The sequence below is a fragment of the Phyllostomus discolor genome, chromosome 12 (assembly GCF_004126475.2).
Source record: "Phyllostomus discolor isolate MPI-MPIP mPhyDis1 chromosome 12, mPhyDis1.pri.v3, whole genome shotgun sequence".
Classification (NCBI taxonomy): domain Eukaryota; kingdom Metazoa; phylum Chordata; class Mammalia; order Chiroptera; family Phyllostomidae; genus Phyllostomus; species Phyllostomus discolor.
In genome coordinates this window covers 15,962,254-16,092,771 of record NC_040914.2, presented here as the reverse complement: position 1 = coordinate 16,092,771, position 130,518 = coordinate 15,962,254, and the positions used below count along the sequence as shown (strand labels likewise).

Here is a 130,518-nt window from a genome sequence, read left to right as displayed (position 1 = left end):
TTGAGGACCCACTGCCTGGTTATCAGGTGGTCCTCTTGCTGTATCCTCACATGGGAGGGCAGTTGGGACAGGGCACTGGGGCTTCTTTTATAAGGGCCTGGGTCCTATTCATGTGGACTCAACCGTCATGACCTAATCACCTCCCAAAGGCCCTCAGCTCCTACTACAATCACATTGGGAGTTAGGATTTCAACATATGAATTTTGGGAGCACACAAGCATTCAGTCCAGCATAGGCACAAACTCAACTTTTAATAGTCTTCCTGAAAAATGCTTATTGATCAATCCAAATCATCCTGCAGGCCAAGTGTTGGGTCAGCATCTAAGCTTATGACAGATGATAAAATAGTCATCTATGGGTTCACACAGGAAATAAAACCTTCACAAGACTGATGATTTAGAAACTACAGGTTTCATCCCACTGGCTGAAAGGGGCATCTGAAATTCCTGCTCAGGCCCCTCACTGACACTCAAAGGTTGGTCTCTATTTCATGCCTCTCTGGTGGGTGGACCATGAGCTGTGTAAGGAAACATACATGGGCCCATCCTCAGCTTTATTTGGTTATGTTTACCACTGAAAGGAGCAGGTTTTAAGAAGTGATTGGGATTGTTGATAATTCACCTTTAGTGAGAGCCCTTATTTTCTCTGTTAGAGCTTAGGAAGAAAACGAGGAAAAAAGTGAATATGGCCCATGTCATTACATGGGGCAGGGCAGGCAAAGTGTAAATTATCCGAGAGAAATATGAGTATCAACTCTAAAGCAAGGCTTAGGAACCACATATCTAAATGGAATTTCAGTTGATACTTCTTTTTCCAGTTCATTTTCCTTAATCCTCCTGCGTCTAACAGTCATTCCCATTGTTCAGGGTTGAAGAATGCCACACCACTCAGGATTTTCCCAGGATTGTTTAGCAGATGTGTTAGAACCTGACTGAAAATATGGGCTTACTTTCTCTTGTAGAAAACTGTATCTGGGATACTACCATGCATCTGCCATGCATCTGAGACAAGTAAACAAAGTTTTATTTATAAATCTATGAAATAAACTTTTAACAAAGAAAACTACAGGTGCAGATGACTTCTCTAGTTAATTCTCAAACATTTAAGGGAACATTAATTACAATCCTTCACATTTTCTAGCAAATTAAAAAAATAAAGATAACATACTCTAACTTATTTTATATGCTATCAGTATAAACCTGATATCAAAACCCAACAAAGACATTAAAAGAAAACTACATACTAATATCCCTGATTAACAAAGATGCAAGAATTATTAAATTATTTGTAAGAAGTCAAATCCAGCAGTCTATAAAAAGTATACTAGGAATAACAAGTTTAACATTTAGTAAGTAATGCGATCCACTATATGAGCAAGCTAAAAGAAAAATTCATATGCTCTTCTAAAAAGATGCAGAAAACACATTTGAAAACATTCAACACTCATTCATGATTTTTAAAAAATCAGTAAACTAGGAATAAAAGTAAACTTCCTGATCAAAGGACTACAAAAACCCTAAAGCTAACATCTTACCTAATAGTTAAATACTGAATGCTTTCTCCCTCCCTAATACTAGAAACAAGACAAGGATGTCTTTCACCATTTCTATTTAACATTTTATGAGGCCCTAGCTGGTAGAATTAAGGCAAAAGCTACCGAATAACTGTGGGGTCAAGGAGGAAATAAACAGGAAAGTGGAAAGATACATAGAGAAGTGAAAATACAACATACCAAGATCTTTGGGATGCAGCAAAGGCAGCATAAGAGGGAAATTTACAGCAATATGGGTCTATCTAAAACAAAACAAAACAAACAAACAAAAAAAAGAACTTCAAATAATGGAATCTTACACTCTAAGGGACTAGAAAATGAGAAGGTCCAATGTCAGTAGAAGGAAGGAAATAATAAAAATTAGAGCAAAAATAAGTGAAAGACTAAAAAGATAACAGAAAAGATTGATAAAGAGTTTTTCTTTGAAAAGATGTGCAAAATTTACAAACCTTAGCTAGCCTTACTTAGGAAAAAAGAGGAAAGACTCAAATAAAATCAGAAATGAGCCATGATGGGTGTAGCTCAATAGGTTAAGCATTGTCCTGCAAAGTGAAAGGTCACTGGTTTGATACCCAGTCAGGGCACCTGCCTGGGTTGCTGGCCCAGTCCCTGGGTGGGGCATGTGTGACAGGCAACAGATCGTTGTTTCTCTCACACATTGATGTTTCTTTCCCTCTCTGCCTCCCTTCCCATCTCTCTAAAAATAAACACATAAAATCTTTAAGGAAAAATCATAAATGAAAGAGAAGTTACAATGAATACCACAGAAATACAAAGAATCATAAAATAATATTGTAAAAGGCTATACACTACCAAACTGGACAGCATAGAAGAAATGGATAAATTTTTAGAATCATAAACCGTCTTAGGATGAATCATGAAGAAATAGAAAATCTAAACAGACCTGTCCCTAGTAAGGAAATGGAAACAATAATCAAAAACCTCCTAAAAAATGAAAGTTCAGGATAGGTGGCTTCAATGTTGAATTCTACCAGATATTCAAAGAAGATTAATATATACCCTTCTCAAAGTCTTAAAAAAATGAATAGGTGGAAATTCTTTCTAACTCATTTTCACAAGGTCAACGTTACCCTGATAACAAAACTAGTTAAAGACAACACAAAAAAGAAAATTATAGATCAGTATATCTGATGAATGTAGGTGCAAAAATCTTCAACAGAGTATTAGCAAATCGAATACAATACACAGAACACACACCATGATCAAGTTGAATTTATTCCAGAGATGCAGGACAGTTTAACATCTGCAAATCAATCAACATGATACACCATATTAACAAAATAAAAGATAAAATATATGATCATCTCAATAGATGTAGGAAAAGCATTTGACAAATTACAACATGAATTTATGATAAAAACAATAAAGTGAATATAGTAGGAGAGTACACCAATGTAATAAGGGCAATATATGACAAATCCTTAGCTAATATTATACTCAATGGTGAAAAATGAAAAGCTTTTTCTCTAAAATCAGAAACAAGACAAGGATGCTCACTCTCACCACTTTTATTCAGCATAGTACAGGTAGTTCTAGACAAAGCAATTAGCAAGAAAAACAACAAAAGTCATCAAAATTGGAAAGGAAAAAGTAAAACTGTCACTATTTGTCAGTGACATTATACAGAAAATACTAAAGAGCCCACCAAAAACTACTAGAAATAATATATAAGTACAGTTGTATAGCAGGATACAAAGTCAATATATAAAAATGTTGCATTTCTATACATTAACAACAAACTATCAGGAATAAAGGTAAAACAATGCTATTTATAGTTGCTACAAAAAAGAATAAAATATCCCAGAATAAACTTAAAGGAAGTGAAAGTACTGTACACTGAAAACTACAAGACATTGAAAGAAGTTGAAAAAGACACAAAGAAAAGGAAAGATATTTCATGCTCATGGATTGGAAAAATTAAAATTGTTACACTGTCCATATTATCGAAAGCAATCTATATTTTAGTGCAATCCCTATCAAAATCTCAATGACATTTTTCAGAAATAGAACAAAATAATCCTAAAGTCTGCATGGAATCACAAAAGACCCCAATAGCCAAAGCAATCCTGAGGAAAAAGAACAAAACTAGAGGTATCACACTCCCTGATTTCCAACTATACTACAAAGCTATAGTAACCACAACAGTATGGTATTGGCAGAAAAACACAGAGTGGGACAGAATTGAGGGCCCAGGCATAAACCCGCACGTATATGGACAACTAACTTAACAACAAAGGAGCCAAGAGAAAAAAAAACTCTCTTCAACAAATGGTATTGGGGAAACAATAAGCCACATGCAAAAGAATGAAACTAGACCACTGTCCTCCATCACACACAAAAATTAACTAAAATGGAGTAAAGGCTTGAATGTAAGTCCTGAAACAATAAAATACATAAAATAACACATAGGCACTAAGCTCCTGGACATCAGTCTTAGTGATGTTTTTGTGAACTTGACTCAAAGACAAGGGAAATGAAAATAAAAATAAACAAATTGGACTACAGTACACTAAAAAGGTTCTGCACAGCAAAGGAAAGCATTGACAAAACAAAAAGGCAACCAACCTAATGGGAGAACATGTTTGCAAATGATATTTCTGATAAGTGGTTAATATCCAAAATACATAGAAAAAACTCATACGACTCAAAAAAAAATCTGGTAAAAAATGGACAGAGGATCTAAATTGACATTTTTCTTCATGCAGATGGCCACAGGCACATTAAAAGATTTTCAACAACATTAATTATTAGGGAAATGCAAATCAAAACCACAATGAGCCATCACCTCACACCTGTTAGAATGGCTCTTATCAAAAATAAGAAATAACAAGTGTTGGAAAGGATGTGGAGAAAATAGATTGGTTTGGGTGTTTGTAAATTGGTGTGGCTACTATGGAAAACAATAGGAAGTTCTATAAAAAGTTAAGACTAGAACTACCATATAATCCAGCAATTCTTCTTCTGGATATTTATCCAAAGAATATGAAAACACTAATTTAAAAAGATATATGCACTGTATGCTCATTGCAGCATTATTCACAATAGCCAAGATTTGTAAACAACCTAAGTGTTCACCAATAGATGAATGAATAAAGCTATAACATGCGCACGTGCACACACACACAGAGGAATAGAACTGAGCCATAAAAAGATAAAATATTGCTATGTGTGACATGAATAGATCTTGAGGGTATAATGCTAAGAGAAATACATCAGACAGAAAATAAGAAAAACCATATGATTTTATTCATGTGTGCAATATAAAACAAAAAAGAAAAAAGGAACAAACCAACCAAATGAAACAAACTTGTAGGTACAGACAACAGATTGGTGTTTACCAGAAGGATAAGGCAGTAAAGGTGAGCAAAATGGGTAAAGAGGGTGAAATATATGGTGGTAGAAGGAAACTGCCTTTTCAATTGTGAGCATGCTAAAGTGTATATGGATATTGAATTATAATGCTGTACACCTAAACTTATAATCAATGTAATCTCAATAAATAAAATTTATTGTTATATAGTGAGGCTAGTATGATACAGAGAACAAACTGTTGGTTGACAGATTGGATGAGGGGTGGGTAAAAGATGTGAAGAGGATTAAGAAGTACATACTGCTAATTATAAAAATAATCACAGGGATGTAAAGTACAGCACAGGAAATATAGTCAAGAATATTATAATAGCTTCCAGACAAGATGGCAGCATAGATAAATGCAGTGCTTGAATCCTCCCACAACCACATCAGAATTGCAACTAAACTCTCCAACAATCATCACTCAAGTAGGTTTCTGCCTGAAACCTAGCTGAACAGAAGTCCTACAGCTAATGATATAAAGAAGCCACAGGGCCCTGGCTGGGTAGCTCAGTGAGTTAGAGAATCATCCTGATACTCCAAGGTTGTGGGTTTGATCCCCTATCAGCATACATACGAGAAGCAACCAATGAATGCGTAAATAAGTGGAACAACAAATCAGCATTTCTCTTTCCCTCCCTTTCTCTCTTTCTCTCAAGGTAAATCAATAGTTTTTTTTTTTTTTAAAGAAGCCACATCCAGACTGGTAGGAAGGGCAGAGATATAGAAAGACTGGTCCCATGCCCACATGTGGTGGATAAAAATCAGGATGGATACCTTGGCTGTGGAGTTTCCCCTGGAGAAGTGAGGTGTCCCAGCCCCAAATCAGGCCCCCCTAGCCCAGGGTTCCAGTGCCAGGAAGAGAAGTCCCCATAACTTCTGGTTGTAAAAACCAGTGGGGATTGTGGCCCAGTGAGAGAGAGGGCTTCTGGAGCCCCAGGCATATCTCTTAAAGTGCCCACACATGAACTTACTTGGACTAACTCCCTCTAAGCTCCAGTGCTGGGACAGCAGGTCAAAAGGCACAAGGGACATACAGGAAGGAACTGGATTGACTGAGATCAGGGCAAGAGCTGAAGGGCAGCTTTCTCCCAGACAGAAGTGCTGGCAGAGGCTGTTGTTCCTTTGCTGAGTGCCCCCACACACACACAGAAACACCATATCTGAGTCTCCGTCAGCTTGGCTAATGTGTTCACCTAGCCCTTGTCATTCCCTGAGAACTTACCCCACCCTACTTGTATGCCCACCCAAGCTCTTTCCAGTGGTTTTTCCACACAAATGGCCTGTCTTAGCTTCAGAGTTCCCTAATATCTCTCAAACAAGTAGCATCTAGCCTTAACATGTCCTGTGTCTGTAGCTAAATTGGCCCCAGACTTGACACTCTGGGCAGCTGGACTTGGTTTGGAGCTTAGCCTCTCCTGGGCACCTCCAAGCCCAGCAGAATTAGCAGCCATCTGAAGATGATTTTGTAGCTCGTGATGGGAGGCCCTAGCAGAACACAGGTGGTTGCTGACCTTGATCTGCACCTCCTGGGAGGCCCCAGAGCCAGTGCACCTGGTGGACAGCCTCAGACCCCTTCAAAGCACCACCCAGCCACGTCCACAAGTGACCCACTCAAGAGTCAGACTCAGGGGGCAACAGAGCCCTGCTGATGTAAGTCTGGCTCTGTTGGGGGTACACCTGAAGGGAACTGTTCAGGTGAACAGGAGATTATGCCACTGGACCATACAGGACACCTACTGTATTAGGCCACTCTACCAAGTTTAGGAGACACAGCACCTCTACCTAATACACAAAAACAGATACAGGGGAGCTGCCAAAATGAGGAGACAAAGAAATATGAAAGGACAGAACAAAACTCCAGAAAAAGAATTAAACAAAATGGAGACAGGCAATCTACTAGATGCCAAGTTCAAAACACTGGTTATAAAGATGCCTAGTGAACTTAGGGGAAGAGTAGATGCATTTAGTGAGAACTTCAACAGCATAAAAAAGGACATGAAACCCACGGGAAGAACTAGTCAGAAATGAAGGGTACACTAACTGAAATGAAGAATAATTAACCAGGAATCAACAGAAGAGTAAATGAAGCTGAGGATCAAATAAGCGATTGAAATACAGGGAAGCAAAAAACACCCAATAACAATACCAAAAAGAAAAAAGAATGTAAAAAATGAGGATAGTGTAAGGAACCTCTGGGAAAACTTCAAGTTTGCATCATGAGGGTGCTGGGAGGAGGAAATAGAGCACAAGAAATTCAAAACCTATTTGAAAAAATGATAGAAAACTTCCCTAACCTGGTGAGGAAAATACACATTCAAGTCTAGGAAGTGTAGAGTCCCAAACAAGGTGAACCCAACGAGGCCCACACCAAGACACAAAAGTTAAAGGCAGAGAGATTATCTTAAAAGAAGTGAGAGAAAAGCAGTTAGTTACCTACAAGGGAGCTTCAATAAAACTTTTGGCTGATTTCTCAACAGAAACTTTGCAGGCCAGAGGGATTGGCAAGGAATATAGAGTCAAAGACAGGCCATGGCCAGGCAGCTCAGTTGGTTAGAATGTTGTCCTGATATACCAAGGTCGTGGGGTTGACTCCCAGTCAGCACACAAACAAGAATAAGCCACTGAATGCATAAGTAAGTGGAACAACTAATCAATACTTCTCTCTCTCTCTCTCTAAAATCAATATTTTTTTTAATTGAAGGGCAGCCCTGACTGGTGTGGCTCAGTGGACTGAGTGCCGGCCTATGACCTGAAGGGTCGCTGGATCAATTCTCAGTCAGGTCACATGCCTCAGTTGCAGGCCAGGATCCCTTGGGGGCACATAGTAGGCAACCAATTGATGTATCTCTCACACAGATATTCTCTCCCTCTCTTTCTCTCTCCTTTCTCCTCTCTCTAAAAATAAATAATAAAATCTTTTAAAAAATACAATAAAAAATTGAAGGACAGATAAATAGTTTTCCAGACAAGAAAAAGCTAACGGAGTTCATCACCATCAAACCAGTATTACATGAAATGGTACAGGGTCTTGAAGAAGAAGGAAGAAGGAAGAAGAAGAAGAAGAAGAAGAAAGATATGAACAATAAAATGGTGATAAATAAATATCGACTAACAATTTAACAATAAATAAAAATAGATAGATAGATAAACAAACAAACAAACAAACAAGCAGAACAGAAACAGACTCATAGATACAGAGAACATTTTAATGGTTGCCTGATAGGAGGGGTTAAGAGGTTGGGCAAAAAAGGTGAAGGGATTAAGAAGTACAAATAGGTTGTTACAGAATAGTCATGGGGATGTAAAGTACAGCATAGGGACTATAGTTGGTAATATTCTAATAACTATGTGTGGCATCAGATGGTTATGAGAATTATCAGGATGATCACCTAGTATGTTATACAATGTCTAATCACTGGGGTGTACACTGAAACTAATATTATATGTCAACTGTAATTGAAAAATTAAAAAATGATTTAAAATTTATAAAATAATATTATAATAACTAGGTATGGTGTCAAGTGGGTACTGGACTCATTCTGATCACTTAGTAAGGTATATAAATGTCTAGTCATTATGTTGTACACCAAAAACTAATATAATATTGTATGTCAACTATAAGAAAAAAAAGAACAAGAAAAACCAAGTAGTAGTTTTTCTTAAATTTAATTGTATTAAATTAAAGAATTTTTTCTCTCTGGCTGGTGTGGATCAGTGGATTGAGTGCTGGCCTGCAAACCAAAAGGTCACCAGTTCGATTCCTGGTCAGGGCACATGCCTGGTTTGTGGTCCAGGTCCCCAGTTAGGAGTGTGCAAGAGGCAACCGATTGATGTATCTCTAAAACATCAAAGTTTCTCTCCCTCTCTTTCTCCCTCTTTTCCTCCCTCTCTAAAAGTAAATAAATCTTTTTTAAAAAGATTTTTTTCTAATAAAAACAAATGGATTTTTATTCTGGCAAAAACTAGGCAGTTAAAAAATATGATAGTAAAGATCAAATTTATAATATCAACAAAGGTAAAATACCTAGGAATAAATTTGATTTATGTGAATAAAACTTGAAATAATTGAGGGATATAAAGAAGACTTGAATACCCCAACTGTTCTTGTATAATAAATCTCATTTATATAGGGTAGCTGCTTTTCCAAAATTAATCCATAAGTACAGTGAGATCATATAAAATTTCCAAGATAGTTCAGCGACTCTGAAGAAAGAATGAGGAGGGATTTATGAGAGGACTCATCAAGAAATGATACCACAGGTTGGCCAATTGGGGAAAAATGAAGCTGGCTTCCTACCTCATTTCATATCTTTAGTGATTGTCCTGCCTATGTCCATGCCCTCTTCCCTCGTGTTATGGGTCAGCAAGGGTAAATCCAGAGACCTCCAGGAATCTTTCTCATGCTGGACCCAGCCAGACTCTGTCACAAGCTCTGTGAGGAATAATAGCCTGGCGAAACCTGCTGAGATGTGGGGTCTCCTTCAGAGCCAGCACAACATCAGGTTCAAATGGAGCCACTGTGTTTGCATATCAGCTGCTTACAGAGGACTCCTGGGATCCCTGATGGTCGTCTCCTCAGTAGTCATAGGACCAGCATCTGTCCCAATTCTGTCTTCTTTGTCAGTCCAACTGACCCTGTACATGGAGTTTGGGGTATTAACAAGGTTTAATGTGTCCAGGGTATGCCCACTAGTTCTCTTTGTGCCTTATTTTTTTGCCCAGCATGGACCTCACGTCTTCTCCCACAGACCAAGACTCCAAGTTGTTCCAAAGTATTAAAAGTGAAGAAAAACCTCAAATTTCCTTCTATGAAGCAACTATTCATATGTAATAAAAATGAAAGGCATAATTATTGGAAGGAGAAACAAATTCATAGACAATGTGGTTGTTTGCTTGCAAGAAGTCAAAGAATCTACAAAAATTCTGAGAATTTAGAAGTGAATTTAGCCAGTGAATATCACTAAAATTGCACAAAATCATTCATAATCTAAATAGCAGCAATAAACAAATGGAAATAGATTTTAAAAAACAATTATAGCACAAAACCTCACATACCTTAGAATAAATCTAATGCACATTGTGTAGAAGTCTTACACTGTAAGACCTCTACATTGAAAACTAAAATTATTGAAACAAATATAAAGATGACTGGAGTAAATACCATGTTCATGAAACCAAAGAATCAATATTGTAAGATATCAATTCTTTTTTAATATATATATTTTTTCTTATTTTTAAGATTTTATTTATTTATTTTTAGAGAGGGAAGGGAGGGTGGGAGAAAGGAGAGAGAGAGAGAGAGAGAGAGAAACATCAATGTGCTGTTGCTAGGGGCCGTGGCCTGTAACCCAGGCATGTGCCCTGACTGGGAATTGAACCTGCGATGCTTTGGTTCACAGATATCAATTCTTGACAAATGAATCTTGAGGTTCAAAGCATTTGAATATCAGTAGAGATTTGGTAGAAATGGACAAGCTGATTCAAAAAATTATATGGAGGGGTGGGGGGGATAAATGCAAACAACTGTACTTGAACAATAAAATAATTTTTAAAAAAATTATGTAGAAAAGAAAAGGGCCACCAACATTAGTCAAAGAAATGTTGAGAAAAAGGAATGAAGCTGGAGAACTTACAGTAACAGATAACAGGACCTATCTCAAATCTATTAACATTAAAATACTATAATATTGCCCTTGCTGGTGTGGCTCAGTGGATTGAGCACTGGCCTTCAATCCAAAGGGTCACTGGTTTGATTCCCAGTCAGGGCACATGCCTGGGTTGTGGGCCAGGTCCCCAGTGGGGGTCAAGTGAGAGGCAACCACACATTGAAAAAAAAGAGAAAAAAAGAATATAATATTATCCCAAGATAGACAAATTGATGAGTGAGACAGAATGGAGAATTCATATACATGATCACCTGAATTTGAGTCAATAAAAGAAACAATTGGGTATTCTTGTGGAAAACTCTTCCGAGTCCTACCTCACTCCATTTACAAAACTAAATGGCAAAAAGATTAATTAAGAACTTCTGCTCATCGAGAGGCACTACTACAAGATGATAAAATGAGCTACATAGTGATAGCTTATATTTGAAAATATGTATCAGACAAGACTCATAGCCAGAGTACATAGACATATAAATTGTGTATTATACATAAAATATATATCACTCAACAATATAGCATAATATATATAGAATAATAGCATTATTAATAATAATATTAGTAATAGCTTTAATGCAGCAGAATAAAATATCTAGATCAGCAATTTTCTTTTCTTCTTTAAAAAGATTTTATTTATTTACTTTTTTAGAGAGAGGAGGGGAGGGAGAAAGAGCAGGAGAGAAACACCAATATGTGGTTGTCTCTCTCCAGCCCCCTACTAGGCGCCTGGCCTGCAATCCAGGCATGTGCCTTGACTGGGAATCAGCCAGGGACTCTTTGACTCACAGACCAGCACTCAACCACTGAGCTATGCCAGCCAGGGCCAGATCAGCAATTTCCAACCAGTGTACCACAAGAATTTTTAATACAGGCAATACTTGACTGTTTATTCAGGGGCTCTGATCTTTTTCCTGTAGCTCAGGAGTGTCAGACTCATTTTCACTGGGAGCCACGTCACCCTCACAGTTGCCTTTAAAGGGCCGAAATAATTTTAGGACTGTATAAATGTAACTACTCCTTAACTGTTAAGGAGTTGAAATTACATTTGACCATTTGTGAAAATGAGTTTGACACCCCTGGCTTAGACTGTCAACTTTAAAAAATGGCAACAGCCAACACAGTAGCTGTCCTGTGTGAATGAATCAAAATTATACCTATTTTTTGGTCGGATCATCAAAAAATATATATATCTTTTGGTGTGCTGCAGAAGTTTAGTAATTAGTGTATGTGTGCCATGAGATGAAAAGTGAAAATCACTGTTCTTGATAATTATCATAGTTGTGTACTTGGATGACTATGCTTCTAACTCAGCAGATTAATTTTAAGGAGCCAGCACCATCCCCGAAGTGTCTTTAAAGGCCATGAAGGTCACAGTTTGGGGGAGGCAAAGATCTGTCAGCGTTTGTGTTCTGATGGCTTGGACACCTCACACACATGGAAGAAAACAAAATCAGACACCCAGAGTGTCAACATTAGGGGATTCATGCTTGTTTCCATGACATAATTCTTACCACATTTGTCATCCTTGAAAATACTGTTCACTCTGACATTATATTCAGAAACAAATCTGTAAAGATGTTACAGAGACTATATCAAGGCCAACACTGCACGTGTCTGTAGCAGAAGGAATGCTTTCACCCACAATTTTCAGAAAAACTTGCTCCATATTTGGTCAGTGGAGCGATTTAACAAGATCACTGAGGGCCGCTTTCATTTTATGTTCCCACTTTGCTGTCTACACGAAATGCTTCATTTTATGGCCTAGTCCCCTCTGTATTGTATTATGCAATAATGTGATAGCATACTTGGTCTGTCAAATTGGAAGAAATTAAAGACAATAATTGTTTCTGATTTTGATGATGCACCAAGATTGGAAATATAACTTCATTGGTGGACTATGTGGTAAAGTATCTAAAACTACAGAATCCGAAGCTACCACTTAAAATGATTTCCTTATTAATGATATGGAAGTGAGAGAAAAAAACAAACCGTTCCAAATATTGGGATGACAGTTGTGTGGGAAACATTTTTTTTGAATACATACTTACTCACATAGAAGAACTACATTGGCCAAGGAACTATTGATGTTTTTTTCTGGGTGCTAGAATTATAGAAGGCTTTTCATTTCACTCTTCTCAAATTTTCCTTTCCTTAACATTCTTTTTTCTTTTCTTTTTTCCTTACTTTTAACATTGACTATGCACTACTTTTGGAAGTAAAAAAAAAAATAGTGTAACCAACTTGTACCAAAACATCAAGTGTTTTATATATCTCCTGGTGATGGGATTATGTATTTGGCTGAGAATAGTCAGATTTTATACAACATGAACACGTTAATACTAAGTAATCACATTTTTTTAACGAAAGAAAAGAAAGGTGTAGCAATGTCCCAAAGTTGAGTGCCGAAAATTCACGTGTCTCCCGACCTCCCAGGGTACACTCCCTAAACTCGCAACCCCGCACTGGTCGCTGAGAGCAGAGCTCCACTTGGGCGCTTCTTTAAATCACCCTCGTCACCTAAATCCGTCCCGGCACCGAATGGGGTTCTGGGAGTTGTAGTCCGCACCCTCTCAAGGCGCCCACTTCCGCTTCTGGGGGCGCACCACTGCCGTAATTTCCTGTGCGCTTGTGAGCCGGCTAAAGGACGTGAGTCTTCTGGGAGGTCTTCGTTCGGGCTGCGGGAACAGGCGTTGGATGTTTAGGACGTGGGAAGAAAGGGGCGGCGTGTGTTGAAGGCTCTGAGCTCGGCCTGGCGATGGAAGGGTTTGAGGAGGCGGGTCACAGAGCGTCCTGGGTTGGGGCGAGGGGTGGGGCTGGGGCCGGCACCACGTGGAACCCCTCAGGCTTAAAAGGGACAGCTCCAGACTGGCTGCTCCGGCTTTGAAACGGAAATCTTTCTGTTTGGGAGCCTCCTGTTCAGGCAGGCGCGGATCGATAATATCTTGAATTTTCTCATGGTAGCCGCCCGCTGGACTGGGGTTTCTTTTTGAACCGTGCTTATGTATATGCCCTGTTTTTCCTCTTTAAAGATCTCTGGGATCTTTGGTTATTTTTTCTTGTTTTATGGCAGTGCCAGGTCTGTCTCCAAACCAGGCCTGCTCTCCTGACCTCATTCTTTATCCCGTGGTTTTGACAAACTCCCGTTCACGCCACTTTGCCATAATAGGTGCCTTCTCCCAGAAATGAGTTTCTTCTAAGGTTGAGGAATTTCCCAGTGTCATCTACTGTACTCTCTTCCTGGCACCTACTAGGGGTTCATTTGGTCAGTATATCACTCAGCTTACTGTGTTTCAGGGCAGTGCTAGGTACAGGGGAGACATGATTGCTGTTTACGGTATGTGCATAAAATGCATATTATATGCCAGTTATTACGCCGAGGGCATTCACTGCTGTATTTTTAGTACCTGGAACAGTGCCTGGCATATAGTAGTCTCTCAGAAAATATCTGAATGAGTAAATACATTTAATTTGCTCAGCAACATTGTAAGTTAGATATTATTAGTCTTATGTTACAGATAAGAAGCCTGAGACTTAGAAAAGTTAAGAAGTTAACAAATGTCACTTGGCCAGGAGGTGTTATAACCACAAGTCAGGGCCTTTGCCCTTGCTGTTCCCTCTGCGCTCTTCCCAGATCTTCGCACAGCTCATTTATCTTTGTGCAGGTCTTAGAGACAGTAGGTGACAACTTGCTTTAAGGTTGCCCCGCCGGCACTTGCCACCTCTGTTCTGTCCGAGAGAACTTAACGTTCTGGCTGGTGAACAAGAAGTTATCACATGTTTTATTTTCTTCATTGCCCGTTTTGTAAGCAAAGATCAGTGTGTTTGTAGATTTGTGTACCCACCAGAATACAAGTACCATAAAACATGTACCATGTCCAGTTATTTACTGCCGTGTCCCCAGTGTTTGTTACTGAGGCCAAGACATAGTTAAGAGACTGAAGGTATTCATTAAATGGACGGATGCCTGTGTCCATAGGTTAGTGCTCAGATGAATGAATAACAATAGTTTGTTGGAGATTATCCGTGTGCCAAGTACTGGGCTATGTCACTTTCTTCAGGCAGGCACATGTGTGTATGTGTGAAAAAGAAAAACTTAATTCTTTCAACTCTGCAAATGAGAAGTATTATCTTCACTCAACAGAAGGAAGAACAGACTCAGAGAGTCGTCACTTGACTAGTGTCAGTACAACTACACAGTGGCTGAGCCAGAATTAAACCCGCCATTCGACAGTGCCAGCATTGGGAGGTAAATTGCAGCTTCCAACACCCTGCTCCACCTCTTGCTATCTGGAGTAGAACTTCATAACTTACGCATTTTCCTTAAAGTTCAAGCCCATATACATTGTTATTTGATTTCTTCTCCTTTTTATCCCCGAGTATAATCACTCATCTAGTCTTATTATTTTTACTCATTTCTATTACCTCTATCCTTTTGTTGCCAGGTATTTCTGCATCCTGTGTTTCCCCAGAGTGAGCTCCACATGGTCAAGGGCTGTATATCTTTCAAGATTTTATTTATTTTTAGAGAGAGGAGGAGAAGGGAAGGGGACAGAGATGAAGAGAAACATCAATGTGTCGTTGCCTCTCACGAGCCACGCTCCCCCACCCCCATTTTGGACCTGGCCTGCAACCCAGGCATGTGCCCTGACTGGGAATCGAACCAGTGACCCTTTGGTTCACAGACTGGCACTCAATCCACTGAGCCACACCAACCAGGACTGAAGAGGCGATCTTAAATGGCACTGGTGTGGGGGGCTTGTTACTTATTTGGCTTCCACTCTGCTCTTCCTCATTGTCCTCCAGATGGGAAGTCAGCATGTTGCTGATCCTCCACACCTGCTTCAGAGAGTGATCCTAGTTCAGGGCAGTGCCCCTACGGTGCCACCCAGGTCTCGTCACAGTGGGCTGTGCAGGGGTCTGGGATAGATGCTTAGAGGAAAAGTGGAGACTTGGACTCCTGAAGCAGCAGAATCCAGGGGGTGTCTCAGAGTGGACATCAAGTGTGCGCATCTGTTTGTCTGAACTTGCCCTGTGGCTTGGATCTCAGGAGAAAATGGGCAGGGCCTGAGGAGCTCATGGTCAGTGTTGGGGCACTACCTGCTGACCAGCTCCACACTGGCACCAAGAGTTGTCATCTCTGTGCATCACATCCTGCTGACAGAATTGGTCAAGTGAGCCCAGTGTGCCAGAGCAGTGCAAGATGGAGAAGATAAAGAAAGATAGAGAGGGGGGAGGGAGGGAGGGAGAGAGAGAGAGAAGAAAGAAAAGAAAAGGGAGGGAAGGAAGGAAGGAAGGAAGGAAGGAAGGCAGGCTCTGTTTCCTTGACTTCGAGATTTTAGCAGGGCAGGCAGGCTGGCTATGTAGATGGCAGTGAGCCAGCAATTTAAGCCAAGTGTTGTGGGGTCCCAGCATGAGTCATTCAGTCTGGTGGAGGCTGGAGAAGGCTTCATTCAGAAAAGGAGAGCTTGAGATCAATGGTCTTAATGCTGCAGGTCCCTGAACTGGAGTGGGGGGGAATTTCCACTAGTCGAGCTGAAAATTAGCATTTCTTCCCATTACAATTGTACACAACAAACCACAGTGGTATTAGCAGAACCTGTGACTTTGTTATTCAAGTAAATCAGAGATACTTTTATATCAGTTTGTGTAGATTTTTCAAAATCTGGTTCACAGTAATTTTTTTGAAATTATGGTACTTAATTTATTCTTGGTATTTAATGTGTTAATAAAGAAGCACGTTGGTGCTTTGACAGTTTTGAAGGTTGTATTTCAGTGTAATTAGCTTTTAAAATAATCCTGTTTTTTTTTTAATTGATTTTTTACAGAGAGAGGGGAAGGTGTAGGGAGAGACATGGATGGACAAGGGAGGGAGAGACGAAAGCATCGATTTGTTGTTCCTCTTCTTGTGCATTCATTAGTTGATTCTTGTATGTGCCCTGATGGGGGATCAAACCCACAACCTTGGTGCTTTGGGACAATGCTCCAACCATCTGAACTACACGGCCAGGGCTCTTGTATGTTTTACTTTACGCATTTGAAACATTGTAAGTGGGAGTCCATAAGCATCACCAGTCTGCCAAAAGAAAACTGGATCAAAAAGGTTATAAATTTGGACTTAGGTAACGTTTGCTAACCTGTATTGTGATTTTTAGAAGCCTTTAGAGCAGGGATATGATTTATTTTCTATATTTACAGCCCCCACTGTATTGCATTATTGAAGCTTTAACACTGTGGTTTCCTTCACAGGGTGCACATCTGGCATGTCTGCGGGGCTCCACACCCTTCCATGAGGCGCCGTGCCTCCCCATGACACTCTGACCGGCCCTCCCCACAGGCAGTTCTCAGATAGTCCTTCGCCATCTGCACCATTCTGGCTCTCTGCACTGCGATCCCTCCAGAACAGAGACCAAGTGCAGCTGCTCAGTAAGTGCCCCCAGAATAAACAGTATCCAGAGGGTGTGCACCCTACTGGAGACGCAGAACTCTGGGGCTCGGGAGAAAGAACTCAGACAAAGTCAAGTTCCCTCTTGAGCCCCTAGGCCCCTGGAGCATGGGAACCACCCAGGCTGTAGAGTGGAGGTGGAGGCAGGCGCTTGTGACCTTGGGCATTTATCCGACACTCCTTGTCAGAGCTTGGAGTGTCTTAAGGATGAAGAAGGCCTAGATTTTCTGCTTTTACAGCTTAGGAAGATCAGAGAATAAATAAAATTGCTGCTGCTCTTGGAAAACTTGGGAGAGGAGACCATGAAGACTTTAAGACATGAGGAAAGAGGTGAGAGTTGTGAAGCGTGTGGGACGTGGGTGGGGATGTAAGTGGGTGAGGAGAGAGAGAAAGTTAGGCGGACGAGGACTTGCCAGAAACCAGTGTGTACGGGGCAGGCGTTCCTGAGGCCCAGGCAGATCCTGAGAGCATGGGCAGGCACCTCCCCCGCCCCCGTCTCATGGCTTCTTTCTCCTCCAGCTCTGTGTTCTCAGGCCTCAGCCCTGGCCCGGCACGGGGAGAAGACCAGGTTTCAGGTGGGTTGAGTTTTCCTTTCTCGCTGGAAATACGACTGTAGTAGGCGTCAGGGTAAACATCTCCCTCCCCTAGTGAAAGGGAAAAGAGGAAGATGATGTGTTAGGTGAATATATGCCACTCCTCATTGCATTTGTTCACAAAACAGCTGGTTTCAAAAGGCCTTGTTCATTCTAACCTTAATCAGGAAGACGCCTAAGTGCTCTTTTAATATTTACATTAAAATTTTAAAATCTCCAGTGTGACTGTAATTTATTTTTGTGAAGGGGGGGTATGGTTGACATTTAACTTTGTTTTCTTCAAGATGGATACCAGTTATGACAATGCCATTTATTAATCATTCACAAGTCAGTAGAAATACCACCCTTGTCGTTATGTATGTGTATGTAGTTGCATAAGTATGTATGTATGCAAAGTAGTTACGTATGTTATATATATGAAAAGGAAGAGAGAAAGACAGATACCCACTGATTCATCTTTCACATAATCTGACCGATCTGGCATCTGTACTCGGTCCGTGGAGTTGCTTGGACATCTCTGCGTTGTTTTACCATCAGAGGACAAAACAGACAACATCCCTGTCTTCGTGGGGCTGACATTCTACAAGGGGGAGGCAGGTAGTAAGGTTAAAAGCAAGATAATTGCTCTCAAGTACTTTAAGGGACACAGTCGGGAGGACTCAAAGCACCTGTATTCATCGAAGGGAAAGGTGATGGGTCGGGCTAGAGAAGGGGGAGAGGTGGATAGATTTGAATTATACTTGGAAAAATACTTGGCAGGCTCTTTTATGAATGAGATTTGAGAAAAGAGGACGAGGGAAAAATCAAAGATGATTCTAAGGTAGATGTACTGTTTGCTCACACAGGGGAAATTAGGAGAGGACAGCTGGGGGGAAGACTCAGTTTTCGCTGGGCTTTTTCTGGCCACGGTACCTTTCAGATGTCCGGGTGGTAGGTGGATGCGGCAGGACTCGGTGCAGATGCCAAAGCCGGGATCAAAGATTTGGGAGTGAGCAACCAGCAGATGGCCTCTGGCCCAGGCTCTTTCCCCGTCGAGCTGCCTCTGGCCCGGGGGTGGACCTGGAACTCTGCCGGGAAATGTGCTCTGTTGGTGGCACTCATTCTCCAGAGTGGTGACATGGGTTCCTCTGGCCTGTGGTCCTTCCGATCTCGTCTGGCTGGCAGCGTAGCCCAGGGGTTACAGCATGTTGGTCAGGCTGCCCACGTTCAGGTCTGACACTGCTTTTATTAGATGTGTGTTCGTCAACCAACGACGTTCACTTTGCTGCGTCCTCATTTTCTCACCTGTGAAACAGGGATGGCAGTAGTGACTTACCATGTGGGTACAGAGATAATAAGTAACGAAGCATTTCCAACTCGAGAGAGGGAGGGAAAGACAGTCTGAGTGAAGACTGGAATGAAATGGGAATGTTGTGCCTCACTATACTGCAGAACATGTAACTACCATTTTTTCCTCACTGGACTAGAGCAACTCCCATAAAAGCTTGGGCCATGATTTATTGCTGAGGCTGACACAGCATGACTTGACACTGTCATCTGAGCCGCTGCTTTAGTGGTCTCCTCTGGTCGGGGAGATGGTTGCGTAAACACATTGGTGGTTACTGTCCAGTGCTGACTTGGAAACCCGTCTGTGATCCCGGCTGGGTGGCCAAGTTGGTTGAAGGGTTGTCCCGTACATCATAAGGTTACGGGTTCGATTCCCAGGGCACCTACCTAGGTTGCGGGTTTGATCTCGGGTCAGAGTGTATATGGGAGACAACCAGTCAATGCTTCTCACATTGCTGTGTCGTCCCCCGCCCCCGCCCACTCTCTCCCTCCCTCCTTATCTCCTTCTCTTTCTCAAATCAATAAACCCTTTCTTAGGTGAGGATTAAAAAAAAAGTGTCTGTGGATAAGGTGGGGGACCATTGCAGTAAAGAGCAGGATTTGCCTGAATTTGGCGGGGGGTGCAGACATGGGTATAGGGAACCATACTTCATGGTGTGGGGGATGTAGCCCAGCCCCCACTCAGAAAGACCAGTGGGGAGCGAGGTCTGGCACACAGGACCCACACCCATGGATAGGCTTTCTCCGTGGGGAATCAGGCCTGCATTGTGCTGCTATGAGACTTGCTTTTGCTAAAACTCCCTCACCCTGAGCTAAGACTGCAGATGTTTAATGTGTATCTCTGAAGCCACTTTCTAAGTCTGTGCCAAGATGTCCCAAGGACGAAATGTAACCAAATCAATCATTTTTATCATTCCCTTGCATTTGCAACATTTATTTCTGTTTTTTGTTATCTGTAAGAAATAATCACTTAAAGTAAACCTAAGGATAATGAATGAGAACCTTCTTTGAAGTAATGTGACTAGAAAGCAAGGAAAGCCTGTCCAGGCAAGGGTTGAGGCATTCTCCCCTTGAGAGAGTGGCCGTGCTGTCCCTCTTTCTCCACAGGACTTCTGCGGTCTGTGTGAATTTGTTTACAGAATCCACAACACACAGACTCCACAGGCCGGAGTCTGCATCCCATGGGTATGCTAAAGCTAGGTGCTGTTGGAACTGTAAGTTGTCATACAGTCTCTCTGAAGAGAATGTTGGTAATCTACAAGGTAGAGCCAAACTGTAAAATGTGTGGGCCCTGTGGTTCAGCCACTCCAGTTCTAGGAAACTGCCCTCAGAAGCGCTCACGCTGAGCAGAGGATGTTCTGTTTACTCTTGGGATGACCCCGGAAGATCATTTGTTAGAATCAAAATCACTGGCACCGAGCAGTACTCAACATTTGATTTCACGGGCAAACTGAGCGCTTTCCTGCTTTCTTGTGTACTTGTCTTAGTGATGCCAAGCAAGTCACAGCAAACTTACTTTTCATCAAGTGAGCATATTCTTATGGTGCTTCAAATTGTAGGAGGCTGTGACCTTCAAGGACGTGGCTGTGGTCTTCACCGAGGAGGAGCTGGGGCTGCTGGACCCGTCCCAGAGGAAGCTGTACCGAGATGTGATGCTGGAGAACTTCTGGAACCTGGTCTCACTGGGTGAGGGGAACCTCTGGGTAATTGTAACTTAGCTTATTGGAGTATTCTGGTTCCCCAGAGAGAGGATGTTTTTGCTCTTTGTACATAAGTTAAACCTTTTTTTTTTTTTATGGAGTTTTTATAAAGGAATTTCATTTGACCAGTCCCTAATCTTTTCCCATCCATCTTGCAAAGGCCAAGAGGTCAGGGGATTAGGGCAACATTTTCAGATAATTTTTTGCACTTCAGAAATGAGCCTAAGCCTTGCATTTTCTTGCATTTTCAGGGCTGCCTTTTAAACTTACTAAGATATCCCATTTGGAACAAGACAGAGAGACTTGGGTGAGAGAGAAAGGAACTCTAAGAGAATCACATCTGCGTGAGATCCATGGAGCCTGCAGGTGTGCTAGGCAGTGAGGCGGTGAGCTCGTTACACAAGGCCCACTCTGCACCTTGGCCTTGCCCGGGGACACTGCTAGTACCGCAGAAGGTGCTTGTTCTGCAGCCTCATTTCTGCTACCCAGTCCCTACCTTCTCATGGTTCCTTCATGCTCTTCAGAGAATGACATAGCCAGAGCAAGTGGGGGATCTCTGGACTTTCCTCCCCTGGAGAGAAACAGCCAGGCAGTGGCAGAGAGACTGTTCCAGAATGTCGAGAGTCCTCTGATGACTTTCTCACTTAACTCTAGAATCCTACATGCCCCCGGATATAAGCAGATTTGTGTTGCCTCAGCCCTCAAAGATAAAAATAGCTGATGACGAATATCAGAAAACCTGGACAAGTTTTTAAACCATCTGTAACTACGTCATAAATAATGAGCTTGTCTCACACTCAGTAATGGGGATAAGTTGATATTTTTTTGTCGCTGTGCCTTATCAGTGTCATCAGCATTCATGTTTCATGTACTCACAGTATACACAGCTGATGCACTTTGGAGAACTTGGTGCTTTGTTCGCTTCCCAAGTTCAACTCACACATTCCCAGAGTCACGTGGAAGGCAGTGTGGTGAGAGCACTGATTGTAGCTGTAAGACCAGATTTCTGTGTTTGAACCCTGGCTCAGCACTTCCTCTCAGCGTGGCGGGGTCGCTTAAGTAGTGTACTTAACTCGCTGTGCCTTGGTTTCCTCGTGTGTAAAATGAAGATAACAATGGTTCCTACCTCAGTGTTATTCTGATGGTTAAAGAAGGTAATGCACATACATCGTTGGCATGTAGGAGGTGTTACAGTGGTGTTAGATATTATTATAAAAAATAAATTGTTAGCAACAATGGCATTATTAAGTGGAGAAGAGAATTTTCTCTGTAAAAATCCAATCAGAATTTCTTTTATTCTTGGCAAGAATATGATTAAGTTTGTTACTAACAGAACCATGTTAAGATTTAGCTTCAGCCCTGGCTAGTGTGGTTCAGTGGATTGAGTACTGGCTTGGGAACAACAAGGTTGCCAGTTTAATTCCCAATCAGAGCACAGGTCTGGGTTGTAGGCCATGTCCCTGGTTAGCGGTGTGCAAGAGGCACCCAAGTGATGTTTCTCTCACACATCAATGTTTTTTCCCTCTCTGCCTCCCTCCCTTCCCCTCTCTCTAAAAATAAATAAAATGAAAAGAAGAGAAAAGATTTAGTTTCAAAGCTTATTTATAGGAGCCTTTTCTTTTTTTCAGACATAAAAATAAGTGCCTTGAAATGTCATTACTGGACCCAGTCTTTCTGGGCCAGTCCTGTACTCATTCTCATACCCAAATTGTCTTTAACCCCATAGGAGACAAGAATGGAAAGGAAATGGAGTATATTCAAGAAAGAGAATTAAAGTTCCTTTCATGCAGAGAACTCTCCTACTGGAAAATCTGGGAACAGGCGGCTGGTGAATTGACCGGGAGTCAAGACCATCGAGTAAATCTTCAAGGGAAAGATGTCCAGTGTTCAGATGACACTTCCGTACGTCAGGAGTGGGAAAGGGCATCTACTCAGCGCTCACAAGTTGAAAGTTCGGTGAACAGCCCTCAAAGAGATGGGCCCATCAATTTGGGAAATCAAGAGCTTCCCACTTGGAAAGCTGTGAGACCGGTTTCCATTCAAAAATATCGGACAAAAGTCTTTGTGAACAAGCCATGGAATGTTCTAGAAAGGAGTAAAAATCTGAAAATGGAGGGTGTAATAAGTAAATGTGAGTGGGATGGCTATGGCTTCAGCTGTAAGTCAGGTTGTCACAGTGACCACAGATTAGCTGAAAGAGAGAAATCATGTAATTGCAATAAATGTAGAAAAGACTGCAATAAACAGTCAGTACTTCACCCCAGCCCCAGAGAGAAGGGCTTGGTGAGTGATGAATGTGGAAATGGCTGCGGGGACGATTCAAACCACCCTGCTTTTCCAAGAGTCCCTCTGGAAGAGAAACCCTGCACGTTTCATGAATTTGGTCCGGATGGGAGGCGGACTGCCTGTCTTGAGAGACATGAAAGAATTCCCTCGGGAGGTAAATCCTATAAAAGTAACAAGTACAGTCTGGGCTTCAGGCAGGACACAGGACTTCACGACTGCCCCGGGGTCCCAGCAGGAGAGACACCCTACAGATGTGACGTGTGTGGGAAGGGGTTCGGGTACAAGTTGGTTCTTCTGATCCATCAGTGGGTGCACACGGGGAAGAAGCCCTACAGATGCAAGGAGTGTGGGAAAGCCTTCGGTCAGAGCTCCAAGCTGCTTGTCCACCAGAGAGTCCATAATGGAGAGAAACTGTTTAAAGGCCGTACGTGTAGAAAGGGCTTCAGCTACAACTCGGTGCTTCAGGTCCACCAGAGGCTGCACACTGGGGAGACGCCCTCCACTCGTGGCGAGTGTGGCAAAGGGTTCTGCACAAAGTCTGTACTGCATACACATCAGCGTGTCCATCCGGGAGAAACACCCCACAGCTGCAGCGACTGCGGGAAGGGGTTCAGCTGCAGCACCCACCTCGGCAGTCATCAGAAGATGCACATGGGAGCGAAACCCCTCCAGTGTGACACGGGTGATAGAGGTTTCAGTCACAGCTCGTGCCTTTGGGCTCTCCAGACAGTCCACACGGGCAAGCGCCCGCATGCATGTGACGTGTGTGGGAAGAGTTTCAGTTACAGGTCAGGGCTCCTCAGGCATCAGAGGCTACACACGGGAGAGAAGCCCTACAAATGTGAGTGTGGGAAGAGCTTCGGCCGCAGCTCCGATCTCCACGTGCACAAGAGAGTCCACACAGGAGAGAAACCCTATACGTGTGTGGAGTGTGGGAAGGGCTTCCGACGGAATTCAGACCTTCATAGTCACCAGAAGGTCCACACGGGAGAGAGGCCCTACCTATGTGACATGTGTGGGAAGAGTTTTATTTACAGCTTTGACCTGGTCATCCACCAGAGGGTCCACACAGGAGAGAAACCCTATAAATGCACTGAGTGTGGCAAAGGCTTCAATCACAGCTCAGGGTTTCTCATCCACCAGAGGGTACACACAGGTGAGAAACCTTATCGGTGTGAGGAGTGTGGAAAGGGCTTCAGAAGCACCTCAAGCCTTCACAAACACCAGCAGGTCCACACAGGAAAGAAGCCCTATACGTGCGATCAGTGCGGCAAAGGATTCAGTTACAGGTCAAATCTGCGCACCCACCAGAGACTGCACACCGGAGAGAAGCCCTACACGTGCTGCGAATGTGGAAAGGGCTTCAAATACGGCTCAGGTCTCCTCAGTCACAAGAGAGTGCACACTGGGGAGAAACCGTATCGCTGTGATGTGTGTGGGAAGGGCTACAGTAAGAGCTCATATCTTCAAGGGCATCAGAGGGTCCACACTGGGGAGAAACCCTATAAGTGTGAGGAGTGTGGGAAGGGCTTTGGCCGAAGCTCCTGTCTTCATGTCCACCAGAGGGTGCACACTGGGGAGAAGCCCTATAAGTGTGAGGAGTGTGGGAAAGGCTTCAGCTACATCTCAGGTCTACGAAATCATCAGAAAGTGCACTTCAGTGAGAAGCCTTCTAAGGAGGGGCGAGTTGAGGTCTCTAGTTAGGACTCAGAACTTCATCTGACAGTGAACATGGAGAAAAACTTGAATGTATTGTGTGGGGAGGGCTGCAGTGGAGCTGGCATCTTCACAGGTGGCAGCTAGTCTGCATGGAAGGATCCAGAAATTTGATAAATAGGGAAAGCACTTCAGCCACAAATAGTCTTCTGTAGTGTTGCACAGCAGAATAGTCCTTAAAGACATGACATGGCAGTAGCTGCAGTAGAAATGGTGACTTTTAGAGTTGGTTTAGTGGGAGGTTTTGCAAATGATGGGGAGTGAGAAGGTACCAAAGGAAGAGATTATGGCCCTGGCTGGTGTGGCTCGGTTGGCGCTTTGTCCTATACACTGAAAGGTCGCAGGTTTGATTCCCCATTAGGGCACGTGCATACCCAAGGTTGCAGGTTCAGTTCCAGCTGGATTAAGTATGGGAGGCAGCCAATCGATGTTTCTCTCTCTCTGAAAGCAATGAAAAAATGGTCTTGAGCCCTTCCTGGTGTAGCTCAGTAGATTGAGCATCGGCCTGCAAACCAAAGGGTCGCCGGTTCAATTCCCAGTTGGGGCACTTGCCTGGGTTGCAGGCCAGGTCCCCAGTTGGGGGTATTTAAGAGGCAAATGATTTGATGTTTCTCCTTCTCTCTTTCTCCCTCCCCCCTCTCTAAAGGTTTTTAAAAATCTCAGGTGAAGATAAAAATTTAAAAAGAAGGAACAGATTATGGACATGTATTCCATGTGGAGGAGAAATTACTACAAATGCAACAATTGTAGAAAAAATAGTCACTTTACTAAAATCAACATTGTGTATGTACCTTTTAGTTTTTATAATATTCAAAGATGATAGCATTAGTTGAGATAAGGCAGTTTGAGAATGCCAGGGACACAGGTACAAGGAACGTCCTCTGGGCACATCTGGGCAACGGGTCTCATGCACACTTTCGTGTTTTTGTGACTGTGTTTTATCTCTTAGAGAGTGTGCTCGTAACGAGGTTGTGCTGGACTGCAAGAATATTTTATCTTCTCTAGTTTTAATGCAAAACCCAGTTGGGCTTTTAATTGACACTGCATTGAATTTATAAATTGATTTGGAAAGAACTTGCATCTTGGAAGCGCTGATTTTTTTTTTCCATTTTCAAAATGCTATTTGTTTCCACTTACTAAGGTATTTGGAATGACCGCCTCAATAATATTTTTTAGAGATTTTTAAGAATAAGCTCTAAATATTCTTTAGAGGTTTTCTCCAGGGGTTTTTTTCATGGTGGGTTTTTTTTTTTTTACATATAAGACAAATATTAGAACACTTTTAAAAATCAGAAATGCCATTTTTACTTGCCAGCAGAGCATGGTAAAACATTCACCAAGGCCACCACCAGTGGTGGTCCGTGAAGATGCACATCTTACACACTTACTGGTGAGAGTAAAAAGTAAGTAGTCCTTTTTAAAGGAATTTATCAGTATTTTGGATTCAATCTGTATAACCTTTGAAGCAACAGTGTAAGAATTTATACTTGGGAAATAGTCGCACATGTGGGAAAAGTAGGCATGTGACTGAGCTTTGTAGCATTTTCTTACGATAGCAAAAAAAGAAAAAGTTAATACTCCGAGAGTAATAAGTTAAGGCATGTGTATACAAGTGAATACCACTAAAAACATTCAGGTACTCATGTAATGGTGAAGGTTGCTCTGAACTGTTTAGTGATCCAGGAAGGCTGTAGAGTGAAGGTTACAGTTTGACCCCATTTGTTAGTATGTTTTTATATGTTCATAGAGAGAGAGAGAAAAAAAGATGTGTGAAATGCCAGTAAACAATAAATTTGATCTCATAAAGATGGTAAGGCTGCTTCTAAAAAAATGAGTCTTGTGGAACCCTTATGGTCAAAGATCTATGATATAACCTCTGTAATTTTTTTGGCTCGTTCTGCTGCTCACTTAGCATGCAGCACATACAAAGCATACAGTTGAACTGTGAAACTGGTGAGTCAGACCCTTGCAGAGGCTGCACATGTCCTTTTTGCTGGCTGGTAGGAGGGGAGGCAGTCTGGGTGACTGAGAGGGCGCTGGTGTTTGCATTCTGCATTCTGGCGTCATGGAGAGCGGTGCTGTGCTCCTTCCAGTCTGACCACTTCGCCTAGGGACTCGAGTCGTGGGGAGGAACTGGGCTGCACTCACTCTGCCGCCTGCAGCTGCTGGACAAAGAGTCAGAGGTAGAGACATGTTGGAGGTGAGGAAAAGGTACCTTATAGCTAAATAAATAGTTGCAGAACTCACCTAGAGGACAGAAGCATAGTGTTGATAGCAGGAAATGGTTGGCTTCCCAACGGGGGCAGACTGAAGGACTTGGTGAAACAGCAGCAGGAGCAGGCCTTTTGGTGAGGAGGTTGATTTTATAGCCAAGACAACTAATATAGACACCATCCCCGACCATCACATCTTCAAGGTTTGTGGTTGAAAAGCTAAGCTCAGGATTTCCAAAGGCGGGCAGCCTATTAAAATTGTCTGTGTGGGCGGATCTCCCCCTTGTTCTGGAGCTGGCCGTTGGATGTTAGCACAGTCATCCAAGTGCTTGACCAGGACTTAGAGGGTCTGCATCCAGGATGGCTCTGGGCAGCATCTAGCTTTCTGCAGGAGGCCTCAGTTACTTAGTGGCTGTTGACAAAGATCCAGTACCTCACCCATGAGCTTCTCTGCAGGGCTGGCTGGGGGCCTTCCTGACATGGCAGCTGACTTCCCCCAGAGCTAGTCATCAGAGAGGAGAGCAAGCAGATAGCCACGGTGCCTTTTATAACCCAGCCTCTGAAGCAGCCGTCACTTGTGGGCAGGGAAGGTAGCTCCATCTCTTGCAAGGAGGAAGATCAAAGGACTTGGGGATATATCTTCCAAGCAGCACACCTCCCCACCACGTGGGAGCAAGTAAAGATAGAGTGGTGGTTCCAACAGTCGATCTTCGTGCATTCGTGCTAATTATCCTGTCTGCTCTGCTCCTTTTCAGTCTGTGCGAGGCTGTCCTTGTGGTCCCACTGGGTTGCCTGAAGCTTAGGCGGGTGCCAGTCAGCTGCCAGGATCTCAGTGGCAGCAAGGGATACAAGACAGTCAAGGGAAGGGCTCTACAACTGCTGGGGAATGGGTCGTGTTGGGTGTAGAAGTGTGGGTTTTTGTTGTTTATTTTTTTCTTTTCCGTAAACCTGCAGTAATGTGAGATCAGGTGGGATGTTACTCTGTTGTCACTCTAGGAGTGTTGCATGACAGAAAGGCTCATTCAAGTTTAAGGGGATTGGAGAGTTGGAAACACCACCTGTGGGGCAGAGGCAGAAATCAAATGATCAGTGATACACGAGGAGAGATGTTGAGCAAGCTGGCTCTGACCCAGATGGGCTGGTGAGGGAGATGAGTCTGGTATAAAATATCAAGTTCATGGGGATAGTAAGGTTGCGTCCAACCAGCAGGTTGACAATGTGGCCATTTTATGGGGCAGAGTCTGAGACTTAAGATACCTGAGATGCAGCGTGGATGTTCAATAAATGGAAGGTTCCCCTTAGGAAGATACCCACTAACCAAAAAGAGTCTTAAGTGTGTGGCTGAACTAAGCGTGGGGGAGACCGGGCAGGGGCCAGGTTAGCCATCGGTGCTGCTGTTGTGCCTGATGCCTGGGCAGACCCCGTTCTCCAGAAGGTCACTAGCTCTGCAATGGTGAACAAGCTGACGGCACTACCTCATGAACCCCCAAATCACTACGTGTCTTTGACCATGGCTAGGAGAGGAGGGGGTGGAGAAGTGAGACTTCCTCTCTGTACTCCCAGCTTCAATTCCTGAGCTGTATCTCATGCAGGTCAAAAGGCTCAGAGGCCCAGGACACAGTTAAAAATTTCTTGATTGATTGTTAACTTAAAAAGAATCAGGATGCACAATTTAGCAGGGTTGTCTCATTTGTGCAGAGGAATAAGTAGGTGTCCAGAGACATCTGTCTTTGTACACAGAAACAGAGAAAGACTGGGGGACTTGAGATGGGAAAGGAGACTTGCTTTTCATTGTATACACACATTTGTAACTCGGAATTTTTAACTGTGCAGCTGAAGAAAAGCATCTAGCAAATAAAAAGACTCCTGTCTAAAGAAATCACTTCAGTGGTCACAAGTCTCTAACCCTCAGGGTTGGCATAGAGGTGCAACAAAAGGCAGCTGAGGTCTGTGGGGATGTTGGCATCGTGGGCTGTCGGATGAGGGACGCACCTCAGGACTCCATCCAGCTGGTGTGTGCCAGCTCCATCTCCTGCCCAAAGCCAGGACGTGACAGCAGTCAGATGGCTTCGCAAGGAACTCGGACCTAACAAGATGTCTGGAAAACCATCTTTAACACGTTATCCCAGATGCTGTCAAACATGCAGGACTCTGGGACTGGTTTCTAGAAACTGAAGTCCAGAATTAATAGACTCTGCATTGAATCTGGAGTGTCTGAATCAGGGGAAGCACACAGGGGACCCAGATGCTAATGTGACGGCATTTCCAACAGGAAAACAAAGTTTTCACCAAAGTGCTAGCTAATTGGGCTGCATCTGAGGCTACATAATAACTGGCAATGTGAATCGAGTTGCTATAGGGCAGTGCTGTCCAATGGAAATACAATACAGAACAATATGGGAGTTGAGTAAGCTGACCTGTATGAAATAAGCACCAATAATATCCTTGTACCAACAAGAATGAGGAAGCAAAATGGGAAGAGATACCATTTGTACCAGCAGCAAACAAACCCTAAACATTTGCCCTGGCCCATGTGGCTCAGTTGGAGTGTTATCCTGTGAACGGAAAGGTAGCGGGTTTGATTCCCAGGCATGGTATATGCCTTGTTGCAGGCTGGATCCCCCTGCCCCCCAGTTGGGGTGTGTAGGAGAGGCAACCAGTCAGTGTTTTTCTCCCTCTCTCCCCCTTGCTCTAAAATAAATGAACATGTCCTCAGGTGAGAAAAAGAAAAAAAATCCTGAACATTCAACAATTTTTGTGTTTTTTTTCACTGCTGTATTATGTCACATCTTTAATGCTTAGAATGGTACATAGCATATAGTAGGTGCTCAGAAAGTAAATACAGTATAACACAATAGGCAAAATTCCTGCCTTCATGGAGCTTAAATCCTACTATTGTTACTAAACAGTTCAGCTGCCTGTTGCCACAAAAAGGCAAACTCATGAGGCAGGTGATGGTGCAAAAGGAAAGGTTTACTCAGGTCCACAAACCTAGGAGAAGGGTAGGCTGCAATCTCAAAGACCATCTCCCCTCCTGCTGAAGCCTGTAGAGGGGTAGGGAGGGCAGGGCTTTCTTTTCCCTAATCCAATTATCTTCCTAGCTTTTGACCACCTGGGGCCCTATCCATACTTCTAGCTTTCTTCATGCTCCGTGCGAGGACCTCCCCCTGCGGCCGCCTTGGCCAATGGGCAGAGACACCTGCCACACCAACGGACTCTCATGGTAGCAGTACCGAGAAGGTAAGCAATAACCAAAATACGTAAATTACACAGTGTTTTAGAAGGTGAGAAGTACCAAGGGAGGAAGGTGAGCGAGAGAAAAAGAGGGATTGTCGTCATCTGTGTTTTGGTGATTTCTTCCAGGCCAGAAGTGTGGGTCTGTAGCGAAACACTCGATGTTAACCGTTCAGCCACCAAAAAAATGTTTTCTTTGATAGAAATCTTAAAATGCAAAAAAGGTGTTAAGTCCCAACAAAGGAGACTTTTCAAAGAGAATGTGAAAACTTTCCGTGTTTTCCTGATGTGTTGAAATGAGAGTTTTATGAGTCCTCCGTAGATTCACGCTGTTCCTGATGCAAGGCCGAAGTCACTGCTTGTTAATTCTTCCTGTTCTCCAGAGAAGGGGAAACTGCTGGGCTGTAAGTCAATTGTCAAATGCGAAAGAGTTTCCAGAGACTCCTTCAAAAACAACAACAACAACAAAATCAACCGTCAATGAAGTATTTAAGTGAATTTTAATTTCGAAGCATGTTTATGTAATTAAATGGTCTGTCTACAGAATAAGAAAAAGGATTTTCACAAAAATAAGTGCTCATTTCCAGGTGGTAAGATAGTATTTCCATGGCTTTTTATCACAGGTGGAGAGTGGTTGGTTTTAATTGTTAACATTCACTACGTTATCGCTATTGCGATTGTTATTCTAGATAAGAGGATAAGAGTCCCCGAGGGCCGCACCGCGCCGCTCAGCTCACTTCCCGCAGCTTTGCGCCGGGCTGCTGAGCAAGGGCTTCTGACCATAGTAGTGCCCTGACTTTGTTGCTCATGCACCTTGGTCCTCGGGGCGCACTGAGAACAAGGGTTCCCGCCGCACTGAGGCCGATTCCGCTCTGGAACGCACCCCTTCCAGAGGTGTCGCAGGGGTTGTGGGTGGAGGGTGTGCCGCTTTGAGGTGGCCCTGTTGGCTAGAGTGGGAGGAGCTGGAAGCGGGTGCAGGTGGGCGGATGATAGGACCATTTCAGCGGAGAGAGGGGAGGGGCTCCGGAGCGGCTTTCCTGGGGTGGTATGGGAGAGGTTGGGTTCGGTTTTGGGGGGGACAACTTGGAGTTTCAGGGTGATCGATTCAGGTAGTGCATCTGCAGATTTCGGGTTTGGCTGTGCATCACCGGGTCGACGATCGGTGTCTGTCTTGGGACGTGAATCTCTGGAGCCAAGCGCGGGCAGGGGGCGTCTGCTCAGGTTTTGGGAATGATGGTTTGGGCTTTGCGTCCCTTCTCAGGGACTAGGAGGAGCTCCAGCAGTTCACCTTCCAGCACTGGGGGGCGGCTTGGGCTCTTCATTCCTCGATTTGGCAGGGGCCGAATCTCGGAGTGTTAGACTCTGAGCGCTGTCTGGAGTTGAACAGCTCTGATTCTAGCGGGGCACTCTTGACTTTAGGGCGGAGGTTCTGGCCTCCTGAAATAGGGGCCGGACTGTACGCCCCCTGCTCTCTACTAATAAATTGGGAGTATGCCTCCCAATACAGTTTGAAAAGAAGTGCCCAAATGATTAACCCCATCCTCACCTTGCATGCTATGAGCCGGGAAATGCAAACTCCAAGATTGTAAGACACATGGCAAATTATAAATTGTTAAATAGCAGGGAACGAATTGGAATTTTAAACACTGTACGTTTGTTAAAAATTAAAGAGTATTAATTATTTTAGGTGTAATGTTAGCATTTTAAACATTTCAGGTCTTTTAAAGCTGCATAATGAAGTATTTATGGGTAAAATAGTGTTATATCAAGGATTTGCTTCAAAATGGTATGTGAAGACGTGAGAAGGGGTAGAGGTATATTTGAAAGAGTGATCACATGTTGATAATCATTTAATCCGTGTGATTGGTACATGGGGGGTTTCTTACACTATCTTGTGTACCTCTGTATGTTTGAAATTTTCATAATGAAGTACTTTTGAAGCAGTTTTCCAGTTAACAAACTAGGAGGTGCCTGCGCATAGCAAGGTCGGATCCATTCTGAGCTGCACATAGTATGTGGGGCCAGACCTTGGGAATCCCCCCTCAACCTGGGGCCCTGTGCCCGGGAGTCACCGAGACTCAGAAGTGCCATCAGAGCTCCAGGCCTTTTAATAACATTCTGTGGTTTTCCTCAAAATGTTATTTAATAACACTCTGTGGTTTTCCTTCTTAATGAAATTGAGTCATAGGTATTTTATGAATGGGACACTTTTCCCCTCTTTCTGTAAATATAGGTGTTTTTCAAAATCTTAAACCTGGTGTGTTCAAAACTGAGCCCCTGATATTCTTCTACAACACTTGCCTCTCCTCCGGCCTCCCCCATCTCCCTGGGTGGCAACTCCATACTCCTAGTCACTGAGGCCAACGCCCCCACTCCTTCCTTCTGCTCCCACCCCACATGCTGTGTGGTCTGTGTAAATGGAGGAGCCAGCCACATCGCACTACCCCCACCTCTGCTGCCCTGACCCAATGCACCACCATCGCTCACTGAGGTTATGGGATAACTTCCCAACTGTTCTCTTTACTCCCCCTCCTGCCGCTGTTAGTCCATTCTTAACAGCAGCCGGAGTAATACAGTGGATACTTAAATTAGATCATGTCGCTCCTCTGTTTAAAATTTTCATGTCACTCCCATTAGTGAGAAAAACTGCCAAAATCCTTTAAACCAGTGATTTTCAACCTTTTCCATCTCATGGCACACACATAATCACTAAAATTCTGCACCCCACCAAAAACATGTGTTTTTTGACAGTCTGACAAAAATAGGTATAATTTTGATTCATTCACACCAAATAGCTATTGTTGTGTTGGTTGTTGTCTTTTGTCTTTTTCTTTTCTTTTCTTTTCTTCTTTTATTGACAATAAGGGAAAAGAGGCCAATGCCTCTGACCCAATAGTCAGGCATTGCAGGCTAGGCTCTTTTGAGCTCCTCCCCTGACTCCTCCTCCCTCATCCCCTCCCCCGCACCCCACCCCATGGACTAGGCAGCATGCAGTGAGCAGTGCGCAGAAGCAGCTGGGTATTTTTTTTTTTTTAATCAAAACACCAAAAATGAAGTTGAGAGAGCCCTGCTCTTTACCACCCAAGCCACATGCAAGTCTTCCTGGTACCCCATAACTGTGTGCCATTTGGAACCAAGTGGAAAATAAATGACAAGCAGCCAGGAAAAAAAAAAAAAGAGGGAAAGAGAAAGAAAAAAATTCTTGCAGCAAATCGGTCAAAAATTGCTACTTACAGATCATATACCATCTTGCTTCCGTCACCTGATTTCTTTGATTGCTCAGTCCCTCGCTCACACCACTTTAGCCACATGCCATGCATGCTGCCACCCCAGAGTCTTTGCACTCACTGTTCCCTCTTTCTAGAACACCCAACATACAGACATTTGTATTGCCCACTCCCTTACTGTGTTGGGTCTTCACTCGCATATTGCCTTCTCAGTAAGACCTGCCCTGACCACTCTGTTTCATCCATCCGTATTCCCCCTTCGTTTATTTTTAAGATTTTACTTACTTATTTTTGGTGAGAGGGGAAGGGAGGGAGAAAGACAGGGAGAAATATGGATGTGAGAGAGAAACATCGATCAGTTGCCTCTCCACAACCTGACCAGGGACCAAACCTGCAGTCCAGGCATGTGCCCTGAGCAAGAATCGAACTGGCAAACTTTTGCTTTGCGGGACTACAGCCAACCAACTGAGCCACGCCAGTCAGGGCCCTGCCTTTGTTTCTTCATAGCACTTATCACTACCGTAGCTTCAGTGTCTAGATCACTGCCTGGCACACAGCAGGTACTTTGTAAATATGTATTGAGTGAGGGAATGCTGTCCTCTCCGAGTGTATAGCATATAGCCAAAGGCAGGAGGTAATTAGCCGCAGTACAGTGCTGTGATAAGAAAAGTGCCAGCCACAGTGGGTGCCCACTACAGTGTGAAAGTGTGTATCCCCCCACAGATTTACATCTTGAAATCCTAATGATCAGTATGATGTCATTAGGAGGTAGGCTTTGGGAGGTGATTAGGTCAAGAGGCAGAGACCTCATGAGTGAGATTAATGCCCTGGCAAATGAGCCCTGGAGAGCTCCCTTGCCCCTCCCATCATACGAGAAGTCTGCAACCTGGAAGAAGGCCCTCCCCCAAACACGGTGGCACCCTGGTCTTGGACCACCCAGCCTCCAGAACTGTAAGAATAAACTTCTGTTGTTTGTAAGCCACCCAGTCTTTGGTATTTTGTTACAGCCTCCTGGACACAGTAAAATAGTATTTAATGTAGTAGGGGTTATCAAGGAAGACTTCCTGGCGGAAGTAAATCGGAACCAAGACCTGAAAGATAGTAATAACAATAATGATAATAATAGCAGCACAGGGTTCAAGCTCTTCAGCATAGCACCCAAGATTCTTCAGTTCTGGGCCCTGGTGATGCTTTCAGTGTCATCTTAGCCACCCTGCCCTTGATTCTCTGTGTTCTGGTCTGTACCCAAGTGCTCCCTGTCCTGTGACTGGCCCACAGTGTTTCCCACATCTGTTCTTTTGTCTACACTACCATTGTTGTCCATTCACTTTTCCTCCCTTGTCACTGTGGCAAATACCTGTTCTTTCTTCAGGCATCAGCGACAGGTCCGTCGCCTTCTCTCCAGGGCCTTCCCTGACTGCCTGGGCCCCTCTCAGGGTGTATTGGGTTCCCGTTTTCTGTCTCTTGCGGAATGTCTGATGCAGCACTTTTCACATTTCATTGAGTTAGTTGGCCCACCTGTCTACCTCTCTAGCTTGCCTCCCCTTTCAGGGGTGTCCAACCAGTGGCCCGCACGCCACACGCGGCCCAGGATGGCTGTGAATGCTGCCTGACACAAAATCGTAAATTTCCTTAAAAAAACCCTTATTTTGCTCCTCAGTTTTTGTTAGTGTTTGTGTATTTAACATGTGGCCCAAGAACTCTTCTTCCAGTGTGGCCCAGAGATGCCAAAAGGTTGGACACCTTAGGCCAGGGGTATCAGACTCATTTTCACCAGGGGCCACATCAGCCTCGCAGGTGCCTTCAAAGGGCCGAATGTCATTTTAGGACTGATTAAATGTAACTACTCCTTAACAGTTCAGCGAGAGCTTGGCGCTGCCGCCGGGGAGAAACAATGTGCCAGCTGGATAAAACAAGGTGGAGGGCTGGATTCAGCCTGCGGGCCTTGTGTTTGCTGCCTGTGCCTTAAGTCAAGGGCAGAATCTTCCTTTCCTGTATGGAACACTTAGCACACAGCCCAGTACACAGCAGGCAGCACTTACTGACACTTCACTGTGTGCGAGCACTGTTCTGAGCACCCGGCACGTAATAACTCAGTGACCTCCCACAACTACGCTACGAAATAGGTTCCCTTCATGGCCTGTCCTGTACAGATGAAGGTGCTGAGGCATGAGGAGGAGGTTTGCTCCAGGGCACACAACCAGCAAATGACAAAGCCAGGCCTTGAACCCACTTTCTTCACAGGTGGGCCCTGCTGCCTGTTCCCATGGTCACATTTCGGGGACTGGGTCACACCTGAGCAGTGTTCTTCACACTTTTGATCTCACATCTGGCCTCTTCAATCTGAGAATCAAGGTTGGCAAAGGCCCAGACTTCTCCATTCATTCGGCACCTGTTGCATGCTAAACTTATCACACATGCGTGAACTGTAAGAGCTCTTTTCATAAGGAGCATGTGGTACAGGAGAGGAAGCAAAAAGTAACCAGAAAAATGTAGCACCGTGTGAAAAGCGTTATAAGGGGTGTTGTAAAGATCCAGCATTCTAACCCTGTAAGACCGGTCTCAGGAGTGGGATATGTGGCATAGTCACTAGGAAGCCCTCCCGTAGTTGGAGTCACTTGTTCTGGCCAGCATCAGGCTTTGTCGTGTGCCCACAGCCAAGTCTCACTGGTTTCAGGTTTTGAACTGGCTCTGGTGGGCAGGGCTGGGTGCTGCGCCAGGGGACCACACTGAAAATGCGCCGTTTGCATTGTAAGAGGCACCTACACGCACAGTTTTTCAGCGGCTAGCAGTCCAAGTGCCTTGTTCTAACGAAATCAATATATTGGAATAATTGTCCAACAGGTGAAAGTATCTTGAGTAAGAGAGATATTTTCCAATTTGTCCTAAGGCATCACGTGGACTAGGACAGCCCTGTTTGCAGCCCTGCCACAGGCCCTTGGGGCTGAGGCTGATCCTGTAGCACCCTCTGGCTTAGACGCTCACGGATCACAGATGTAAACTTGGAAATGATCACATGACATTCATGAGGGGAACCTCGGCCAGCGAAGTTCCCGGGGGCCACTGTAGATGGAAATAAAGAGTTGTCCGAGCCATAATCTTGTTGCTCCAGTAGGAAAAGGGGTGGCAATTCCCTGTAGTGAAGAATGCCCCAAGCCCTTCTCTGACACAGCTTTTATTGGGGTTGGGAAGTACAGGGGATACAGCACACATGCATAGCTTATCCACCAATGTCCAACAGGCTATAGTCATAAAAACTAACACTATCTATAGATAACAATTGAAGAAACACAGAAATCTTTCCAGGTTGGCGTCTGCGAGACATGCAGGCACCAGATGGCTATAAAGGTGTATATTGTGAAGTAGGGAGTGCCACTCAAGCATCTGGGTTACACTAACAGGGCTTATCGCTGAGCAGAGCTGGCTTCTGAGGACAAAAATGTACATTTCAGATCTGATTCCCATGGGACCCTCGGTGTTAGAATTGAGTCATGCCTGCCACCTGCATTATGACCTGGTTTTCCAGGGAGACTTACCAGCCCCTTTCAGAGCTTGCTCTCGAGGAGCTACAAAAAATATCCAAAACCACACTGAGTGGTCCCCAACACAGTCATGCTCACACACACAGAAGCAACTGTCTTCATCCTGCTCCCCAGAATACATCCCTGGGCAGGTCCTGGAAGACGTACCTACTTCAGGTCAGTCTCTCTCCACAGCTCAGCTCTACAGCCCCTGGAACTTCTGGGGGGAGGAACTGAGAATCTGGAAGGCAGGGTTTGGGGAGGACTTGGGACTTACATTTCTGAGCAATTTCAGTTCCAAATTCAGTTGCAGCTTTTCCCTCTAGGTCCTCCTGCCTCAGAAAGTTGATACGGTCACTGCCACAGTGACTCAGATCAGAGCAACAATCAGACTGAGTGAATGACAGAGGCGTGTGTGGGCAAGAGCTGCGTGGGCTTCCAGAACTGAGGGGAAAATGGGTCTTGAGGTGCCACGCGCTGCATTTCTTTGGTTCCCCACCCCAGATCTGCTCTCCATCTTGCCCCCTGTCCCGAGAGACCAACATTGGTCCCTGACCTGTCTGCCTTTGGCCAATGGGAAGTCACGACAGGAGAGTTCGGAGAGAGAGAGAAGAGTGACTTTGAGTCTCTAGTCCTCTGATTCTCTTTCTGCACGGGTGTCACAGTGTCACCAGACAGGGACCTGTCCAGAGCAGATCTGCCTATGGCTGCCTGTAGTGTGTGGATTCTCCACTTCGTGCAGGAAGGATTTCACAACATGCATCCAGGTGACTATGAGATTACGTTTGTCTATTAAAGCTGGGGACAGTGAAACAAGGAAGGGCTCAGTATAGAAGAAGCAGCAGGAGCGCTTGGGCGGGGCTCTGTTTGGCTCCCTGGAAACGTTACAGGAAAGGAGTGAGCTCACTGGGAAGCCGGAGAAGAAGGGGCCTCAGAGACAGGGTCAGGGGCGGCCTGGGACAGCTGCTGCCACCCGGTGCCACCCGGTGCTCCCCTGATTGCAAGTCTTGTGGGAACCCTTAGAGCTTAGAAGGAAATGAGGAGTTCGTGCCTTCAGGGTCACAGCATGCTCTAGAGTGAGTCCCCGCTGGTATACTTTTTATTTTAGAGAGAGGGAGAGGCAGGGAGAAAGAGGGAGAGAAACATCAGTGTGTGGTTGCCTGTTGAGTGCCCCCTACTGAGGGCTTGGCCTGCAACCCAGTCAGGTGCCCGGACTGGGAATCAAATCAGTGACCCTTTGGTTCACAGGCCTGTGCTCAATCCACTGGGCCACACCAGCCAGGGGCCCTGCTTGCTAGTATTCTTTGTCTTACGGGTTTTATGTCCCTTCTGCAGACAAAAACCTTAGGGGAGGGTTTCAGCAGAATATTCATCAGTTTTCCAGGTGTGTTTTTACTATGCTGAAGCATCAAAATGAGCAAATAGGGGAGTTTGAGATTATTCTTTGGTCTGCTTTACTGTCTTATCTTGGGTCTGTCTGGCTCTAATGGGGTTTTGTTATTTGTTCCCCTGACTTTATCTGTCCTTGGGTTTGGCTGGCACAGATGACATTAATCAGGTCTCTGTTATCTACCTCCCAGACTGGGGGGATTTAAATTATTTACTCTCTGGTGAGGGAGGAGAGGTATAAACCCTTTGCTCTCAGGCGTCCTTGGTCAGGGGAGATAAGGGAAAAGCTGGCTGTACGTTTTTCAAATTGTTTGGCCTTGTTTAATGTTCTTGTCTCAGTTTTCCTGTTCCACCTGACCAAGAATTTTCCTGGCTTCTTACTCTCCTTCCTCAACAGGTTCCTCTTTAAAAAAAGTTATAGTTCCTGTCAGGTGGCCCTTCCACACAGCCTTCTCTGTTCCAGGTTCCAGTACTTGCGACCTCCCTTCAGGCCCAGGTGTAGAAAGGGCACCTCCCGCTCACATCCCTGTGGCTCCCTTACACCCAGGCTGCATTGTTGTAAGTAGCCCGTTTATTCAACTCCCCTCAAGTTTGAATGTGCTGCCTGGTTCCTGCCAGCGCCCTGACGTGACAAAAGCAGGGAGAGCTGGAAACCAGAAATCTGGGAAACCAACCCCCGTGTGTGTGTGTGTGTGTGTGTGTGTGTGTGTGTGTGTGTGTGTGTGTGTGTGTGTGTGTGTGTGTGTGTGTGTGTGTGTGTGTGTGTGTGTGTGTGTGTGTGTGTGTGTGTGTGTGTGTGTGTGTGTGTGTGTGGTGTGTGTGAGAGAGATTCCACCTGCCCCAAGGCTCCTAGGAGAGGGCAGATCCCGGAAGGGGAGCGTTGTATGTGCTCGCGTCTGCGCATGCGCTCAGGTGTTAGCGCTGCTTCCGTTTCTGTGTCTGTTAATGTCAGGCAACCCTCGATCGAGTGCTTGGTCAATGGCAGGGTCTTTACTGGGAACAGCAGAAAAAAGACCAAAGCTTGGTTATTTCTTCAGGATTTACAGTTTTTCTGACAGAGTTAGGGGGGAATGTTTCTAGTTGGTTTTAATTTTTGTAAAGCTACGTGATTCATGCTCTGCTGAGGCGCTGAATGAATCTTTGTAAAGCCCAGACTATGGCTGATTTACGCTCTTTCTTAAAGGCAGGGAAAGTGGGGAAGGAATCTAAGAATTTGTCTAAGATGTTTCACGTCCTATTAATCCAAACATATAACGTTGACATGCAACTCAAAGGGCGGGCGGTGAACTGGTAATGGTTGGGGAACTCAGTGTAACTGGTCTGTGACCAGATAATTTCAGAACTTAAGTGTAAATGTTTAAACATTTGTATAGCGCCCGGACCAGCATGGCTCAGTTGGCTGAGCATCATCCTTCAAAGCGAAAGGTCACCAGTTTGATTCCCAGTCAGGGCACATGCCTGGGATGTGGGCCTGGTCCCCAGCTGGGGCGTGTGAGTGCAAGGGGCAGCTGACCGATGTTTCTCTCCCTCTTTCTCCCTCCCTCCCCCTCTCTCTAAAAATAAACAAATTATTTTTTAAAAAATAAAAATTTGTATAGCAATTTTAGTAACTGTATGATTGATTAATAATACAAAATTAGGCTTGTGATTTGAATTCGTTTTTATATCTTTTTTCTAGAAATGTCTTTATTACTGTATTTTACCAACATAACAGTCTGCGACAGATTGAAAGTAACAGGGATAGTGATAGGAAACAGACCCTTCACCACAGGTAGTTCGGAGCACAATCCAGGAGGACAGAGAGTGATTTGGGTGTTTCCTTTTTTCATCTTTGGGGCTCCCACAGTGCCTAAAGCAGCGATGTAATCTGGCAAATTTCTCCTCAAAGGCCAGAGGCCTCTGTGTTCACCGGACTTACCAGACCGAATCCCAGCAGGAAATAAGCAGCACCTTCCAACTGGGTAACCCGAGAAGAGCTTCATAAGGGGGCCATTTGCAAAGGCCATCGCACGGGGTGTTGCAGTAGTCCGGTAGTCTGGGGCCAGACTTACTGCTCCTTGGACTTACTGCTCCTTGGACTGAGGGGCGAAGGGAGGGATTCGTTACCAGAACCTGGAGAAAGACCTACGAGAAGAGGACCAGTGACAGAACTGTGGCCTTGGTCAAGGGACATGGAGCCTAGCCAGTCCGAAGGGACGCCCAGGGAAAGAGCGGGGGAAATGAACACCCCGACTGCCTGCTGGCTTTTCCCAATGGTTGTACCACCCGTGCAAACTGTGCGGAGAAGGGAGTTGAGTGCGTGTGGAGTGGCCGGCTCATGGCATTTCTGTCTGCCGCTTCCGTCTGCCTGCAGTCCTAGTGGGTGCAGAGCTCAGTGTGCCGTGAGCATTTCCAGAGCAGAGACTGGGCCTCACGCGTCCTCAGTGTGCCATTGATATCTGCAAAAATAAAAGAGCTCCAGAGGATAGAGTGAGTGCTAGAAGGAGATGGTTTTGGAAGCGGAGAGTTCAGATCTTAGCTAACCGGAAGTTCTTCAGGTCACAGGTCCTAGTTACACGGGACGGGTCTTGTGTGTGAAAGTGCAAGCAGAAGAAGCCCCTCCCCCGCACCCGTCATCCTGAGAGCGCCGTCCAAATCAGCAGTTCTGGAATCTCAGTTACTAGGATGTAGGTACATTCACAAGAATAGGGAAAGGAAAAGAATGCGGCAGTTTTGACCAAAAGCTGGGGGTGGAGAGAGGCATTACACAAGATTCTGGGGCAGGGGTGGGGAGAGGTTCAAGGAGGTGGGCATTCGGTCTATTAAGACTGAGAAGAGCCCTGGCTGGTGTGGCTCAGTGTATTGAGTGCCAGCCAGCAGACCAAAAGGTCACGGGTTTGATTCCCAGTCAGGACACATGCCTGGGTTGCAGACCAGATCCCCAGTTGGGGGTATGAGAGAGGCAATCAATCCATGTGTGTCTCAATCAATGATGTTTCTCTCCTCTCCTTCCCTTCCCCTCTCTCTAAAAATAAATCAATAAAATATTTAAAAAATAAAACTACACTTAAAGAAAAAAAAAAAAAGACTAAGAAGGGAGTCCTAGCTGGTGTGGCTCACTTGTTGGGCATTGTCCTGCAAATCAAAAGGTCATGGGTTCAATTCCTAGTTGGGGCACATTCCTGGGTTACGGGTTCAATTCCTGGTTGGGGCTCAGTCGAGAGGCAGCTGATGGATGTTTCTCTCTCACATACATGTTTCCCTCTCTTTCTCCCTCCCTTCTCTTCTTTCTAAAATCAGAAATAAAATAAAAAAAAAATTAAAACACTGAAAAGAGGCAAAGATATCTTGGGAGAGAAAAATGTGTGAGGAAAACTGTACAGCTAAGAAGGGACAAGTATTCACTCACAGCTTGTTAAAGCGTTGATCTTGTAGGTTCTTCCTCTCTGCAGTTCCGCCTTCTCAGGATCCGACCTTTCTGAGAGGAAGACAGTGTGATTAAGTTCCAGGTGGGTTAATGTTTCCTTTCTCCCTCTGAAATACCATGCCCAGTCTGAGGACCTGGAGATCTCTCGTTTCTGAAAGCAGGTCAGCAGTGTCTGAGGGACAACTTGCGTCAGGCACTTTACCTTGCTTATAACAGCTGTGTGAGGTAGGTGGTGTTCCTCCCGTTGCAGAGATGAAAAAACAGACTCAGATGTCTAGTTGTCAAGATGTCTAACTCAGTGCTACTCCAAGTTTGTATGCCAGTGCCACTCCATGAACTGCTTGTCACTGGTCCATGAGAGATACATATGGAACCCAAGAGTAAGATAGTAGAAACTTTTATAGCAATTTGGTATTGCCACAGCATCTGGACACATGGTAAGCATGCACATGCCCCCTCCCCCCAAGTAGCACGGGTCTAGCAGCAAGATTAGAATGGGTATGTATCAGTCAGGGTTGAGCCAGCAAAACAGAACCAGTAGGAGATAGATCTTAAGAGATTTATTATAAGGGAACTGAGTGACGTGATCATGTGGGCTACACAAGTTGAAGTTCACCAAGCAGCCAATTAGGAAGGAGAACAGGCTGGGACTCCTGAACCTAGGGAAGCTGCTGTCTGCCAGTGCGACTTCTGTGTCTCTCAAGGGAGCCTCAGTTTTGCTATTAAGGCCTTTCAACTCATTAAAGCAGGCTCACCTAGATTATCTAGAGCACCCTTCGTGAAAGTCCACTGGTTATATAGACTTTATCACATCTACAAAATGCCTTCATGGCAACACCCAGATTCTTGTTTGATTCAGTAATGGGCCTGTAGCTTGGCCAAGCTGATACATCAAAAACATCATCACAGGTGGAGGAAGGATTTTTTTTAAATCATGAAAAAAAATTAATTATGAAAATAGACAAAAAGAGAAAAGATGTGTTGCACTGGGAATCTCCATATATAATACCCATCAATGCTCTGGATGGTGTGGCTCAGTGGATTGAGTGCTGGCCTGGGAACCAAAGGGTCACTGGTTGGATTCCCAGTCAGGGCACAGGCCTGGGTTGTGGGCCAGGTCCCCAGTAGGGGGTGCACGAGAGGCAACCACACACTGACGTTTCTCTCCCTATTTCTCACTCCCTTCTTCTCTCTAAAAATAAATAAAATTTTTTAAAAAGTGAACTAATTAAATTGTCAGTATTCTTTGGTATCATCAAACATCCAAACAATTGTCAAATTTCCATGATTATCTCAAAAGTGCCTCTTCTTTGGTGTCGTTCAACTGTATTCCTTTCCATGGTATTTCCTGTGAGTGGAAGTGCTCAATGATTAGTTTCAGGTTCCAGTGGTTACAAGAGTACGCCATAGGCGGTGCTGTGTGCTAAGAAAAAGATTTTAAGATTTTTGCATTCATGTCTATCGGCTTATAAATTTGGTTTACTTATATTTTTAGAATGTCCTTGTACCTGAACCCTATAGCAGTTTCTACATAGGATCCCTACAAGGGACACCCAGCTGCAAGGGTGCTGGCAAAATGGGTGTTTTGTTTTCCCAGACTCTAGCTCGAAGCCAAGAAGGGAGAAGGGGAGAAAACTGGGTGAGCCTCCATCCCTAACCCCTCATCCCTACAGTGTCTGAGCCCTGTGGGCTCTAGGGGATTTGGTTTTCCTGGCTCACTAGCACCAACTCTGTTACCCACCTCAGCCTTGCAGAATCTCTCTAGCGCCTGCACCCTGTGTCCAAGCCTACTGTAAGGCCAGTTGTTAAATGGAAAGTGTGGCTTGCAACACCCCAGCTCCAGCATTACAACATGAAGTTTAGAAATGAGGGTTTGGTCCTGGTTGGTGTGGCTCAACGCATTGAGTGCTGGCCTGCAAACCAAAGGGACTCCAGTTCGATTCCCAGTCAGGGCACATGCCTGGATTGTGGGCCAGGTCCCCATTAGGGGATATAAGAGAGGCAACCACACATTGATGTTTCTCTCTCTCACTCTCTCTTTCTCTCTCTTTCCCTTTCCCTCTCTCTAAAAATAAAATAAATAAAATCTTAAAAACAAAAAAAGAAATGAGGGTTTGGAGCACCAAGATAATAACATAGAGACTGGCATAGCTTTCAACCTTGCTCTTCTTCCAGCGGTCATTTGTGTGTGAATGGTAGATGACGTGGCAGGCGCTTAATGTTTTAGGAAACTGTGACCTTCAAGGACATGGCCGTGGTCTTCACTGAGGAGGAGCTGGCACTACTGGACAAGGTCCAGATAAACCTGTACCAAGATGTGAGGCTGTAAAACTTCTGAGCCTGGTCTCAGTGGGTGAGGACAGTGACCCCCTGTGACTGAGATTCAAATTACTGGCCCTGTTTCCTCAGAGGATCAGCTTCAACCAGATAAAAATGTGCCAGCTGAAGCACAAAGGGAAACTTTGGCCACTGGAGAGAAAACTCCTAAAAGATGCAAATGATGATGAGAATCCTGCCATCTGTGAGTTTTAACAGATACAATAAGTGTGTGAGGAGCAGGTAGGTCTGGAAAGTGTTGCTGAGGGAGCTTCCTCCACCCTGCACTCTCCCCACTGGCCTCCTCCCCGCCGCTGGGCCTCTGATGTGGTCAGTGAGCCTCCCCGGACCTCCTCCCCTGTCAGGTTCTCATTCTTTCCTCCTACTTTTCCTCACTGGGACTGATAAAGTGCACTTACTAAGAAGGGCCTGGGTCCCTTGGGTGCTTCTGGAGAAACACCAATGTTTGAACAAATTGGTGTTAAAGGAACCAAACCAGGATCTGGTATCTAGTAAGTTGCTTGTTCCTGTAATCTTGCATGGTACGTGGAAGGTCCTTGAGATCCTTTGTGTCTCTCACCTGTCCAGCACTCCATTATTATGTCACACACACACATACACACACACACACACATCTCATTATATATATCATGAATCATATGGGAGCCTTTCCTGTACCTATTGTGAAAAAATGATTAAAGGCTTTTTATTTTTTTTATTGACAAGTCTTATAGCAGGAAGGTGAATTTCTTCCTTTATGAAATTTCTCCAAAATTTCTTTTGATTTCCCTGCAATGCCTGATTCTTAATTGGAAGCTCACAGGTAGAATCACTCTGGTTTTAATTGTTTCACATATGAGTAGAAGCCAGTTTTCTCAAAACTTCTGGATAGCCCTGGCTGGCTCAGTTGGTTGGAGTGTCATTCTGTAATAGGAGAGTCACAGATTTGATTCCTAGTTGGGGTACATACCTAGGCTGTAGATCTGGTCCCTGGTGGTCCTGGTGCTTACAATTCCCAGTCTGGGTGGAAGCAACCAATCAATGTTTCTCTCTCTCCCTTCCTCTCTCTCTGAAAAGCCATGAAAAAAGCCTCTGGAGAGATGTTTTACTTGTCCACTTAGCCAAATTCTCTTTTTCCATATAGGAGATGGGATTAAAAATAACACTTTGAATCTTCAGGAAAAAGGGTTGCGTTGCCTCTCCCAGGAAGTGCCCCACAGTCGGCAGATTTGGAAGCGAAGGATCAGTGAGTTAACTGTGAATCAGGCGTATGCGATGAATCTTCAAGGAGGTTTTCTCCAGTGTTTAGAAGGACATGTTTCCCTCTGTGAAGGGTGGACAGGACTGTCTCTTCAGATTTCTTAAAGTGAAAACTATGTAATAAATGCTATTAATTTAGAAAATTAGGACGATGTAGCTTGGAAAGTCTTGACACAGATCCTGACCCCAGAATCTTGGAGTAAAGCCCATGTACTGGCCGAGCCCCAGAATCCTCGGGGAAAATGTAGGAGAATTCATACAGAAGAGCAACTGCATGGATGTGCTCGGTGTGGTGACAGCTTCAGTGGGACTTTAGGTGACTGTGACGATCCCTTTGAACGCAAAGAGAGGCTTGTGTAGATACACCGAAGGTGGGAAGAACTTGGTTGTGAAATCAACAGTCAACTGGTCAAATGCAGAAACTACAGAATCTGCTTCAGAGATGATGCAAATCGTCATATTTACCACAGTGCTCACATCGCAAAAATCTTATAAATGTGGCCAGTGGGAAGAGGACTTAGCCAGAACTCAGATCTTATTGTTCGTTATAAAACCCGCTCAGGTGAGAGAACTTATGAATGTCAAGAGTGGGCCGAGGGCTGCAAACAGAGCCCTAACCTTCCCTGATATTGGAAAGGGCCCTCCGGAGACCAACCCCGCAAAGGTCTGGAATGTGGGAGGGGCTTCAGGTGCAGCTGCTCTCCTCACAGCCATTGTGGAGTGAGTCCACACGGGGGAGATGCCTACAGATGTGATGTGTGTGGGGAGACTGTCCAGGTCACTTCTTTGTGTTTATCAGGGAGCACACATGGGGGGAAAGCTCTATAAACGTGAAGAGTGCGGGAAGGGCTTTGATCGGAGCTCCAATCTTGTCCAGCAGAGAGTCCACCCTGGAAAGAAATGGCAAGTGCAGCGAGTGTGGCAAATACTTTGTTTGGTTCAAGCTCCATTCTTCAGGTCCACTGGAGAGAAGCCTTATAGGTATGGTGAGTGTGGAAAGGGCTGCAGCCAAAGAACACACATTCACATCCACCAGAGAGAGTTCACACTGGGGAGAAACCCGACAAATGCAATGTGTGCAAAAAGGTGTTTGTGTACAGTTCTGTCCCTCACACTCACCAGAGCGTTCACACAGGAGAAAAACCTTATTATCAATGCAAAGTGATCAGTAAGGGCTTCAGGTACAGCTCACATTTCCACCTGCATCAAAGAGATCACACCAGAGAGAAACCACATGCGTGTGATGAGTGTGGTAAGGGCTTCAGTCGGAATTCTGATCTTCACATTCACCTCAGCGTCCACACAGGAGAGAGGCCTTGTACGTGTGAAGAATGTGGTAAGGGCTTCAGTCTTAACTCCTAGCTCCTTGCCCATCAGAGAATGTGTGCAGATGAGGTGCAGTGCGCATGTCAAGAGCCTGGCACGGGTTTTAGTTATAGTTCAGAACTTTCTACTCATCAGAAACTGCACTAGAGGACAGGAAAACAGAAGTCACTCTATGTACTCCAATGACAGAAGCTTGCTCAGCCATTGCAGGGCTGGGGGAGCAATGGACAGGGACTGCCTCTGGTGGTGTCAGCCTGTAGCACCAATGCAGGTGGTTCTGAAGGTTCTGAAGGATCCAGGAAACCTCAGTGGATCTCAAGAACTTGGGAGCTCTCACCAGTTGTTGGATGCTGCAGTGGCAAAGTAAGTGATTCTTTTTATTATTATTATTATTGTTGTTGTTGTTGACACTATTACAAATATCACTAATTCCCCCTCCCTCTTTAAAGTAAGTCATCATGGCAAATGGGTGGGTTGTAACAATGACAATAGTTAGAGGTCAAATTTCCATTAACAGATGTGCCCAGGAAGAAAATTCTAATGAGGATGAGTACAGTAAGGACTTCAGTCCAATCAAAATCTTTAGTTGTTGTCATTTTTTTGTTGTTGTTTGTTTTCTTTTTTAGAGCACTCTTACTAGAAAGATACTCTATAAAGAACATTCAAATAGTGCTCAGGAATGAAATCTATGCTATTAGTGTGGTAAGATTACTAGTCTACATTCAGATTGTCAAATCTATTTGCTTCTCTTCACAGGAGAGAAGGTCTACAGAAGCGATAATTTAAGGTTGTAGCAGAGACAGTTCTGTGTATTCATCACACTAGTTTCATTTCCTGGGAAAGCAAAAAGACTCCATTTCCCAGAAACGCTTGCAGTTAAGAGTGGGTACCTGTGGTTGTGTTCCAACCAATGGGGCATGAGCGAAAGTGCTGTAAAGTACTTCCAGGCCCCCAACTTACAAACATCTGATGTCCTTCAGGCTTCTCTTTCTGTCTCCATAAACTTGGAGGCTGTTTGTTCCAGACTAGATTGATGGAAAGCGGCTATCTGACCTGCGTTGGACTTTTTTTAGTAAGAAATAAACATTTATTGTATGACACCAGTGAGATTTTTGGTGGTTTATTTGTTACCAGCATGCCTAGGTTATTCTGATGAGTACAGAGAAGCTTAATAGCAACTTATTTCACATAAACCATTGGAATCCACATAAGAAAGCAACATTAACCCTGACTGTGTAGCTCATTTGGTAACAGTGTGGTCCCAATACATCAAGGTTGTTACAGGTTTCATCACCAGTTGGGGCACATACAAGAAATCAACCAAGGAATAAATCAGTGGAACAACAAATCAATGTTTCTCTCTCTTGCTCTCAAAAATTTAAAATATTTTTAAAAAGATGTTATTTATTTATTTATTATTTTAGAGAGAGGGGAAGGAAGGGAGAAACAGAGGGAGAGAAACATTGATTGGTTGCCTCTTGTATGCATACCAAATTGGGATGGAACCTGCAACCTAGGCGTGTGTCCTGACCAGGAATCAAACTGGTGACTTTTCGCTTTGCAGGACGATGCCCAACTGAGCCACACTAGTCAGGGCAAAACTTTTTAAATCTTTAAGGCAAATATTTATTTTTATTAAATACTTTGTCTTTTTAAAATTCTTTTTATTTTACTCAGAATTGGGATAAAAAGTACTTTAACTTTTTGTTACATTCTTCCTAATGTTCATTTTTTAAAAAAATATTTTTGTTCCTTTTTTAAAAAGATTTTATTTATTTATTTTTAGAGAGAGGGGAAGGGAAGGAGAAAGGGAGAGAAACATCATGTGTGGTTGTCTCTCATGTGCCCCTTGCTAGGGACCTGGCCTGCAACCCAGGCATGTGCCTGACTGGGAATCAAACCGTGACCCTTTGGTTCGCAGGCCCATGCTCAATCACTGAGCTATACCAGCCAGGCCTAATGTTCATTTTTTATGACTACACTGAGTGCATATACAGCAGGAATTTGAAGACCAAATGGCATGATAAAAAGAATATGGACTTGTAAACCTGGGTATGTGTAATGTATTTTTAATTATTCTCCTATCTTCCCATATTATCTAAAATACAGAATTACAGGATATGTACTACATGGAGATGGAGTATGGATTTTTAGGGCTAGAGACACATTTAATCTCAAGGTCTACAGCTGATTGACTTTCTTAGACGTGTTGGACAATTGACTTAACGTCTCTGAAATTTGACTTTGAAGTCTGTAATATGGAGGTAACTCCCATAAAAGCTTAAATAATGGAATATATCTTTTCCCTGAGGACACTGCTTCCTCTACAGACTTTTACAAGTGGTGGCTGTTTTTCTTGTCATGTCTGCTTTGGCTGTGCTTTGAGTAGAAATTGGTATCATTTTCACTCCTCATTGCCTCTCCTTGTAAAATTCAATTCTCATCTCATCAAAGTGTAAATCATTACCCTTCTTTTAACAGCCATCTGCTGCTCTGTAAGTTCAGCATTTCCTGACTCAGTGAAGACTTTGCCTCTTGGCTCTCTGTCACTTATCTGTTATAATTCTGTTTTTAAAAGATTTTATTTGTTTCTTTTCAGGGAGAGTGGAAAGGAGGGAGAAAGACAAGGAGAAAAATATCAATGTGAGAGAGAAACATCACTCAGTTGTGCAACTGGGGACCTTGCCCATGATCCAGGCATGTACCCCAACTGGGAATTGAACTAGTGACCCTTTGGTTTGCAGCCCAGCACTCAATCCACTGAGCCACCCCAGCCACGGCCCTGTTTTTGTTTTTAAGAAACCACTAGATTTTCTATTGAACAGTTGTTACTCATAAATTGCAGGACACTGTAACTGTTCATGACCTTGGCTGGGAAGCACTTCTTTAGGGGTACAGAGATAACTCAGAGAAGTAGATAAGTGAAATGGTAGAAGTATTTTAAATATGCTATGAAAGGGAAGAAAATACTAAAATTTATGGTGTGAATTTGGGGGGGAAAGCTCCCAAATACAGATGGCTTGATCAGAGCAGTTGCTTGGGAGGGCAGTGCTGGGAGGACCACTTTAATCATGCAATGTGTATTCCCTGAGATTAGTGGGTATCCGCCTAGGAATTCATCCAATGGTAGTTGTCAGATTGGAGATCAAGAACAAATGGACACAGATATCCATTGCAGCATACTGTGCAGGACTATGGGTGTTTAATAGGGTGAGATTGGCAATATGAGGACAGAAGAGAAAAAACATTAAAAATCCTGTTGTCCTTTTAAACTCTTGCAACATCACTCTTCTTCTCATGGATATTTGTATGCATGATTGAGGTACAGTGTCCTTGATGTAGGAAGCAGTGACATTCAAGGATGTACTGTGGTCCTCACTGAGGGAAAGTTGGTGCTATTGAACAAGGCCAAAATAACTCTTAATCTAATCTTCCTTTGAAATCTAAATTGTACAATAATTTATCAGAACTACAGGAGAAATTGTAGAAAGTGTGGAATGACAGCATGAGGAAACCAAAATGTAGGACATATCTGTTGAAAACTGACCTGGTTTCTCCAATGGGTCAAGGTCATAAATTAAAAATGATGGAAGGGGATACATGTCTAGATTGAGAGACTCAAGGGACAACAACCAAATACAACAAATGGATGTTTTTGAGATGGCTATAAAGTTTCAAGAGTTATTTTTTCAGGTATGAAATAATACTAAGAAATTACCATCTATTTTCTTAGTGTGATAGTTGCAGTGTGGTTATACCAGAAAATGGAAATATTTTGGTGGGAAATAATTCAGTGTCATGATTTTGTTTTAAAATATTACAATAACAAAAGGGAAGAGAGATAATTTGATAGATGAGAGAAACGTGGCAAATGTTGACCACTGTTGAGTTTGGGGGATGGGAAGTTAGACCATGGTGTATTTCCCTCTCTTCTGTACTTCTCCATGTTTGAAATTTTTCACACATAATGGTCTAAAAATGTTAGTTCCTGTCCAATCTAGAAAGTACAACCTTTGTGTATTTGTTGTTGTTGTTGGATTTTCTGAATTTGAATCCAACCCTGTCCAATCCACCTGGCAGAAAAATCATGGTCTCACTTGTTTCCCTTCTCCTAAGACCCTTTATTGTATTTGTAATATTAACAGTAGGATGGAAGTAAGTTACGTGTTGCTTGAACTTGAACAAAAATATATTTCAAAATTTTACATGTTTGCCTCTTTGTATTATAGTAATGTCTCCAATGAATGGATGCAGCTTCTTTCATTCACTTCAAGACCAGCATTTTGTAATGAGCAGTTCATATCAAGGTGGAGCCAAAAGGTGTTGCTGCTTCTGCTTCATATTTTAATGAAGCTAGCATTACTTTCTTGTGGGTTCCCACACGTTGGAATGAATAGTTAATGACATACAACACTCTCAGAGTTGTAAATGCATCCAACACTTGTGGGATAAAGCAGAAAATCCAGTCAAAGTAGAATTGAGATACTGTGTCCCTTACATTGATGCCATTTCAATGTCTACATTTTTAACCCACACATATCTCCCCCTTTATAACATACGTCTGTTTCCTTTCACTTTTCAAGCTTTGTTCTTCTCTACAAAAGGGATTTTAGACCTTCATATGTGTCATCTATAAAAGAAAAAAAAGAGAAAAAGGAATAGAGAGGCTGAGCTTGACCAGGCAGAGAGAATTGATTCAGACTGAACCTAGTAATCTAAAAGAAAAAAGGAAAGGTCCTGAGAAGCACTACTTGAAGAGGATCCTGCAAACTGTGGGTTCACAAGGATGGAGACACTTTTTGAAGAAAATAATTAAGTATTGATTAAAACCCAGTGCTTCGGGAAGCATTTTTGTTCAAAGAGGACAGGGCTAAGAAGTTTGTGCTCTACCCTGGAATCGTGTGAAATATAATGCAACCTCTAAGGGCAGTAGCTGAGCTTCCACCCTTGGAAGGCAATGACACTGCCAGTTCTTCCTGAGGGTTCTGGGAAGTGTAGTCTAAGAGCTCCGTGTAGTCGGTGAACTTACGCAGCTGTGGGTGGGGGGCTGGGACAATTACCTGGTCTAGAATTCTGGCTGTGTGTAATCCAAGAACTGCAGGTAGAGTCACTCCCCATCCTGGGAAGTGAGGTGGAGGCATTCATTCTTATGAGTCAGGCATGGGACTGCAATGCCTCCTCACTGGGCATGCGGCCAGCTGTGACGTGTGCTTGGCCTTCTGGAAGAGGATCTGCAGCCAGCCTCGGAGGCTGGGGTTGGGCCCCCTGTTCGGGGTTGAGGGCCTCCTGCTCCCTGTCTCCTATTCCCAGATTCACCGGACAGCCCTGTCACGTCCTAAAGGTGTGAGATTGGGCAAGTAGTAAGCCATCTGTGCCTTGCATTCCTTTTCTGTAAAATGAGGGGAATACTAGTACTTGTCTAATAGAGTCGTTTGGAGAGTTAAATGAGATAGCTACAAATAAAAGGTTTAAAACAAGTGGTAAAGATGGGTTTATTTTAATAAATTAATATATTATAATTTCTTGAGGAGTGCCCAGTTACTTGAAAGTTTGTATGAGCCCAGGAAGGGACCAACGTCCCACCTGCAGAGCTACTGGCCCTGTTTTTCCTAATCCCTGGAGGAATCCGAGCTATTCTTGGCTTCCTTTTGCTCTCTTGCTATCCCTCCCCCTCTTTTTCCCTTTAAGAAGTGGGGGTGGGAAGTGTAAGTCACTCTAGGGTAGCTTATGGGGATGTCCTCTGTGATTCATGCGGAAGGGAACCACAGTGACGATTTCTCTCAGCCTCCTTTGCTTGCCCAGCCCTGACTTTCGGAAGAGGGCTGCAGGAAGGTGGAGGAAATGAGTCTTTGGCTGCTAGCACCAGAAACTCACCTGAGTAGGACTTACGGTCTTTCCTACCGTGTCATCTCTCATCTATAATTATTAGTATTTTTTTAAGATTTTATTTATTTATTTTTAGGGAGGGAAGGGAGAGAGAGAGAGAGAAACATCAATGTGCGGTTGCTGGGGGTTATGGCCTGCAACCCAGGAATGTACCCTAGCTGGGAATCGAACCTGGGACACTTTGGTTCCCAGCCCGTGCTCAATCCACTGAGCTATGCCAGCCAGGGCTTTTTTTTTTTTATAATTATTATAATTAGTCATTATAATGAGCACATTCTGCTATATGTTCAAATGTTTGTTCAATAAATGTGGGAGTGGATGGGAGTATTTGGACATAGTAATAGTGACAGTTAATATTTAGTGCTAAGTAGTACTATTTTAACGACTTTATATAAATCATTTAATCGTCACAACAGCTTACTAAAGTGGATTATTTACTCATTTAAAGAGCCGGAAATTGAGACACTGGCAAAACTTACCTACCAGAGGCCATACAATTACTAAGAATCTGAACTGGGAGTTGAACCAAACTATTCTCAGTCCCTAGCCTCATTTCTTTCAAAAAAAATTTTTTTTTAATGACTTTGTTTCCCAAAGTTTTTTCTTAAGATTTTATTTATTTATTCCTAGAGAGGGAAGGGAGGGAGAAAGAGAGAGAGAGAGAAACATCAATGTGCGGTTGCTGAGGGCCATGGCCCACAACCCAGGCATGTACCCTGACTGGGAATCGAACCTGCGGCACTTCGGTTCGCAGCCCAAGCTCAATCCACTGAGCTATGCCAGCCAGGGCAAAAAAAATTTTTTTTAATCCTCACAAGAGGACATAGTCTTCATTGCTTTTAGAGAGTGAAAGCAAGAAAGAGAGACAGGGAGAGGGTGAGGGGGACAGGTGGGGGCAGGGAGAGAGACCTGAGAGAGAAACAGCGGATCCACTGCCTCCCGCATGCCCCTGGACCACGGATTCAACCTGCAGCCTGGGTATGTGTCCTCACTGGGAATCCAACCTTCAACCTTTCCGCGCACAGGACCACGCTCCAACCAACTGAGCTACAGTGGCCAGGGCCGTAGCCTCGTTTCTTAACGTTTGTTGTTAGATTTGGAAGGGGTAGTTTGTAAAGAACTGTGAAAGCTGTTAATGAGTTTTGTGCTCTTGATACTTTTTAAGGCGCCTTTCATTATATAGTTGTATTTTATTTCAATTAATAGTTGGTATTTTGATTATTGAAATTATTGGTTGTGTATTGTAGATAATTAACAGACTATGAAAATTGAATAAATTTTTGAATTATTCATATTTCTAGGATGTAGAGATAACTACTGTTAACTTTTAATGTATTTTTTCAGATTTTTATGTTTATTTACCTACATTTTACAAAAGAGTTGTCATAGGTCTTTTGTTTCCCTTTTTACTCTGGGAATTTACAGTATGGCCAAATGCTCAAGAATAGGATAACGTTGCCCCACAGAATCATCACCAAGCTTTAACCTTAGTCAGGATTTGCTTATCTTGTTGCATCTAACCTGCCTACACACAACACCCTCCGCCACCCGGTCACGTTTGAAGAAAAAAATTCTAGAAAAGAGGGAAGGGGCGGCCAAGCCCCCTCAACAGTATAGAATTCAGATTGACTTTCCTAAGGAGAACAACGACTATCCAAATACTAACTACCCAAAAAGAAAAGGGCAGCCGTGAGGAAAGGGCTGCCTCGCAGGAGATTCAGGAAGCGTAGTCCAGAGTAGATCCGCAGGGCGAGAGACAATTACACTCCCGGAAAGCCCCCTTTAAGGCATTTGGTTGGAGCAAATAACACAAGTATACAATAGAGCTTTCTTAAGTTTGGGAGCTTTTCGGTTCCAGAAAGGCGGGGTTAAGGAAATCGTTCCGGACCTGCGCGCTGAGAAATACAATCCAGACTCTCCGAGTAGCAGCCGGCACTTCCGCCCTAGGAAGGCGACGAAGTGGCCTGGGAATTCTGGGAAGTGTAGTCCGGGAACCCTGTAGTTGGATAACTTCCGCTGCAGGAGACAGAGGCTGCATCCCTGCTCCGGTCAGGAGGTCAGGAATTCTGGGAAGCGTAGTCTAGGGGCCTCTGTAGGCAGAGTCGCTTCCGACCCAGGTACTCGAGGCCGCGGCCTTCATTGCTCTCGGAAAGGTGAGCCCGTTACTCCCCGTCGCCCGCTCCCGGCTCACACACTGATTTTTCTCCGCCTTGCTGTGCACCAATAGCGAGCGGGCCGTAGATCTTGAGAAAGAGAGTCGGCCTGCAGCGAAGGGGGCTTGTGCTTCCTTTGAATGAGCCTGCGGGATTGGGGGACGGTGGATGCATCCCCAGCTTAGGGCCCTGGGATACAGCGCTGGGATTCAGGGTCTCCTGGGTTCTGTGCTTCCCCAGCCCTTTTCCCGACCACCTGCCAGCATGCCGCTTCCTAACGATATGACATTCGAAGAGCATCTTAATGTCTCTGCCTGTTTCTTCTTTAAGCTGGTGTTAATGACTACCTAACAGAGGTGTTCTGAGAGTTAAATGAGAATGTAGAAGCAAAAGACTTAGAGCCTAGCTTATGAAACAAATACGTCTCTTGTTACTAGCACTTTGTAATTTCTGGAGAAGCACTCAGTTCCCTGAAAGCTCCTGTGAACCCGGGATGGGGTTAGAGCTCCCTGGTGCTTGTCTCACCGCTGAAGGAAGCGGAGCAGTATGCGGGTTTCCATTAATGCTTTTAACGTGAAGTTTTGGAGAGAGTCATGCCTGACTGTTGTCTGGCATGTCCACTGTAGTGTGTGCGGATTAGATGAAGATCTAATCGCTCCCAGCCTCCTCTCCTTTCTAGCCTTGACTCCTCGGAAAAGGCTGCATGGGGGAGGGAATGACCCTTCGGCTCCTAGCAGCAGAGCCTCACCTGAGTAGGATTTAGCATATTTCTTCCTCTTTTATCTTTTAAGGGAGAAGATAGTTCCTTCATGCATCCACAAATTTTTCTGCTTCGAAGATGCCACGATAATTGTTGAATAATGCAGGAAGGGATGGGGAATACTTGGGCATGAGTAACAACGATGCTGCTTAATCATTGAGTGCTAAATATTCTAGGAGTTTTACATGAATTAACATTTAACCCTCACCAGAGCCCATGGAGGTCAGGAGTGCTGTTATTCTCATGTTAACGATGAGGAACCGAGACAGGGAGAGATGAAGTTGTTTATCCTAAATCACATAGCTAGTAAGACTTTGAGCTGGGATTTGAATTTAGTCAGTTTCAATCTGCCGTCTTAGTTGTTAACATGCTTTTAGTATCAGGTTGGGAAGGCCTGTTTTGGATTTTTATAGAGGGCCATGAAAACTATGTCTGTGAGCTCTGAATTTTTGATAAGCTTTTTTTTTTTTTTTTGCACCTGCAAGTTAATTGTACTTTATTTGAAGTAATATTTATAGTTCAAATTCTGATTATAGAATTGATTGTGTATTGTAAAGAATTAAGATAATATATGAAGTGTAAAGAAAAAGATTTAATTACCCATGACTACAGGATACAGAGATAATAGTAATATTTTAACGTTTTCCTATTCCATAGATTTATTTTTGGATTTTAACTTAAGTTTTACAAAACAGATACCAGAAGTCTTATTTCCCCCTTAATTTTTTCCCCTTAATTTTTTAATGGAAATGGACAATCATAGCCAAATGTGGTAATAAAATAATGAACCCCTATGGAACCATCACTCTGATTCCACCCTTGTTAACATTTGTCGGTCTTGTAGCAACCGCTCCCCTCCAAGTTTTCATGCTTCAGTATTTTGAAGCAAATCCCCAACATGGAGTCAGTGTGATGGTGATGGACTTACTGACGTAACTGCCGACAGTGGATGACCAACCCTTGTTTACATCCAGAGCCAAGAAAGGGAGACTGTTAGCAGCTACGATAACGTGTTCGGCCTTTGCAGGCCTTTGCACCGTGGAGAGGAAGCTGAGGGGCACAGGGTGTTGTTGCACTTTGGAGAGGGATGGTGATGGATTTTGTTTTCTCACACACAGTTTGACTCGCCTGGGTCTTGGGGCTTCTGTTCCTTATTTCTCTCTTTCTGTTCACTGAAAGTTCTGTCATTGGGACCGTGTCCTATTTTTCTCTGTGTCAGCACAAAGAGCAAGGTTGGCTAGTACCGCTCTGCCATCCTCCAGGGTGAAGATCAGGCCACATTTTCTCCATCGAGCCCCTCCAGCCCTCTCCCTTATCCATTCTGGGTTTGGGGGCCCCCCTCTGTGTTCCCCCAGGGGACCCAGCTTAAACTCTGCTCTGGCATCCACCGGTGTGGTGTTAATTGCTGATTATCAAATTGTTCTGCACTAGGCTCTGAACAAACACAGATCTGGGAGTTGTGTCCCTTTTAGAAGGTGAGCCATAAATACTGGGTGAGTGAGAGAAAACTCATCTCTTTCATTGCTAATTATGTGGCCAAGTTAATCTTTGTTCTTGGTGGTTATGCACTATTCTGTGGGTTCTCCAGCCATGGCCTTGTGGGCAGGAACTGGGGAGGGGTGGGTATTCTACTAGAGGGGCAGAAAACCTCAGAGGAGCTGAAAGGTCTGCCTTGTTCATGGCCAGGACTAGCCCTTTTTTTAGGTCGTTCTCTTTAACAGGTGACCTTGCAGTTGCCCGGGAACAGTAAGTAAGGGAAATAACAACATCTATTGAGAACAGTGACTAATCTTGAGGAAGAACCCAAAGAAATTAAACTTCTGCTCTCCAAATCCTTCCAAGGGTCGAGCACTGAGTCAGTACGTTTTATGGAGAGAAACGTAGTAGCATCTTTTATTATATCCACGTGGGAAGAGGACGTGCCATTAAACCTTTCAGAAGGGTGGTCTCAATCTAACCCTATGTGATTACCCAAGCCGAAAATTATGAACTAGGAAGCTGTAATCCCTGCCACCCACACGCCTTAAAGACACAACGGCAAGGCCAGTTTTATGATGTAGAGTAGTGTCTGCTCTGCAGCTACAAGACATAGAAAGCGTTTGTACATATCACAACGCTTTTCCACTACTCATTCATATACTTCTACCAACGCTCCTGTAATGTCGGCGTTTTTATCCTAATGTTGTAGATCACAGAAATGAAGCCTAGGGAGGTTTACTAATACAGCCATGTATGTAAACATGGAGAGCAGTGTGTAGCCAGTATACACAGCAATGTCTGGTTTTAAAAGGAATTGTCACCAGAGTCCACTTTTTTAAAAAGATTTTATTTATATATTTTTAGAGAGAGGGGAAGGGAGGGAGAAACAGAGGGAGAGATACATCGATGTGAGAGAGAAATATCAATCAGTTGCCTTCGTAGAACCCGCAACCCAAGCGTGTGCCCCGACTATGAATCAATCAGTCACTTTTTTCCTTTGCCGAACGACACCCAACCCACTGAGCCACACCAGTCAGGGCCAGAGTTCACTTTAACTGGTGTATTCTACCACCTCTCTTTTCCCACCTTTCCCAGGATCAGCAGCACCGTAGGAGCCATGAGGTGTGTGGGGATGGCTGGGCAGGGCCACGGAGGCTGCCTGGTGAATGCAGGCATCCTCCAGGACAGCCTGGGAGCAGCTGGAGTCCAGCCCGGCTCTGCCTGCTGAGGCGTATGGGGCAGCATCTGCCTGTGGGAAGGGACACCTTTTCCAGTTTGCACAAAGATCTATTTCCCTTCCTCTCATGGCTCCTTTCTCATCTTGTTCTGCCTTCTGCCTTCTCAGGTCTCTCGCCTTCCGTGAGAAAAGAAAGAGAAAATGACCAAGTTCCAGGTGAGTTGGGTTTCTATTTCTGTCACTTAACGTGTTATTTCACTTCTCAGCAAGTGGATACCTTTTTCCTCTTCCTTGAGAAGCATACAGAATGACTGCAGACGTTTAATACCATTTACCTGACATGCCTTTTGTTTCATTTTTTAAAAAATTTCCTTTCAGTATTGTTTATCATTTTATTTCACAAATAATAGTATAAAAGAGACTAAAAATTTTATTTATTTATTTTTATAAAGATTTTATTTATTTATTTTAGATAGAGTGGAAGGGAGGGAAAAAGAGAGGGAGAGAAACTTCAGTGTGTAGTTGCCTCTCATGTGCCCCCCCGACTGGGGACGTGACCTGGCCCAGTACCCAGGCATGTGCCCTGACTGGGTATCAAACCCGTGACCCTTCAGTTCACAGGCTAGCACACAGTCCATTGACCCACACCAGCTGGGGCAAGACTAGAAATTTAAAAAAATGAAAAACCCACACACTACTCTGCTTACAAATCGCCTGTTTTGTCCTGTGGTCATTTTCACGTGCATTCATAACTGTGCTTGCAATGATAGACACAATTTTGAATTGGTTTTTATTTTCAGTCGAAATTATAGCCCTTCATGGTTTCATCTAACATTCTTTCAATGACTGGCGTACACCCCACTTTTAAGTATTCCCCATGCACGAACTTCCAAGTTCTCAACGGTTCTTGTGGTTTTGCACAGCAGCATCGGTTTTCCTACAGACGATCTTTACTCAAAAAGCATTTCTGAGAGAATTCTAATAGGATTTGCCCGTCTCTTCCAGGGACCCAAAACTGAAAAACGTTTTTTTTGCCCCTGACATACCTTGTAAAAAAGATACCTAAACATGGCTTTGCCTCACAGGATCACACTAAATGAAGCTGAACTCAGAAAAAAATAGTGTTCAGTGTTTTCATACAAAAAGGGTTAAATTCTTTCTTCCCGGGACCTGAGGCTTTCTGTGTGTGTGTCTGTTTGTGTGCCGTGTGTGTGTCACCGCTCAGAAATTGTATTATTAGAGTAGTGCAGGTACCTAATTTAAAAACTCCAGTCAGACTGTAGGATTTGGGCACTGTCCATTGTCACTTTCTTCACTGCTCTGAGGGGGACTTAGCGCCATCTTTGCTGTTGACGTGACCATGGAGGCTCGGGTAAGCTCCAGTCCCACTCAGGTTCTGACGGAAGTCAAGCATGCAGCCGACTGCAAGGCCTCTGCTGCCTGGATCCGGAGTATCAGGCTTACTGATCAGGTGGAAAGAGAAGGAGAAAAATTCCACACCATCCAGAGTTCCCTCTCATTCAGAGACCAAGTTGTGAGGTTTGGAGCACCAACCAGAAATGCAGGGCTGGACAGGTCTTTATGTAAAAATTTAACTTTCCATACAGCAAACAGTTACAAGACCACAGCAAAGTAGAATGAAAAGTAATAAATTAACATTATCACCAAACAGGAACTAGAAATGACTAGCAAATAAATGGAAGAGAATGACCTTCATTGCTAATCAATGTCATGAAAAAGTTTTGAAATAACTTTTTTACTTCCCCAATGTACTTCTGACTCTATCAATTTTATTCCTTTTTTAAAAAGTATTGTGTCCAGTGTCGGCCAAGGTATAGAGCTTCAGGGACCTGCACTTTCCTGGAAGAAGACTAAGTCGGAAAAGCCTTTTTGAAGGAAATACCTGCCATCATGGCTTCAAAACTTTAAAGGCTACTATTCTCCAAAGTTACTATTTATACTTTTTGGAATTTATTTTAAGAAGATGATCAACAGATTTCCAGGGACTAAATTCTCCCTGAAAGGCTTTTTTTTTTTTTTGACAATATTATTTATAATAGATAATCTAAAATGAAGTAAGCTGGCATTATTTGGATTAGGTCAGTATATTCTCATCAACTCCTTGAATTTCCACGCAGCCCTGAGATGGGGTGACAGGTGATGGTGATGGTAATCACAATAATGGCTAATATTTATTGGTTACTGTGGGCCAAGCACGGCTCCAGAGTACTTTACCTATAGTCACCCATTGTATTGCTGGGACCCTACCACATAGGTACCAGTATACAGATGAGGAGTAGATGAGGCCCTGGGCCAGGGCCACCCAGCCGCCAGGGGGCAGAGCACTCCGGCTTGAACACCGGCAGTCAGGCTCTGGGGCGTGGCCTGCGCGCCCAACAGCAGAACTGCTGCGCACTGTCCCCGGGCCTTTGAGGAGGGTCTCCACATGTGAACAGTCAGGGTGACTGCGAGCCTGTTAATTCGGCAGAGTAAGCAAGTGGAGCGTGTGTGTAAAAGGGAAAACAGACGCATCACACGTGGTCAGAACTACATCTTTTCTGGAGCAAGTGGCATTATTATTTTCGTCTTTTTTTATATATATATTTTAAACATCACTGATGTGTGAGAGAAACATCGATTGGTTGCCTCTCATATGCCACAACCGGAGACCTGCCTGCAACCCAGGCATGTGCCCTGACTTGGAATCGACTGACTTGGAGTAGAACAGGCAACTTCTCGGTCCTCAGGCCAGCACCCAGTCCACTGAACCACACCAGCCAGGGCTGGAGCAAATGACATTATTAATAAAATTTAAATAGGATGTGAGGGCCATCTGGCTTGGATATCTGTCATCCTACTGATCGCCAGGGTGATTCGGCTGATCTGGCTGACTAGGCGGGTGTCCCCTTCCACCCTCACTGATCCAATCCGTGTGCGTCTCTCCTGAAGCTGCGTGCTTCGGCTGAAGCGCGAAGAGGATGACCTTCCCAACTAGAACAGAGGGCTGGTCTTCGGTCGAAGGTATACAAGTTTCCGCGCTCTGCTGCCAGAACTCCAAACAAGGTCTCAGGGTCCATTTGAAGGAGAACGTGGGGTAGTCACACTTCTAAGACTCTAGACACATCCAAATGAGGCGTTGCACGTGGCAGTCTGCCTTTCTAAAAAAAGAAAAAAAAGTTAAATGATTAGCAGCCCATAATAATAGCAGAGTTCCAGGGTTTTACCTGTAGGTGTGCTAACAAAAGGTAGCGATGTGAAGTACAAGGATTACTTTTCTTGCAGCCCTGGTGGTGGATGGCGTTAGCATTATGGAAAGCAAACAGAAGGCAGCTCCTTGAATGTGACTCGGGTGCCTCAGAAGCCAGAACAACATCCTTTACACTTTCTCATAGCTGCCCCCTTTCTGTAAACATACAGTGTGTGTTTGGTCTTGTAGGAGGAATTGACCTTCAAGGACGTGGCGGTGGTCTTCACCGAGGAGGAGCTGGGGCTGCTGGACCCGTTCCAGAGGAAGCTGTACCGAGACGTGATGCTGGAGAACTTCCGGAACCTGGTCTCACTGGGTGAGGACAGGCGCTCTCCCTAACTCAGTGTCAGCCACTTGGGTGTCTGCATGTGCTCAGGTGCTGAAGCTCCGGGACCCCTGGAATCATTCTCAGAGCTTGGGCAGCTAAGAGAGGTCTAATAATCTGTGCAACAAAGACAATATTTTTTTAAAAAGATTTTATTGATTTATTTTTAGAGTGAGAGGGGAAGGGAGGGGAGAAGAGAGGGAAAGAAACATCCATGTGAGAGAGAAACATCGATCAGTGGCCCTCCGTTCGCACCCCAGTGGGGCACTGATCTTGCAACTCAGGCATGAGCCCCGATCAGCAGCCCTTTGCTTTGCAGGACGACACTCTACCCCCCTCCCCACCCAGCCACAGCAGTCAGAGCAAAGACAAGACATTGTCGATGTCACTGTTCATGTGCAGATCTGTCCTTGGAGCTGTAAAGGAGCATATTGTGGCCCCACCGCTGTTGGTTTGTTGTGAAATTAATTTAGTTGTTCCAGGGTTTTTTTCCTCAGGGTGTCAATAACTGTTTATTAACTTGAATTTTCCAAGGTTTTTTGTTTTTTGTTTTAACAATATATTGGTAAATAACTAAACTTACAGAATATATACCAAAGTAAAAATATAGAACAAGAACACCTGTTTAGCTTTTACTCAGATTCACCCATAGTTACATTTTACCCCTCTGCTGTATCATTCACGTTCATATTCTCCATATAATTTGTGTATGTGTATGAAAATGTTTGTGTATTCATAGTATTCTTTTCTGAACCATTTGCAAGTAACATACACATACCATCTCTTTTTCTCTCCAAATTCTTCAGCACGTGTGCAGAGTTTGGTAGTCTCCAGGACTCAACTCTGTGAGACCAATTGCAAGTTCAGGGGTCCCCAAGACTACCCTGAGGCTTGATAAGACTCTAAGAACTCACTGAAAGCTGTTTGTTTGTTTGTTTGTTTGTTCTTGTTTTTTTATTATAGTTGTCCTAATTTCCCCCCATTCCTCTCCCTTGCCTATCCTCCCTGCCTTTTTTTTAAAGAGAGAGAGGAAGGGAGGGAGAAAAAGGGAGAAAAACATCAATGTGTGGTTGCCTCTCACACGCTCCCAACTGGAGACTGGGCCTACAACCCAGCCATGTGTCCTGACTGGGAATCGAACCAGTGACTTTTCAGTTCACAGGCCAGTGCTCAATCCACTGAGCCATACCAGCCAGGGCTCGCTGAAAGCTGTTATACTTGCGGTTACAGTTTATTACATGGAAAGGAAATAGGTTACAGTCAGCCAAGGAAAGGGATGCCTGGGGCAGAGCCCAGGAGGGTTTCTGCACAAGCTGAGAGTTGTCATCTTCCAGCGGAGTCGCGGCAGCACTAGCTCTTCCCAGCAGTGCTCCCGACTGCGCCCGTGGTGCACTGGGGCTTGGTTGTGTAGGTGAGGTTAGACCTCTGGTTATCCTTCGTTTCCAGTCCATCTGGAAAGCAAGCTGATGTCACCTGGCTCAAAGCCCCCACCGTAAATCACGTTGTTAAATTATCTGGTGTGGCCCAAGACTGCTGGGTCAAAAAGAGACTCTTACCACATAGGACGTTCCAGGGGCTTAGACATCGCCTCGCGAGAGCTGAAGGCAAAGGCTAGACCTCTATTGGGGCAAGGTTAGTTCTTTAGTGAACACGGTATTTTGTAGAAGTAAGAGTATTTTCTTACATTTCCCCAGTACAGAAATAATGCTTTTATCCACTCCGTCATTTACGGTCTAACTTTATCAACAGAGACAATTCTACTCCTTCTGGCATATTTTTCTCCCTCCAGCACAAGACCTAGCCTGGAATCTAGTCTCGCTTTTATGTCCCTTTAACCTCCTTTAACACGGTTACCCCATCCCCTAGTTTTAGTAGAACATTCCTAACATTTCCTCACAATTAGATCCGGGTGATCCTCTCTGGCTGGAAGTCTGAGGTGGTAGCGGTTTGTCCGTTTGAGGGCATCGCATCTAGAGGCACTCCGTCTGTCCCTCGTGGGGGGTGTTAATTGTGATCGCCCAGTCGAGCTGTCCGGTTTCTCCACCATAACATTACTGCTATTTTTCCTCTTGCAATCATAAGGCAGTACTTTTTTAAAAAGATTTTATCCCTGGCTGGCGTAGCTCAGTGGATTGAGTGCGGGCTGGGAACCAAAGTGTCCCAGGTTCGATTCCCAGCCAGGGTACATTCCTGGGTTGCAGGCCAGAACCCCCAGCAACCGCACATTGATGTTTCTCTCTCTCTCTCTCTCTCTCTCTCTCTCTTTCTCTCTCTCTCCTTCCCTTCCCTCTCTAAAAATAAATAAATAAAATCTTTAAAAAAAAAAGATTTTATTATTTTATTTATTTTTTAGATAGAGGGGAAGGGAGAGAGAAAAAGAGAGAGAGACATCATTTGAGAGAAACATTGATCTGTTGCCTCTCACATGCCCCCCACTGGGGATCTGGCCAGGCGTCCAGGCCAGTTCCCTGACCAGGGATTGAACCAGCAACCTTTTGGCTTCTGGGACGATGCCCAACCCATTGAGCCACACTACTGAGGGCATAATGCAGCACTTTAAGACCACACAAACATTTAGTGTCCAGTGACGATTCTTGCCTTCTCCAGTCTTTGCCATGGTCGTTACAAAACAATGATTTTCTGTCTTAGAACTTCCCTCACATTAGTGGTCCACACTTGACTTTCTACAGTAAGCAAGACTCTGCCCCATTCATTTGTTGTTGTTTCTAGGGGTTTGTGAAATGTTCTTTAATGTGGCTTATGATTCACTGCTGTAATTATCTTGCTGCTGAAATTATCCCAAATCAAGCCTTCTTAAGCCCTTTTGCCTTTGTAATATGCCCCAACATTTTTAAAACACTTTCTTAGCTTACACTCATCTTCTATTGGGTTGGCCAAAAAGTCTGTTTAGTTTTTCCCATAAAATAAAAGACACACTTTTCATTTTCACCAATGACTTTATTGGTTTGGGTATTTTGAGTATGTCAGCTATCTCACGCAGGGTATAATGTCCATTGTTCTCAGTTAATGTCTTGATTTGATCGCTGTCCACTTCAGCTGGTCGAACCGACTGTGGAGCATTGTCCATCGAGACATCTCCAGCACGAAACCTCACAAACCACTTTTGACACGTTTGACCAGTCCCAGCACCTTCTCCATGCACTACACAAATCTTTTTTTTTGCATTTTTACCTTTCTTGAGATAACAAAGCATAAGATACCGAAAATGTTGTGCATTTTCTTCCATCTTCAATATTAAAATGGCTACACAAAACTTCTCCAATTTTGATAAGCTGTTTTTAAATGCACTGTCAGCTGTCACAATACAGTCTAACAAAATTATTTTCCAATGACATTAAAGACAACTAAGGGCTAACAGAGCCATCTATGGAAGAACCGAACGAACAATTTGGCCAACCCAGTACTTTGCCCCAGCCCTGCCATGGTCCTTATATTAGAGAGTGGCGTTTAGGGCCAAGGTCTGGATGTTGAGCGTTGTCATCGCTGGGGCGTTGTTTTCCTGTCTTGGTCTCAGGAATAGAGCTAAGAAGTGGGGTGGGGGGTGTGTACACACATGTTCATATACATATATAAGTACATGTGAGTGTATACATATGAATAGATATTCAGTTTTACTCAAAATAAGAGACAGTTAATTGAAAGTATACTGAAAAACCATTTCTGACCCATGGGATTGGCAAAATTTTTTAAACTTTTTTTGGGAAAAGCTGTCGGAAATAAAACACTTTCATACACTGAAAGTGGGATACAAAACGATATAACCCCCAAAGAAGGAAATTTGACAATATCTAACAAAACTATGTATTAACCCTTTCCTAGCAATTCACTTCTAGGAGTTTTTCCTAGAGGTGACAAAGTACAAAAGAGCATTAATAGCACACTTATAGTTTCTGAGAGAAAGAAGAGGAAATGAGTAACTATATGTATCTCTGCTTACCTTTAATTAGAAGAAACACGAAAGGATTAATCAGAAAATCACAAAGTTAATTTTTTTAAAGCTCATTTTTAAAAAGATTTTATGTATTTATTTTTAGAGAGGGAGGGAGAAAGAGAGAAACATCAGTGTGTGGTTGCCTCTCAAGTGCGCCTTACTGGGGACCAGGCCCACAACCCAGGCATGTGCTCTAGACTGGGAATCAAACCAGTGACCCTTTGGTTCTCAGGCGCGCACTCAATCCACTGAGCCACACCAGCCAGGGCATGAGGTTAGTTTTTGTGTTTTTTTTAATATATTTTATTGATTGTGCTATTACAGTTGTCCCATTTCCCCCCTTCATTCCCCTCCACCCTGCACACCCTCTCCCACCCACATTCCCTTGCTTTAATTCACGTCCATGTGTCATAAGTTCTTTAGCTTCTACATTTCCCACACTATTCTTGCCCTCCCCCTGTCTATTTTCTACCTACCGTCTATGCTACTTATTCTCCATACCTTTTCCCCTTCTTTCCTCTTCCTACTCCCCTGTTGCTAACCCTCCATGTGATCTCCATTTCTGTGGGTCTGTTCCTGTTCTAGTTGTTTGCTTAGTTTGCTTTTGTTTTTGTTTTAGGTGTGGCTGTTAATAATTGTGAGTTTGCTGTCATTTTACGATACATGTTTTTTATCTTCTTTTTCTTAGATAAGTCCCTTTGACATTTCATAAAATAAGGGCTTGGTGATGATGAACTCCTTTAACTTGACCTTATCTGAGAAGCACTTTATCTGTCCTTCCATTCTAAAGGAGAGCTTTGCTGAATAGAGCAATCTGGGATGTAGGTCCTTGCCTTTCATAAATTGGAATACTTCTTTCTAGCCCCTTCTTGCCTGCAAGGTCTCTTTTGAGAAATCAGCTGACAGTCTGATGGGAACTCCTTTGTAGTTTACTGTCTCCTTATCTCTTGCTGCTTCTAGGATTCTCTCCTTCATTTTAATCTTGGCTAATGTAATTATGATGTGCCTTGGTGTGTTCCTCCTTGGGTCCAACTTCTTTGGGACTCTCTGAGCTTCCTGGACTTCCTGGAAGTCTATTTCCTTTGCTAGAATGGGGAAGTTCTCCTTTATTATTTGTTCAAATAACTTTTCCACTTGTTGCTCTTCCTCTTCTCCTTCTGGTACCCCTATAATTCGGATGTTGGAACATTTAAAGATGTCCTGGAGGTTCCTAAGCTTCTCCTCATTTTTTTGAATTCTTATTTCTCCACTCTTTTCTGTTTGGTTGTTTTTTTCTTCCTTCTGGTCCACTCCATTGATTTGAGTCCCGGTTTCCTTCCCATCACTATGGTTCCCTGTGCATTTTCCTTCATTTCTTTTATTATAGCCTGCATTTTTTCATCTAATTTGTGACCAAATGCAACCAATTCTGTGAGCATCCTGATCACCAGTGCATTGAATTGTGCATCTGACAGGTTGGCTATCTCTCAGTCGCTTAAAAGTACTGCTTGTGAAGCTTGCAATTCTGTTTGAGCCATCTTTTTTTCCCTTAGGTGTGATCGCTGTTACATGTGAGGGGCAGAGCCTTAGGTGTTCACCAGGGTGGGGCACCCCAGTCGCTGGGTTGTGACGTTGTATGTGGGGACAGGGTCAGAGAGGGAACAATGGCACTTGCTCCGCTGTCCATCGGACCTCAGTTCCTTCCACCACTTCCCCCAAGCAAACTGGGCCCCTCTGGTGCCAATTCCCATGTGGGCTTGTGCACCCCGTGGGACTTTCCAACGTCCTCTCCTGTGAGGCTGGGAGTCTCTCCCTGCCCCTCAACCCCCACAGGTGTTTAATCAGTGTCCCAAGGCTCTATTTCCCAGTGCCCTGATCCTGGGTTGTACTCAGTGCCTTGCTTCACAATTCCTCCCTCGCTAGATCTGCCATTTGCCACCCGGCCGGGGTCTGCCAGGTGCCGCCTGCAAGCTCAGGGTTCACCCTCTGTGGTCTTGTGCGCCCCGGATGCCTTACGCGCCTGGTCCCAACTCTCTGGCTCTCTGCTCTCCATGCCAGTGACCCGCACCAATGACCCGGGCCGGCTGCCCGACTCCAATCCTCCTACGGGTCTGGATGAATGGGTCTATTTTAACTCCTTGGGTGTCCAACTTCCACACAGTTCAATTTTCTGTCAGTTCTGGTTGTTATTCTGTACCTAAATCATTGTTGTCCCTATCTTGGTTGTGTGAGGAGGCACAGTGTGTCTACTTATGCTTCCATCCACGAGGTTAATTTTTAATAGGGGTTGGAAGTAACAGTGTAGAATGAATGTGGCCGTGAGTCACACCTGTTGAATATATCTTTTTATTTAGTTTGGACTTCTCAAAATATGTTAGTTCAACACATTACAAAAATTAGATTAGAATGCAAAGGAATGATACTCTAAAACTGAAAGGAAAATGAAATAAATGCACTCAGTTGAGTTTGAAATTGATACCATAACCACATTGAAAAGAAAGAACTTATGGAAGTAGCTAAGGAACACTGTGTATTATATAACTTTTTACCCTTAGTTTTAGGTACAGTGGGAGGGGGAGAAGAGAATGAACTGCAATCTCAATACTCTTCAGTGGGCTTATTTTTATAGTGGTATAGGGAAGAAGCAATTCTGAAACTGTTTTAGATGTATTACAGGTACCAAGACAATTCAGTGGAGAGGTAGTCTTTTTTTAAAAAAAATTATTTATTTATTTTTAGACTGAGGGGAAGGGAGGGAGAAAGAGAGGGAGAGAAACATCAATATGTGGTTGCCTCTTGCGCACCCCCTACTGGGGGGCCCTGCCCACAACCCAGGCATGTGCTCTGACTGGAAATCAAATCAATGACCCTTTGGTTTGCAGCCCAGCACTCAAGCCACTGAACCACAGCAGCCATGGAGAAGTAGTCTTTTCAATAGGCAGAGCAGAAACTTTGCATACCTGTAATGGTCCCTGTGTGTACCTTACACCTCACAAAAAATTAACTCAAAATAGATAAGAATAGATAAGAGATCTAATATAAATCTAAAAGTATGAAACTTCTATAAGGAAACAGGAAAAATCTTCAAAGCACTCTTTGGACACCAAAAGCATGACTCAGAAAGGAAAGAAAAAGAGAAATTGGACTTTAAAATGAAAACTTTTTTCTCGCCTTGCCTTTTTGCAGGAAATCAGCCCTTCAAACCAGACCTTATATGCCAGCTGGAGAGAGAAGAAAAGTGTGTGATGATGGAGACAGAAGCCCAGAGAGATGCGTGTTCAGGTAAGAACTGTCCAGCAGCAGTAACCCAGCAGCCAAAGAGCCCCTTCGAAACATGAGTCGGAACCTATCACTTCTCTGTTTAAACTCTAATGGCTTTCCATTTCACACATGCTAAAATCTAAAGCAGCTAGTGGCTATTAGGCCTGAAGTGTCTGTCTCCTCAGCCCCCTCTAGCTTTCTTTATTTTCCTACTATTGTTTGCTCATTCATTGCCTCACTGCTGCCTGTCAGACTTGTCGTTTATGCTTCCGCTTCCGGTTCCTTGACTTGATTTCCTTTCTGCCTTGACTGAATGCAGGGATTGGGTAGTAGATACGTGGTCTTCGCTGTTACAAATCCTCCATGAGGTAGCTAGTGGGTATAGAGTAAATCAGTTTAATCGAAGGAGTCTCCAGAATGTGTTCTGTCGTCTGATGAATGCTTGTTCTAATTCTAACTCTTTAGGTGTCCTTGATTATTCATAGGTGGGTAGCCATTATTCCTAAAAGATTAAGAATCACCAATCAACTAGAGTAAGTAGCAAACATGAGCAATGCCCACATTATGACTGACCCTTCCCATGCAGCAGTCTCAGGTGAGACGTTTTTGCATTGGCGATTAAGTTCCTTACTCATACGCCCAGCTCTTCATCTTCCTGTTCTGTCCTCTTCTCTCTCCCCTCCCATCCTCTAACACCTATACAGTCACTTAACCTAACCACAGTTCTGAAGTAGAATTTTCAAGCTGGACATTTGTGTGAGTCCAAACATCCTGGTGATGTTTCTTCTCCTCTGAGACCAGAGACCCAAAAGAGACCAAGGTTTGAACCAAGGCAGGCTGCCACTAGTGCCAGGCCTGGGGCCACCCAGCAAGAGGCTGAGGCCAGATACTGCTTAACTGAGAGATTTTAGGAAAGTCTGAAGCATGAGGCAAGAGAGGCCAGCGGTATGGAAAAGCTACACTTACGGCTCAGGTGGGCCCCCAAGTTAAGTGGGATGGGGTCTCAGGGAATCGCCAGGGCAGGGCACACAATGTGACCCAGGTTGACAGAGACTCAGATATGGTGCCCACCTGTTGGCTGTGTGTGTGTGTGTGGCGGGGCCTCTTCCATCACTCGCCTGATGCCAGACAATTCAGTCCCCCCCCATATGTCCCTTGTTCCTTTTAAACTGCTGCGCCAGTGCTGGAGTTAAGTGGTAGTGAGTCTGGGTAAGTCCATGTACAGGCCCTTTTAGAGGAATTGCCTGGTACTGCGGAAGCCCTCTGTCTCCCTCAGTTTCAGTCCCTGCTGGTCTTTAGAGCCAGAGGTTATGGGGGACTTGTCCTCTTGGCACTGGGACCCCCCACTCTTCAGGGAGTACCCCTGCATCTGAAATATCCCTCCCAATTTTAAACTTCCACACGTCGGTGTGGGATCACCCCTTTTGTATCTCTGCCTCTTCTACTGGCCTTAATGTGGGTTCTTCTTTAAATCCCTAGTTGTAGGACTTCTATTCAGCTAGATTTCAGGCAGTTCTGAGCGATGGTTGTCCTGTAGTTTAGTTGTATCTTTGAAGTGATTCTGGGATGTTTCAAGTACCATGTTTACCTGTGCTGCCATTTTGACGGGTGGTTCTATGACCATAAATTTAATAACCCAGGTGAAATGGACCAGTCCCTTGAAAGACACAATTTTCTAAAACATACACAAGAAAAAATAGACAATACAAATAGGCCTATGTCTATTAAAGAAATTGAATGAATAATTAATAACCTTCCAAAACAAATTTAGAATTCATTCAGTCATTACAAAAAGAAGTAGAAACAAACAAAAAGTCAATAAAGGTCAAATATATTCTTTTAAAAGAAAGGTAAGCCTCAGGTATATTTAAGAGGGTAGCCCTTAAGACAGTAGCTTAAATATTTGTAATCAAAACATTATTACTGTATCTTGTGTCCAGCAAATGCCTTAATTTTTCTTACTGTCAATCAATTTTCAACAGTGTGCCATAAGAATTTTTAAAGTATGCAGTACCTGACTATTTAATCAGGGGCAGTGACCTGTTTTCCCTTTGATTGTCAAATACAAAAATGACAACAGCCAGCATAACAATAGCCATCCAGTGTGAATTAATCAAAATTATACCTATATTTTTGACAGATCTGCAAACATATATTTTTTTGGTGTGCCGCAGATTTTTAGTAATTAGTTTATGTGTACCATGAAATGAAATAGTTAAAAATCACTGATCTAAAAGCATATTAACAAAGCAGGGTAATATAAGCCTGGGTTGCCTGAGTTGATATTCTGTTATTTTTAGTTCCTTAATTTAAATTTTTTTTTTCAATTACAGTTTACATTTAATATTCTGAATCGATATTCTTGAGTGTTGTTTATTAAAGGAAAAGAGAAAGGAAAAATATAAACAGATTTTTCTCTTAATTTATTATGGCAAAGTATTAAATTTAAAGATTTGGTATTTATGGTAAAGATGACATCTTTGTTATTGAGTGATTTAATACAAGATGCTGGAATGGTTGACTTTCTCAAACCATAGGAAGAATTACTAGGAAGAGGAAGTAAATTCTCCTTATTTCTAGCAAGGTCTTTCAGTGCTGTTTTGTGGTGCATATTTTTCCCACCAAATAAAGTTTATTTATGCATTTGATTTCACAAAGTTCCTCATCAGTACTCTACTGTTGATATGAAAATAGAACTTAAATGTTGAGACGTGGAAAGGAAATGACAAGGCGCTTTGGTACGCACTGTTGACTAAAGGAAATTAAAGGCAATCCTGTTAACTGTGTGATCTTTTCCACAAGAGGCTGAAACTAAGCGAAATCACATTTTCCCCCCTCTCCACCTTTAACATTAAAACCATTGGTCAGAAAGAAACTTGAATCTCTTTTATGTGTCTCAGAGATTCTTATATCATAAATTTTGTACAAATGTATATTGAAAAAGTTGCTTTGTGAGTTGACTGGCAAGCTGATTTCAGGTTGTCAAGCCACCACGTTGGTTCTGAAAAACATGACCCATTAAACTATCTTCGTGGATGAATATTGAGTGTTTTTGACGGTACCAAAACAAAGCTATAAGCATTATGGTTAATTCTAGCAGAAAGCCCAGACTTCTTACATATAAGCTGTTTACTTTATCTGGCGCGCCTCCTGTGATATGCCTCATTTCACCTTTAGATGATAAAATATTAATGTAATAATTGAAGAGTTACTTTTGAGAAACCAGGCAAATCACTAAGCATTTTTAAAGTACTGAGATCTATGGCTAAGCCATCAGTGCTGCCCTGCAGTCAATGCAGGGTGGTGTTGGACTGTGATGTCACTCCGTCATCAGTGTGGCCTCCTCCTTTTTTTAAGTTGGAGATAGGGTGGAGCTACAGGTAAGATTTTGAGTAACAAAAAACATGTCAACCTAAAGGTTATTTTAAAAATTAAAAACATTCAGCCCAGGTTGGTGTGACTCAGTGGACTGAGCACTGACCTGTGAACCAAAGGGTTGCCTGTTCGATTCCCAGTCAGGGCACATACCTCGGTTGTGGTCCAGGTCCCCAATAGGGGGCATATGAGAGGCAACCACATATGTGTCTCTGCCTCTCTTTCTCCCTCCCTTCCCCTCTCTAAGAAATAAATACATAAATAAATAGTCTTTTTTAAAAATTAAAAAGATTCAATCCACAAGAGATTCCTGTGACCTTTGCTTTTCTCATCAGCAGGTGATAGATACCCTGAGCATTGCCATACCTCACCTATGGCCTTTCAGTTTTGCAACAAAACTTCCATCACTGTTTCTTTTCCCATGAAAAAATAAGTTATATATACATGCCCTTTTAGTTCAGTGAGAATGACTCTTACTGTGGACTATGCTTATTGCACAACTGCTGTTCACTAGGAGTGTTGTAGGCAGTGAGGGTAATGCAGTGCACAAAACAAAGTGTCCTTGTGGGTAATACATTCCAGTTTGGAGGGACAGACAGGCACAAATAGATAAGGAAGAATATTATGTTTGAAGAGAATGTGTTATGAAGAAAATAATCCATACTGCTTTCTTTTCTGGGTGTTGTAGAAAATTAATATACTGCCAAGTGTTAGGAAAGCACATGCTATTACTTTAACCCAGTTGAACCAGTTTTCCTCAAGAAAGATTACTCATTGAATTATGAAACTCGGCTGTCTTCTTATAATCTGAGCTTTAAGCACTAAGTGAAAAGCCATTTGCACCCACATGTGCCTGTCTTCAACTCTTTTGGTGACGCAGATTCCCTGAACATGAAAGTAAGTTTCCAATAAGATGACACAAGCCGCCCTGGCTGGCGTAGCTCAGTGGATTGAGCGCGGGCTGCGAACCAAAGTGTCGCAGGTTCGATTCCCAGCCAGGGTACATGCTTGGGTTGCAGGCCATAACTCCCAGCAACCGCACGTTGATGTTTCTCTCTCTCCCCCCACCCCCTCTAAAAGTGAATAAATTAAAAAAAAAAGTACCTGCACGTAGTGGAAATATTAAAAAAAAATAAGATAACACAAGCCAATGTCAATGTTCATTGAGTTTTGTTTGATCATTGCCTCAAAGGATACCTACAGGTGCCATGAAATTTGGTTCTGCTTACCTACTTCGGCCTCTATTTTTTCCTGATGTCTTTGGAATTGAATCAGTCTCAGTTTTTCACATTCTGATCTCACTGTGGCCCTTGGTAGTTGTTACTTACCTTGTGAAAGGAGTTAAAGCTGAAAAGGCATACAGTGACTCAGAAGAACTTAATAATTATCATGAAGATAAATAGCTCATTAGACATAGACCATATGGTGCCTCAGACATTGATTAAAGGTCTGTGATTATCATTGTCTGCACAGAATTTAACACACGATTTCCTTACAAATTGAAAAAATGAAAACATTACCATGCCCATGTGCCAGAGAAAAAAGAAAAAATTATTATCAGGACAAAAAGCACTTGTCCACTTGAAACAATATTCTTTCTAATTTGAGACCATCCCCATCTGTTTTCTCGTTGGCATCTCCAAGCAGGCCATGACCATGTGTATGTACAGTTTCCCTAAGCCTTTGGACAGGGCCACCACATTCAATGGCCGGCTCATGTTGCAAAGCCCTGATTCTGAAGCATGCGGATAGCCCCAATTATATGAGTTCTATTGGTACTTATATTCCAGATGTAGCCAAAGAAGTGCCATTTTCTAAGTATTCTTACAGGTGGTTGCGTGAATATTCCTCTAGTTCATTGAAGTTTCATGTCCTAACCAAAGTGGAAAATCTTGAAATTTCTGAATAAAAGCATTCACTGTGTTCATGGCTAAATTCTCTGTATCCTTACAGGAACCAAGAACCAGCATGACATGGAGACTATTCAAGAAGTGGGACTAAGCTACCTTTCTCCCAAGGACCTGACAGCTTGGCAGACCTGGCAACATGGTGCAGGTGGGCTAAACAGGTGTCAAGATTCCATGAAAAATTTTCAAGGAAATATTTCTAAGTTGCAAAAACAAGGGGATTCCCCCTGCCAAGTTTCAGCAGGAATACCAGTTCAGATTTCTGAAGATGGGAGCTACATATCGACTCATATAGGTAATGGTCCTGATTACATAAAAAATCAAGACTTTTCATCTTGGAGAGCCCAGCATTCTTGGAGGAAAATGTATCTGTTGGAGTCACGTGATTATCAGTGTAGATGTCAACAAAACTCCATAAAAAATGATTTTTCTAAGTGTGACGTCAGCTGGCTCTCACATCACAATGATCATCTGAGAGTACACACGACAGAAAAGAACTACAGCTGCCACGACTGTGGAGAAGACATCATGAGGGTGTCACTGCATATTCAAGACGTAATTCAAACAGGACAAAAGTCTTGCCCATGTAATGAGTACAGAAAAGCCATCAGTGACGACCTTAGCTCTGAGGTTCGTCAGCAGTTAGACTCAGAAGGGGGGCCCTGTACGTACAGGCCATGTGGAAAGGGCTGTAGTTATCATTCAGTTCTTCACAAACATCAAAGTGGGCATAGAAGAGATGACTGTGTTCTTGAGAGTTCATATCTGCAGCCCCATCAGAGAGAACATGCACAGGAGATGCCGTGTAAATGTGACTATGGTGAGAACTTGAGTCAGTGCTCATCTCATGACGTGTATGAAGGTATTCACACAGGAAAGACATTCTATAGTTATGAGAAAGCCTTCAGTAATACCTTAGACCTCAATAGTATTTTTAGGGTTAGTACTCGTGAGGAACCCTACAAATATAAGGAGAATGGAAATGTCTTTAATCAGAGTTCTCATCTGCAAGTTCATCAGAAAATCCACACTGAAGAGAAACTATACACAGATGTGGGATGTGAGAAAGGTTTTGTTTGTAGCTCAAATCTTAGCATTCAGCAGAGAGTTCACATGGAAGAGATTCCCTGTAATTTTGAGGAATGTAGCAATGGCTTCAGTCTGCCCTCACATTTTCAGAACCATCAGAGAGTCCACTCTAGGGAACAACCACATAAACACTCATGTGGTAATAGCTTCAGCCAAAACCCATATCTTCAAGGCCATCAGAAAATTCACGTTGGAGAGAAGCCCTATAAGGAATGTGGAAATGGCTTCAATTGGAGTTCAAAACTTAAAGATCATCAGACAGTCCACACTGCAGAAAAGCCGTACAAATGCAATGCTTGTGGTAAAGGCTTCAGTCACAGATCAGTTTTTAATGTCCATCAGAGAGTCCACACAGGAGAGAAACCTTATAAATGTGAGGAATGTGATAAAGGATTCAGTCGGAGTTCATACCTCCAAGCCCATCAGAGAGTCCACACTGGAGAAAAACCATACAAGTGTGAAGCGTGTGGGAGGGGCTTTAGTCGTAATTCATACCTTCAAGGCCATCAGAGAGTTCACACTGGAGAGAAACCATACAAGTGTGAGGAGTGTGGGAAGGGCTTCAGTCGGAGCTCACACCTTCAGGGCCATCAGAGAGTTCACACTGGAGAAAAACCCTATACATGTGAGGAGTGTGGAAAGGGATTCAGCTGGAGCTTTAATCTTCAAATTCATCAGAGGGTTCACACAGGAGAGAAACCCTATAAATGTGGAGAATGTGATAAGGGCTTCAGTAAGGCCTCAACCCTTTTGGCCCATCAGAGAGTTCACACAGGAGAGAAGCCATACCAATGTGATGAGTGTGGTAAGAGCTTCAGTCAGAGATCATACCTTCAAAGCCACCAGAGTGTCCACACTGGAGAGAGACCATACATATGTGAGGTGTGTGGGAAGGGCTTCAGTCAGAGAGCATATCTTCAAGGTCATCAGAGAGTCCACACCAGAGTGAAACCCTATAAATGTGAGATGTGCGGGAAGGGCTTTAGTCAGAGGTCACGCCTTGAAGCACATCGGAGGGTCCACACAGGAGGGAAACCGTACAAATGTGAGGTGTGCACGAAGCGCTTCAGTGAGAGTTCACGCCTTCAGGCACATCAGAGGGTCCATGCAGAAGGGAGGCCCTATAAATGTGAACAGTGTGGCAAGGGTTTCAGTGGCTTTTCAAGTCTTCAAGCCCATCACAGAGTCCACACTGGGGAAAAACCGTATAAATGTGAATTGTGTGGAAAGGGCTTCAGTCAGAGATCAAATCTTCAGGCTCATCAGAGAGTCCACACAGGAGAGAAGCCCTATAAGTGTGATGCATGTGGTAAGGGTTTCCGTTGGAGCTCGGGTCTTCTAATTCATCAAAGAGTCCACAGTGATAAATTCTATAAAAGTGAAGAGTATGGTAAGGATTATCCTTCATCAGAGAATCCGTACAGAAATGAAGTGCTGTAAAATGGGTTTTTATTTTATTTTGATATCTTCAAATGGGAGCTGAAACTTTCCATTTACTAGACTTCTTATCATAGAAAAATAATTTTTTTAATTAAAATGTGATGTGTCAACCCAACCTCAACATTCACAGTAGCCAGGAGACCACACAGCAGCCATCAGACAAGAGGTTCCATGAGGGATTTTGTCAGAAATGTAGCCTCAGTCATTGCACATGACCAAACTAGTTGCACTGGGGCTTATAAAAGATAAGAGTATGATCGGGAATTTAACAAAAGAACAATGATGAGCATGCTTGAGTTCATATCCACTCAAATGAGAACTTAAGGGGAGGAGCTTCATTTGTTGCTAAGCATATAAAGCCATGACATTGCCCAACTCAATGGAGGTGCTCAGTACTTTTTGCTAAATGACAATGTGTGTATTGAAATTTTTATTAAGCTCATTCAGCCCCCAAGAAAACTTGTATTTGGAGGATTGTAAATAACCTTAATATAATCACTTCAGGTAGGTAAATACTATTTGAAATGTGGGACATCAAGGAAATTTGCAGTCCGAAATGACATGAATTTGGTTGTAACCCTGTTAGGATTGATCTCTGTCCTGTATGCCATCTGAAGCTGGGATGAGCTGAATTTCTTACCATTTGGTCTCTTTCTGTACACTGTTGTTTAAATTTAGCTGTGTGTGCCTGTGGCTATGTGTATGTATGTGCACTTCAAATGACAGTGCAAACTGATAATGCTTTTGGTTAACTTTGCAAAAATGGAACCCTGCATTTTATATAACTGAATTTTTACTCCTGCCTGTGTGCTAAGGCAGAATTTTACTGTAATATCTGGACAGTGTCAGAAATGGTTACTAATGAAAACTGCTTTCTTAATAAATGTCAAAATTATAATGCTTTTAGTCTCCATCTTTCGATCAAAGCCCTTTGGTCTGACTGATTTCTAAGAATTACAGCCTTTATCCAATGCAAACCTCTTTGGGCAGGATTGTGATGAGTTTGGAAGACTTTAATTTTGTCAGGTTTTCCACCCCCATACTTCTCCCACTCACACAAAGAAAAGAAAAATATTGAATTTTTAAGATATTTTATAAGCATATTGATTATGAGGATATATATATGTAATTGCCTTTTACTCGTGATCTCAGTGTCCAAGAATAATGTATTTTGGTGGAGGTGAAAAGTATGAGCTTGTTAGAGAAGAGTCAGTCATACAATATATGTCAAAGTGTCAAATATACATACCCATCTGGAAATCATAAAATAATTTGATAAAATAGTGAGAAAGGATATGTACAGTGAGGTATTGTTTTAAAAACTAAATGTATAGGAGCTTGGATAAATTTCTCTGTGTTCCTACAATTTGAAACTCCAGAAAGTATGGCATAGATCTAAAATGACAGAAAAGGATTATACATACTGTTTAGTGAAAATGTGAATTGAACCTCATCCAGTTAATTTTAGTCTGTACACATGTATAGGTGTGGGCTAAAGTAGGTTATAGTTCTGAGTAAACAAAACAGTTTATTCTTGTATTATTTATTGTGTTGTTTTCCATACGAAAACCTGGGAACCCACTTTTGCCCACAGCTGCATGCTCAATAGATAATGTTTACAGATTATGTAGATTACTGACAATGTAGATTACTCACCATAGTGTATACAGTGTTTTTTTCTGGCAAACAAAATGTTGGCTTATTTTTTCTTTTTGGTGGTTCATTTAAAAGTTGGCACCCTGACTGGTGTAGCTCAGTGGGTTGAGCCCAGGCTGCAAACCAAAGGGTCATTGGTTCAATTCCCAGTCAAGGCACATGCCTAGGTTGCAGGCCAGGTTCCCAGTGAGGGCCACGTGAGAGGCAACCACACATTGATGTTTCTCTTCCTCTCTTACTCCCTCCCTTCCCTTCTTTCTAAAAATAAATAAATAAAACCCGTTTTAAAAAATTGGCAACATTGACCAATTTTAACAAGGTAATAAACACTGAGAGAGTAACCCTTATAATTAACAACTCATACTGTGATTTTTCTGTTTCATTGGATAGCAATAATTGTCCAAATTAGGCTTAGATGTAACATTCCTCTTTTGAGAGGCCAAAATGAGGAAGTACAGCTTTATAATTATGCATTGGGAAACAATTTGGCTTCGGAGTAACAGATAAACATCAAGAATGTGTGTGATGCATGTCAAAGAAAAACTGGTCTGCGAACGCTTAGATGTTATATTTGATTAGTTATTCATGTAAGGATAAAGAAATTGCATGGGGACTTTATTTTTTCAGCAAACCATATTTCATAGGTATGTAAATGTCAAGTTTATTTGTAATAGGCAATTTGAACAGACTAGTGATAACATAAAATTCATATTAACAGGTCCTGATCATCCAAAACACCGAAGAGTCACCTGGCAGGCAGCACTACCATGCAGCACACTCTGGAAATTAGTCTAGGTAATTGTTAGTTAAAAAGCCAAGTGAGAGGCAACAAACATTTATTTGAGACCAAAGAATTGTAATACTGGAAGCACTATTCAGGCAGAAACCCAAATAGTGTTTCTAAATATTATGGGATGAAGGCAGCCCTGGCTGGTGTGGCTCAGTGGATTGAGTACTGGCCTGCAAGCCAAAGGGTCACTGGTTCAATTCCCAGTCAGGTCACATGCCTGGGTTACAAGCCAGGTCCCCAGTGGGGGATACATGAGAAGCATGCAAACATTGATGTTCTTTCCCTCCCTACCTTCTCTCTAAATAAATAAATAAATAAAATCTTTATAAAACAATGGATAAATATGGGGTGGAGGCAGAGGAATTTTTGTGAGAAGGGGAAGGGAAATAATTACATGAATAGAAAAAAGAAAATTCTATTGGTGATAATAAGATGTTATTCTATAGCTGCCTATACTACTGACTGTAAAGAATGTCCATAATTATGTCATTGTGGTCAGGAGGTCTGCTTTCCTCTTGGCTTCAGTGAAAGTTGTTTGGAGACTTCTGGCTAAGATGAAGGTGTAGGTAGACACACTGTGCCTCCTTGCATAACCAAAAGAAGGACAACAATCTAAAAACAGAAAACAACCAGAACTGACAGAAAATCAAACTGTATGAAAGTCTGGCAACCAAGGAGTTAAAGAAAAAACACTCACCCAGACCGGTAGGAGGGGTGGAGATGGGCCACTGGGTGGAGAGGACTTGCAGCAAGGTGGTGGCTGGAGGACAGGAACAGACAAAGCGGCAACTGGTGGACCCAGTGAGGTGGTAGATTGTGGAGTGGGGTGTGCAAGGCTGCAGCTGGCCATAAAGGCAGCAGCAGGTGGACCTGGCAAGGTGGCGGCTGGTGGAGCAGGTGGTCCCACATTCATGTGAAGATAAACCAGGAGAAACAACTGGGGAGGGGGCTGGACTGCACAAGCCAGTGCCCCAGCGCAGGGAAGTAAAGCCTCAAACTTCTGATTGAAAACACCTGTGGGGTTGAAGCTGCAGGAGAAACTCCCAGCTTCACAGGAGAGTTTGCTGGAGAGACCCACAGGGTCTTAGAACGTACACAAACTCACCCACCTGGGAATCAGCACCAGAAGGAACCAATTTGCTTGTGGGTAGTGGGGGAAGTGACTAAAAACCGGCAGAATGGAGCAAGTGGAACTGTTCCTTCTCGGACCCCTTCCCCACATACAGTGTCACAACACAGCAACGTGGGTTACCCTGCCCAGGTGAACACCTAAGGCTCTGCCCCTCACTATATAACAGGTGTGTCAAGACAAAAAAAAAAAATGGCCCAAATGAAGGAACAGATCAAAGCTCCAGAAAAAAAACAACTAAGCGACTAAGAGATAGCTAACCTATCAGATGCACAGTTCAAAGCACTGGTCATCAGGATGCTCACAGAGTTGATTGAATTTGGTCACAAATTATATTAAAAAAAGAAGGCTACACTAAGTGAAATAAAGGAAAATGTACAGGGAACCAGTAGTTATGGGAAGGAAACTGGGACTCAGATCAACGGTGTGGACCAGAAGGAAGAAAGAAACATCCAACCAGAAAAGAAAGAAGAAATAAGAATGGAAAAAACTGAGGAGAGGCTTAGGAACCTCCAGGACACCTTTAAAACTGCCAACATCTGGATTATAGGAGTACCAGAAGGAGAAGAGGAAGAGCAACAAGAGGAAAATTTACTTGAACAAATAATGAAGGAGGACTTCCCCAATCTGGAAAAGGAAATAGACTTTTAGGAAGTAACAGGAAGCTCAGAGAGTCCCAAAGAAGTTGGACCCAAGGAAGCATACACCAAAGCACATCATAATTACTTTACCCAAGAATAAAAACAAGGAGAGAATCTTAGAAGCAGCAAGAGAAAAGAAGACAGTTACCGACAAAGGAGTCCCCATCAGACTGTCAGCTGATTTCTCAAAAGAGACCTTACAGGCAAGAAGGGGCTGGAAAGAAGTATTCCAAGTCATGAAAGGCAAGGGCCTACATCCAAGGTTGTTCTATCCAGCAAAGCTTTCATGTAGAATGGAAGGGCTGATTAAATGCTTCTCAGATAAAGTCAAGTTAAAGGAGTTCATCATCACCAAGCCCTTATTATATGAAATGTTAAGGGATTTATCTAAGAAAAAGAAGATAAAAAATTTGAGCAGTAAAATGACAGCAAACTCACAATCATTAACAACCACACCTAAAACAAAAACAAAAGCAAACTAAGCAAACAACTAGAACAGGAACAGAACCACAGAAATAGAGATCACATGGAGGGTTAGCAACAGGGGAGTGGGAGGGGGAGAGAGGACGAAAAGGTACGGAGAATAAGTAGCATAGATGGTAGGGAGAAAATAGACAGGGGGAGGGTAAGAATAGTATAGGAAATGTAAAAGCTAAAGAACTTATAAGTATGACCCATGGACATGAACTAAAGCAGGGGAATGTGGGTGGGAGGGGATGTGCAGGGTGGAGGGGAGTGAAGGGGGGAAAACTGTAATGGCATAATCAATAAAATATATTTTTTTAAAAAAGAAAGTTGTTTGGAAGACAATGTTGGTTTGGCCCAGTCCAAAGGTTATTTTTGCCCAGGTCAGACATTCCAAAGATTCAAGGATCAAGGCATGCAAGACAGTTCCTCTGGAATGGCAGCTTCAATTCCATTTTGAAATGGCTCTATTTGTGTCATTTTCCACAAGCTCTGTGTAGTCAGAGAAACTTCTGCACCAGGAAAGTGCATCACTGGCGCTCAGTCTGCCAGAGTGCTGCTTTTTTGGAGATGTTTCTGCTCCAGAATGACCTGTCTATGGATTATTTTCCCCTTTGGGATTCTGGGAATTTTAATCCAAGTACTCAGTGCAGTAAATCTGTTACTGAACAAAAATGGGGGTTTGGCTGCCTCCCTCCAGAAAAGGCAAACTCTAGTGGTAGAGGCTAGTGAGAAAGGAAAGAGGTGTTTATTTGGATGCTGAACAGAGAATGGGGGACTCCCCATCTTAAACCTCATCTGTTCTACAAAACCCAGCTGCCCTCAGTAAAAGTGAAAAGAGAAAAAAGGCAGTGCTCAGAGTTCCTGCTCCATTTTAGTTTATATTATTTATTTTATTATTTTATTTATTTTATTTCATATTTGTTTATTTTTAGAGCAAGGGAAAAAGAAGGAGAAAGAGAGGAAATGAAACATTGGTTGATCGGTTACTTCCCATAGACACCCTGACTGGTGACAAAACCCACACCATGGTATGTGCCCTGCCCAGGAAACAAACTGCCAACCTTTACTTTGCGGGATGACACCCAATCAACCAAGCTACACTGGTGAGGGTTCCTGCTTCTTTTAAAAGTACCATCCTTTGGAGCCCAAGATGGCTGCTAAGCAGTCAACTTAGCTTAGCTTGTTCCCAATGACTATCTGTCTTCAGGTTCCCTCCTGGAGGCTGCATGTGGAGCCAGTGCAGCCATGGCCAGGTGGCTACTAGGGACACCAAGTCCCATGCTCCCAGGCCAGAGAGCGTGCAAAGGCACTGGTGAATGGTTCAACAAGTCAGTAAAAGAGAGACTCCTTCCTGGAGACCATGGGCCACGTGATTGCTCAGGCCAGTGCACCTTCCGAGTGCAGATCTCAAACAGTGAGCAATGAGGAAGAGAGCATTTCTTTGTTCCCCTGAGACTATATTTTTGGGGGGTGTGGAGCAGATTAGGTGCTTCCTCAGAATGATCAACTAACTTCCCAAGCTTTCATGTTCTTTAATTGGGTTCACCTCCCAACCAATCTGTTCTTTCTCTAGGCTAGACTGACAGGACTCTTTGGTCTAGCACCTCCTCCTGCCTCCATTCAGGTCTCCATGGAACATGTGCCTGACTTTCCCTGGTCCCACTCCCTAATCTGGTACTGGAATGGGGTAGGAGGGCTTTTTCCTCCATCCACGTATCTTGTTAGCCTTGCTTATGCTCCATGAAAGGACCTCCTCCTGCACCAACTTGGCTGGGTGCAGGATACTCCCATGATGCTTTGTCAATTCTGTGCCTCCCATGTCCTAGTTTACATGCAGTGAGTTGCTTGCACTAGGGGCACACTTGCAGAAGGCTACCAAATTAAAGGTGTGAGTAAAGGGACCTTGGGAAACTTGCACAGTCTCTCAGGAAGTGCTGAGTGTGGCCTCAGCAGGAGTGGCAGGGCATCCGCAGCCAGGAACAGGACCTCTGTACCACTGGGGGTGGAGCATCTGAAAGTCATGTGCTTGGTTAGATGGTCAACAGGCCTCATGGTCCCATGGAAGTACCATATGGTGCTGCCCTGTGAAACTCAATGTCCTCACCACACCTCATGGCTGTTTGCAAATGCATTCTTTGCTATATTCCATTGCCCTCAGTACTCGAACCTGTGACCTTTGTCCTCAAGGATCGTGGCTTAGTGCACAAGCAGTACTCAGGTCTCTTTCCCATGGCCTAACTATCTCCTCTGTGGCTTCTTCTGTTCTCTGCTCTAAACCCACCCCCAGTGCTCTGGGTAGGCTGTCTATAGGTATCAAATCCACAGCTCCACTCTGGCTGGTGTGGCATAGAGGATTGAGCACCAGCCTATAAACTGAGAGGTTACCAGTTCAACTCCCAGTCAGGGCACATGCCTGAGTTGCAGACCAGGTCCCCATTTGGGGGCATGTGAAAGGAAACCTATCAGTGTATCTCTCACACACTGATGTTTCTCTTCCTCTTTCTCCCTCCCTTCCTCTTTAAAAGTAAATTTAAAAAATCCACATTTTCTGACTTCTGGCCAAAATGGAGGCATAGATAGATATACTTTGCCTCCTCACACAACCAAAAGAAGGACAACAACAAATTAAAAAACAAAAAAATAACCAGAATAGCCAAAAATTGAACTGTATGGAAGTCCGACAACCAAGGAGTTAAAGAAGAAGCACTCATTCAGACTGGTAGGAGAGGTGGAGACGAGCAGCCAGGGCAGAGAGGACACACAGCAAGGTGGTGGCTGGTGGACTGAGGCAGGGAAGGCAGCAGCTGGCGGACTGGAAATTCCCACATTTGCTTTTCGATTAACCAGGAGGAACAACTTGAGACACACTGTGTAACCCAGGGCTCCAGCACAGGAAAAGAAAGCCTCAAAGTCTCTGGCTGTAAAAATCTGTGGGAGTGACAGTGGTGGGAGAAACTCCCAGCTTCACAGGAGAGTTCATTGGAGAGATCCACAGCATCCTAGAATGTACACAAACATACAACCTGGTAATCAACACAAGAAGGGCCCAGTTTGCTTGTGGGTATTGAGGGAAGTAACTGAAAGCCTTCAAGAGCCCAGCAAGTAGCATTGTTCCCTCTCTGACCCCTCCCCCCATAACGCAGTGCCAGAACACAGTGACGTTGGTTGCCCTGCCCTGGTGAATACCTAAGCCTAAGCCTCTGACCCTTAAAATGTAATGGGTGGGCCAAGACAAAGAAATATGGCCCAAATGAAAGAACAGATCAAAGCTCCAAAAATAGAACTAAGTGATGAAGAGATAGCCAACCTATCAGATGCAGAGTTGAAAACACTGATAATCAGGATGCTCATAGAAATGGTTGAGTATAGTTGCAAAATAGAGGAAAAAGTGAAGGCTATGCAAAGTAAAAGAAAAGAAAATATACAGGAAACCAACAGTGAAGGGAAGGAAACCAGGACTCACATCAATGATTTGGAACAGAAGGAAGAAATAAACATTCAACCTGAACAGAATGAAGAAACAAGAATTCAAAAAAATGAGAAGAGGCTTAGGAATTTCCAGGACAACTTTAAACCTTACAACATCTGAATCATAGGGGTGCCATAAAGAGAAGAGGAAGACCAAGAAACTACTTGAAAGCATAATGAAGGAGAATTTCTCCAATCTGACAAAGGATATAGACTTCCAAGAAGTCTAGGAAGCTCAGAGTCCCAAAGAAGTTGGACCCAAGAAAGCACACACAAAGGCACATCATAATTACATTGCCCAAGATTTTTAAGGATAAGGAGAGAATCTCAAAAACAGCAAGAGAAGAGGAGACAGTTACCTACAAAGGAGTTCCCATAAGGCTATCAGTTGATTTCTCAATAAAACTTTGCAGGCAAGAAGGGGCTGGAAAGAAGTATTCCAGATCATGAAAGGCAAGGACCTGTATCCAAGATTGCTCTTTCCAGCAAAGCTATCATTTAGAATGGAAAGGCAGAAAAAGTGCTTCCCAGATAAGGTCAAATTAAAGGAGTTCATCATCACCAAATCCTTATTATATGAACTGTTAAAGGAACTTACCTAAGAAATAGAAAATAAAAAATATGAACAGTACAATGACAACAAACTCACAACTATCAACAACTGAACATAAGAAAAACAAAAACAAACTAAGCAAACAACTAGAACAGGAACAGAATCACAGAAATGGAGATCACATGAAGGATAATCGGTGGGTGGGGAGAGGAGGGAATGGGGGAAAAGATACAGGGAAAAAGAAGCATAAATGGTAGGTACAAAATAGTATGGGAAATGGAGAAGCCAAAGGACTTACATGTATGACCCATGAATATGAACTATGGTCCCGGAACTGGAATGCTGGTGGGTGGGGGCTGGGGAAAAGGGAAGATGGAAATAAAGGGGAGAAAAAAATAAGACAACTGTAATAGTATAATTAATAAAATATATTTAAATGTATATATAAAAAATTAAAAAATAAGCTCCGGTTCTTTGGAGCTTGTTAGGTCTTCTGCAGGCCCACACAGCTCCTCGACCATCGTGGATGTGTGTGTTCCTGGGCAAGAGAGAGAGACTCTTGCGGTGGCAAGAGTGCAAGAGTGCAGGAGGCAAGTGCATTTCACTGAGCAGGAGAGAGCTTCTTTGTTAAGTTGGTTATATTACCTTTGGCTTGGGAAGATCCAGGTGCATCTTCATAATAACCAGTCAACTTCCCAAGCTCTTGAGGGATTCTGATGGGTCCACGTCCTAGCAAATGGTCACTTTCTCAGGTTGGACTGACAGGTCTCTAAGGTCAAGCACCTCCACCAGCCTCTCTCTAAGGTCAAGCACCTCCACCAGCCTCCCTGCCCCCAAAACAATCTAGTAGTGGAGTGGGGAAAGGAGGGGTGTTAATCCCCTTGGAGGAACAATGCTGATATTCCCTGGGTTGTATGAAGTTGTAGTTTCCTGGCTAAGCAAGCAGGCTTATGATTCCCAGTCCATTGGGCTCAACAATGTCCAATTCTCTCTGCTTCCTCCTTTATTAATATCTAGCTAACTTCCAACAGTAACGATTCCTCAAAATGTTTTTTTTTTTTTCATTTAACACCACTATTTTTCATATATTTACTATTTTTTGGTGTTTCTTTTTTCTTCTATTCAGTCATGCTTTGCCCAAGATTTGAATTGGTGTCAGTTGGTTGTTGTACAGATATTTTCTGTACCACCTATGAAATAACACTTTTTTTTTCTCAAAATAATCAGGCCTTTAGATTTAAATTTTACTTTACAGGAAACACATGGAATAAAAATTACTTAATGACAAAACCAGAGTGGGAGAAATCCAGAATGTGGGATATTACAACGACTGACCTGACTCCTCAATAGGTCAAAGGACAGAAAAAGAATGAAGGCATAGTATTCAAGAATAAATGCACCTGAGTGGATAAATAAAATGAATAGACTCTGTACATTGATTTGAACAAACCAGTTGTGAGAGGTTTTTTATGTACTTATTTTAGAGTGAGGAAATGCAAGAGATAGAGAGAGACTTGTTGTTCCACTTATTTATCCATTTATTGGTTGCTTCTTGTACGTGCACTGACTGGTAATCGAACTCACAACCTTTGTCCATCGAGACAACACAGCAATTGAGCTACCTGACCAGGGGTAGTATTGGAAAGTATTTAAAAAATTTATTGATAATTATTTTATTTGGTGTGGTAAAGGTATCATGGTTTTGAAAGAAAAGATTTTTTTATCCTCAAGATTTTGTTACATAATAAAAAAATATGAAGCTTAGAATTGGATTATTTGGCCCTTTTTCTTATCTTCTTCCAGTTCAAAATGCATACATCTCTTAGCCTGGCCAGTGTGGCTCAGTTGGTTGAAGCATCATCCAATAACCAAAGGGTTGAGGGTTGGATTCCTGGTCAGGGACATACCTAGGTTGCAGATTATGATTCCGGATCCAGGTGCATACAATCCCTGGTACAGACCTGTAGAGGATTCTCCCTTCCTCTCTCTCTAAAGGCAGTGAAAAAATGTCCACTGGTGAGATTTTTTTTTAAAGATTTTATTTATTTATTTTCAGAGAGGGAAGGGAGGGAGATAGAGAGAGAGAGAAACATCAATGTGTGGTTGCCGGGGGTCATGGCCTGCAACCCATGCATGTACCCTGAGTGGGAATTGAACCTGCGACACTTTGGTTCGCAGCCCAAGCTCAATCCACTGAGCTATGCCAGCCAGGGCTCACTGGTGAGATTAAAAAAAAAAAAAAAAAAAGAATGCTTGCATCTCTTAATAGCCAGCATCCTATTAGATCTACAAGTAGGCTCAACACATTCTAGCCTCAGCACAATCTTCTGAGCCTTTAGCCTTTTTATGGAAAATTGGCTTAGTCTGCCCACCATTGCTACCCTGAGAAGAAATGTTTTTCTAAAAAGATTTTATTTATTATTTACTTTTTGAGAGAGGGGAAGGCGGGGAGAAAGAGAGGGAGAGAAACATCAATGTGTGGATGCCTCTCATGCACTCCCTACTGGAGACCTGGCCCACAACCCAGGCATGTGCCCTGACTGGGAACTGAGCTGGTGACCCTTTGGTTTGCAAGCTGGCACTCAATCCACCGAGGCATACCAGCCAGGGCTGTTTTCTTAAATACCTGCAACGGAGCTCATTTTGTTTGCCATAACAACTAATATTTTTTAAAAAGTTCAAGATATTTCTCTTGAACTTTTCTTGAACTTGAACTTTTCTCTTGAACTTGAAATTCATCACTGTTTGTATTGCCAATTTGGAAAATCTTAGCATATTGGAATGAAGAATTTAATTCCCCAAAACAGTGTGAAGAAATCCTAAGTGCCTTGTGGATTACAGGAGGCAAAGGAATTCTGTTTATTCCTTTCTCCTTTCCTTCTCTTCTGAGTTGCAGAGCTTGGACACCGAAGACTGAGAATTCCTACCTACTTACCTCCCTTCGCAGGATCTTTTTTTGTCCTATCAACCTAGGTATTCAACTGTCATTAGCATGTCTTTACTATTCCAGGTGATTCCTGCCCAAGCAGAGCTAGATTGTTTATTACGGAAGGTCCACAAACAACCATCAACTCTTCCAAAGAAAGTATCAACAGTTCACACCTAAAGATTCCTTACCTAGCCCTGACTGGTGTGGCTCAGTGAGTTGGTCATCCTCCCGCAAAGCAAAAGGCTGCAAAGCAAAAGGTCGCAAAGCAAAAGGTCGCAGGTTCAATTTCCAGTTGGGGCACAGGCCTAGGTTGCTGGGCAGGTCCCCATAGAGGACGTTAGGCAACCCATCAATGTTTCTCTTAAAAAAAAAAGAAAGAAAGAACGATTCCTTGTCTACAAAAATCCTTATTGTTCAGTGGGAATCCTCGACAAAGCACTACTGCTGTTACGCAATTCTAATCAAGTCCCTGGCAATGAAAGACGCCTTAAACCAAATTTACAATTCTCAATAACTTGCAACCTTGCCTTCCAGGCTCTTACACTTTCTTGTCCTGGTGTCAAAGCTTTGTGCAGGCGCTGTTCTCCCTTACCGCAAAAAGCAATAATCTCTGTTTTTATTTTACCAACAGGCGTGTTGGTGATATTTGAGGAGCGGGCATTTGAAACAAGTTTGAGATCCAGTGTTCCTTTTGTTCCGTTGAGGCAGGTCAAATTAAGTCACTTACTTATACGTTTCCAATATTTACCCTATTCTTTGCTTTCCCTAAAACATTTGGTTTTAACATTATTTTCATAGTTCAGGCTTCGCTCTTCTCTCTTATACGGCCACAGTTTCAAAAGCCCGCAATTATTTTCACATAAGCTTTAAGAAATGAATGAAGCAAAAAACGAACACGACAGTTAACAGCGCCAGATAATGGACTGAAACCAAATCCTCCACCAAAAACGCTCACTGGCCAGCAGGTGAGTAGCCAGTCCTGCGAGCTGCATTCTGGGAAATGAAGTACAGGAGTGCGCGAAGTAAGGGGCGCTCCCCTGGGGATTCTGGGAAGTGTAGTCCAGAAATCGTATGTAGCCTGAGGCACTTCCGCTCCCGGAAGGCGAGGTCGGGGTTGACAAGTCGCACAGTGAGGTGAGTTAACCCCGCGCCCCGGCGATCTCTGTGAACCTTGTTTTCCTCGGCGTGGAGTGAGCGGTGACTAGGTCCTTCCTTCTGAGCAAGGGAAGCCGCGGCCAGCGGGCAGCGGCAGAGGGCAGACATGGAGATGACGGCGGTGAGCATCCGCTCGGCTGAGCCTTCCCAATCTGGGGTGGGCTTGCGTGGTAGGTGCAGTTCGAGGGTCTCCGGCGCTCGCCGCTCCCCCGGCCTCTCTGCAGGACACCCCAGACATCTCTGCCTCTTTCTCGCTGTCAAATATCGGGCGAGTTCTTTGATCTGTCCTTGCCTCAGTTTCCTCATTCAAAAAAGGGTTAGTCCTTCCCAGTGGTATTCTTGTGGGAATTAAGTGAGGCTGTGTATAAGCAACTTAAAAATAGTGCCTAGTGCATTGTGAAGTGTTGGCCGTTCACCATAAATTCCCTTGTAAGGCTCAGAGAGGAGCCGTGCTACTTGGAAGCTCGTGCCAGCCTGGGTGAGGTGGGAACTCACTGATCCTGCCTAATGTGGGGCTGTTTCTGCACCTGGACTCTTTCGAGCTTCTTATTTGTGGGAGGAGAGTGAACTTCAGCCTGGGTTCTGGAGAAAGTCATCTGTGGATTTTTCCAGACCCAGAAACAGTCGTGATCTCGGCTTTGCAGAGTACCTAACTGCCCGTATAGTGAGGCCTTAATAAGTGTGCGATACTGTATAATAAGCCGCTCTTGTTGATTTAACTGCAACGGGATTTCTTAAGCTTAGGTTTTTATTAGCCATTATTTACCTTCTTGTATATGGGAGAAGAAACTTTGTTGAGACTTTTTCAGCTTAATAACATTTGCAATGAATTACACCTGTTAGGAGGGGAAAAGATTTGTGCAAATTTACCAACAGGGGGAATTTTATCTGTGAGATAACCAGTCAAAATTAGATTTTTCTAACGGTAACTCACAGGACAGATCATCTCTGAATTCTGGGTTTCTTAAAAGAGTGATTTTTCTGGAAATCGCATTTGCAAGAGCAGTTTTAGGAATCCTAGACTACTGCTTGCCTTTACCTGCAGGATGTAGGGAACACCGGCATTATTATTATCCCCTTTCCAGGTGACTGGAATGAGGTGCAGAGAGATGAATGACTTGCTCAAGGTTTACATCGCTGAGGAGTAGAAAGTAATAAGTAGAAATGGCAGAATTTGAACCCAGGCATTTTGGGTCCATTAAGGTTATACTGCCTGCCTGCCTGCCTGCCTGCTTGCTTGCGTCTCATTTCCTCTAATACCCAGGCTCCAGAATACTCTGGAAGCTACAAGAGGCACTCAGGTTAGGGCTGTTTTAAGGAATGTTCATGAACAGTGGCAGCTGGCTGTGGGCGCAGAGGAAGCTGGGGTCCAGTCCCTGTTCTCACTCAGCTTTGTTGCCACTGCTTCTGCCTAGAGAAAGGGGCACCTTTGTCCCCCCATGAAGTGCCAAGTAGCCTAGCAGCATCCCTAGCCTCTCTCTCATGATGGCTTTCCCTTCCCAGTTCTGCATCCAGAACTCTGCCTTTCCTGGAAACGAAGAGGAGAAAAATGACCAAGTTCCGGGTAAGTTGGGGGTATGCCTTTCTGTTTCTTAAAATGACATCTCATTCCACAAAGTTTGGATACATATTTCTCCTGCTTGGGAAGGGTAGAAGGGAACCAAATGCACCTGAAATATTGTTATGCCAGGACCTTGCTTTTTGCTTATTTCCAAATAATAGTGTGAAAATTAATAGGTATTTAAAAAATTATTTTACTTATTTTTAGACAGAAGGGAAGGGACGGAGAAAGAGAGGGAAAGAAACATCAATGTTTGGTTGCCTCTCATATGCCCCCTACTGGGAACCTGGCCGATAACCCAGGCATGTGCCCTGACTGGGAATTGAACCAGAAATTCTGGTTCTCAGGCCAGTGCTCAATCCAGTGAGCCACACCAGCCAGGGCAATGCATATTTTTTAAAAATTCAAAAGAACTCTCACTTTATAAATATGTTTACAAATTTGCTGTTTATTTTCCCATATTCATTTTCATTTGCATTTACATGCATTTATTTGTAATCACAGCTTAGCCATTTTGGGTGTTTAAAGGTTAATTTTATATCACCTATGACTTTGGCCACATCATTTTCCATAGTACACCTAATATTTCCCCCCTTTTTATGTAGTTTATGAATTTTACCATTTTAAAGATGTTTACAATGATAGTTTTTCTACATATAACTCTTCCCAAACAGGAGTTCTGAGAATTCTCCCATTTTTTTCTCTCTTCAAAGTTCTAGGGATTTAGTTTTCTGTGGCATGGAGCCTTACATTTTGTGGAGAGAGTGTGTAAAGTATGGCTGCTTGTAATGGGGTCCAGCTGATAACTGAACTCAGAGAAAAGCATTTTAGTTGTTTTCAAACAAGAACGAGACTCTGTCTTTAATTCTAAGTTAAACCATGTATATATCATTGTTAAGTATCTGTTTTATTCATTGACATGCTAGTGTATTTTACAGAAGCACATCCCTGGTCTAGGAGTGCCTGGGACTTGCCTGGCCTTTATTGCATGGAACCGCTGTGTGAGGATATAGATGGTCTTGTTCGCATTTTTTTTTTAAACACTGTTACTATAGACAAGAATGACTTTTTTTTATTATTTATTTTTAGAGAGGGAAGGGAGGGAGACAGAGAGAGAGAGAGAGAGAGAGAGAAACATCAATGTGCGGTTGCTGGGGGTTATGGCCTGCAACCCAGGAATGTACCCTAGCTGGGAATCGAACCTGGGACACTTTGGTTCCCAGCCCGCGCTCAATCCACTGAGCTACGCCAGCCGGGGCTATTGTTCGCATTTTAACATGAACAGATTTGTAAACTTCCAGATACCTACTGAAGTCTGCTCCGTCCCCAGCTGCTGACACTTGTTAACCTAAAGATAAAAGGCCAAAGTGAGAGGCAACAGACTTTCATTTGATCCAAAAGAAGGAGCTACTGGGGAAGCAGAGATTCAGGAAGAAACCATAACAGTATTACTATTAGGAGACAGAGACAAGGGGGTAATTACATGAGTAGAAAGGAAACATTTCCTTGGGTGTTATTAAGCCAAGGATGGAATTTCTACAGGTGCAGATAAGCTAACATGGTGATGCTCATCCTAAATAATGTCATTAATTGTCGGTCACCATGTCTGCTTTCCTGTTAGCTTTGCAAACCACAGTTTGGGCTCCCGTGCTGCATTAGGCCCAGCCCAGAGGTTATTTTGCCCAGTTACATTCCAGAGGTTTGTGGAGTAAAACTTGCAAGGCAGTTCCTTTGGGATGGTAGCTCCAATTTTATTTGAAGCGGGCCTGTTTATATTATTTTTTACACACTAATGGTTCAGTTACCTGGGCCAGGAATTTTGGATGTCCATTTAGGGTAAATGGAGAGACACAGAAGAAATGTGACTATTGCACTGAGGGTCACACTGTGTGTATACCTGGCTTGTCTGGTGGATCATGGACTCCCAAATTAACACTGCCCCTCCTCTGGGGCAGTTTTCTTAGTGTCCAACTCTGTGCCACATGAGTCAACTAGTTGTTCAGAGCACCATAAATGCTCAGGACTCCAGCCAAATGAAATACAGAGATGAGCAAAGTTCTTTTTTTTTTTAAACAGACTTTATTTATTCACTTTTAGAGAAAGGGGAAGGAAGACAGAAAGAGATGGAGCGAAACATCAATTGATTGTCTTTCACATGCACCCCGCCCTGGGAGTGAACCCTCAACCCAGGAATGTCCCCTGACCAGGAACCAAACCAGTGACCCTTTGCCCTGCAGAATGATGCCCAACCACCTGAGCCACACTGGTTAGGGGAGGATGAGCAGTCTTTAGATACATAATTTTAATTTCCATAAAGAAGAATGCCATGTACAAAGTTATGAGACAAATAGGAAACAAGAGTGGGAGGGGGTGCGGCTAGGAGTTTATATACGCAAGAAGGCTTAGTATTCTCAGGAGAAATCTTACTGATGCATGAGAGGGGAGGAGAGGGAGAAAGAGAGGGAGAGAAACATCAGTGTGGTTGCCTCTTGTGTGCCCCCTACTGGGGACATGACCTGGCCTACAACCCAGGCATGTGCCCTGACTAGGAATTGAACTGGTGACCCTTTGGTTCACTGGCTGGCACTCAATCCACTGAGTCACACCATCCAGGGCCACAGATTTTTTAAATATTTCTCTTGATTCCTTCCTTTTCCTCTGTTTTGGTGTGACTGTAGAAGGGGAAGAGGACAAACTCTACCAAGAGGAGCTGTTCAAGCCCATTAAAGTCTAAGACAGCTTCCTGCCTATCTCCACCCTCTCAGTGCTGTCCTCCGCCTAGTTGTGAGGTTCAAGTTGCCTGTGTTTGGTGTTGTAGGAGGCAGTGACGTTCATGGACGTGGCTGTGGTCTTCACAGAGGAGGAGCTGGGGCTGCTGGACTCAGTCCAGAGGAAGCTGTACCGAGATGTGACCCTGGAGAACTTCCGGAACCTGGTTTTAGTGGGTGAGGACAGGCACCCTCCGTAACATGGCTTCGGCCCCTTGCCCAGGGTTTCTTCATCTTGGCACTGTTGACATTTTGGGCCAGATAATTGTATGTTGTGGAGACTGTTCTGTGCGTTTTAGGGTGTTTGGTAGCATCCCTGACCTCTGCCCACTACTTCAAGGCTTCAGGACCCCTTAGAGACCAGAGTTTTCCAGTGTGTTTGCAAGTAGAGACAAGACGTTTCTAGTCTTTGTTCCAAGGTAAACATTTGACTTATAAATTAACTGTAAATGAACAGTTGGGCTTGGCTGTACCTGGCTCCTTATTTAATATATCTTTTTTTAAACTTGTGGGTCATGTTCTATTGATGGGTCATGAAGTCGATTTAGTAAGTTGCATCAAAATGTTTGACAAGCACTGCTTTCGGGGAGGGGCAGAGCCTTATATCTTGGGATTGGAACCCAAATTTTATAGTATTTTTTACCTTTAATGTTTCACTTTAATCTTGTCTTTTCACAGGGCATCAGTCCTGTAAACCTGATGTGATATCCCAGTTGGAGAGAGAGGAAAAGCTTTGGATGACGGAGATCCAAACTCAAAGAGGCAGACATTCCACAGAGAGCTCTGCAGCGGGAGTCCCTGAAGGTAACAGCCCATCATTCTCTGTTCTGGGGGATCTGCTCTCCACACAGCAACCCCAGAGACCTGCAGGCAACATCTGTCACATCATGCCGTCCACTGACTTCCCATTTCACTCAAAAAGAAAAACCCCAAAGTATTTAAGGGGCCTGGAAGGCCCTGCAGTATTTGCTCGTTCCCCAGGCTTTACTATTCTGCGTCTTTCTCCTGTCATTTCCCTCCTTTCGATGCTGCCAGCCTTACCTATTTCTAATGTAGAATGATTATGTCTGTGGCCATACCACCCTGAACGCGCCCAGTCTCGTCTGATCTAATATAGGATGATTATGTTTCTGCATCAGAATCTTTTCTCTGGATGGAATGCTTTCCTATAAACCTTCAAACATGCTTTTATTCATATCTCTGCTCAGATGTCATGTCATCCAAGTCCTGTGAGCGTTCTATTTAAAGTACTGTCCTCTCCCCTCCACATCCTTTTTAAAAATGTTTTTAAAAATTTTACTGATTTTAAAGATTTTTTAAATTTATTCATTTTTAGAGAGGGGGAAGAGAAGGACAAAAATATCAATGTGTGGTTGCCTCTCACACACCCTGAACTGGTGACCTGGCCTGCAACCCAGGCATGTGGCCTGACTGGGAATCGAACTGGCGACCCTTTGGTTTGCAGCCTGCGCTCAATTCACTGAGCTACACCAGCCAGGGCTAAAAATTTTATTGATTTTAGAGAGAGGAAGGTGGAGAGGGAGAGAGAGAGACAGATAGATATTGATTTGTTGTTCTACTCATTTATGCATTCACTGGTTGCTGCTTGTATGTGCCCTGACCAGAGATCAAATCCTCAACCTTGGTGACCTTTCACTTTGTGGAACAGTGCCCAACCAAGTGAGCCACACCAGTCATGGCCAGCCAGGGCTATTTTTTATTTTTGAGGAACCCCCATACCATTTTCCACACTAGGAGTGCCACTTACATTCCCACCAGCAATGCATAAGGGTTCCAATTTGCTGTGTCCTCACCAGTACCTGGGTTTTTTTCCTTTTTTTTTTTTTTTTTTTAAATAATAGCCACCAGAGCCCTGGCCAAGTTGCTCAGTTGATTAGAGCATTGTCTTGATACACCAAGATCACAGGTTTGATCCCCAGTCAGGGAATGTACAAGAATCAACCAATGAATGCATATAAGTGGAACAACAAATTAGTGTTTTTCTTTCTCTCTTCTTCTCTAAAATTAATTTAAAAAAAGGCCATCCTAATGGGTGTGAAATGGTATCTTACTGTTTTGTTTTGCATTTCTGTAATGATTAGTGATGCTGAAATCTTTTCACGTGCCTATTGGTCATTTGTATATATCATTTTTTTAACTTTTATTTTTCATTGAAAATTTACACTCAATAGTATTTTGTATTAGTTTGAAGTGTACAGCTTAGTGGTCAGACAGTCATACATTTCACAAAGAATTCTGCTGTTACCTTTTGCTCAAATTTGAATCAGGGATTTTGTTTTTGAATTTGCTTGTTGGTTGTGGTTTTTGTGTATCTGTGTATCTGCATTATCTTTAAGGTTTTCTATAAGTAATACCATGCCATCTATTAACAGATACAATTTTACTTTTCCTTTCCAACTTGGATGGATGTCTTTATTTTGTTTTCTTGCCTGATTTCTATGGCTAGCAATTCTAGTACTGTGTTAAATAGAACTGACAATGGCAGGCATTCTTATCTTGTTCTGATGTTAGAAGGAAAGCTTTCACCACTGGTGATCATGTTAGCTGAACAGAGGCACATGGCAGGTTTGAGGGTTTGATCCCTGGTTGGAGTGTGTATAGGAGGCAACTGATCGATGTTTCTGTCATATTGATGTTTCTGTCTCTCTCTTCCTTTCCCCATCTTCCCCTCTAAATTCAGTAAAAAGAAATCCTCAGGTGAGAATTTAAAAAAATTTAAAAAATACAATAATATAAGCTTTATATTTCTCTATATACTTGCCTGTAGCAAAGAACTTTTTACAGTTTTAGGTCAACATGTGTAGACTTTAGTTTCATGATGATCCTGAACTAGGGAAAGATAAAATTATAATTAGTTGGTAAAACTAGACAGGATCTTATTATAAATTAAGTGTGGCACAGTGGGAAGAATGCACACTGCCCCAAACAAGCTCAAAAACTTCCCTTTGGACCCTCTCCTCATCTATAACATTATGACTGACTTCCCTAACAAGTTTTTCAGTTACTGTCTAATGTCCTTTCATTTCAAATGACAGGATTCCCTTTAGCATTTCTTCTAGGTCAAGTCTAATGGCAATGAACTCCTTCAGGTTTTACCTTGGAGTGTCATGTATCAATTTCACATTTTGAGAGAGAGTTTTGCTGTAAATATGCTCAGTTGACTATTTCTCTCATCTCACTGCTTTCTGGCCTGCAAGGTCTGTATTGAGAAGGTTACTTCTGGTAACCTTACTGAGGATCCCTTGTATATGACAAGTTGATTTTCTCTTGATGTTTTCAAGATTCTGTTTTTGTATTTGCCTTTGGACAATTGCATAATCTATTTTGATGTGGGTCCTCTGGGATTTATTCTGTTGAAGTTTTTCAAGTTTCTTTTATCACTAAATGTTTTCCCAATTTTGAAAGTTTCAGCCAGTATTTCTTCAAATTAGTTTCCTGTCCCTTGCTCTCTTTCTTTTCCTCTGGGACTCCCATAGTTCATACCTTGATGCTCTTGATGATGTCCCATAATCCCCTTAAGCCCTGTTCACATTTCTTCATTCTTTTTTTCCTCTTGAAAATTGGTCATTTTAAATAACATTACTTCAAGTTCACTGATTATTCTGCCTGTTCTAGTATACTGTTGAACTATTCCAGCAAAGTTTTCAATTCTGTTACTGTATTTTTCAGCTTCAGAATTTTAATAATTTTTTTTTTTACCATTTCTTGGTAACTTTTGTTCCTGTGATGTTTTCCTGAGTTTAGTTGTTTGTCAGCATTCTCCTGTAGCCCGTTGAACATGTTATTTCTAAAATCTTTTACAAGTTAAGTGTCTTATTTCTTTCAGGTTGGTTTTTGAAGATTTATTTTTGTCCTCTGAATGGGTTATGTTTCCTTTCTCTTTTTATGCCTGTTGGTTTTTGATGTTGAAAATTAAGTATTTGAAAAGACAGTCACCTCTCTCTATGGACTGGCTTTGTGTAGAGGAAGACCTTCACTAGTCAGCTTGACATGGAGACACAGGGTCCTTTCAAGCCCTTTCTGAGGTGTATCTTCCCAGGACTATGTGTTCTGTTATTCCAACTCCCCCAAATATATGGCTACTTTTGAACATGTTGGTTTCCCTGACAGTCCCACTCCTGCATTTTTCCAGGGCTTTAGGTTTCTATTATAGTCCTACACCTGTGATTTCTTTTCCATGGATCTGCAAACTTCCTATAGTTTGATGTCAAACCTGGTATCAAAACTATGCCAAGGATCCCATCAGTGCTCTGTCAAGAGACAGAAACCAGTCCCATAGGCAGCATCCAGACCAGCGAGAACACAGAAGCAAGTTCTATTCCTTCCTTGCCAGCCTGAGGGAGGAACCAGGAATGGGGCAGCCTCCTGCCAACCTTTATCTCCCACACTGTGCCTGTGAGGGTGAGGCAAATGGAAAACCTAGGAAATTTTGGACAGTTTTGAATTCAGATTTTTTTGGTTCTCTTGGTGTTTCAGTTTCTTAACTGGTGTTTAAAGTTCTCAAAGCGATTTTCCCCCATAGGTTGTTGGTTATTAGGTGTTCTATGTGGGAACAAGGGCTGGAACTTCCTGCTCTGTCATCTTCCCTACAGTTGTTTCTCTTTTAGCTCTTTTAGCATATGTAAGACAGTTGTTTTAAAGTCTTTGTCTAATTCTGTGGTACCTGTTTCTTCATGAATAGTTGTTTCAGCCACTTTACTTTTTTCCTGTGAATAGGCCATATTTTCCCTTTTTTTTATGCTTTTACTGTTGAAAATTAAGCGTTTGAGCCCTGGTTGGTGTGGCTCAGTGGACTGAGTGCTGCCTTGTAAACTGAAAGGTCACAGGTTTGATTCCCAGCCAGGGAACATGCCTGGGTTGTGGTCTAGGTTTGGGTTGGGGACGTGCAGGAGACAACCAAACCCTCTCTTTGTCCCTTCCTTCCTCTCTCTCTCAAAATAAAAAAAAAAAAATCTAAAGAAAAGTTAATGTAAATTACCTAGTGCAGTAATTTCTTTGGATTAAAAAAAAACAAAAAAGAAAGAAAATTGAGCATTTAAGAAAACAGCTACTTCTACCAGTCTTTGCTGATTGGCTCTTTTCTGGGGAACCCTAATGTCAGGGTGTGTTCTGAGCCCTGGAATCTGCCCAGAGATAAGCTCTTCCGAAGTCATTTTCTGAGCTATTGACTTTCCTCGTTCTGTGTATGCCTTTTCAGTTCCCTCTCACACAGATGCTTTTAAGTTTCTCTATCTTCCAAAAAGTGCTGCTTGAGCTTCTCTTGGACTTAGATGTTCTAGTGCGTTCCTTCACACCTAGTTTCTTTTCTAGGCCTCTGCATGTCTATAATTCCTGCATTAGCTTCCATGAACAGTGTCTACTATTGTTTTCCATTGCTTTTTTCCATTTTGTGTGAGTCAGGTAAAGTGGAGACTAGCTCCCTGGCATCTCCAAAACAGGTTAGAGAATTGCAAAGAAAGTCTGCTCTGCTGTATGCAGTTTGAGGTAGGGAATTGAGAGGTGAACTTCTGCATCCTTTAGACCATACCATGCCATAAGTAAAACTGGCAAGGCATTTAAAAGTAGTTGTGTATGGAGGGGAATGAGAAAAAGCACTCACACAGCCCCAGGCAAGACATGCGCTTAGAAGAATCCTGAGAAGACTTTGTCCCCTCAATCTGAGATGGTCCCCAAATTTCATACCTTTTTAAATGTGGCTTTCTCACATTTGCATATTCTCTTGATTGCTGTAGGTTGCTGTATGTCTTTTGACTGTTTTTCAGAACTCTCATACTTATTTTTGCTAATCTCTAGTGTTTTGTCTTTTGCTTTTTGGGTTTGTTTTTTTTTTTACTGTTTCACTGGTGCAACAAAGACTTGGGGACTCCTGGCCTACATTCTTGCTAATGTCACTCTCTGTCCCTAATTCTTTCAGGAGACAGGTATGAAAATGAGCTGGAGATTCTTCATGAAGCAGGAGTAAGGTGCCTTTCATTGGGAGGGTATTCATGCTGGCAAATCAAGAGACATGTTGTGAGTAAATTAACAAAAAGTCAAGATTCCATGATACATATTGAAGAAAAGATGTTCCCCAAACAACCTAGTTCCCCCTGTCAGGTGGGAATGGGAATATCCATGCAGGCTAATGTGGAAGACAGCTGTGTAATGACTCTTACAGAGAATCATTCCATTATTAATGAAAATCAAGGATTTCCAACAAGGAGAGCTCAGAATTCTTGGAATAAAACATATCTGAATGAGACACAGAATTATCAGGGAAGTTGTAAGCAGATGCTAATGAAAAACAAGTTCTGTGTATTTGTTCCACAGGCTAACATCTTCAGTTATAATTCTCACCCCCCAGATGATGATACAGCACACAAGAGAGATCACGCTCACAGTAAGAAAGATTGTGATAAGGACACTGCAAAGGTGTCCCCTCTTGTCCAGTTCAGTGTATTCCACACAGGACAGAAAACCTACCAGTGTAATCAATGTGAAAAAGCATTCAGTGACTGCTCCAGTCTTGAGGTCCATCAGCAAGAACACTTGGGAAAGAAGTCCCTTCCACATACTACACATCAGGATACCAGGTTCAACTCAGCCATTCCAGTTCAACAACACATTCACACAGGGAAAAAACGCTATTGGTGTCATGAGTGTGGAAAGGGTTTTAGTCAGAGCTCAAACCTGCAAACTCATCAGAGAGTTCACACAGGGGAGAAACCGTATTCGTGCCTAGAATGTGGTAAGAGCTTTAATCAGACCTCCCACCTTTATGCTCACTTGCCTATTCACACAGGAGAGAAGCCTTATAGATGTGAAAGTTGTGGGAAGGGCTTCAGTCGTAGCACGGATCTGAACATTCATTGCAGAGTTCACACTGGAGAGAAACCTTATAAATGCGAGATCTGTGGAAAGGGCTTCACTCAGAGATCACACCTTCAGGCCCATGAGAGAATCCACACTGGAGAGAAACCCTATAAATGTGCAGATTGTGGTAAACGTTTCAGTTGTAGTTCAAATCTCCATACCCATCAGAGAGTGCACACTGAAGAGAAACCATACAAATGTGAGGAGTGTGGGAAGTGCTTCAGTTTGAGCTTTAATCTCCATAGTCATCAACGAGTCCACACAGGAGAGAAACCATATAAATGTGAAGAGTGTGGTAAAGGCTTTAGCTCAGCCTCAAGTTTCCAAAGCCATCAGAGGGTTCACACAGGAGAGAAACCGTTTCGATGCAATGTGTGTGGTAAAGGCTTTAGTCAGAGTTCATATTTTCAAGCCCATCAAAGAGTCCACACTGGAGAAAAACCCTACAAATGTGAGGTGTGTGGGAAGCGCTTCAACTGGAGCTTGAATCTTCACAATCATCAGAGAGTCCATACAGGAGAGAAGCCATATAAATGTGAAGAGTGTGGGAAAGGTTTCAGTCAGGCCTCAAATCTTCAAGCTCATCAGAGTGTCCACACTGGGGAGAAGCCATTCAAATGTGATGCGTGTCAGAAGCGATTCAGTCAGAGTTCACATCTTCAAGCCCATCAGAGAGTCCACACTGGAGAGAAACCATATAAATGTGATACCTGTGGTAAGGCCTTCAGTCAAAGGTCAAATCTTCAAGTCCATCAGATCATTCACACCGGAGAGAAACCATTTAAATGTGAGGAGTGTGGGAAAGAATTCAGCTGGAGTGCTGGGCTCAGTGCTCATCAGAGGGTCCACACAGGGGAGAAACCCTATATGTGTCAGCAGTGCGGGAAGGGCTTCAGTCAGGCATCACATTTTCACACACATCAGAGGGTCCACACGGGAGAGAGACCTTACATATGTGATGTTTGTTGCAAGGGCTTCAGCCAGAGATCACATCTTGTATATCATCAGAGAATCCACGCTGGAGGGAATCTATAGAAGTGTGTGATAGCCTTTGGTTAGATGTCATCTCTCTGTCCATTAGAAGGTCTCTGCTGGTAGCTGTGGAAAGCTCCTTCAGAACTCAGAAGCTTCGAGGGACTGTGCCAGGAAAGCAGCTCTATGAAATGTTTTAAGAACTCAGTTGGGAGATGATCCTTTGTAAACGTCAGGTTTCACACATAAGAGAAAACTGGTTTTATAAATGTGGTAAGTGGTTAAAGCAGTTTTGAATGTCCCAGTTCTAAAGATGAACACAACAGAATCTTGTATTTCATTGGAGTCTATGGAGAAGAGAGGGCTTATAAATGAAGATTATATACAGGATTCTAACAAAAGTATGATGGACAGATGAAATTGATGTAAACTAAAACATAACCTCCACATGTGTGGGGTGTTTTTCACCACTGTTTCTCTACCTTGTAGAACTGCTTGGCATGTACTAGGTGACCAGCAATTACTCAACAAAGTGAAGAAAATCACTATAGTCAGGATAAATGTGTGAAAATCTAGTCAGTTCCCTACTATAAATTCATCACAGCATACTCAAAAAGAATAATATAATGCTGCCATCCACAATAACACAAACTAATTTCAACAAGACTTCTGAATGGCTCCCATCCCCCATTCAGCCTCATTTCATTGCTCAGTGTCTTATCTGTGTGAAAAGTGTACTATTTAATTATTAGTTTGTATTTTATAGACTGAAAAGTACTGTGTTTTTCTCCCATCTAATTATGGTGAATTTATATAATTGGAAATTTTGAACCCTAATTCATTAAGGTACAGTTTTACCATAACACTTTGAAAATGTTAAAAGTAGTTACTAATGACAAAAAATTTTAGTAAACTTGAATTGTTAATAATTGGTTTCTTCTCATTATTTTCTGCAAGCTGAGGTCAGAGTACCTTGTCTATGCACGGTCTTTCTTCCATTCAGACCTCTTTAGTTAGGGGGCTTTGCAGACTTCAAAGACATTAATTTTGTCACATTCCACCCTCATTATTCTTGCTAAAATAAGGGGGCAGGAAGCAGGACAAGAAACTTGATTGATTGAAATTCATTAAATGTAACCATTTAGATTGTCATTTTCATAGCATTCTGTGTTCAACACCTCTTTGGAGAAGTGAACAACATTAGCTGGTCAGTATGTATCAAAACACCCTTTGACCTAGCAATCCTAGCTTAGGAGAGTGTAGATAAAGTGAGACAAATCATACAAAAAGATGTTTGTATTGAATTTTTAAGAAAAGGAAATAGGTATCTATGAAATATTTGAATAAATGCGTTCAAATATACAGGCACGAAAAAATGTGATTTAATGGAGAGTAATGGTGGCCTGAGAAGACCTCAGGGCGTCTTCTTAACATTACACCATATTGGAAAGCTGTATAATTCAGCAAAGGATTCTCTGCTCAATCAATACAAACATGTCTGAGAGAGCCACACATTGAGGTAGGACATACTGAGGCAACAGTGAATATGGCAGGGGTGGGGACGCAAAGGCTAAGGACAGAAGCTGTGCCTAGTCTAGCACTTGCTGCAGACCACAATGGACGCCATGACATTTAAGGATGGAGTAGAAGCCCCACTGGGAAAACCACAGGGGCAGAGACCAACAACTGGACCTGGGCATCACACACATTGTGGCTAGGTCCAGGGTTGGGGTCAGGAAAGCAGTGCAGAGGACTGCAGCATTCTACAGCCCACCAGTACCAGACAAGGATTTCACAGATTTGGGAACCCACCCACCCTATCACCGCACCCTGGCTTGTTGGGTACAGAGAGAATGCTGAAAACAACTTTCCATCTAAGTGGGCTGTACCCATTGTGGCCAAGTCCCCTATGATGACAGAGCTGTGGATGTGTGATCTCACTTCCCAAGACAATCCCTCCCCCACCCATCAAAGATGCAGTGTAGAGGCAGCCAGGTAAACTCAGTAGCTTTGTCAGTGGCTTTTGCCTTCCAGGAAGGTGATACTGGGAACACACAGGAGACCCATAGCCCACCACTTCAATCCACAGGAGTTGTGCCCTGAGACTGAGGTGACTGGCTTGCAAAAGGGACACACCACTTCCTCAGGGAAGATGGGGTGTACCCCAGAGATCCTGGAAACCCCAGCAGTGCAATAAAGAACACAAAAGCTTGTGTTTCAGCACCACCTACAAGAAAACAAAGATTTCTGCATATCAACCTGCTATACAATGAAGTGTCAAATACATGAAGAAATTTTCATTCCCACAACTGTCCAGGCAGAGAAATAATTCAAGCACAATAAATAACCAAGGTAACAAAGGAAGGAAAATGTAACATCTCCAGAAAATAAATGTAAAGAAATGGAAGTATGTGATTTATATGACAGAGAATTGATTTCAGTTCTGAAAACACTCAACAGGGTATAAAAGGCAGTTCAATTAACTCAAAAGTCAATGAACAAAAGGCATGCTTCACCAAAGAGATTGAAAGTATTAAAAAAAAATCCTAGCACTGAAGAATTCAATAAAAAGATGAAGAATGAACTAGGAAGCTTAGAAAATAGAACAGACCAGGCCCTGGCTGGGTAGCTCAGTTGGATAGAGCATCAACTAGATACACCGAGTTTGCAGTTTCAATCCCCAGTATGGCATGTACAAAGATCAACCAATGAATGCAAAAATTAGTGAAACAGCAAATCAGTGTTTCTCTCCCTCCCTTCCCCTCTTTCAAAAAATAAATAAAATCTCTTTTTAAAAAAGTGGCGGGGGGTGAGGGGATGAGACAGAGCTACCAGAAAACGAAAGAAAAAATGACTGTAGGATTCCTAACCTGTGTGGCTCAGTGGGTTGGGTGTCCTTTTGCAAAGCGCAAGGTCACTGGTTTGATTCCCAGTCAGGGCACATGCCTAGGTTGGTGGATTCAGTCCCCATCTGGGTTGGGGTACATGCAAGAACCAACCAACTGATGTTTCTCTCTCATGCTTATGTTTCTCTCCCTCTTCCTCCCCTTCTCTAATAAGAAATAAAATCTTTTTAAAAGTGGCTATAGATCTTCATATATTAATAATCACCCTAACTATAAATGGACCGAACTCATCAATTAAAAAGGCTCAGTGCAATGGATGGATAAAAAGACAACTATTCACTGTATTCAGGAGTCACATCTCAGCTGCAGTAACGAACACAGATTCAGCAACAGAGTGGAAAATGATATTACAAATAGAATCTAGACAAAAGCAAGCAAGTGTAGCCATACTTCTATTAGATAAAACAGATTTCAAGATAAAAAAAGGTAACAAGAGGAGGACATTTTGTAATGATAGATAAATGGGACAATATACCCTGGCTGGTGTGTCTCAGTTGATTGGAGCATCTTCCCATGAACTGAAGGGCTGCGGGTTCAGTCCCTGGTCAGGGCATGTACAAGAGGCAACAGATTGATGTTTCTCTCACACTGATGTTTCTCCCTCCCCCAATCTCTGGAATCAATGACTAGAACATTGGTTAAGGCTTATAAATAAAACAAAAAATAAATGGGACAATGCATCAGGAAGACATAAGGCTTATTAATATATGCACCCAATCTGGGAGCACCAAAACATATAAAGTATATAAAGTAACTACTAACAGAACAAAGGGGAGAAACTGAGCAAAACATAATAAACGATGCCAGGAAAATTATAAAACTACATATAAAAGAATGAAACTGAAGTACTACCTGACACCCACACAAAAATTAACTCTAAATGGGTCAAAACCTAAACAGAAGGCATGAAAAACTTACAGACCTTGGTCTTAGAGAGGATTTTATGAATTTGACCCCTAAAGGCAAGGGAAGTAAAAGCAAATATAAATGAATGGGACTATATCAAATTAAAAGGCACGGGACGGCAAAAGAAACCAACATAACAAAGGCAACCAACTGAATGGCAGAAGATTATTTGCAAACAAGAGCTCCAAAAATGGGCTAATATCCAAAGTATATAAAGAACTCATATAACAATAACAAAAAATTCCATTAAAAATGGGCAGGGGACTGAAACAGACACTTCCCCAAGGTTGACAGGTATGAAAAGATGCTCAAATTCACTGTTAGGGAAATGCAAATAAAAACCAAAATGAGAGACGACTTCATACCTATTAGGGTGGCTATGATCAATAAGAAAAGAAATAAGGGTTGGAGATATTGTGGATAAAAAGGAATCCTCATACACTGCTGGTGAGAATGAAAACTGGTACAGCCAGTATGGAAAAACAGTATGGAGGGTCCTCAAAAAATTAAGAACAGAGTTAGCATTGACCCAGCAATCCTTAGTTTGGTATCTACCAGAAAAATTTAAAAACAGTTATTTGGAAAGATGTATTGCCACTATGTTCCTTACAGTATTATTAACAGTGCTCAACACATGGAAATAACCTCAGTATTCTCTGACGGATGAATGGATAAAAATGTGGTGCATATATACAATGGAATACTAAGCCACAAGGATAAAATATTTCCATTTGCAGTAACATGGATGAATCTTGAGGATATCTTGCCAAGTGGAAGAAGTTAGATGAAAAAGGGCAAGAACCATACAATTTTACTCATGTGGGGTCTAAAACAAAGCAACACATGATCAAACAAAACGACCTCATTGACAGCAGTATGGTGGAATAAGAGGGGAAGGAGAGTGGGGGTGGGTTGAAGAGGGTAAAGGGAGCCAAATATATGATGACAGGAGGAGACTAAACTTTGGAAGAAAAGCACACAATGCAATATACAAAGTATTATACATTTGAAACATGTTAATAACCAATGTCACCTCAAATAAATTTAATTTTTTAAAAAATGATACATATCTAGAATGATAAGTGTCACTCATGAGAAAACTAGGTTAGCAACTTCCTGTTATGACCCAAGTAATAGAAGTATGTATACCTAAAGATATGATATGCATAGAAATAATATGTGGAAGGATACTGATTAATGTGTTATCTGGTATACTCAGCTAGGGTTCCAATAATGTTTCACTTTCTCAAAAATCATTTACAGTGATCATTATTAATACTACCAAACACTTCCGGCCAAGATGGAGGCATAGGTAGACACACTGTGCCTCCTCACACAACCAAGATAGGGACAACAATTTAGAAACAGAACAACAACCAGAACTGACAGAAAATTGAACTGTATGGAAGTCGGACAACCAAGGAGTTAAAAGAGACACGTTCATCCAGACCTGTAGGAGGGGTGGAGTCGGGCAGCTGAGCACAGGGGGCAGGTTGTAGCACAGAGAGCAGAGAGTGTGGGGACCGGGGCATAAGGCATCTGGGGCATGCAAGACCACAGCGGGTGGACTCTGAGCACACAAGTGGCAGCTGACAGACCCAGCAAGGTGGCGATTGTGAAGCAAGCCACTGCGCACAACCCAGGATCAGAGCACTGGGAAACAGAGCCTCAGGACACTGATTGAAAACACCAGTGGGGGGTTGAGGTGCAGGGAGAGACTCCTAGCCTCACAGGAGAGGTCCTTGAATAGTCCCACTGCATGCACAAGCCCACCCACACGGAAATTGGCACCAGAGGGGCCCAGTTCGCTTAGGGGAAGTGGTGGAAGGGACTGAGGTCTGACGGAGAACGGAGAAAGCGCCATTGTCCCGCCTCAGACCCCACCCCACATACAACGTCACAACCCAGCGACTGGGGTGCCCCACCCTGGTGAACACCTAAGGCTCCACCCTTCATACGTTACAGGTGCGACCAGACCAAAGAGGGGGAAACAAAAAGATGGCTCAAACAGAAATGAAAGCCCCAGAACCCATCATTTAAGCGACCGAGAGATAGCCAACCTATCAGATACCCAGTTCAAAGCACTGGTGATCAGGAGTTCACAGAATTGGTTGAATTTGGTCACAAATTAGATGAAAAAATGAAGGCTACAGTAAGTGAAATGAAGAAAAATGCACAGGGAAACAACAGTGATGGAAAGAAAGCTGGGTCTCACATCAATGGAGTGGACCAGAAGGAAGAAAAAAACATACAATCAGAAAAGAATGAAGAAATAAGAATTCAAAAAAAATGAGGAGAGGCTTAGGGACCTCCAGGACATCTTGAAACGATCTAACATCTGAATTATGGGGTACCAGAAGGAGAAGAGGAAAACACGTAGAAAACTTATTTGAACAAATAATGGAGAACTTCCCCAATCTGGCAAAGGAAATAGACTTCCAGGAAGTCCAGGAAGCTCAGAGAGTCCCAAAGAAGTTGGACCCAAGAAAAAAACACACCAAAGCACATAATAATTACATTGGCCAAGGTAAAAATGAAGGAGAGAATTCTAGAAGCAGCAAGAGACAAGGAGACAGTAACCTACAAAGGAGTTCCCATCAGACTGTCAGATGATTTCTCAAAACAGATCTTACAGGCAAGAAGGGGCTGGAAAGAAGTATTCCAAGTCATGAAAGGCAAAGACCCACATCCCAGATTGCTTTATCCAGCAAAGCTTTCATTTAGAATGGAAGGGCAGATAAAGTGCTTCTCGGATAAGGTCAAGTTAAAGGAGTTCATCATCACCAAGCCCTTATTTTATGAAACATTAAAGGGACTTATCTAAGAAAAAGAAGATAAAAAACATGTATAGGAAAATGACAGCAAACTCACAATTATTAACAACCACACCTAAAACAAAAACTAAGCAAACAACTAGAACAGGAACAGAACAACAGAAATGGAGATCACATGGAGGGTTAGCAACAGGGGAGTGGGAGGAGGAGAGAGGGGGAAAAGGTATGGAGAATAAGTAGCATAGATGGTAGGTGGAAAATAGACAGGCGGAGGGCAAAAGTAGTATGGGAAGTGTAGAAGTGAAAGAACTTATGACACATGGACATGAACTAAAGCAGGGGAATGTGGGTGGGAGAGGGTGTGCAGGGTAGAGGGGAATGAAGGGGGGTAATGGGACAACTGTAATAGCGTAATCAATAAAATATGATTGGAAAAAAGGAGAAAACTGTATTTGAACAATGATTAAAATAAAATTTAAAAAATAAAAATTAAAAAAATTTCTTTGAGCAAGGAAAAAAATAAATTTTTTAAAAATTTAATTTAAGCCCTGGCTGGCATAGCTCAGTGAATTGAGCACGGGCTGCAAACCAAAGTGTCGCAGGTTCAATTCCCAGTCAGGATACACACCTGGGTTGCAGGCCATGACCCCCAGCAACCGCACATTGATGTTTCTCTCTCTCTTTCTCCCTCCCTTCCCTCTAAAAATAAATAAATAAATGAATAAATAAATAAAAGTTAAAACAATTTATTTTATTGATTTTTAGATTGAGAGGGAGGGAGAGAAAAAAACATCAACTAGTTGTTCCACTTACTGATGCATTCATTGATTGATTCCTGTATGTGCCCTGATCAGGGATCAAACTCATAACCTTGGTGTAGCAGGACAACACTCTAATCACTTAGCTACCGGGCCAGGGCTCATGGGACTTCTGTTTATTAAATTACTGAAAGTGGGATTATGTTTAAAGTTCTTGATGTATGTTGTGCCCTTACCCTCCAGAAGGGTTTTCTTACCATCCTTTCTGCAGAGGAGGACAGCATTGAAACACCTTGAAGGCTCATAAAGTTCAAATGCTGTTATGAGCATGGTACATGTAAACACTTGAAAAGTCATCATCTGTGTGAATATTCTCCAAGCTGTGTGAGCAAAGCTTAGCTGGGCTTCCTCTAGGAGCTTCTAGATGTCTCACTTCTACGCTTCCCAACGGTGTCTGGGAGAGATAAGGTAGTACAAGGGCCTCCAGGGTGGTTTCATCTCCTAGCAACAAGGACACATGTCCATTCTTGTGACATGCTGTGTCACCCATTCTCCTTGAAGTGGGATCTGTAGAAATTCAAGTGGAGTAGAAGCAAAGAGCTTTGAGAAACTTGGGTGCTGGTAGCAAGTTTATGTATCGGTAATGGGAAAATTCCATACTATTCCCCTAAAGTAAATTTGTCTGGCTTCTAATAGGGGTTGGAAATTGCCTTATTTGTTTTGGTTTGTCAATACTCTCTCACATTGAAATGCTGCATGGCATATATCTAAGTAGCTACTTTATTTGTAGAATCTAAGCATGATCCCCATATGCTTATGAAGATCTTGCATTAGTCCTGAAGGTACTAGAAGAAAGGAAGTTCCCTAAGAGATCACTTAAGTTATTTGTTTCAGGATCTGTGGACAAACTTGTACTTTTCCACAAGGACACTGACAGCGTCCCTTTGGAGAAGAAAATCTGCTTAGCTGGCTTTGCAGGGCTATCTCTCCCTCCTGACTCAGACATGCTTCCCGTTGGGGTAGGAAACAGATGTGAGTGTGCTTGTCCGAGAAGAGGGGTTTTGGTCCTGGCTGGGTAGCTTCGTTGGTCAGAGTGTAGTCCCCATATACCAACATCGCACTTTCATCCCAGGTCAGGGCACAGAAGGGAGTCAACCAATGAATGTACAAATGAGTGGAACAACAAATCGATGCCTCTTCCTCCCTCCGTCTCTCTCTCCCCACTCCCCTCTTTGTGTCTCTCTCTTAAAATCAATATATTAATAAAAGGAGAGATTTGGACCTAGGTTCTCTATCTCCATTCCACTCCCAGGGAGACAGTTCACTCTGCATTCTTCAAGTGGTTCTTAAGCAGGAGAAACCCTGTCTGGGGGTCCATGCGCACATACTTTGATGCTACCACTGGCGAGTAGGGGTCAGTCTATTACCTGCCTCCCACCCTTCACCCTCCCTGACCACCACCACCACCAGCTATTTTGTCTTGGGTTCCTAGTGCTTCCCACTCTCTGTTCCCTGGGACATCCCACCAACATTGATACAGAATGATTCTGCTTGCCTTTATAATAATAAAATTGTGAATAAGACAAACTGCCCTACCCACATGGAATTTACATTCTAAAGGAGACAGCATAAACAACTACCAGGAAGTGAGAAGTGCTAAGAAGAAAATAAAACTGGCTGATAGTGCTGGGGGAAGACAGATAAAGGTTGAGGAAGGTGTCCGTGGGGTCGACACATAAGCTGTGCCCTGAGTGATGAAAAGGAGCCAGTGGGGGAGGACCTGGAGGGCTGGTCAGCACAAAGATCGTGTGATGGGCATGCACTCTGTGCCTGAGGAACATAAAGAAGAGTATGCTGCCAGAGAGGAGAAGAAAAGGAGCTCAGAGAGGTTGGATCAGGAGTGACGTAATAAAAATGAGAAATTTGGGGGGTTCTTACATTTTTAATTAAATTATTTTATATTTTATTGATTATGCTGGAAAAATACTACCAAACAAATCAAATTACTCAATAAATGAAAATCCTTTACAGCTAAATCTTACTTTACCTCACACGGCACATATGCCTGTATCACAGATATACTGAGATGGCCAAAAAGTCCATGACATTTTTTTCTGTACAATAAAAGGCACACTTTTCATTTTTGCCTGAGTTCTGGCAGGCCACCCTGGTGGCTGCTAATGACAACACTGAGTGACACAAAACATGTGACACCATGGATCCTATATATCCACTCCCTGGAAGGTAAGATCTAAGAAAAAAATTGTGGGGAACTGTCCCCTACCTCCAGTCAACACACACAAATTTGAGTAAACCATCCAAGGAAGTAAACCTGAAAACTGTGTAAGTATCTGAGAAGTACAAGGTGGTATCCAAAGTGTACTGGCCTTAAAAGCTTCATCTGTGATGAGATAAAAACTGACTGGTGTGCCTCAGTTGGTTGGCCATCATCCCGCAAATGGAAAGGTTGTGAATTCTATTCCTGGTCAGGGCACATGCCTGGGTTGTGGGTCTGGTCCCTGGTTGGAGGTGTGTGAGAGACAACCAATCAATGTTTCTCTCCTCTTTCTCCCTCACTTCCCTTCTCAGGAAATATAAAACATAAACTATATATATAAAAACAAAGCAGCTTAGTTCAACACCCAAAATCCTGTATATGTTCCTCCCTTTTCCCCACACCTCTTTCTCAGGTATAGTTTCAAGATTTTATCTATTTATTTTTAGAGTACAGAAGGGAGGGAGAAATAGAGGGAGAGAAATATCAATGTGTGGTTGCCTTCCATGTGCCACCTACTGGGAAACAAAGCACTGACCCTTTAGTTTGCAGGCTTGAGCTCAACCACTGAGCCACACCAGCCAGGGCTGTTTCTCAGGAAGTTTTAATGAATTAAAAGCAGATTTCCCTATTTTTATTGTCTGTTCCTGTCACAAAATAAGACCATGGAGATTATTCTATTACACACCTAATGATACACTGCACACAGAAAGTCCTGAGTGATGAGATAAAAACCTGGAGCCAGTAACTACTTGAAAAGTGAAGATGAGATGAGGTCAAGAACCAATTGCAAAAATCGTATACTGAAATTGCACAAGGCATGATTTTATGCTTATGATAAGTGATCATTTCCTTGAACTAATTTTTTTAAATTTATTTTTAGAGAGAGGGGAAGGGAGAAAGAGAGGGAGAGAACATTAATGTGTGGTTGTGTCTCACACATTCCCTACTGGGGACCTGGCCCGCAACCCAGGCACGTGTCCTACACTGGGAATCTAACTGGTGACCCTTTGGTGCCCAGGCTGGAGCTCAATCCACTGACCCACACCAGCCAGAACTCCTTGAATTAAGTTTTAAAGTTTCTTACAAAAATCCATTTGCTAGTACAATTTATTATTATTAATTGAAGTTAGGCTCATGAGAATTTTCATATAGTTACCCTATTTTTCATAGCTTTTCCTCTCCCTCAAGTGAGACATTTCTAGGTACCTACTATTTCTAAGGCACTGGTTTGCAGTCATGTTCATTCAGTAGTGAAGACTTCGTGCGTCCATGGAACTTACATTCTCGTACATGATGATTTTGTCAAATCCGTCACTATACCTTTGGTAAGGTCCTGGTGGTCTTTACTTTTAAGCCTCCCTCCTGTGTAGAATTCGGGGAATGTGAAGGTTCTGACAAACTCATAGTATTGCTCTCATAGGGTTTATCTGTTGTGCATCCTCTGAAGAACTGTCACATTTTGAAGTAAGCCAGAACACTGGCCACATTCATGCAAGGAGATTTTTCACAATGGAATTCAGGTGACTGTAGAAAATTAAGCTTGTGCTGAATTCTTAACACAACATTCTATAGATGATCTCAGCTGTGTAGGTTTTCTGATGAAGGGTAGAAGTCTAAGCTCTGAGGAACACTTTTATCAAACACCCACCAGGAGTGATGGTCTTACCAATATTATGCACACTCTGATGAACCTGCAAACATAAAGTTTTACTAAAGCCCTTACCAAAACCATAATATTTGTACACTTTCTACTCAGCATGGACTCTATGATCGCCTTGAAGACTTAAGACCTCACTAAAGCTCTTACCAGACTATCACATTTATAGGATTTTTCTGTATGTGGATTTCCTGAGTTTCAAGACCTAAGGTCCAATCGAAGCTCTTCCCACACACAGCCCGTTCATAGAGTTTTTATTTAGAATGAATTCGCTGATGAGAATGAAAATGTGCTTTCTGACTGAAGCTCTTCCCACACACAGCACATTTGTAGGGTTTCTCTCCAGTGTGGACTCGCTGATGAACTTGAAGATATGAACTATAACTGGAGCTCTTCCCACACACAGCACATTTGTAGGGTTTCTCTCCAGTGTGGACTCTCTGATGAACGTGAAGTCCGCAGGTCTGACTGAAGCTCTTCCCACACACAGCACACTTGTAGGGTTTCTCTCCAGTGTGGATTCGCCGATGAACTTTAGCATATGAACTCCGACTGAAGCTATTCCCACACACAGCACATCTGTAGGGTTTCTCTCCAGTGTGAACTGGCTGATGAACTTTAAGTCCTGAACGCCAACTGAAACGCTTCCCACACACACCACATTTGTAGGGTTTCTCTCCAGTGTGCACTCGCTGATGAATTTGCAGCTTTGATCTCCACCTGAAGCTCTTCCCACACTCAGCACATTTGTTCATTTTCTCTCCAGTGTGGACTCGCTGATGAGCTTGAAGTTTTGAACTCAGTCTGAAGTTCTTCCCACACACAGCACATTTGTAGCGATTCTCTCCAGTGTGGACTCGCTGATGAATTTGCTGATGTGAACTTTGACTTAGGTCCTCACAACACTCATCACTCTTTTTGCATTTCTCTTCTGTGTGAACAATTTGATGAGTGTAGACCTCTGAGCTATAACTCTTGCCCTCCCCAAACTCACTACATAGGTGAGGTTTTCCTCCCAGGTGCAACTGCTGATGAAGCTGAAGACTGGGGCCAAGTCTGGACCCTTTTCCATTTTTGGAAAAGGTGTGCTCTTCTGAGTGGATTACATTATGCAGGAATGATGGCTTCATGAAGTCTTTCGGACAATTCTTGTGGCTATAAGATGTCTTACCTTCCTGCACTTCCTGGTCATCACTGTGGAGACCAGAGGTCCTTCTCCTGACACAGTGCTCACACTCGCACAGTTTACATCTGTGGATACCAGGCTGACACCTAGTCTGATCATTCTGTGACTCTCTCAGATACACTTTCTTCTGGCAATTGTGGATGGTCTTCATGGGGAACTCTTCTTTTCTCATACTATCGAAACTTTGAACTTCCTCTTCAAGCTTTATTACATATTTCCCACCTTCTGAAACCTGAGTAGATTCTCCTGCACACAAATGACAGGAGGAATCACCATGTTTGGGCAAATCTGACTTCTTGCCTTGCAGGTTTATTATCAGGTTTTGATTTCTGGTTAACTTACTCCGAAGTTGGTCCCATATTTGCCAGCATACAACATCTTCATGTAAAAGGTAACTTAATGCAACTTCCTGAAGAGAATCTATCTCATTTTGGTTCCAGTGTCCTGGAAAGATAAGGAAAATACAAACATGAAAAGAAAAACAAGCAAATGTCTGCTCAGACATAAAAAGTATCTCACAGGTCAACCGCACTGGGAGACCTTATTCAATCAGCTTGGCTTTCACCATAGGCTTTCTCATGAGTAAGGAAACAAAGAGGTGATGAGTAAGCTGCTGTCCATGCGGTGTTATGGTGACTCGTTTGGAACTATACCAAGACTTACATATGAGGTCAAAAGTAGAAATACGTGACTACAGATAAGAGGATGCTCTCTGCAAAATGGTGAATGTTGTAAGTAGAAAAAACTAGAAACCTCACACCCATGACTAACATCTGATGGGAGAGTAAAATGTCCCATGATAATTGCTGCCACTTAGTTTAGCTGAATGTTCTGATGATGACCAATGACTAACAACATCTTCTACATTTTGTACACTAGGAAATGATGCCATGGTAACCAGCATTCAGGATGGTCCCCAATGATCCTGCCTGCTGATGTCAACATGGTATGAAATGCCTTCCAGCAATGTATCAAGAATAGTCTGTGAAGCCAACAGAATATGGTAAAAGTGCCCTTGCCCGGTGGCTCAGTTGGTTGCAGCATCATCCCATACACTGAGAGGCTGTCGGTTCAATTTCCAGTCAGGGCATGTACTGAAAGCAACAGAAAGATGTTTCTCTCTCTATCCCCAAAATCAATAAACGTATCCTCTCGGGAGGATTTTAAAAATCTCCAGAAGTGAAAGTACATCACTTCCAAGGTTAGAGCATAAAAGACATTGTGGTTTCTGCCTTCCACCCACTTGGGTGGAAGAAACCAGCTGCCATGCCATGCTTTGGGGACAGCCAGGAAGCCCACAGGACAGGCCCACTGGCAAGGAACTGAGGCCTTCTGCCAACACCCATGTGAATGAGTCCATCCTGGAAGCCAATACTTCGATGCCATTAAGTTTGCAAAGACATGGAGCTCTTGTGGACTCCTTGACATGAACTTGATGGATCCTGACCCACAATCACCCAGCGAAGCTGCCTCCAGATTCCTAACTCACAGAAGTATAAATACACCCTTGTTAGAAGCTGCTACATTTAAGAGTAGTTTGTTATACAGGTACAAACAGATACTGAAAATACCATAAAGATTATATAGGTCAGGCATTCATCAGAAGGGTAACAATGTTCTGAAATAATTCTTGAATCACAATGGCTTTTCCTCCACTTTTGGGCTATCTCCAGAAGGAGTGCAGTCAGTGAGGCCCACCTAACACCATTCTCTCTGTGCATTTGTTTATGAAACTCCTGGATAGAGACAAACACTGTAGTGTGAGGATCTGTGCAGTGTAACAAGGCCACAAGGATATTCACAACAGGTAGATCAGGGCAATTAGCTGGACAGACAAAATGCAAAATCTGGGGCTGTTCAGATGTTGCTAAAAGACCCTTTTTTTTAAAAGATTTTATTTATTTATTTTTAGAGAGGGAATGGAGGGAGAAAGAGAGAGAGAAACATCAATGTGCCGTTGCTGGGGGTCATGGCCTGCAACCCAGGCATGTACCCTGACTGGGAATCGAATGTGCGACACTTTGGTTTGCAGCCCACCCTCAATCCACTGAGCTACGCCAGCCAGGGCGCTAAAAGAACTTTAAAGAAGGGAGATGTAGGTACATATGCTATAAATTTGTTCAGTTTCCTGAGGGGTGTGAGTTACAGAGGTACATCCATTAGTCACGACTCATCAAATGGCACGTTTGTGTGTCTATAAATGTTACCTCAATAAAAAGAACTAAAATATAAAGTCTTTTCACTCCCTAAACATTCAAGAAGGTGTACTGCAGTTTGATGCATATATTTCAAGAAAAAGGTGGCACAAAATACAAAATAAAAGATTATTCAACAAGATAAAACAGCACTGGCTGGGTAGTTCAGTAGGCTAAAGTACTGTCCCAATATGAATGTTGAGGGTTCACCCCCCAGTGAGGGAACATACAAGAATTAACCAATGAGTGCATGCATAAGTGAAACAACAAATCAATGTCTAATTGTCTCTCTTGTTCTAAAATCAACCAATAAATAAATAAATAACAATAAAACAACAACACATTTTTCTTCCTTTAAAACAAAGAAACAACGTGCCCAGGCTGGGTGGCTCAGATGGTTGGAGTGATGTCCTGTAACTAGAAGGTTGTGGGTTTGGTTCCCAGTCAGAGCACATACCAGATTTGAGGGTTCAGTCCTCGAATTCTGTTCTGGGTATGGATGGGAGGCCACTGATTTACACTACCTCTTATCATCGATGTTTCTCTCTCTAAAAGCAATGTCCTTGCATGAGGACCAAAAAAAAACAAAAAGATGATGATGAAGAAAAGACAAGAAAAAAGGCAACACACTTGGAAAGCTCCCTGGTAAGAAAAAAAAACAGACACCAGTTTTAACTGGGTTCATAATTCCCAAAGAAGGCACATCTGTAGGAAAAAAAGGGGAGCGAATCACACAGAGCTGGCATCCAGCCTTCCTGAATGCCGGGAACCTTTGTGCACCATGAAGACACAACAACAGAAATGACAAAAAAAGAACACTTTCCCCCACTATTCACAACAGGCAGAGCTTCAGCTGCATTTTCCTAGGGATTTTGTCGGATTAAGTTCTTGATATTTGGTACCAATATCAAATAGGGGTGAGTATCATTACTGTATTTTAGGCTGAGTTTACCTGAGGGATGTACACAGTAAACATAAATGCAGGAAGGAGGGGGTGAATAAAGGGACAATGAGGGAAGGCAAGGGAGGAGAAAGCAGGCTAGCATGGAGGATGTTACCAGGTAGATGGATGTGGCAGAGCTCACAACGGCAACACAGGGACCACTGGTTAGCATAAGCTGTGACTTTTCACAACCATTCAAGTGGGACTACCTATCCCACCCATCCATCCATTAATTAACTCACTCTTTCATCAAAAAAGCAGTGGATGAACGTACCCTATGCATTAAGTCTCTCAGAGGCACCTGGTACACAACAATGAAGAAAACAGTTACAACTCTGGCTCTCCCAATGTTACACAGTAATGGGGAGACAGGCCATAAACAAGTAAACAAAACAGAATCCATTACTATATCAGCTGACAATTAATGATGAGTCAGAAAACAAGGCAGAGGAGGGGGCTTGAGTTTTTAAGCAGACTGGTCACAGCAGGCGTCTGTGATGAGATGACATTGGAGCAGACAGGGCAGAGACAGGAACCAGGACAGCCCACAGGGCAGAAAACGGATGAGCAAGACAGAGTCCTTGAGGCACAGGCATAGTGTGCAGGTCAGAAACACAGGAAGCAGCAACACAGTGTCACGGGAAGGCTGAGGACAGGAAACCTGAACAGAGAGGGCATGGGGGGCCAGCTCAGGCACAACCCTGGGAGCCACATGAAGGATGTCGGACTGTATGAATGGGATGGGACAGCCTGCAAGGACAAAAACAGAAGTGACCTGACCTGCCTGCTGTTGGAGAACAGACCACAGGAAGGCACATGCATGAGCAGGAGGCAGTGAGAAGCTATTGTGAGTAAGTGGAGTCAGGAAAGCTGGAGGCTTGGGCCAGGGCAGCCACCCTGGTGGCAGGGAGAAGGACAGCACCTGGCCTGTGCCCTGGGAGGACTTGGAGCTGCCTGCTTCTCAAGTGAACACCCACCTCCTTGGGGTCTGACTCTGTCATCTGAAGCTTCTCCTCTCTCCCCAAGTTAATATCCTATCCAATTTGAAGGACTAATATCCTGTAAAAAATAAATGCCGGATATATTTTTAAAAAGGTGAATTCCATTACTATGACCCTCGTGTGTTCTAAGGAGTTTTTCTCCAAACTGACTGCGACCTGCTGTTATAATACAACAGGGGATCCAATGAGCATCCTTTATGGATTTACGCACCATTTTGGTTGCACTGAATGCCATTCCTACAGGGAAATTTACTTTATTTTATTACATACAACAATGATGTACCTTACCAACCGATTTTAACACCAAGACATTGCAACTGCAGTTTCTATAAAACAGAAAAGGTATAGATGATACATCCAATAAGAATTAGGAAATGTAGACTCCTGATTCAGGGATACATTTCAATAATCTGAAACTCTTAAAACATTTGAAATCAAAATACCTCTGGGAACCACAGTCAAGATGGCGGCATAGGTAAACACACATCGCCTCCTCTTACAACCACATCAAAATTACAACTAAATCATCAACCATTGCTCAGAATCATTAGAAATTGAGTTGAATTGAAGTCGGACAATTACAAATTAAAGGAACCACATCCATCCAGACTGGTAGAAGGGGCAGAGACGCAAAAAGGGCTGGTCCCTCATCCACATGTGACTGATGAATTCATCGGGAGGGCAATCTCCAAGACTGGAGTCCCACAAGGTGTCCCACTCCCACATTAGATGTCCCCACCCAGGGTTCCAGTGCCAGGAAGATAAGTCCCCATAACTTCTAGCTGCAAACACCATCAGGGATTGAGTTGGTAGAAAAAATTGCTGGAGCCCTAAGCAGCTCCTCTTGAAGAAGCCACACATGACTTTACTCAGAATAATTCCCTCTGAGATCTAGCACCACAGGACCAACCTCAAAAGCACCAGAGGAATACAGGGACAAAGAGAAGTATCTGGAATCAAGGCAAGAGCTGGAGGACAGCTTTTCCCCAGACAGAATGGTAGGGAGAGCCAGGAAGCCAGCAGGCACTGCCATATCTGAGACTCCATCAACTTAACACTATTCAACCTGCCCTGGAGATCCCCAGGGAGTCCAACCCACCCAACCTACAGCTCTTGACAGTAACTCTACCATGTGAATGGCTGGTCTTTGCTCATGCTTCACAACTTCCTAAATCATTTCAGAGAAGCAACTAATACCCTCAGTAAGTCCCTAGCCCCAGTCCCTTTTGCTAAGAGCCTCAGGCACAGCACCAGCAACAGCCAGCCTAAATTCACAGCTTGGCTTTGCCTGGGAGTCTCCAAGACCAGCACAAGTAGCAGCCACCTCAGTTTGCTCTATAGCTCAGGCAGGGTGGCCCCGGGCAAAACACAGGTGGGGACTGACCTTGGCCTACACCACCTGGGAAACCCTGGGCCTAGCACACTGAGTGCACGGCTACAGACCATGTGGGAGCACCAACACCATGCCTTTACACAGCTGGTATGCCAGAAGTGCAGACATTGGTGGTCAGTGGTCATGGCCAAGCCTTGTAGCTGACTGGCCTGCGTAAATCTCTGCCATTGACCTGCAACAGCAACCAAGGCTCAATTACAAGACGAGGGGGTTCTCAAGCCCACTTGAAGAGTACATCTTAAGTACTCAGCTTGGGAGATAAGGGAGGCTGTGCCACTGGACCCTAAAGGATACCTCCTGCCTAGGCCATAATACTAGGATAGGGAGTCACAGCAGAAATATTCAGTGCAAAGAAACAAACACAGGGAGGCTGCCAAAATGAGCAGACAAAGAAACATGTCCCAGATGAAAAAACAGGTCTAAACTCCACAAAAGAACTCAACAAAATGAAGATAAACATTCTACCAGATGCAGAGCTGAAAACACTGGTTATAAGGATGCTCAAGAAACTTAGTGAGGAACTCAGCAACATAAAAAGATCCAGGCAGAAATGAAGGATACACTAACTCAAATAAAAAACAATTTACATGGAAACAAGAATAGAGTGGATGAAACTAAGAATCAAGTCAATGAATTGGAACATAAGGAAGCAAAACACAACCAATCAGAACAAGATGAGAAAGGAATCCAAATAACTGAGGACAGTGTAAGGAGCCTGTAGAACAACTTCAAGCGTTCCAACATGTGCATATAGTGGTGCCACAAGGAGAAGAGAAAGATGAAGAAATTGGAAATCTATTTGAAAAAATAATGAAAGAAAACTTCTCTAATTTGGTGAGGAAAATAGACATGCAAGTCCAAGAAGCACAGAGAGTCACAAACAAGATGGATGCAAAGAGGACCACTTCAAGACACATCATATATTAAAACACCAAAGGTTAAAGCTAAAGAGAGAATTGTAAAAGCAGCAAGAGAAAAGCAGTTAAGGTACCTACAGGGGAGTTCCCATAGGACTATCACCAAGTTTCTCAAAGGAAATTTTGCAGGCTACACAGGATTGGCAAGAAATATGCACACTCATGAAATGCAAGGAACTAGAGGCAAGATTGCTCTACCCAGCAGAAACGTCATGTAGAATTGAGGGGCACTGGCTGGTGTAGCTCAATGCACTGACTACAGGCTGTGAACCAAATGTTCGATTCCCTGCCTGGGAATCGAAAATTCCCAGTCAGGGCACATGCCTGGGTTGCAGGCCAGGTCCCCAGTGGGGGCCACGAGACAGGAAGCCACACACTGATGTTTCTCTCCCTCTCTTCCCCTCTCTCTAAAAATAAATAAAATCATAAAAAAAGAAAAAGAATTGAGGGGCAGATAAAGAGCTTCCCAGAGAAGAAATTAAAGGAGTTCATCATCTGCAAGCCATTCTTATATGAAATGTTAAAAGAATTTAAGAAAAAAAGATCAAAACTATGAATAATAAGATGGCAAAAAAATCGTATCAATCATAATTGAATCTAAAAAACAAATTAAGTAGCCTGGGCTGGTAAAGCTTGGTGGATTGAGTGCCAGCCTGAAAATCAGAGGGTCGCCAGTTTGATTCCTGGTCTGGGGTGCATGCCCGGGTCCCTAGTTGGGGGTGCAAATAGGTAATTAAAGAATAACCATGGAAACGTAGGGTACACTATAGGGAAGTAGTAGCCAAAGAACCCTTCAGCATGACCCATGGAAATGAACAATGGTATGGGATAGCCTGAGAGAGTGGGGTGTGCTATTTGGAAGAGGGTAAGGGGAAAACCTGGAACAACTATAATAGCACAATTAATAAAATATAATTTTAAAAAATAAAATAAATACTCTTGTGAAATGACATTTAGTTAGAGAGGGCACCTGTCCTCACCCACATAGACCAGGTTCCTGAGGTTCTCCAGGGTCACGTCTTGGTATAACATCCTTTGGGAAGGGTCCAGCAGCCCCAGCTCCTCCTCTGTGAAGACCACAGCCACGTCCTTGAATGTCACAGGCTCCTACAACACCAAACACAATAAACCTCAATGTTGCAACCGTCCTTCACTGGGATAAGGGCTGCGCTGACTGGGCGGGGAGGATGGGTGGGAAATTACTCTGGATTCAGAGCCCCTCGAGTCTACCTTTTGTTGTTTCCTCCTGTTCTCAATCCAGCATGTCAATTTCATACATTAATTTTCTTTTTTTTTAAATATTTTATTTATTTAAGCCCTGGCTGGCATAGCTTAGTGGATTGAGCACGGGCTGCGAACCAAAGCATCGCAGGTTCGACTCCCAGTCAGGGCACTTAAAAAAAAAAAATCTTTAAATCTTAAAAAAAAAAAAAAGATTTTATTTATTTATTTATTTTTAGAGAGGGAAGGGAGGGAGAAAGAGAGAGAGGAACATCAATGTGCGGTTGCTGGGGGCCGTGGCCTGCAACCCAGGCATGTGCCATGACTGGGAATGGAACCTGAGATGCTTTGGTTCACAGCCCGAGCTCAATCCACTGAGCTACGCCAGCCAGGGCATGCATTAATTTTCCATAGCCCCATCAAAACATGGGTAATTAAAAAATAATTCCTGTTAATTTCACTGGGTGTCATTTGTGGGTATTCCTACAGTAAGCACCCTGGAACTGGAATTCATAAATCACAGGGGCTGTACACTCTGTGTGCGCATTAATACTCCCAAACTGTTCCAGAATTATTAGGTCAATTTACTCCCAAAGGGGTCTGGTAGATTTATCCTTCCTTTCTCACTCATGTACTCCCTAAGCCTGAGTACTGTCACTTTGTTAAAATTTGACAAACCAATAGGTCACCCCTCCACAGGAGCTATGGCATTGGCCCTCTGTGGTCTCAAGGCACATGGCACTATCTGTGACACTACTGATGACAGCATTCAAAGTGTTAAGGTGTGCCCATTTCCCTGCCAGAATACTTCAGTTCAAATCCCAAAGCTGTGTGCCCCTCCCAAGCTACGTGATCTTAGACCAAAATACCCCTTCATCTACTTCCTCATTTGTGTGATGCTGCTCATCACAGGAAACTCTTATACATACCAGTGAATGGACATAAAGTTCCTATAACTGTTCTGTCCAACTTAGAAGCCAGTACTCACATGTGGCTATGGAAATATAAAGTTAAAATTACATAAAATTACAAATTCTTTCTTATGGTTGCAGTAGAACATTTCAAATGCTCCACAACCACACGTGGCCTGTGGCTACGTTACACAGCACAATACAGAACATGTCAATCATGGCAGGAGTTCTGCTGCACAGCGCTGCATCAGAGGCTGTACACCTGGCACACAGGAGGTCCTGGATGAGTGTCAGCTGTTCTCAATATAATTAGTATGGTAAGGGCAGGATTATGTTTGTATCCCAAATTTGTAATCACCTCTACTTTCTTCTCACGTTTGCATGATACATCTTTTTCCCTCCTTTTATTTTTACCTGCTTGTATCATTATATTTAAAGTGAGTTTCTTATATTGTTGGATCATTTTACTTTTATCCTCATCTGAGGATATGCATTCCTTTGAGAGAAAGAGAGAGAGGAAGGGGCAGAGAGAAAGAGAAGCATCAATGCAAGACATAAACCATTGATCAGTTGCCTCCTGTACACACTGACTTGGGACTGCACTGACAACCTGATTATGTGCCCTGACCACGAATCAAACCTGCAACCTTTCGATGTAGGACAATGCTCCAATGAAGCCCCCCTTACCGAGGCAAGTTGGGTCATATCTCTCTAAACACAATTGACATTCCTATATTTTAAAAGAATATTTAAGCCATTTACATTTAATGAATTACTTAGAATAGGACCCGAGCCTGCTATTTTTTTCATTTCTTTTCTCCTATTTTCGTGCATGCTAGCTGACCATTTTTAAAATTGCATTTTGATTGATCTATAGTGCTTTACAGTGCATCTTTATAGTTTTCGTGGTTGTGATAGGTATTACATTACTTACACATAACAGTCTACTATTGTTATGTTACCAGTTCAAATGAAAAGTAGAAACTTTACATGTCTATAAGTGCCTTTACCCTACACCACTTATAAATGCCACCGATGAACATCTCTCTCATACATCAATGTTTCTCTCCCTTCTCTGTCCCTTCCCCTCTCTCTAAAATAAATGACAATATCTAAAAATTATATATCAGAAAATGTTAGGATTTTTGCTTCATTCCTTTAGCTATTCTTTTAGTGCAAGTCCACTAGTGACAAATACACTTGATTTCCTTCATCTATAAATGCCCTGATTTCCCCTTTATTCCCAAAGGATTTTCTTTTTTTTTTTTTTTTTTTATATATATATATTTTATTGATTATGCTATTACAGTTGTCCCATTTCCCCCCTTCTCTCCCCTCCACCCTGTACCCCCCCTCCCACCCACATTTCCCCCTTTAGTTCATGTCCATGTGTCATATTTATGAGTTCTTTAGTTTCTACATTTCCCGTACTATTCTTGCCCTCCCCCTATCTATTTTCAACCTACATTCTATGCTACTTATTCTCTATACCTTTTCCCCCTCTCTCCTCCTCCCACCCTCCTGCTGCTAACCCTCCATGTGCCCTCCATTTCTGTGGTTCTGTTCCTGTTCTAATTGTTTACTTAGTTTCTTTTGGTTTTGCTTTAGGTGTGGTTGTTGATATTTGTGAGTTTGCTGTCCTTTTACTATACATGTCTTTTCTTTATCTTCTTTTCTTAGATAAGTCCCTTTAGCATTTCATAAAATAAGGGCTTGGTGATGATGAACTCCTTTAACTTGACCTTATCTGAGAAGCACTTTATCTGCCCTTCCATTCTAAATGAGAGCTTTGCTGGATAGAGCAATCTGGGATGTAGGTCCTTGTCTTTCATGACTTGGAATATTTCTTTCCAGCCCTTTCTTGCCTGTAAGGTCTCTTTGGAGAAATCAGCTGACAGTCTGATGGGAACTCCTTTGTAGGTTACTGTCCCCTTACCTCTTGCTGCTTCTAGGATTCTCTCCTTTGTTTTTACCTTGGCTAATGTAATTATGATGTGCCTTGGTGTGTTTCTTCTTGGGTCCAACTTCTTTGGGGCTCTCTGAGCTTCTTGGATTTCTTGGAAGACTGTTCCCTTTGCCAGATTGGGGAAGTTCTCCTTATTATTTGTTCAAATACGTGCTCAATCTGTTGCTTTTCCCCTTCCGATTCTGGTACCCCTATAATTCGGATATTGGAATGTTTAAAGGTGTCTTGGATGCTCTTAATCTTTTCCTCAATTTTTTGAATTCTTATTTCATCATGCTTTCCTGCTTGGTTGTTTCTATCTTCCTTCTGGTCCACTGTATTGTTTTGAGACTCATATTCCTTCCTTTCACTATTGGCTCTCCTCCGCGTGTCTTCCTGCATCTGTTTTATGGTAATCTGCATTCTTTCATCTAGATTTCGTCCAAAATCCACCAGTTCCGTGAGCTTTCTGATCACCAGTGTTTTGAACTGCACATCTGATAGATTGGCTAATTCTTGGTCGCTCAAAAGGATGAGTCCTGGGGGACTGATCTGCTCTGTTGAAAACATGGTTTTTTTTTTCTTCTCCCGTCTCTCCTTTTTTTTTTTTTTTCCCGGTCTGGTTGCTCTTGTTACGGTGGGGGGCGGAGCCTTAGGTGCTCACCGAGGCTGGGCACCCCGGTCGCTAGATTGTGACGTTATATGTGGGGGCGGGGCGGGAACAAACAATGGCGGTAGTTCCGTTCCCCTGGACTCAGACCCTTGTCTGGGCTTCTGGGCCGCGAGCTCTGCCCTGGTCCACAATCGCTGCCCCTCTGGGTCTGCCAGCCGCAGCTTGCGTACTCAGGGATCACCGCTGCCTTCTTACTCGCCCAATGGCTTTTGCGCCAATTTCGCGCCAAACCTTCCCCCGACCTCCGCGCGCCACCGACCCGAGCCAGCCCCGTGCCCGCCGGCTCGTCTTCTCCTACCAGTCCGGATGAACGCGTCTACTTCAACTTCTTGGCTGCCCAACTTCCATTCAGATAAATCCTCTGCCGGATCTGGGTGTTATTCTGATAGTAAATTATTGTTGTAAATTATTGGTTTTCTAATCTTGGTTGTATGAGGAGGTATGGTGCGACCACCTATTCCTCCATCTTGCCGGAAGTCCCAAAGGATTTTCTTACTAGACAGAAAATGCCGAGTTGAAAGTGCTTTTCATTCAGCACTTGAAAAATACTTCTTTCTGATAAGAAACGCAATGTCATTTGAATTTTTTCCCTTACTGCTTTCAGGGTTTTTTCTTTCTTGTTAGTTTTCAGAAGTTAAACTGTACAATGTCTTGATGTGATTGCTTTGGGTTTCCTCCATCTGGAGTCACTTAGTTTCATGAATCTGTAGGTTTATTTCTCTCCCAAGTTACGGATATTTTCCACCTTATTTCTTCAAGAACTTCTTCAGTCCCACCCTCTTTCTCCTCTTCTTCTGGGACCCAGATAACAGGAATATTCGACCCTTTGTTATAGTCCCATGGATCCCTGAGGTACTGATTACTTTTTCTTGGTCTATTTTTCTCTTTTATTCATATTAAATAATTTCTATTATTCTATCTTCAAGTTCTTTCCTGCTTCCCTTCATTCTGCTGTTGGGTCCATTGTTTTAATTTTTTAAATTTCATTTACCATATTTTTCAGTTCTAAAATTTTGTCTCAGTTCTACTTTATTTTTTCTATTGCTTTCCTAAGATTTTCTATTTTTCATTTCACGTCTGTAAGTGCTTGCTGAAATAGTTTTATAATAGTGGCTTTAAAATCCTTCTCAGATACCCTCACTGGGTGGCTCAGCTGGCTGGAATGTCCTGCCATACACCAAGAGCTTGTGTGTTCCATCCCCCATCAGGGTGCATGCAGGAGGCAACAGGAAAGAGATCAGTGTTTCTTTCTCTCTCCTCCCTTCGTCCCTTTCCTTCTCTAAATTCAGTAAAAACGTAGGCTCAGGTGAGGACTGAAAACAATTAAAAAATGTCCTGGATGGTGTATCTCAGTGGGTTGAGTGCCCACCCTTGAACGTAAAGGTGGCTGGTTCGATGTCTGGTGAGGGTGCACGACTGTGTTGCTGTCTAGGTCCCTGGTTGAGGGCATTCAAGGGGAAACCACACACTGACGTTTCTCTTGCATGTCAATGTTTCCCTCTCTCTCATTCCCTCTCCCTTCCTCTCTCTCTAAAAGAAATACAATAAAATAATGAAATACAATAAAATACTAAAATAAATTCTTGTCAGATGGAAGGGCCTGAAGACTTCATGCTAAGTGAAATGAGCTAGTCACAAAAGATTACAAATGTAACTGCACTTATATGAGGTACGTAGAATAGACAGGTACATAGAAACCGAACGTAAACCTAGTATCTGGTGGTTGCCAGATACTAGGCAGACAGGGAATAGAAGTTACTGGGTAATGGGTACAGACATCCACTTCAGGAAGCTGAAAAGACTTCTGGACTAGTGGTGATGACTCACACATTGTAAATGTACCTAATGACATTGAATGGTACACTTAAAAGCAATTAATGTGGTAAATTTCATGTTATCATATGTTACAGCATTAAGAAAGCATCCTTACCAGATAATCAGCATCTGTGTCATTTAACGGTTCCTGCACTGTCCCTCTCTGTGGCCTCCTATTCCTGACAGACTGTTTGTGGGTATTCTAAAAACTTATTTTCTTGTTTTTATAGATTGTATTTATTTATCTTTAGACAAAGGGGGAAACAGGTAGAAAGAGAAGGAGAGAAACACCAATGTGTGGTTGCCTCTCACATGCCCCCTACTGGGGCCCTGGCCTGCAACCCAGGCCTGTGCCCTGACCGGGAACAGAACCAGCAACACTGGTCCACAGGCCTGCACTCCATCCACTGGGCCACACCAGCCAGGGCTACAAGCCCATGTTTAAAATGGGCAAATGCCTTCAAAAAACTTCACGAAGGATATACACATGGTGAAAATGCACATGACAAAGTATTTAACATCATTTCTTATGAGGGAAATACAAATTATAATCACAATGAGATGTCATTTCCTTAGAGCTGATAAAATAAAAAAGATCTACATCGAACAATGGACAGATGTGGAGCAACTGAAACTCTCAGATGCTGTGGGGGATGGTAAAATCGTGCCACCCGTTGGACAACTGTATACATTTATCTACCCTACAAGCTGAGTCATTTCACTTCTAGATGTTTACCCAAGTGACATGAAAATATATGTCCACAAGACGACCTGTACAAAAATCCTCCTCACAGGACCTTCATGCATAAAAGTCAAAAGCTGTAGAAGGACCCAAACATCCTTCAAAAGGAGAATTTTGTCTACCCTTCCAAAAGACAGCTGTCATATATTCACAAAATCTAATATAAGTCAACAATAAAAAAGTACAACACATTGATACACACAACGTAGACTGATCTTGAAAACACTGTGCTGAGTGGAAGAAGACAGGTACAAGATTATATATATACTGTACAGACTCATTACATACATTTTATTTAAAAACAAGTCAACTAATCATGTGATGACAGATCAGAAGAGCAAATGGCTCCCAGAAGGGGGAAACTGACTTGAAAGGCACAGGAGAGAACTTTGAGGGGTAACAGAAACGTTCTATTTCTGATTTTGGGTGGTGGGCTAACGTAATTATTCAACTTTTAACACAGGGTACACCACCAGCACTGAATTGACATCTAAGATCTGTAATATTAGTAAGCAAATTATGTTTCATTTTTAAAAGCCCATGCAGAAGCTTGAAGAATCAAAACAAAATTTATTCACAGGCACAGTGGTGTATATGCCTGTTTGTAGCTGCTGAAAGGTGCACAAAGAATAGAAACCCTTCTGAGACAATGTATGGTTGTGCAAACAGGGGCCCCTCCCAAGCTCCAACCACACCTCCCACCCTGTGGAACAAAGTGAAGGTCATCTGTGAATGAACTGTGAGACCCTGGGAGTCTGACCAGCTCTCTGCCAAGGTATTCTTTTCTGATGTGGGCCCACAGTATAAACAAGCCCAGAGAAAACAGTCAGCGCTTTGAGCTCACAGGGCTTGCATGCAAGCACCCTGCATACCCTGTCTGCTTTGTTTTCTCTACTCTGTATACCCCTGTGCTGGGAAAGCCTGGGCTCAGGTAATTTCACCTGCCCACCAGGTATGCACTTCAAGTCCCAATAAACCCTCGTCTTTCACAGCCAGTCCTCTGGGTTCTTTCTATGGACTGGACAAGCAATTTGCATAACAAAGTACACGAAAGAATGGCGAATCACAAAAAACTCAATTGACAATAATAAGTGGGGAAAAAAAAGTTTGAAAAGCGAACATATACTGTGGTTGCAACTATATAAAATATAACATGGGGAAAATAGGTGACTTAGTAGTACAATGTGGCTTTTAAAACTTTTCTGACACAAAGGGATTTCTGCCCTAGCACTTGTGAAATGAAGATGATAAAACCAAAACAAAAATCAAAACTTAAAGACAAAAGTAGAACCACTACAAATGATAGTAACAGGCACATGAGAAACACCTGTTTTTTATCTTTCTCATGGAAGAGAAAAAAAGATGTGTCTAAGCTTTGAGAACAGGTAAAAATCAGAAAAAGTAATTGGGACAACTGGAATAGAACAAACAACAAAAAAATAGATAAAAGTCAAAATTCAACTCACCTGGAACTTGGTCATTTTCTCCTGCTCCTTTTGAGCCTGTCCAAGCGTCCTGTGGAAACAGGAGTGTCAAAGGACAGAGGACATGAGACACAGGCCCTGGCACACACGCCTACTCTGTGTGAATTTTGAAAAGAGACCCCTCCTGTGCCTGGTCAGTTTGGCTCAGTGGTTCGGCATCGTCCAAACCAATAGGTTGCAGGTTTGATCCCCAGTCAGGGCAAATGCCTGGGCTGCAGGTCAGGGAGCCCCAGAGGATCGATGTTTCTCTCCCTCTCCTTCTCCCTCCCCTCCCCTCTTCGAAAATAAATAAATAAAAATCATGGGGAAAAAAACACGATAAAGAACCACCACACACTGCTAACCAGCTGGAGGCAGACTCTGGCCCACCTGTCTAGTTACATTACAACTAACTCCACTCTGGAGAGGACAGAGAAATTAAATGACTGTACAAACATAATATCTCTGCCCCTCCTGGTGTGACTCAGTGGATTGAGTGCTGCCCTGCAAATCAGAGAGTGTTTGGTTCCCTGGCAGGGCACACGCCTGGGTGGCGGCCCAGGTCTCCAGTAAGAGGGCGCTCCAGAGGCAACCACAAACGAACGTTTCTGTCCCTCTTTCACTCTCCCTTCCCCTCTCTAAAAATAAATAAATTCAATCTTAAAAAAAAAAAAAGATTATATCACTAGAAGCCGGCAGGCGTAAAAACCCAAGGAAACCCTAGCACCGAAAGACCCTCAAACCTACAACCGCGACACCTGCAAGCCACCAACTCTACGAGCCGACTGCAAGCAATGAGGCCTTCGGCCCTTTTTCCTTCCAGACAGCGATACCGCACCTGCGGGTCTCAAGCCCAGGCAAGCTAGGAAGAGATCAGGAGTTCCGCACTCACTCACTTTCTAGAAGATGTTGAACAGCCTCCCACCATGCTGTCCACCAGGGAAACTTTGAGACCATACTGCTCCACGACCGACCGCGCTTATAAAGCGACCGGAACGACCGTTACAGCTCCTCCTCCCTTCCACAGCAAAAGTGTCTCTGACTGACCGGCGCGTCCGGACTACACTTCCCAGAATCCTCGACAAGGAAGCAATTACTTTGAGTTGCCACATTAAAAAAAAAATTCATAACGGTTCCATTCAGTCCTCAGACGCTATTAGCACGTGACCTCCACTTCCATCCCTTCTTTTCCTTCTTTCCTCCCCGCACCTTTGTTTTTTTTAATTTTTAAAAGTCACGATGCGTGATTGAAAAGTAATGCGGCTGTACACGACCAAAAGACCGACAGAGCACCTC

General features: G+C 43.1%; 4 protein-coding genes across 14 annotated transcripts; 3 read left to right on the top strand and 1 right to left on the bottom strand.

The window, feature by feature from the left end:
- Positions 1-13,242: 13,242 nt before the first annotated feature.
- Positions 13,243-77,473, top strand: LOC114511443 (zinc finger protein 112). Of its 3 annotated transcripts, XM_028530138.2 has the most exons (6): positions 13,243-14,566; positions 14,732-14,836; positions 16,837-17,362; positions 17,552-17,607; positions 20,511-20,637; positions 22,378-24,982. In XM_028530138.2, the coding sequence occupies exons 3-6, from the start codon at positions 17,335-17,337 to the stop codon at positions 24,639-24,641; spliced, it is 2,475 nt and encodes an 824-aa protein (XP_028385939.2). In that variant the 5' UTR covers positions 13,243-14,566; positions 14,732-14,836; positions 16,837-17,334; the 3' UTR covers positions 24,642-24,982. The 3 variants fall into 3 exon arrangements, with proteins under 3 accessions (XP_028385939.2, XP_035868920.1, XP_028385938.2); XM_028530137.2 differs by lacking the exons at positions 13,243-14,566; positions 14,732-14,836; positions 16,837-17,362; ... (1 more) ...; positions 20,511-20,637; positions 22,378-24,982 and adding exons at positions 54,507-54,584; positions 58,169-58,216; positions 61,437-61,563; positions 68,690-68,785; positions 74,093-77,473; XM_036013027.1 differs by lacking the exons at positions 13,243-14,566; positions 14,732-14,836; positions 16,837-17,362; positions 17,552-17,607 and having other exon boundaries at positions 20,518-20,654.
- Positions 45,274-46,692, top strand: ZNF285 (zinc finger protein 285). Its single transcript, XM_036012746.1, is given in 6 exon segments — positions 45,274-45,992; positions 45,994-46,119; positions 46,121-46,148; positions 46,150-46,184; positions 46,186-46,255; positions 46,258-46,692. Coding segments are annotated over 6 exon segments (972 nt in total). The 5' UTR covers positions 45,274-45,714.
- Positions 77,474-89,194: 11,721 nt separating the features above from the next.
- Positions 89,195-104,082, top strand: LOC118497709 (zinc finger protein 235-like). Of its 7 annotated transcripts, XM_036013045.1 has the most exons (6): positions 89,195-89,343; positions 90,868-90,928; positions 93,744-93,870; positions 94,034-94,112; positions 94,372-94,497; positions 99,629-99,779. In XM_036013045.1, the coding sequence occupies exons 1-4, from the start codon at positions 89,210-89,212 to the stop codon at positions 94,048-94,050; spliced, it is 339 nt and encodes a 112-aa protein (XP_035868938.1). In that variant the 5' UTR covers positions 89,195-89,209; the 3' UTR covers positions 94,051-94,112; positions 94,372-94,497; positions 99,629-99,779. The 7 variants fall into 7 exon arrangements, with proteins under 7 accessions (XP_035868938.1, XP_035868937.1, XP_035868934.1 ...); XM_036013044.1 differs by lacking the exon at positions 99,629-99,779 and having other exon boundaries at positions 93,993-94,112; positions 94,372-94,480; XM_036013041.1 differs by lacking the exon at positions 94,034-94,112 and having other exon boundaries at positions 89,325-89,343; positions 90,782-90,928; positions 99,629-104,082.
- Positions 104,083-112,258: 8,176 nt separating this feature from the next.
- On the bottom strand, positions 112,259-130,262 carry LOC114510946 (zinc finger protein 233-like). Of its 3 annotated transcripts, none has more exons than XM_028529486.2 (4): positions 130,119-130,262; positions 129,226-129,274; positions 121,433-121,559; positions 112,259-114,447 (listed from the first exon to the last, which is right to left on the bottom strand). In XM_028529486.2, the coding sequence occupies exons 1-4, from the start codon at positions 130,148-130,150 to the stop codon at positions 113,072-113,074; spliced, it is 1,584 nt and encodes a 527-aa protein (XP_028385287.1). In that variant the 5' UTR covers positions 130,151-130,262; the 3' UTR covers positions 112,259-113,071. The 3 variants fall into 3 exon arrangements, with proteins under 3 accessions (XP_028385287.1, XP_035868908.1, XP_035868910.1); XM_036013015.1 differs by lacking the exon at positions 130,119-130,262 and adding an exon at positions 130,061-130,106; XM_036013017.1 differs by lacking the exon at positions 112,259-114,447 and having other exon boundaries at positions 121,221-121,559; positions 130,119-130,218.
- Positions 130,263-130,518: the final 256 nt, after the last annotated feature.

Excerpts from the sequence above, each read along its gene's own strand:
- LOC114511443 (XM_028530137.2), top strand. Across the intron at positions 61,564-68,689 it reads CCGGAACCTGGTCTCACTGG|GAAATCAGCCCTTCAAACCA; the intron begins GTGAGGACAGGC and ends GCCTTTTTGCAG. Across the intron at positions 68,786-74,092 it reads CCAGAGAGATGCGTGTTCAG|GAACCAAGAACCAGCATGAC; the intron begins GTAAGAACTGTC and ends GTATCCTTACAG.
- LOC118497709 (XM_036013041.1), top strand. Across the intron at positions 93,871-94,371 it reads CCGGAACCTGGTTTTAGTGG|GGCATCAGTCCTGTAAACCT; the intron begins GTGAGGACAGGC and ends GTCTTTTCACAG. Across the intron at positions 94,498-99,628 it reads TGCAGCGGGAGTCCCTGAAG|GAGACAGGTATGAAAATGAG; the intron begins GTAACAGCCCAT and ends TAATTCTTTCAG.
- LOC114510946 (XM_028529486.2), bottom strand. The coding sequence starts at position 130,150 with ATGGTGGGAGGCTGTTCAACATCTTCTAGAAA. Across the intron at positions 129,275-130,118 it reads TGTTCAACATCTTCTAGAAA|GACGCTTGGACAGGCTCAAA; the intron begins GTGAGTGAGTGC and ends CTGTTTCCACAG. Across the intron at positions 121,560-129,225 it reads AGAAAATGACCAAGTTCCAG|GAGCCTGTGACATTCAAGGA; the intron begins GTGAGTTGAATT and ends TTGGTGTTGTAG.